Source organism: Salvelinus namaycush, chromosome 20 (assembly GCF_016432855.1).
Source record: "Salvelinus namaycush isolate Seneca chromosome 20, SaNama_1.0, whole genome shotgun sequence".
NCBI classification, from domain to species: Eukaryota; Metazoa; Chordata; class Actinopteri; order Salmoniformes; family Salmonidae; genus Salvelinus; species Salvelinus namaycush.
In genome coordinates, this window is record NC_052326.1 from 28,070,556 (window position 1) to 28,214,734 (window position 144,179).

The 144,179-nt window shown below is 43.8% G+C and overlaps 5 protein-coding genes and 1 long non-coding RNA gene across 7 annotated transcripts in view; 5 read left to right on the forward strand and 1 right to left on the reverse strand.

The window, feature by feature from the left end:
- The first annotated feature begins 7,393 nt into the window (after positions 1-7,393).
- On the forward strand, positions 7,394-19,174 carry LOC120064742 (ADP-ribosylation factor 3-like). The gene is made up of 5 exons (XM_039015357.1): positions 7,394-7,437; positions 15,342-15,451; positions 15,611-15,644; positions 18,662-18,731; positions 19,013-19,174. The coding sequence occupies exons 1-5, from the start codon at positions 7,394-7,396 to the stop codon at positions 19,172-19,174; spliced, it is 420 nt and encodes a 139-aa protein (XP_038871285.1).
- Positions 19,175-27,024: 7,850 nt separating this feature from the next.
- On the forward strand, positions 27,025-70,492 carry LOC120065194 (receptor tyrosine-protein kinase erbB-3-like). The gene is made up of 28 exons (XM_039015983.1): positions 27,025-27,513; positions 35,088-35,242; positions 41,366-41,552; positions 41,978-42,103; positions 42,975-43,037; positions 43,177-43,295; positions 43,438-43,579; positions 43,803-43,916; positions 44,109-44,226; positions 50,517-50,590; positions 50,746-50,836; positions 53,210-53,427; positions 53,558-53,690; positions 53,812-53,905; positions 54,200-54,354; positions 54,506-54,559; positions 54,703-54,844; positions 54,996-55,115; positions 55,285-55,383; positions 56,122-56,307; positions 58,102-58,251; positions 58,529-58,604; positions 58,744-58,890; positions 66,324-66,421; positions 66,657-66,824; positions 67,020-67,079; positions 68,821-69,097; positions 69,381-70,492. The coding sequence occupies exons 1-28, from the start codon at positions 27,435-27,437 to the stop codon at positions 70,268-70,270; spliced, it is 4,335 nt and encodes a 1,444-aa protein (XP_038871911.1). The 5' UTR covers positions 27,025-27,434; the 3' UTR covers positions 70,271-70,492.
- A 1,730-nt stretch (positions 70,493-72,222) lies between these two features.
- On the forward strand, positions 72,223-79,990 carry LOC120065195 (proliferation-associated protein 2G4-like). Of its 2 annotated transcripts, none has more exons than XM_039015985.1 (12): positions 72,223-72,404; positions 74,806-74,934; positions 75,352-75,457; positions 76,530-76,599; positions 76,687-76,843; positions 77,010-77,088; positions 77,485-77,563; positions 77,700-77,833; positions 78,015-78,109; positions 78,198-78,325; positions 78,558-78,611; positions 78,694-79,990. In XM_039015985.1, exons 1-12 carry the CDS (start codon positions 72,320-72,322, stop codon positions 78,757-78,759), a joined length of 1,182 nt encoding a protein of 393 aa, XP_038871913.1. In that variant the 5' UTR covers positions 72,223-72,319; the 3' UTR covers positions 78,760-79,990. The 2 variants fall into 2 exon arrangements, with proteins under 2 accessions (XP_038871913.1, XP_038871914.1); XM_039015986.1 differs by lacking the exon at positions 72,223-72,404 and adding an exon at positions 72,686-72,796.
- Positions 79,991-81,039: 1,049 nt separating this feature from the next.
- On the forward strand, positions 81,040-82,567 carry LOC120064551. Its single transcript, XR_005478616.1, has 4 exons — positions 81,040-81,104; positions 81,207-81,233; positions 81,892-81,914; positions 82,233-82,567. It is a non-coding gene; the product is annotated as an uncharacterized LOC120064551 (long non-coding RNA).
- Positions 82,568-105,756: 23,189 nt separating this feature from the next.
- Positions 105,757-106,925, reverse strand: LOC120064552 (vasopressin V2 receptor-like). The gene is made up of 2 exons (XM_039015144.1): positions 106,100-106,925; positions 105,757-105,944 (listed from the first exon to the last, which is right to left on the reverse strand). Exons 1-2 carry the CDS (start codon positions 106,923-106,925, stop codon positions 105,757-105,759), a joined length of 1,014 nt encoding a protein of 337 aa, XP_038871072.1.
- A 35,430-nt stretch (positions 106,926-142,355) lies between these two features.
- The window catches only part of LOC120064553 (coiled-coil domain-containing protein 174-like), a 3,780-nt gene continuing 1,956 nt past the window's right edge, over positions 142,356-144,179 (forward strand). The window contains exons 1-7 of the mRNA XM_039015145.1: positions 142,356-142,474; positions 142,833-142,934; positions 143,052-143,152; positions 143,285-143,343; positions 143,482-143,629; positions 143,766-143,861; positions 144,008-144,144. Coding sequence (XP_038871073.1) covers positions 142,433-142,474; positions 142,833-142,934; positions 143,052-143,152; positions 143,285-143,343; positions 143,482-143,629; positions 143,766-143,861; positions 144,008-144,144 — 685 coding nt within the window. The 5' untranslated portion in view covers positions 142,356-142,432. The remainder of the gene's footprint in view (positions 142,475-142,832; positions 142,935-143,051; positions 143,153-143,284; positions 143,344-143,481; positions 143,630-143,765; positions 143,862-144,007; positions 144,145-144,179) is intronic.

Genomic DNA, 144,179 nt, shown 5'->3' on the forward strand with positions numbered 1-144,179 from the left:
AATCTAGCACCTCCATTTAGTGTGATATGTTACATTACATTGACCAACCAATGTTGTAGCGGTCGTACAATATCATATGAATTGCAAGACGTATAGTATCCTACGTCTTGATCATTTAGTATGACATATTTTGTTTGATTACTTTAGTATGATATGCTACGTTCGACTGCTTTAGTATGATATAATACGTTTGACTGCTTTAGCATGATACGCTACGTTAGGTTAGGCATTAAGGTTAGGGCTAGGAGTTAGATTAAATGGTTAGCTACCATGTTAAGTAGTTGCAATGTAGTTAAAAAGTAGTAAGTAATTGCAACGTTGCTAATTAGCTAAAATGCTATAGTTGTCTGTGATGAGATTCGAACACGCAACCTTTGGGATGCTATATTTTCGCATTATACATCCAACCACGCTTCTTTTGTTTTTGCCTCAATTAATCTAATGTCAGACCAAACATAACATATCATACTAATTTCAGTGTCCTGGATTTACATAGACCAATGTAATGTAACCTAACATAAAGTAACAATTCATACTAAATGGAGTGGCACAGATTTTAAGAAAATATAAGCAGCCCTCCATAGGAATGAATGGAATTCTACAGTATTTAAATGAAATGTTTCAAGTACAAAAGTACATATATTAAAGCATTTTTGTTGTTGTATTGGGGATAGTAATGTTAGAAATGTCATAAAAATTATAGATTAAGAATTTTATTTTTATTTTTTGTTTATCTCACAATATAATTTTAAAATATTCATTAAGGTGTCTGTAATATAACACGTGGCAAAAACGAATGTAGACACTAATAAATGCATTTCTATAGCTTCCAAAATATTTTTTACAAGATGGAGGCACGTTGGTTTCAACACAGCACCCCAATATTAGTCATCTAGTGTATTTATGAATCATTTGCTAAAATGCAGCTCTTTAAAAGAGAAGGGTGCAATTGCAGCGTTCCTGCATTTGGGCATTGGCAGGAACCCCACTATATATAATTCTATTGGTCCATTTTTAAAATAGGACTCCCGTACACAGTCTGGAGGCGGGGGCGCTCCAGTACAGTAGGTGGCGGTAATTTTTTTAATTTTTTTATTTCACCTTTATTTAACCAGGTAGGCTAGTTGAGAACAAGTTCTCATTTGCAACTGCGACCTGGCCAAGATAAAGCATAGCATTGTGAACAGACAACAACAGAGTTACACATGGAGTAAACAATAAACAAGTCAATAACATGGTAGAAAAAAAGAGAATCTATATACAATGTGTGCAAAAGGCATGAGGAGGTAGGCAATAAATCGAATAATTACAATTTAGCAGATTAACACTGGAGTGATAAATCACCAGATGATCATGTGCAAGTAGAGATACTGGTGTGCAAAAGAGCAGAAAAGTAAATAAATAAAAGCAGTATGGGGGGTGAGGTAGGTAAATTGGGTGGGCTATATACCGATGGACTATGTACAGCTGCAGCGATCGGTTAGCTGCTCGGATAGCAGATGTTTAAAGTTGTTGAGGGAGATAAAAGTCTCCAACTTCAGAGATTTTTGCAATTCGTTCCAGTCGCAGGCAGCAGAGAACTGGAAGGAAAGGCGTCCAAATGAGGTTTTGGCTTTAGGGATGATCAGTGAGATACACCTGCTGGAGCGTGTGCTACGGTTGGGTGTTGTTATCGGGACCAGTGAGCTGAGATAAGGCGGCACTTTACCTAGCATAGCCTTGTAGATGACCTGGAGCCAGTGGGTCTGACGACGAACATGTAGCGAGGGCCAGCCGACTAGGGCATACAGGTCGCAGTGGTGGGTCGTATAAGGTGCTTTAGTAACAAAACGGATGGCACTGTGATAAACTGCATCCAGTTTGCTGAGTAGAGTATTGGAAGCTATTTTGTAGATGACATCGCCGAAGTCGAGGATCGGTAGGATAGTCAGTTTTACTAGGGTAAGTTTGGCGGCGTGAGTGAAGGAGGCTTTGTTGCGAAATAGAAAGCCGACTCTAGATTTGATTTTGGATTGGAGATGTTGCAGTCTAGCCAGACACCTAGGTACTTATAGATGTCCACATATTCTAGGTCGGAACCGTCCAGGGTGGTGATGCTAGTCGGGCGTGCGGGTGCAGGCAGCGAATGGTTGAAAAGCATGCATTTGGTTTTACTAGCGTTTAAGAGCAGTTGGAGGCCACGGAAGGAGTGTTGTATGGCATTGAAGCTCGTTTGGAGGTTAGATAGCACAGTGTCCAAGGAAGGGCCAGAAGTATACAGAATGGTGTCGTCTGCGTAGAGGTGGATCAGGGAATCGCCCGCAGCAAGAGCAACATCATTGATATATACAGAGAAAAGAGTCGGCCCGAGAATTGAACCCTGTGGTACCCCCATAGAGACTGCCAGAGGACCGGACAACATGCCCTCCGATTTGACACACTGAACTCTGTCTGCAAAGTAGTTGGTGAACCAGACAAGGCAGTCATTATAAAAACCGAGGCTACTGAGTCTGCCGATAAGAATATGTTGATTGACAGAGTCGAAAGCCTTGGCCAGGTCGATGAAGACGGCTGCACAGTAATGTCTTTTATCGATGGCGGTTATGATATCGTTTAGTACCTTGAGCGTGGCTGAGGTGCACCCGTGACCGGCTCGGAAACCGGATTGCACAGCGGAGAAGGTACGGTGGGATTCGAGATGGTCAGTGATCTGTTTGTTGACTTGGCTTTCGAAGACCTTAGATAGGCAGGGCAGGATGGATATAGGTCTGTAACAGTTTGGGTCCAGGGTGTCTCCCCCTTTGAAGAGGGGGATGACCGCGGCAGCTTTCCAATCCTTGGGGATCTCAGATGATACGAAGGAGAGGTTGAACAGGCTGGTAATAGGGGGTGCGACAATGGCGGCGGACAGTTTCAGAAATAGGGGGTCCAGATTGTCAAGCCCAGCTGATTTGTATGGGTCCAGGTTTTCCAGCTCTTTCAGAGCATCTGCTATCTGGATATGGGTAAAGGAGAAGCTGGGGAGGCTTGGGCGAGTAGCAGCGGGGGGGGGGGGGGGGGGGGGGGGGGGGGGGGGGGGGGGGGCTGTTGGCCAAGGTTGGAGTCGCCAGGAGGAAGGCATGGCCAGCCATTGAGAAATGCTTGTTGAAGTTTTCGATTATCACGGATTTATCGGTGGTGACCGTGTTACCTAGCCTCAGTGCAGTGGGCAGCTGGGAGGAGGTGCTCTTGTTCTCCATGGACTTTACAGTATCCCAGAACTTTTTGGAGTTAGAGCTACAGGATGCAAATTTCTGCTTGAAAAAGCTGGCCTTTGCTTTCCTGACTGACTGCGTGTATTGGTTCCTGACTTCCCTGAACAGTTGCATATCGCGGGGGCTCTTCGATGCTATTGCAGTTCGCCACAGGATGTTTTTGTGCTGGTCGAGGGCAGTCAGGTCTGGAGTGAACCAAGGGCTATATCTGTTCTTAGTTCTGCATTTTTTGAACGGAGCATGCTTGTCTAATATGGTGAGGAAGTAACTTTTAAAGAATGACCAGGCATCCTCAACTGACGGGATGAGGTCAATATCCTTCCAGGGTACCCGGGCCAGGTCGATTAGAAAGGCCTGCTCGCAGAAGTGTTTTAGGGAGCGTTTGACAGTGATGAGGGGTGGTCGTTTGACCGCGGACCCGTAGCGGATACAGGCAATGAGGCAGTGATCGCTGAGATCTTGATTGAAGACAGCAGAGGTGTATTTGGAGGGCAAGTTGGTCAGGATAATGTCTATTAGGGTGCCCATGTTTATGGATTTAGGGTTGTACCTGGTGGGTTCCTTGATGATTTGTGTGAGATTGAGGGCATCAAGCTTAGATTGTAGGACTGCCGGGGTGTTAAGCATATCCCAGTTTAGGTCACCTAACAGAACAAACTCTGAAGCTAGATGGGGAGCGATCAATTCACAGATGGTGTCCAGGGCACAGCTGGGAGCTGAGGGGGGTCGGTAGCAGGCGGCAACAGTGAGAGACTTATTTCTGGAGAGATTAATTTTTAAAATTAGAAGTTCGAACTGTTTGGGCATAGACCTGGAAAGTATGACAGAACTTTGCAGGCTATCTCTGCAGTAGATTGCAACTCCTCCCCCTTTGGCAGTTCTATCTTGACGGAAAGTGTTATAGTTGGGTATGGAAATCTCAGAATTTTTGGTGGCCTTCCTAAGCCAGGATTCAGACACGGCAAGGACATCAGGGTTGGCAGAGTGTGCTAAAGCGGTGAGTAAGACAAACTTAGGGAGGAGGCTTCTGATGTTGACATGCATGAGGCCAAGGCTTTTTCGATCACAGAAGTCAACAAATGAGGGTGCCTGGGGACATGCAGGGCCTGGGTTTACCTCCACATCACCCGAGGAACAGAGGAGTAGTAGGATGAGGGTGCGGCTAAAGGCTATCAAAACTGGTCGCCTAGAGCGTTGGGGACAAGGAATAAAAGGAGCAGATTTATGGGCGTGGTAGAATAGATTCTGGGCATAATGTGCAGACAGGGGTATGGTGGGGCACGGGTACAGCGGAGGCAAGCCCAGGCACTGGGTGATGATAAGAGAGGTTGTATCTCTGGACATGCTGGTCTCAATGGGTGAGGTCACCGCATGTGTGGGAGGTGGGACAAAGGAGGTATCAGAGGTACGGAGAGTGGAACTACAGGGTCCATTGCAAACCAAAACAATGATAACTAGCCTGAACAACAGTATACAAGGCATATTGATATTTGAGAGAGACATACAGTAAGGCATAAAGTGATTGCAGGTCTTGATTGGGAGAGCTAGCTAAAACAACAGGTGAGATAACAGCAGCTAGTCAGCTAACACAGCAACAGCAGGTAAAAATGGCGACGACTAGGCAGAGAGGGTCGGATTAACTACACACAGATCCTGAGTTAAAACACAGAGCCGACAGATAAAACAAAAATAAACAGAATGGAGTACCGTGAATTAATGGACAGTCCGGCAGGCATCAGCTATGTAGCCAAGTGATCATAGTGTCCAGGGGGCAGCCGTAGATGGAGCAGGGAAGCCACCACTAAGCTAGCACGCGGCGTTTAAAGTTAGTAGCCCGGGGGGTGGTCTGCTCAGACGGAGGCCGGTTGAGGGCACAGCGGATGGGGTATTCGTCTGCAGACCAGACGTGGTCGTGTCGACAGAGAATCCAAGCCGGATGGCGATGGCGAAAGAGAGGTTGTGATTGTAGAATTGTGTTTGCTAACTGGTGCTAGCTTCGTGGCAGTGGCGCTAGCTGCGCTAGCTGCAAGCTAGCTGTGAGGATCAGAAGTAGTGGCTCAGGGATTACGGCAGGAATCCGGCGTTGTTGTCGAGAGACAGTCCGATGCTGGTAAATTGGTGAGTAATATCCAGGCTAATAACAGGGCTGGTGTCTGTGCAGAAGGTAAAAGCTGCTAGCAGCGGCTAAAAATGGCTAAATTAGCTTGTAGCTGATTAGCTGGTTAGCTACTGGGGGTTCTTGAATGTGTTCCAAAGTTAGAAAATAATAGCGATTCCGTATCACATTGGGTGAGGTAGGTTACCGGAAGGTATAATCGAATTAAAAATCGAAAAGAGATAGAAAAAAAATGTTAAAATATATACAAGAAATACGAAAAATACAAACGTACACGAGAGGACTAAACAAACACGTCTACACTGCTACGCCATCTTGGAATAGTAATGCACCATAAAGTTGGATGGAAACCACCAATAAACCCCACAGAAGAAAGGACAGAGGCGAGTCCAGTGTTGCCAACTTAGCGATTGTCACTATATTTAGCGAGTATTCATACCCCTCTAGCAATATATATATTTTTTTAATCGACTAGCGACAAATCTAGCGACTTTTTCTGGTGTTATTGGAGACTTTTGGAGACTCTGACGTGAAAGCACATAACGTTCTTATTCTTCTCAACGAGCAGCGGGTGCTGCCGTGGGCCCAACCCCCGTCACAAAGCACTCACAGCCGGGCCCAGTCCTCGCGCAGCAGTCCCTCCCAGCTGCAGTCAGAGCAGGAGATGTTCACCCCTCCGCATCCAGACTGCAAATTAATCGCAATCAGCCGCCGCTGGCTGATCCCGCCCTGGCTTACATTCAGGGCGGGATGTAAATGTAAAATGTTCTTTGTCTAAAATAAATCACTGCACAAAAATAAATCACTGCATTTGACTCACACAGCCTCAGTCACTTACTCACCTTGTCCACTGTGTGTGTGCCTCTCTGTGACATAAGCTAAACATCTAGCTGGCTAGTGTTGATGAATAACTACCAGAGAGAGAGACCAAATCAAGACGCTGGACAGAGTGGAATCAAGTATAGCAAAAGGCAGTTTATTAAAGTCAAAGATATCTTGTCCGGCAGTTTAGCGTGCACGGACCTAATCATATGGCTCTTAAGGAGTCAGCTGAAAAAGGGTAGCCTAAACAGAGATTACAGCAGATTTTATACATGGAACAATGTAGGTAGAGTCTCTTCGTGTTGGTCTTCTGACTGGTCCTGAAGAGTTGGAGGCGGGTCTGCTCTGGCCATAGCAGTAGCCCCATTGGTGCACAGCAGAGTCCTCTGCTCTTGGCACCCGACCAGTAGAGAGGGGAGTGAGGTGTGTGTGTTCATGCGATGATGAAATGTTTGTGTCTCCAGGAGTCATGAGATAAGGGGAACTGTAACTGGCCGTTACTGTCTGGGGCTAGGGGGTTTCCTGATTAGAGGGATGTGAGCAATTACTTAAGTCAGGCGGATTAGTTTGGCGCTCTATAACTGTTTTGTGCGGTTAGCATCCTTGTGACAATGGGGAACCTTGTTCTGTGCAACAGCAGTCTTGTGTTTTAGTCATGGGGTGTGTTGTGCAAGCTTTTAATCCTATGGTCACAAGCAGGCTGTAAAGCAGCCGGAGGGCCCTAGGCCACGTATATGAATATATGTATATATGACACTAGCTCATCATGTCTCAGTCTAAACTGTACACTCAAAAATACAGAAAGGAGTGGGAATCAAACCCTGAATTCAAAGGCTGGTTGAAGCCATTTATTGGAGATGATACACAGGCATACTGCCTGTATTTATTGTAAGGCTGATTTCTACGCCAAACTTAGTGATGTAAAAAAAACACATGACAACTCAAAAACATACTCAAAAAGCAAAGCCTTATAACAGTTCCACCCAAAACAAGCTGCCATTGATGGTTAAGAAAATGGACTCTGCAAAAAAGGCTGAGGCCACCATGGCATTAGCTTTCGTTGAACACTGTTCCATGCTGGCATGTGATCACATTGGAGAAGCATGTAGAGCTGCTTTCTCAGACTCCACTGCTGCTACCCACTTCAAAATGCACAGGACAAAGTGCACAGAAATTATTAATGGTGTTCTAGCACCATACTTTCTGAAAAAGTTGGTCGCAGATGTGGGTGACCAGCGTTTCAGCCTCCACGATGAGTCTACGGATGTAAGTGTTTCTAAGTACCTGGGGGTTGTGATAAGGTACTTTAGTGACACCAAGCAGACAATGCTGAATCCACTGGCAAATGTTGATGTACTCAAAGGGCCAATAAGAAGCATTGCAGTACATGTCAGTTTTCAATGTGGAGGAAACTCTAAAGCACAATAAGAGCCCTGGAGAAATAGAAAAGTAGCCAACCTCCTTGGCTACTCCCCTGCAGAGATAGACAAGATTGTCCAGCAATGGCATGCCATCCATCTTAGTAAATGGAATGAGACAAAAAACACTGGGCTTCTGGAGTGAGATTGGGAAGTTCAGGAATGCAGCTGATATCAACCCGTTTCAAGAACTTGCCATGGCTGCTGTGTCTGTGTTGTCCTTGCCACACTCGAATGCTGAAGTCGAGAGAGTATTCAGCCAGATGAGTGTGGTAAAAAGCAAACTTAGAAATTGGATGTCCTTGCAGACCCTTAACTCCATCCTGTACATTTGATATGGACTGAAGCTGTCTGGTGAGGCTTGCTATGAGCACCAGCTGCCTGATGTTTTGCAGCTTTTTAGCACATCAGCTGCTTACTCATTTAAGTCAACTCCCTCAGTTGCTGAACCTGCCGTAGAGAGCCTTGACCAAAATGACAATGACCAACTCTCTGTGAGCCAGCACAGCCTGTGTGTGTGGAGGGGGGCTGGGGATTTTTTTTTTACCTGAATTAGGGCCAGACTAGTTACCATAATTTTCTCACATTGCCATTGACAGTTTTTTCTATTTGCTCTTTTTGGTCCATTTAAATTGTTAATGTAGATTGTATACAAAAAAAATGTAAAAAATGTTATGGTTAAAAATGTTCATGTTTTACTGTTGTAGGCTCCTAAGTGGACCATAAAACCAAACCAAATTAAGAAAACTAAACAAAAAAATGTAATATACAATAAAAAACTAAGTAACTCCGCCAGAGTGTCTCTTTTGGGTCACTTTTGCCGGTCCCAAGCCCGGATAAAGTAGGAGGGTTGGAATTGTGACCATAAAAAAACAAGTATCGACAGAAGAAAGTTCATTTTTTTGTCTTAAACATATTTAGGGTGTTTTTTACTCACTTTTTGTCTCTCCCACAACGCTATTCCTCTCCTACAGCGTCCATCACAATTACATGCATATGGCCAATTAGGCGATGACGTCATTTAGCGACTTTTAGGACCGCCAATAGCTACTTTCCTTACTGAGGAGTTGGCAACACTGCAAGGAGCTGTTAGGGTTAGTTATAAATATATTTGGTGGTAGCAAGCTGGCTAAGGTTGGGCTAAGATACAGGTAGACAGTGTTCTTCGCTCCCACCTGTCTGGGCACTGCTTTCCCGCAATTCTGTTAACGACAGCAAGGGCATGTGTTAGCGAAGGACACTGGGTGCTGGCTAGCCACACACTGGATGAATCATTTCTACGAAATTACGTTGAACCAACGTGGAATAGATGTTGCATTTGACGTCTGTGCCAAACCACCAATGTACGGTCTTCTTGTGTAAATATTTTCTGTCTGGATTTTAATGATTTTTTTTGAATAGACAGACGTTTTGGGCTCTAAAATGTGTTTATTATGATCAAGTTCGATCCCCACTGTGAATGATTTAAAAGTTTGCTACAAATCGAGACATGAATTAAATAAATAGTGACTACTACGTTTGTAGTCATCACATGATCACGTGTTGACACAGACCAATCACCGACAGGCAGGCTACGAGAAGGCTCGCGACCTCAAGCACGCTCTTTAAACGTGCACCCTACGGGGTGTGGTGTGGCTCATAGGTTGACTCTCTCAAGTAGAATGAAAACGACTACATCGACCATGATCCTTTGCTAGTTACAGCCACTTTCACCATGATCCTTAGCGTTTCTTTGGTTCCATTCTGCAATATGGCGCGGTTCAAATTCAAATACTTCCGGCTTCATGCGCCATCTGTTTTTTAAAATTCCATAGGAATACGTGGATAACATCAACGTTATCACTTTCTACTGGTTTTAATGACTATGGTCTGTGCCCAGTGGGTAGGCTGCTAGGACTCGTACACAGCAGGCTGAAGGCGCGATAAGTAGCTAGCTAGCTAGGACACCGGTAGACAATGTCCTTCACCCCACTGGCGGGCACTGCTTTCCCGCAGGTATGTGAACAACTCGGAGGGCAGGCGTTAGCGAAGGTCACCGTGTGCTAGCCAACTTGGAGGATTCCGGTACACTGCAGGTGGGAGGAAGGGGCGAAACCCGTATCAGGGGAAATCCAGAATATCAAAAATGTCGAGGGGAGGCGTTCATACAGAGTCTTCCTACCTGGGTCTTGGATCCTCACCAATTTTGATCTGGGGGACAAGTACAAAAATAAATGTGTCAATTGAAAGGAAAGTAAGGCTGCTTGATAGCCGTGGGGTGTAGAGGTGCTGAAGATGCTGCAGCACCCCCTGGAAATAATAAGAAAACATGTTATCACTAAACAAATACACTGCTCAAAAAAATAAAGGGAACACTAAAATAACACATCCTAGATCTGAATGAATGAAATATTCTTATTAAATACTTTTTTCTTTACATAGTTGAATGTGCTGACAACAAAATCACACAAAAATTATCAATGGAAATCAAATTTATCAACCCATGGAGGTCTGGATTTGGAGTCACAATCAAAATTAAAGTGGAAAACCACACTACAGGCTGATCCAACTTTGATGTAATGTCCTTAAAACAAGTCAAAATGAGGCTCAGTAGTGTGTGTGGCCTCCACGTGCCTGTATGACCTCCCTACAACGCCTGGGCATGCTCCTGATGAGGTGGCGGATGGTCTCCTGAGGGATCTCCTCCCAGACCTGGACTAAAGCATCCGCCAACTCCTGGACAGTCTGTGGTGCAACGTGGCGTTGGTGGATGGAGCGAGACATGATGTCCCAGATGTGCTCAATTGGATTCAGGTCTGGGGAACGGGCGGGCCAGTCCATAGCATCAATGCCTTCCTCTTGCAGGAACTGCTGACACACTCCAGCCACATGAGGTCTAGCATTGTCTTGCATTAGGAGGAACCCAGGGCCAACCGCACCAGCATATGGTCTCACAAGGGGTCTGAGGATCTCATCTCGGGACCTAACGGCAGTCAGGCTACCTCTAGCGAGCACATGGAGGGCTGTGCGGCCTCCCAAAGAAATGCCACCCCACACCATGACTGACCCACCGCCAAACCGGTCATGCTGGAGGATGTTGCAGGCAGCAGAACGTTCTCCACGGCGTCTCCAGACTGTCACGTCTGTCACGTGCTCAGTGTGAACCTGCTTTCATCTGTGAAGAGCACAGGGCACCAGTGGCGAATTTGCCAATCTTGGTGTTCTCTGGCAAATGCCAAACGTCCTGCACGGTGTTGGGCTGTAAGCACAACCCCCACCTGTGGACGTCGGGCCCTCATACCACCCTCATGGAGTCTGTTTCTGACCGTTTGAGCAGACACATGCACATTTGTGGCCTGCTGGAGGTCATTTTGCAGGGCTCTGGCAGTGCTCCTCCTTGCACAAAGGCGGAGGTAGCGGCCCTCCTACGGCCTCCGCCACGTCTCCTGATGTACTGGCCTGTCTCCTGGTAGCGCCTCCATGCTCTGGACACTACGCTGACAGACACAGCAAACCTTCTTGCCACAGCTCGCATTGATGTGCCATCCTGGATGAGCTGCACTACCTGAGCCACTTGTGTGGGTTGTAGACTCCGTCTCATGCTACCACTAGAGTGAAAGCACCGCCAGCATTCAAAAGTGACCAAAACATCAGCCAGGAAGCATAGGAACTGAGAAGTGGTCTGTGGTCACCACCTGCAGAACCACTCCTTTATTGGGGGTGTCTTGCTAATTGCCTATAATTTCCACCTGTTGTCTATTCCATTTGCACAACAGCATGTGAAATGTATTGTCAATCAGTGTTGCTTCCTAAGTGGACAGTTTGATTTCACAGAAGTGTGATTGACTTGGAGTTACATTGTGTTGTTTAAGTGTTGCCTTTATTTTTTGAGCAGTGTATATTATTACCGATATAGACATCTGTAGTGCGGACAAAACATTTTTTCCCAGCATCTCCACTTTGACAAAAAAGGTAGTTGTATAATTGAGAACAGTATCTTGCAGAATTCAATAGTTGGGGCAGCAGGTAGCTTAGTGGTTAGAGTGTTGGGCCGATAACCGAAAGGTTGCTGTATTGAATACCCGAGCTGACAAGGTAAACATCTGTCGTTCTTCCCCTGAACAAGGCAGTTAACCCTTGTTTCCTGGTAGGCTGTCATTGTAAATAAGAATTTGTTCTTAACTGACTTGCCTAGTTAAATAAAGGTAAAAAATAATATATTTGTTTCTTTGATTGTCATTTTAATGGAATCCAGAAAGAACACAACCCTGTCCTCAAACATTTATATTTAAAGGTGCAAAGTCAAAAACAAGACATAAACATCCACATCAAATAATATGTTTCTCTTGAACAAATAGCATGAAAAACAACCATTTTGTGCAGTATTAATTAACCATCCTTACTAACCATTTAATGTAAATTTACCAGTAACTGCAGACTTAACATCACCATGAAGAAAAACGGTGCACAATACATTAATTGAGTACATTGAGACATCAGGTGTTTTGTGATGTGATGATGTGTCTCAGTTGGCCGTGCTTGAATGCTAGGGTTGTGGGTTTGATGCCCACGGGACCAGTACGAAAAAGTATGAAAATGTATGCACTCACTACTGTAAACTGCTCTGGATGAGAGCAGCTACTAAAATGGAAAAGGAATGAATAGACAATTTCAGTTTTCACATATAAATAAGTTGCATTTGCAAAGTATTTCAAGAAACTGGAAAACATATATCAAGCAAGTATTTTTATATTCCACAAGTGTTATCAGATTAGCTTTATTGTACAGATAATTATCAGACTTAAGTTACAAATGCTGCTAAACACTCAAATACATTGTTTACATTTTTCACAAAAGACCAATATACACTTCCTGCCGCTATGTGTGTGCCTATGTCTGATGTACAATTCATCACGCCTAAATAATTTGTTTTGCATTATCAGTTTGTATGCTTCAATAAGGATTTGATATATTTTGCCATTACCAGCACACCTATAAGGCATGATATGCCCATGCTTAAAGCTTTACAACCTAGTGTTTAGGGGATTGACTATTGCGAATTTCTCCCATTATACTACCATTGCTGTTTTGCCCACTGGCAAATATGGTCGGATCTTTTTCCGACTGTATTGGTTATTCTTGAATGCAGCGTGTGTCAAAGTTGGAGGTAAGTGAAGATGCGAGCACGTAATACTACCAAAATACCGACAAATATCAAACCGACAAATATCAAACAACGGCATAGTGAGACATAATTCTATTTGTGTATGTATATTCATTTGTTTCATAGATGTACTGGCTTGTAGCTGGCTCTAACACCACATGCATTTATGTACAATTGAATGGGGGTGTATTGCCATGACGATGGCATGATGCTCTCGCTGTCTGCTTGCTTCTCGTGATGAAACATACACTCCACCTTTGGGAAATCATTTTCATACTTTGACACATTCATTTGAAAACTAAAAGCGAGGTGGGCTTATTGGTCAGCATTTCTCATCTCTTGAAAAGTAGGCTAACATGCTCGTTGCTATTTTTGCTAACAGCCAAGAAGCCACCTAGGTGTAAATGGTGTCCATCCTGAATAGGCTTGGCTATAGGCTTTATCACTCGTAGACTTGAATCATATAGGCAAAATCAGGAGGATGGATAACGTTGCTATATGAAGATAGACTACTAGGCTAATGGTGTGAAAAAGTACCCAAATGTCATACTCGAGTAAAATTAAAGAGACTAATAGAAAATGACTCAAGTAAAAGTGAAAGTCACCCAGTACAATACTACTTGAGTAAACGTCTAAAAGTATTTGGTTTTAAATATGCTTAATTAAGTATCAAAAGTAAATGTCATTGATAAAATATACTTAAGTATCAAAATTCCATATTAAGCAAACCAGATGGCAAGTTTTTCTTGTTTTTTATTTATTTACGGATAGCCAGGGGCACACTCCAACACTCAGACAGTTTACAATCAAAGCATTTGTGTTTAGTGAATCCGCCAGATCAGAGGCACCAGGGACAGGGCCATAGAGATCCTATTCTAATTCCACATTTTATGGACAAGACATGCGACATGACAGGGCAATGACAGCCAATGCTCACTTCTCCCTCTGGATAAAAAAAATGAAATACACAGCAATTATAATATAAATTCACCAATTATGCTATTCATGATGACATCAGATGTAGGGAGGGTATTAATCTAAAGACAAAGACAGTCCAAAATAAACATGCGCCTTAAGGAAAGTTGCTGGGTCATACCACGAATAAGTGCCTTTTTGCGTCCCTTTGATATTTTAAGGTGAAATTGTTTACAAATATTACATTTGAGAAGCCTGGTATATTAGATGAAGTTGTCTTTTACATAGAACACATGGACAATTCAATAAATTTGATTTTATATTAATAAAGACTTGCTAAAGTGCCAAAATTCAGCATCCTCTGACTTTTAGGAAGATTTTAACCCACTCAATCACAATATGTATCTATGTTTTCACTATCATTGTTAAGGCCTATTTATTTTGTTGATTTGACAAAGTCATTTCTGAAGATGTATTTATTTCATGTGATTAGTGATTCATTTTAAGGTAAAAAAAAAACAAAAAAAATTAAAGGTCAAACCTGTTAACGCAAAATTAACTCTTGTTTTATTCCTTCTATTCCTTTTAAATCATTCTTTCAAAAAGAAACATTGAACATCTAATAGTCAAATTATAATGTTAAAGCAGGTGAGCTGGTTCTACTCCTTTGGCAGTTTTGTGATGAAAAACTGAGCGTGTAGAGTGCATAACACGTCAACTGTTACCCATAGATGTGAAGCTTCCATTCAATTGCCTCTCCCTGTGGCACACACCAAGCTTCCTTCCCCCTGTCACAGGGGGATTTATGGATGATTAAAGATGAAATAGTCAACCCTTTTGTTACCTTATTTGGCACTTACTATGGTCCTTTTTTATTTAACTTTTTTTATTAAGTTGAATATATGATCTTTATGACAGAATGTAAAAATTAGGTGAAATAAATAAAAAGAGAGCGAGACTGTCTCTAGCTGTCTGTCTCTGTGTCTTTGTGATATAAAGCCAATTAAAGATCTTCAATGACTTGAAAAGTGGGAGTGTGTGTGTTTGTGATTTCAAATCTGCCTGGTTGGGAAATGTGTTTTGGATTCTGATGTACTGTGTTTGATTCTGCTTTATCTTTGTCTCTATTGATCCATCAAAAAAGTGTAGTTTACTTTATCTTTCCTCCTCTGCATACACAGTACATCAACCTGATCTACATTGGTTACCCTGGTGAAAAGTTTAACATTTAATAAATGTATTTGCTTCTCTCAGCCCTCCCTCCTGAACGCCAGTCAGCCATTCGCTGGGAGCTGCCATCAAATCCTAACCCAATCCAAGAGCACTCTCAGAACCATGGGAGGAGAGGAAAGCCAAGCTGTCGCCATCATGAGGAATATTTTTGGGAATCTGCTAAAGAGTCTTATAGGGAATATTGCTATGTACTCAGACACACAGTACAGACACACAAACTCTCACACACTCCGCCTTTCTCTTGCACACAGAGGCATACATGCTAGTGGTGGATAAGAGGACACCTACATGTATTTCAATGAACGGTTTACACTGAAGTCCAAGTTCCCCACTTACTGTACCTCATCTCTGAATCGGGTGCTCTGTCAGGTGTATGGAGTATGGAATGGCCCATACTGTGCTGAATGTTAGTTTACAATAAGGCTGTAGTGTTACTACTGTAGTGTGCTCCTCGACATAAGGTTTAATGTGGAGACAGTGGATTACAAGAACATCCACTTCATCGTATGGGACGTGGACGGCCAGGACAAGATCCGCCCACTCTGGAGACGCTACTTCCAGAACACACAGGGTGAGCTACATTCAAACATCCATTCACTGAAATATTATGATGAGCCTTAGGTTCAACTTTGGCAATGACATTCCCCCTATGAACCTAACACTATGTGAACACCCTTCATCTCTCTCTCTTTCTCTTGCTTTGTCTTTCTCGCTCTCAATCCTCTCTCAGGTCTGATCTTGGTGGTGGATAGTAATGACAGGGAGTGAGTCAATCAATCAATCAAATTTATTTATAAAACCTTATTTATAAAACCTTCTTACATCAGCTGATGTCACAAAGTGCTGTACCGAAACCCAGCCTAAAACCCTAAACAGCAAGCAATGCAGGTGTAGAAGCACGGTGGCTAGCAAAAACTCCCTAGAAAGGCCAGAACCTAGGAAGAAACCTATGGAACCAGGCTATGAGGGGTGGCCAGTCCTCTTCTGGCTGTGCCAGGTGGAGATTATAACAGAACATGGCCAAGATGTTTAAATGTTCATAGATGACCAGCAGGGTCAAATAATAATAATCACAGTGGTTGTCGAGGGTGCAACAGGTCAGCACCTCAGGAGTAAATGTCAGTTGGTATTTCATAGCCGATCATGCAGAGTATCTCTACCGCTCCTGCTGTCTCTAGAGAGTTTAAAACAGCAGGTCTGGGACAGGTAGCACGTCCGGTGAACAGGTCAGAGTTCCATAGCCGCAGGCAGAATAGTTGAAAATGGAGCAGCAGCACGGCCAGGTGGACTGGGGACAGCGAGGAGTCATCAGGCCAGGTAGTCCTGAGGCATGGTCCTAGGGCTCAGGTCCTCCGAGAGAGAGAAAGAAAGAGAGAATTAGAGAGAGTATACTTAAATTCACACAGGACACTGGGTAAGACAGGAGAAATACTCAAGATATAACAGACTGACCCTAGCCCCCTGACACATAAACTACTGCAGCATAAATACTGGAGGCTGAGACAGGACGGTCGGGAGACACGAGGACAGAAGCAGAGCCTTGGTCTGACGCCATTAAAAGGTAATTTACCACCTTCACAAGTGCAGTCTCAGTGCTATGATGGGGTCTAAAACTCGACTGAAGAGTTTCGTATACATTGTTTGTCTTCAGGAACGCAGTGAGTTGCTGCGCAACAGCTTTTTCAAATTTTTTTTTAGATGAATGGGAGATTCGATATTGGACAATAGTTTTTTATATTTTCTGGGTCAAGGTTTGGCTTTTTCAAGAGAGGCTTTATTACTGCCACTTTTAGTGAGTTTGGTACACATCCAGTGGATAGAGAGACGTTTATTGTGTTCAACATAGGAGGGCCAAGCATAGGAAGCAGCTCTTTCAGTAGTTTAGTTGAAATAGGGTCCAGTATGCAGCTTGAAGGTTTAGAGGCCTTGATTATTTTCATCAATGTGTCAAGAGATATAGTACTAAAAAACTTGAGTGTCTCCCTTGATCCTAGGTCCTGGCAGAGTTGTGCAGTCTCAGGATAACTGAGCTTTGGAGGAATACGCAGATTTAAAGAGGAATCCGTAATTTGCTTTCTAATGATTATGATCTTTTCCTCAAAGAAGTTCACTGCTGAAGTGAAAGCCATCCTCTCTTGGGGAATGCTGCTTTTTAGTTAGCTTTGCGACAGTATCAAAAATGTATTTGGGATTGTTCTTATTTTCCTCAATTAAGTTGGAAAAATAGGATGATCGAGCAGCAGTGAGGGCTCTTTGATACTGCACGGTACTAGTCTTTCCAAGCTAGTCGGAAGATTTCCCGTTTGGTGTAGCGCCGTTTCCGTTTCAATTTTCTGGAAGCTTGCTTCAGAGCTCGGGTATTTTCTGTATACCAGGGAGCTAGTTTCTTATGACAAATGTTTTTTTGTTTTTAGGGGTGCAACTGCATCTAGGGTATTGCGCAAGGTTAAATTGAGTTCCTCAGTTAGGTGGTTAACTGATTTTTGAACTCTGACCTCCTTGGGTAGGTGGAGGGAGTCTGGAAGGGCATCTAGGAATCTTTGTGTTGTCCGAGAATTTATAGCACAACTTTTGATGATACTTGGTTGGGGTCTGAGCAGATTATTTGTTGCGATTGCAAACGTAATAGAATGATGGTCCGATAGTCCAGGATTATGAGGAAAAACATTAAGATCCACAATATTTATTCCACGGGACAAAACTAGGTCCAGAGTATGACTGTGGCAGTGAGTAGGTCCGGAGACATGTTGGACAAAAACCAACTGAGTCGATGATGGCTCCGAAAGCCTTTTGGAGTGGGTCTGTGGACTTTTCCATATGAATATTAAAGTCACCAAAAATTAGAATATTATCTGCTATGACTACAAGGTCCGATAGGAATTCAGGGAACTCCGTGAAGAACACTGTATATGGCCCAGGAGGCCTGTAAACAGTAGCTATAAAAAGTGATTGAGTAGGCTGCATAGATTTCATGGCTAGAAGCTCAAAAGACGAAAATTTCATTTTTTTTTGTTGTAAATTGAAATTTGCTATCGTAAATGTTAGCAACACCTCCGCCTTTGCGGGATGCGCAGGGGATATGGTCACTAATGTAACCAGGAGGTGAGGCCTCATTTAACACAGTAAATTCATCAGGCTCAAGCCATGTTTCAGTCAGGCCAATTACATCAAGATTATGATCAGTGATTAGTTAATTGACTATAACTGCCTTGGAAGTGAGGGATCTAACATTAAGTAGCCCTATTTTGAGATGTGAGGTATCACAATCTGTTTCAATAATGGCAGGAATGGAGGAGGTCTTTATTCCAGTGAGATTGCTAAGGCAAACACCGCCATGTTTAGTTTTGCCCAACCTAGGTCGAGGTACAGACACGGTCTCAATTGGGATAGCTGAGCTGACTACACTGACTGTGCTAGTGGTAGACTCCACTAAGATGGCAGGCTGGCTAACAGCCTGCTGCCTGGCCTGCATCCTATCTCATTGTGGAGCTAGGGGAGTTAGAGCCCTGTCTATGTTCGTAGATAAGATGAGAGCATCTCTCCAGCTAGGATGGAGTCCGTCACTCCTCAACAGGCCAGGCTTGGTCCTGTTTGTGGGTGAGTCCCAGAAAGGGGGCCAACTATCTACAAATTCTATCTTTTGTGAGGGGCAGAAAACAGCTTTCAACCAGCGATTGAGTTGTGAGACTGCTGTAGAGCTCATCACTCCCCCTAACTGGGAGGGGGCCAGAGACAATTACTCGATGCCGGCACATCTTTCTAGCTGATTTACACACTGAAGCGTGAATGAGGCGAGGGAGGAGCTGGTGAGGATGCTGGCAGAGTACGAGCTGAGGGACGCCGTGCCGCAAGTACCCCCCTTTGCCCATCCAAACTGTTTTACATTAAACCTAAGCTGCTGACTAACTTCTAACCTTAAGCTTTTAGCTAAATTACTATCTCCTTTACCCTAATCTTGGCACCCAGAACCGAATCAGCTACTCAATTTTGGAAAATTTTAATGAAAGATTACCTTAATCCAAACTAGAAACTTGAACTCAACCCATCAATCACCCCCTAGTCCCCATAACTGTCATGACTGTGGGGTCAACATGTCTGCTTTTGCTAACATTTTACCTTTGACCCCTGACAGAACCTTCCCAATGCCATGAACGCGGCTGAGATCACAGACAAGCTGGGCCTGCACTCCCTGCGCCACAGTAACAGGTACATCCAGGCCACATGCACCACCAGTGGGGACAGCCTCTACAAGGGACTGAACTGGCTGGCCAACCAACTGAAGAACAAGAAGTGAGAAGCGGGAGAGGTACTAGGTGAACCAGGCAGGTAGTGCTGAGCAATTAACCGAAATGTCAGTTGTTGTTTTTTTTTAACAACTAATTGACCAACCTTGGTTCAATTATTTGAATTCCATTTCATTCAGGTTTTTCCTGTGAGCTCAATGCGCATACTGCGCTGCAGTTTCTCTGGAGATAAATCAGATCTAGCCCGAACTGTGCAATATAGTAGGGAGTTGTATTTTCCAACAGGCCAATGTTCTACATAGTTTAGCGCAGAAAAAGGGATAATTAACTACAAAGACCATAATCCATTGCAGGCCTATGTGTTTCTGTTATGCCTGCTATGTAAGAGACAGAAGAATGCGCAGTTGCTTCGTGAGGTATCTCTACCTGAAAATACATGACCTAAGTGATTGATAGTTGGTATTCAGCAGTCATAAAGTATGCCTTATTTACTTTGAAGAACTACTAAAATAGTGATTTTGTCAGACAGCTTTAAGCAGCAGCTCTATAGAGATGAGATGATGACTTGGGATGAAATAATAAAGTCATCAAATAAAACAAATGTAATAACAACTGAAATATTTTATTAACGTGAAGTAATGTGAATAAATGATGGTTAATAAGTAATAAGCAGTAATGGGCAGTCACTAGCATCATGGGACTTGTATTAATTGTTTTATTCTTTGTTGTTACAGCATTCAACCCACATAATGCATAGTGCATTTCATGAAAAAAATATTTGTGATTCTTTTTTCATAATCGAACCGAAACAGAACTGACCTCAAAAAGCACTAATCTCTCAGCACTACAGGCAGGACAACACCACTGGGACTGGGGGTGGGTGGTATGATAGTGGGTGTGGGGACTGGGGAGCTTGTCAGGTTTTGAGGGGGGGAGGGGATTTTTGGTTTGGCTTGGTTGCTTTTTTGTTAAGGTTAGGCCATTGTTTATTTTTTTTCAATATGCTGTGAAAGCAACAAGGAAGTGACTGCCCCCTCGGCCTTGTAGTTTTTTAACTTTTGTAGTTTTTTTTAATGGTATCCAATGTGTAAATGGTAGCAATGGTCTTCAAGCGCGGAAACGATAAGGAAGCAATGCGGAAGTGGCCGTCACTTTCACAGGGTATTGAGTGGTTGGTGGTTTGTTGGATGATGAGGATTTGAGTGATTACTGACTCTCTTATTGTCATGCCCTGATTTGTTGTTTTCTGCCAGTTCATCTTGTTCGTCAAGTCAACCAGCGTTGTTGTTCTCAGCTCCTGCTTTTCCCAGTCTCTCTTTTTCTCGCCCTCCTGGTTTTGACCCTTGCCTGTCCTGAATCTGAGCCTGCTTGCCTGACCACTCTGCCTGACCATGAGCCTGCCTGCCGTCCTGTACCTTTTCCCCACCACTCTGGATTATTGACCCCAGCCTGCCTTGACCTGTCGTTTGCTTGTCCCTGTTGCCGTAATAAACATTGCTACTTCAACACAGTCTGCTTTTGGGTCTTACCTGAAATGTCATACTTATGCCATATGCTCACTACTCATAGGCTACATGCATACAAACAAACACGAATGTACACAACCAAACACACATGTCTGCTGTTCCTGTGTCTAGCTCCTGACAATGGGTGAGATGAATATTAGTATAGATACAGTATTGAAACAAAATTTGACTTAAACATGCATTCCTTAAATGGGTTTTTGAATGTTTCTGTGTCGCTTTGACTTTCCATCTGTCAGTTCTTTTTGATCCAGTTGAAGTGGTTTGTCTTTCTCTTCATGTCCTCTCCTCTCTCCCTTCCTATGGAGTAACAGAGGATTTTCTCCACTTAAACAGGGTTTTATTCACTTCACTCATACCTTGTATCGATTGTTATAAGCTTTTTGTTCCTTTCTTTTTCTTTTGTGAGCAACAGTGTTGCACTTTGTGTGGCTGTGAGTGTGTGTGTGTGTAAGTATGTATCTTTGAGAGTGTATATGTGTTGTATGAGAATGTGTGTGTGTGCTGGCATGTGTTTGATTTGCGGTGTATGTGGATTTATGCAACAAATATAACAAAACTTCTCTAATCATGACATCACATGCCAATACTTGGTTGTAATTGGCTGTCTGAAACTTCTTGTCACTTCCTCATTGGCTCACACACTCTATTCTGTTCCCTTAAGTAGTAACCTGTGTTGTGCTGTATTTGTTTGACACATAGTGATAGATTTCCATGGGCTCCTAGTAACCAGAACCAGAAGATAATGCCTTCTTTCCTGCCTTCGCTCCCTTGTAATAGGAGAAATCAGTCTGAGATAGGTCTTGTAGTTGCATGCCCTCCCATGTTTCCACTGTGATCAGGTGAATATACAGTTCCTTATGGGCATGTGGACTTTATGATTGGTCTCCTCTAACCTGCCTAATGGTGCTAGCACTGCATGGCCTAACTGCACTGATTTCGGTGTAATAGATGGTCACAATAGATAGCTGGATGCTTATATTGCCAAAAGTTAAAATGCAGCTTCTCTCACACTCAAGAGTGTGTTCCATAACTGGATAAAGAGATGCATCACGGCTGAGTCTCTTTTAGCCAAGTGGTAAGATGTGTGATGTCCTGCAGTTTGACTCAGACACTTATACACGAAGATGTGCACACCTCTCCTCACTAACACAAGCTGCTACTGCCTGCCCTAGTTAGGAGTCACAAACTGCATCATATTGCTCGTACTTGAGTTCCTTTTGTCTGTGTTGAGTTGGATCAGAGGAAGACATAAGGGTCCAAGTTGATAGGTGACTGAATATGAATATGATGTTTGTTGATGTATGTATTCATGACTGTATCAATGTATTTGACATGCTCATTTAATATATTTAATTATTTGCACAGTTTGTTACTTACAAATAAGCAGGGTGAAACCATTTATCTTTGTATTTTTCAGGAGTTGTATTCTATTTGACCTGTCAGATACAGTATGTTGTTAACACCTAAAGCAAATGACAGTATAAATGGAATGCACTGAGAATATTCATCGCATTACTAGAACAATACCTGACCTCAAACCTCCCTCTGATTTTATTCTGTCAAGACTCATCAACACATCAAACAGTCTGATTTAGTTGCTTGTCCAGATGTAAGCCATTCTACCACCACTGATACCAGCAGAACTCAGAGGTTACTGTCTTTTTGGTGAGTGTTGTAATATGTAACACTATTATATCATAGACAAACCAAACAGTCCAGTATTCACATACATACAGCATCTATGTTACTTGTTTGTGTTGAATAATTTGAGTTTTGTTGCCTTATATACACTGCTCAAAAAAATAAAGGGAACACTAAAATAACACATCCTAGATCTGAATGAATGAAATATTCTTATTAAATACTTTTTTCTTTACATAGTTGAATGTGCTGACAACAAAATCACACAAAAATGATCAATGGAAATCAAATGTATCAACCCATGGAGGTCTGGATTTGGAGTCACACTCAAAATTAAAGTGGAAAACCACACTACAGGCTGATCCAACTTTGATGTAATGTCCTTAAAACAAGTCAAAATGAGGCTCAGTAGTGTGTGTGGCCTCCACGTGCCTGAATGACCTCCCTACAACGCCTGGGCATGCTCCTGATGAGGTGGCGGATGGTCTCCTGAGGCATCTCCTCCCAGATCTGGACTAAAGCATCCGCCAACTCCTGGACAGTCTGTGGTGCAACGTGGCATTGGTGGATGGAGTGAGACATGATGTCCCAGATGTGCTCAATTGGATTCAGGTCTGGGGAACGGGCGGGCCAGTCCATAGCATCAATGCCTTCCTCTTGCAGGAACTGCTGACACACTCCAGCCACATGAGGTCTAGCATTGTCTTGCATTAGGAGGAACCCAGGGCCAACCGCACCAGCATATGGTCTCACAAGGGGTCTGAGGATCTCATCTCGGTACCTAATGGCAGTCAGGCTACCTCTGGCGAGCACATGGAGGGCTGTGCGGCCCCCCAAAGAAATGCCACCCCACACCATGACTGACCCACCGCCAAACCGGTCATGCTGGAGGATGTTGCAGGCAGCAGAAGGTTCTCCATGGCGTCTCCAGACTCTTTCACGTCTGTCACGTGCTCAGTGTGAACCTGCTTTCATCTGTGAAGAGCACAGGGCCCCAGTGGTGAATTTGCCAATCTTGGTGTTCTCTGGCAAATGCCAAACGTCCTGCACGGTGTTGGGCTGTAAGCACAACCCCCACCTGTGGACGTTGGGCCCTCATTACCACCCTCATGGAGTCTGTTTCTGACCGTTTGAGCAGACACATGCACATTTGTGGCCTGCTGGAGGTCATTTTGCAGGGCTCTGGCAGTGCTCCTCCTGCTCAAAGGCGGAGGTAGCGGTCCTGCTGCTGGGTTGTTGCCCTCCTACGGCCTCCTCCACGTCTCCTGATGTACTGGCCTGTCTCCTGGTAGTGCCTCCATGCTCTGGACACTACGCTGACAGACACAGCAAACCTTCTTGCCACCGCTCGCATTGATGTGCCATCCTGGATGAGCTGCACTACCTGAGCCACTTGTGTGGGTTGTAGACTCCGTCTCATGCTACCACTAGAGTGAAAGCACCGCCAGCATTCAAAAGTGACCAAAACATCAGCCAGGAAGCATAGGAACTGAGAAGTGGTCTGTGGTCACCACCTGCAGAACCACTCCTTTATTGGGGGTGTCTTGCTAATTGCCTATAATTTCCACCTGTTGTCTATTCCATTTGCACAACAGCATGTGAAATTTATTGTCAATCAGTGTTGCTTCCTAAGTGGACAGTTTGATTTCACAGAAGTGTGATTGACTTGGAGTTGCATTGTGTTGTTTAAGTGTTCCCTTTATTGTTTTGAGCAGTGTATAACCAATCTACAGTTTTTATATACCTTCTATGAAATGTTTTTGCTCCAAAATGCAAAATTGGTCAACAAGGGGTTTCTGTCCTCTGTCTTCCTTTGGGTTCCTGTGTTTGAGGAGTGTGCTTGGTTCATTTTTAGTAGTTGGTTTTTGGTGTTTGGGGTACAAAAATGTGATGTTGTCTGTGAACATAAATTAACATAAATTATGATAATCAATGGGAAATTGATGAATTACCTAGTGACTTATTGATGAATTATCAAGTATCTGGGGTGTCATGGACACCCTACCTTGTAAAGCTGTAAAGTGATGTAATAAAACAAAGAAAAATAAACCCATTTTCTCTATGACCTGTCTCATAGGCTCTGTGTGAACGTTACTGACATGTATCTGACAGATGTGGTGTCAGATGAAACTAAAGTAGATGACATACAATCAACAATCAGAGTATTATTGGCTATAGCCCTCTATCTGCACTAGATCCCAACTCCGGTTCTCCAGTACCCCCAACAGTTCACATTGTTATGGTAGCCCTGGACAAGCACAACCGATTCAACTAATCATCAGGCCCTCAATGAGTTGAATCAGGTATGTTCGTCCGGGGCAAAAATGTGTGCTGTTGGGGGTACTCAAGGACCAGAGTTGGGATCCACTGGTATAGAGTGCTCCATCACATCTCGCCTAGAGCCAGGACATAATCACATTAAGCAATTTCTGTAATAAACCTGTGCATCTTTTCATGTTGGCCAGATGAGGTCAGTCTTCACCAGCACACCTCACACTGGCAAACGCATTTCAAAAATGTTATTGCCATATGCCTATGAAATGTTTCATTGCCTGGCCTAACACGAAGGCAACTTTAGTCTAGCTGAATGAAGATATTGTAAAACAACCCCTACATGCTTGTGTTTAACTGTCTATCTTTGTTTATTGTATTTGACTCCATACCTCACTGTTAACCAAGATTAAACAAGAGGTCCTTTTTCGAAATTATAAGATCTTTGAGAAGATCTTCCTGGTAGAACCTCTGGCTATAGTGAGATATTTGCTATTCGTTTTTTAACATTGCATAACAGCAGTAGGTTTATGGCAATGGCACAAATAAGAAATTTTTGGGGTGTTTTGGAGGGGGGGGGGGTTCTACTAAGCTAACATATGGAATTGTTTCAAGATGATCATACCATGGATCATTTAAATATATGATTTGGAATTTTAGGAACCTTTTACGTATCAAAAAAATATATTAAAAAAAAGATTTGATAAAATATTGAATAAAATATTATAGCCCATAGAAACGCATTGATTAACACATTCATAAATGGCAAAAAAACGTTTTTAAACAATCATAAGGGATAAGGTTTTTAAGTGTGTCCTATTATCTAGGAGATATAAGAAAGCTCAGGAATTTTTTAACCCCTTATTTTTGTTGGCACAAAACTACCTCCGTACTTCTATTCATTTGTATGGGTAATGTTCAGTTAACTCCTGAGACACTTGTGGGGGGTAGTAGAGCAAAATGGAGAACACCATCATGTTCGTGAGTCTCTTCTTTCCATAGAGTGGTCATTAGTTTGTAGCCCAAAATGTTGGGACACTACAGACGTTTTTGTGAGAAGACCAATTTCTGGGATGTCTCCTGGTCTGACAAACAGCTGTACCTCTGCCACTTTCCAGGGCAGATGCATAAGGGTGACATTGGCGGATGTGAGACGACCAATTTCTCTAGCTTAAACTAATGGATTTTGATAGGGATTTTTTTTATTATGTTCATTAGATTGACTCATGGGTGCGTCAATACACTCTTAAAGATTTAAATTAGTGCCTGTCTGTTCAATCACTGACAAACACACTCACACAGACTGGAGTTACAGGCAGAGCCAGTTTCAAGAGAGCAGTTGTTAAGCTGGCTCATCCACTCAGGCAGACATGCCTGTCTCTCTCCCTCTGTGTGTGTATGTGTTTTTATTTGTGTGTGTGTGTGTGTGTGTGTGTGTGTGTGTGTGTGTGTGTGTGTGTGTGTGTGTGTGTGTGTGTGTGTGTGTGTGTGTGTGTGTGTGAACTAGTCATTGTTCAATCGATAACCATCATGATGACATATAGACAGTATATTCATATGCAGGTCCTCTACTAGGATAATCATCAGTTCATCACTGTCTGTCACAGAATACCAAAATTTAAATAGTTGAATTAATTTGATGTACTGAGAAAAACAGTGTTTCAGTGACGCACACGAGAGAATGCAAGAATGTTTGACCCTCTGTGTACGGGCTTGTAGGGGTTGAGAAGTAAATTTGACCCGTGGACAATGCTGTCATTCTGATAGCGCTGGTCCAGCCCCCTTCAAAGAAAGAGTGACCAGTCCACGCTACCTAGGTACAATTCCGCCATTCATGGAGAACAGCGGGTTTTGTTAGCAATGTAACTCTCAACAAGCAGACATTTAGCAATGGTGGACTTACATTAGCCCTGCGATAAGCCAGGAATACCAAACGATGTTGAGTCAATTGTGTGTAGTGTTGTTAATCATAATTAATTGGTAGGGCTACAAGAATGTCTACAATTTATTTTTTCAAATACTTTATGTATATAATTATGGAAGGATATCCAAAAGACATTACAGAAATCAGAAAGATGATACGAAAATGATTTGTATTTTTCATATTGACATGACCAATACGACTAATATAGGCGAATAAAAAAAGCATGATGAATAGGAAGCTTTATTTACTCACAAAGATGGTTCAATAATGATTAATTCGGGACACTTCGATACAAAGTGATTTTCGTAGCAGGTTAGGAGAGCAATTTCCCAACCTTAACCCCAGTCTCCTAACCTGTTATGTTAATTACCCTTGCCTGCTGCGTAAATTCTCCCAACCTGCTACGAAACAGTCACTTCAGTGTAGAAGTGGGGTGAAGAGTGTTTCCTTTAAACAATTAGTATTACGTTGTAGACTTTACGCAGACAGTTGTGGAGTAGCCGACAGACAGCGCATTTGTCTCTGGTTGGTTCAACGACAGTCTCTTGTCCAATCAGTGACTACGGATGATTTTACACATCAGAGAGGTTGAAGGATTGTAAACTCTGTGCCAAACCGATATACACTCGCCCTATCTTAGCCTATATTTTTGTCAATAGGCCAACGAGTAGGCTTTTTACGTTTAGTTTTTCTGTAAATTAAAGGAATGTTTTAATCAATTCGAATCTGCTGAGTAGCCCTCTGCTGCAAAGAATGGCGACTCTTCAATCCGAATCTATTTACTTTGCCTGTTCTCTTTGAGATACAGTACATAGCAGGGGATACATGTTTACATGTACATGATTTATTTGACTAACAATTCATGAGCAGGAGGAAACCGTCGAGGGTAGTCGATATTGTACATCTCTCCCAGCTCGTAATGTTTGATAAATTGTGTCAACTGTCGGAATGAGGGGACTCCAGAAGGTGCTCGCGCTGTGCGTCGCGCTACCATGGCTCCAGCTCACCTGCGCTCAAACTCAAGAAGGTAAGTTTCGTGCCTCTATTGGGCTCGCCGTCAAATTGATTAGACTTTCTCTCAAGTCATTCCCTCTTCCCCCGACAGTGCCCAAATTTCTGTTTGAAAAACCTATTATGAAAATGAGGAGTCATTTGGGAATTGGCCCAAAGTGTCTCATTCTGTGTGATACCTCATTTACGCCCCAAGAAAGTTGCCTATTATTTTGTCAATAATCCCAATGTGGTTTGTGTTTTTTTAGGAGGGACCAATCCCACAGAGTTGTGTACATAAAATAGTCAATATGGCATCACTTGTCCTCACCTAAATCGGTGCTGTGAATCTGACCGTAGAGACAAAACCAGTTTCATATGTGCTGAACCTGTTTGCTGTGCGTTAGTCGACTTAGCCGACTTTCGAAACAGTGTGCTTGTATGTGTTTGTGTCAATTGTGTCTGTGTTATCGCTTGCATGCAAGTTGTTAAGGAAAAGCAGCTCCTCCCTATAAATGTCTAAGAAAACAATGTTTACTTTCTGTTCTTCTGTGTCTTTCTCACTTTGCACCTCAAAAGTGTTCCTGGAAAATTCACCTGGTATTCATAGTGGGTCAGGTGTGAGTGTGTATAGCCTCCATGTCAGAGTGAGGTGTTGTGATTCGAATCACAAACAACCACGAACACTGGCTGAACTTTGCCTCTGTACTTATGTCATCCGGCTGTATGTAAATAAGGTGGTGTATTGCAGGAGGAAAACAATGTAAACAACAGGTCAGGGCGCAGGTGATCCCCATCAGGTGACAGTCAGTGGAGGATAATAGGCTGAAGTAAATAGACTCATACTGTACATGTCACACAACAGTACAAATAGATTTAATGTCGATTTTGATCAGCATCAAATCAATACTTTATTTCTTCTGCATAGCACACTATCCTTATTTCAATGTATTCTCTAGAGATCTATAACTCCTCATCAATATCTGGTAAACAGTTCATTCATTGCTGGTAAATGTTGCATGGATCCATTTTTTTTTACATGTTCAATTTTTTTTATTACACAATGGACCAGAGTTGAATCTGCATGTTAGAATACTCACACTTTATTTACTGATGGACAGCTGGTCCTATATATAACAGGTTGGGTCCAGTTAAATTGAATTAAATATAATTCAATTGATGGACTGGTTGATTAATTGTCCTATATGTGACCATGAGCACTGGTCAGGTAGTGCTTTGTTGTCTTAGCCATCGGGGATGTGGCACAGAGCTCAAGATTACAAGGCCCTGTGTGCCATAAACTCATATCAGGGTTCAGAGATAACGATAACTGCCATGTCATAAAAATATACCTATCACAACACTTTCTCAGGCATCTCTGAAGCTTGGATTTTCCTCAATCTCTTCAAGCTTGTTTTCTATCACCTGGAACTGTGTATGTATGTGTGTGTGTGTGTCTGTGTGCACGTATGTTTGTCGTGTGTGTGTGTGTGTCTGTGTGTGTGTGTGCGTGTGTGTGTGTGTGTGTTGAGGGTTGACATTCCTGGCATGACTATTCTAATGATCAGATGTTTGTGACTAGCATATTTATCTGAATCATTTAATTCTTGTTACGTGACACAAATGTATTTTCAATGATTGATAATTTAGTGATTTCTGGTAAAGACCTTAATTGAATTATGATGCACACTCTTGTAGAATGTGCATTATTTTTGGTTACTAAAAAACAACCAATTTACCTGTTCCGGTTTTATATTGCAGATATTGGTGTCAGGTCTGTGAAATAGAGAGGTAGGAAAGCTGGGTTATTTCCTGTGATGGGGGAAAAACCGACACAGTTATATATCAGGATATTATTTTTGACGATATATCGCAATATTATTATTATTATTATTATTATTATTTAAATGGTTCCAATATGTATTTATAGCTTTGATTTAATTTCCTTCTTTGTAATTGCACAATAACTGCCCACACAAAACAATTTGTGCCTTACAAGTAATCCTCTCAGTGTTTACTGCTTCACTAGTGGGACACCTGTTCTTATTTACGGATACGTCACAAAAAAATGTTGTCGCACCAGTTAGTGAGGCATGTACTCTAGCATGTTATTGTGTAACCCCTGAACTTTTCAATGTGAACCTCTCAGTCAACACTAGTGTTCCCTTCGCAACACAGGTAGTTGTACCCCTTACAGTGAAATATTTACCATTTTCATCTATCACAAATAATACCCTGTGGGAAGAGAACAATAGTACTGTTTTTTTTCATCACAATTTTCACCAGTATGTGGTACATTTCAACAACTCTTAGTACAAAACTCAAAACAGATCATCAAAAAGGCAGTTCTTTCAAAACTATAAGTACAACACACAAAATCCTACACACACTTTTTCACCAAACTTAATCAGTGTTTCATCTAGAAATACATGTTTCACATTGCAATACATGTTCATATTAAGTCATTGTCTTTTACAATGCAATGCTCATATTACTTTTGAGAACTACATAATTAAAATATATGTCTGTAAAGTACAAGCTTCTCACTGTAATCAGTGCCTGGAATCTGGTTCAAGTTATTAATCTACCTACCAGGGTGTTTACAAATACTACAGAAACAAGATCATCCACATGTATATATCACCTTTTTGCTAATACTGTAGGACTTTGTTCTAAAGCTGTATCCATACCCATTGGATACAGTGATCACAATACAGTGGCTATATCCAGGAAAGACAAAGTTCCGAAAGCTGGGCCTAAAATAGTGTATTAGAGATTATACAAAAGATTTTCCTGTGACTCTTATGTGGGTGATGTTAAAAATATTTGTTGGTCTGCTGTGATTAATAAGGAGCATCCAGACGCTGCACTTGATGAATTTATAAAATGTATTTTTCCAATTATTATTAAACATGCACCTGTTAATAAAGAAACGGACTGTTAGAACTGTTAAGGCTCCATGGATTGATGAGGAATTTAAAAGCTGTATGGTTGAAAGAGATGGGGCAAAAGTAGTGGCTAATAAGTCTGGCTGTACATCTGACTGGCTGAATTACTGCAAACTGAGAAATGATGTGACTAAACTCAACAAAAATTATAATAAACTGTATTATGAAGCCAAGATCAATGATATAAAGAATGATGGAACCATTTGATGTTGCCAATTATTTTAATGATTACTTCATTGGCAAAGTGGGCAAACTTAGGCAGGAAATGCCAGCAACGAAAAGTGAGCCATCATACTCATGTATTAAAAAACAAATAATAAAAAAAAGCGTTGGAATTTTGTAAAGTTAGTGTGGTTAGTGTGGGATAACAAAATTATTGTTATCGATCAATAATGACAAACCTCCTGGCATTGACAACTTAGATGGAAAGCTACTGAAAATGGTAACTGACTCTATAGCCACTCCTTTCTGTCATATTTTTTTATCTGAGCCTAGAGGAAAGTGTTTGTCCTCAGGCCTGGAGGGAAGACCAATTCATTCCGCTACCCAAGAGTGGTAAAGCAGCATTTACTGGTTCTAACTGCAGACCTATCAGCTTGCTGCCAGCTCTTAGCAAACTGTTGGAAAAAATTGTGTTTGACCAAATACAATGCTATTTCTCTGTTAACAAATTAACAACAGACTTTCAGAATGCTTATAGAGAAGGGCACTCAACATGTACTGCACTGACACAAATGTCTGATGATTGGTTGAAAGAAATTGATAATAATAAGATTGTGGGAGCTGTCCTGTTTGATTTCAGTGCAGCCTTTGACATTATTGACCATAACCTGTTGTTGAGAAAACGTATATGTTATGGCTTTTCAACATCTGCCATATCGTGGGTTCAGAGCTATCTATCTAATAGAACAGAGGATTTTCTTTAATGGAAGCTTCTCTAATGTCAAAAATGTAAAGTGTGGTGTACCGCAGGGCAGCTCTCTAGGCCCTCTACTCTTTTCTATTTTTACCAATGATCTGCCACTGGCAGTAAACAAAGCATGTGTGTCTATGTATGCTGATGATTCAACCATATACGCATCAGCAACCACAGCTGATGAAGTCACTGAAACCCTTAACAAAAGGTTGCAGTCTGTTTTGGAAGGGGTGGCCATTAGTAAACTGGTCCTGAACGTCTCTAAAACTAAGAGCATTGTATTTGGTACAAATTATAGAACTTTGGGAATAACTCAGCTGAATCTGGTAATGAATGGTGTGGCTGTTGAACAAGTTGAGAATACTAAATTACTTGGTTTTACCGTAGATTGTACCAGTACAGGAAAAAGTACAAAAATGTATCCACTCACTACTGTAAGTCTTTCTGGAGAAGAGCGTCTGCTAATGACTAAAATGTAATTGTGAACTGTCATGGTTAAAACATAGATTCAATATTTGTAAAAAATAGGGAGAGGTCTGTCTGTAATAAAGAGATGTTATGCTTTTATGACACCACACTCCAAAAAGCAAGTCCTGCAGGCTCTAGTTTTGTTTTATCTTGATTATTGTCCAGCCGTGTGGTCGAGTGCTGCAAGGAAAGACCTCGTTAAGCTGCAGCTGCCCCAGAACAGAGCGGCATGTCTTGCTCTTCATTGTAATCAGAGGGCTAATATAAATACTATGCATGCCAGTCTCTCTTGGCTAAGAGTTGAGGAGAGACTGACTGCATCACTTCTTCTTTTTATAAGAAATATTAATGTGTTGAAAATTCCAAATTGTTTGCATAGTCAACTTACACACAGCTCTGACACACACATTTACCCCACCAGACGTGCCACCAGAGGTCTTTTCTCAGTCCGCGAATCCAGAACAAATTTGAGAAAGCGTACAGTTTTTATTGAGCTATTATTGTATGGAACTCCCTACCATCTCTTATAGCTCAATTGAACAGCAAACCTGGTTTCAAAAAACAGATAAGCAAAACCTCACGGCACAACGCCTCTCCCCTATTTGACCTAGATAGCCTACATATCAATACATACACATAAACTATGTGTGCCATTTGTACATTTTTTGGTCACGTACAAAGATTAGCAGATGTTACAGCAGGTGCAGTGAAATGCTTGTTTTTCCAGCTCCTACAGTGCTGTAATACAATATCAATACAATACTCATTATATTTCATAGTAAACTTATATTTTGGATCAATGGTTGTGTGGTGAAAGATGTTTACAAACAAAATAAATGCACAATGAAAGGTTTTTAATTTAAGACTGGCTGCGTTACAAGTGTCACCAGTTTGGAGTTTGTACTGAGTTTTTAAAATTCAGCATATACTTGTGAAAATAGTACCAAAGTAATAAAAAACATACATCTCAGTGAGGCATGTGTGTGTGTGAATAGACCTCTAAGGTATGCGGTAATCTCTTGGTGTCCCGAGCCAAGTTTCTGTTTACCTCATCCACCGTTTACATCACTTTATAAAACGTGTTTATCTCCTCCTCCCTCTTTTCTTTCTTTTCTTCCCTTTTCTTTCCACTCCACTTTTTGAGTGTTGAAACATTGGAAACATGAATGAAAATTACAACTAAACCTAATCCAGGACTGAGTAATGTTTCTAGAGTGTTAGGCTACTGGCTATGGCAGTAATGTTTTCAAATGTGTTAGGTTACTGTGTGTGAGTTTTCTGTGAACTCTTCCACCCCTCTCCATCTCTCTCTGTCTGCCATCTGTAAATACTGAAAGTATCTCAATACCAGGGGAACCCACCTACTCAGCCCATTCAGATTCTTCACTTCTCCAGCAACCATATTTGAACATGCATGTTGCTCTGCCTGTCTGTGTATTTGTTTGTGTGTGTTAATGTCAATTACTGTGATGGAACATTTTGTATGTGTGTTCTTTTTCATCTGATGACCTGGTATACATGGATTCTTCATTTCTTTGTGTTCAATTATTGTGCTTGCATACACATTAGTGTTTATGTGGTGATTGTATACTTTTGTGATTGTGTGTGCCTGGGTGTACATGTGCAGGTGCACAGGACTATTTCTCAACAGGCAATTGAACTGGTTGAGTGTCAACAGCTTTAAGCCATCTACTGATAGCAGTGACCCAGCTCAGGCTTCTCCCAGCGCTTAACCTAGGTGGGGTAGTGATAACATGGTTCTCAATGGGAAATGTACACATAAGAACATAATTACAATCTAATGGGTTCCAATGACCAAATGTGTATACATTGCACAAAGTCCATGGTCCAATTTGAGCTGAACAGAACTCCTACAGTACACTGTGCTTGACTGTAACTTGTACACCTTGGATCTAGTTGGTGATTCATTATATAAGAATTTCTGATCCTTGTTTTTTACATGTTTATTACTCTCATGGAACCTCACAATGCGGGTTGCACATGTATGCAAATGCTGGGCTATAGCAAAAATGTGCAACCCTGTGGGTGTCCAGGACCAGGATAGAAGAGCACTGGTCTAATGTAGCACGCTGCTAAGTTAGTGTTCAGGAATGTCCCTTGACCCTCAAGGTAGAGTCAGTGTGCACTGTCTGGCTCTGTGTGTGTTCACATTCCTCCAGACTAGAGTCAGCACCTGTGACCCCCCCCCCCCCCCCCACCCTCTCTCTTTCACGAACATCCATTCACAGGGAAATATTGTGATGAGCCTTAAGAAACTATAATTTCACTCTGGACCTAACACTATTTGAACCCCCGTCCTTCGTCTTTCTCTCTCTCTCTCTCTCTCTCTCTTGCTCTCTCTCCTTCACAAACACAATAAAATGTCTACTACCTCTGCTTTATGATGTCTGGGCCTGCTCATTGGACTGTTATCACACACTATGCTACTCTCTCCAGAATCACCTGCTAGCTTTTACTGATTGTTATTTCCTGTGTGAAGCGAATTAACTAGTACATGTTAACACGCTCCTTCCTAGCTCATATCTGTGTGACTCCTCACAGTCTCCAGATTTAATGCTGAACATTTATTTCAGATAATTGTGAGAGCACAGGAACACAGCACATAGACAACATGTAAAAAGAGCAAATTAACTTGACAACATGGTCTATTTACAGTACCTCATGTTAGTTAAAGTTCAATGTCCCATCAAACCCAACACAGTATATCTTGTTCTTAGAGACATATCTATCTGTGAATCTGTGAATAAATATATATATTGATATATATGGAAAAAAAATTAATGGAACAGCAACAGCAACTACAATTAAAAAACACATGTTATTATCCGGAGTTAGCCTCTCTTTTCCTTCCTCTCTCCCTCTTTCACTTTTTCGCTCTCTCTCTTTGGACATCTGGCTAAGATTTGATTAGCAAAACAGTCTCAGTTCCAATGACATTGAAAGGGAAAAGGACTGGACTCCTACAGTCCACAATTAACAAGGCCTTGTAGGTCTGCCCCAGAGACAGTCAGTCACTGTATTATATGTAGCACTAGTCTAATGGGAATGAGAAGGGAGCGTGAACAAGTTATTTATTATTCCTAGCACTAACATGTATTAGTCATAGTCAGAGTTTGAATGTAAGTTGTGACCTGATGTGTTACATCAAAACTACACAAAATGTGTCAGTACAACAACAACAACAACAACAACATAGGCTAGAGTTAAAAATGTAAATCCTTAAAACTGAAGAACTGTTTTTACCCATCTTTCCCCCAGTGATATGCTCCGGCACCCAAAATGCACTAAGCGTGACAGGAAGTTCACAGACGCAGTACACGCTAATGAAGGAGATGTACAGTGGCTGTGAGATCGTCATGGGTAACCTGGAGATCACCATGATGGAACACTGGAGGGACTTCACCTTTCTTCAGGTGAGGGGATGAACAGGTGGATAAATGGCAACAGGTGTGAGTGTGTGTGTGTGTGTGTGTGTGTGTGTGTCTTGCATCAGGAGTATGTATCATCTACTCCAGTCAATAGAAGTCTATATATATAGTGCCAACACTAAACACACAATCAGACATGTCAGGCCACACTTCCCTCTGGGGCACAGAGAACAACACAGAGATTTTATCATTGTGTGTCTCTTGTGGATGATGTCACTGTCTCCTGTACACAATGAGTCCTCTTACATTCCCCTGTGAAACCTTTATCACTGTGGCGCGGCCATGGTAACTTAACACAAAGCCATGAAAACCAGTTAGTTATCCGTAAACAGAGCCATATACTGTATATGCCTCTGCCCGTAACTAGTTTAACTGTCATGGCACAGGTGTAGGATCTTAATTTGAGCCAGTTTGGTACAGCAGGAAAATTATCCTGCAGCAACAGGAAATGTGAAGTATTATGTGGATTATAATTAATGGACATTTTTTTTTGTAGGAGTTGATACATTCAAAAGCCTTTTTAAACCTCAAATACACTACAAGTTTTACATGTCCTGCATTTCAGGAAAGTTCTCCTGCAACAGGGTGATCAAATTAAGATCCCACATCTGTACAGTAGTTAGCTAATGTTACGGCTGTCATGGTAACAATTGATGAGTGAGAGAATAAGAGGGCTGTTGTGATGTTATAGTCAAAGTTGTTGAATTTTAGAATTAAGATGTCAGGCTACCATACAGTACATGATCCGCTACATCAGGTATTCCCAAACTGGGGCAGATGCCGTCGGAGATACACCAAATAAAAATGTGATTCACGTTTAAAAAAAAATATATATAATTCTTCACATTTTCAAACAGTACATTTATATTTTCCAACGGGGCTATACATTTGAGTGAGGTTTTTTTCTCGCCTGAATAGCCTCGTTTCACTACCAAAAATAAAATTAAACCATCTAGTGTTCAGCGAAATAACAACACAATGTCAAATACAGGTAGCCTAGTCAAATAATTAACATCCAATCACATTAACCATTACTCTCTCGCGGGAAACCTTCACTCTTGCGCAGACATTTAGAAACGAAACATGACAATTTCAAAAATAAGCCACATGAGTTTTCTGAGCAAGAATAAAGACTTTCGAGTACATTTACATTTACATTTAAGTCATTTAGCAGACGCTCTTATCCAGAGCGACTTACAAGTTGGTGCATTCACCTTATGATATCCAGTGGAACAACCACTTTACAATAGTGCATCTAACTCTTTTAAGGGGGGGGGGGGGTTAGAAGGATTACTTTATCCTATCCTAGGTATTCCTTAAAGAGGTGGTGTTTCAGGTGTTTCCGGAAGGTGGTGATTGACTCCGCTGACCTGGCGTCGTGGGGGAGTTTGTTCCACCATTGGGGTGCCAGAGCAGCGAACAGTTTTGACTGGGCTGAGGGGGAACTGTACTTCCTCAGAGGTAGGGAGGCGAGCAGGCCAGAGGTGGATGAACGCAGTGCCCTTGTTTGGGTGTAGGGCCTGATCAGAGCCTGAAGGTACGGAGGTGCCGTTCCCCTCACAGCTCCGTAGGCAAGCACCATGGTCTTGTAGCGGATGCGAGCTTCAACTGGAAGCCAGTGGAGAGAGCGGAGGAGCGGGGTGACGTGAGAGAACTTGGGAAGGTTGAACACCAGACGGGCTGCGGCGTTCTGGATGAGTTGTAGGGGTTTAATGGCACAGGCAGGGAGCCCAGCCAACAGCGAGTTGCAGTAGTCCAGACGGGAGATGACAAGTGCCTGGATTAGGACCTGCGCCGCTTCCTGTGTGAGGCAGGGTCGTACTCTGCGAATGTTTTAGAGCATGAACCTACAGGAACGGGTCACCGCCTTGATGTTAGTTGAGAACGACAGCGTGTTGTCCAGGATCACGCCAAGGTTCTTAGCACTCTGGGAGGAGGACACAATGGAGTTGTCAACCGTGATGGCGAGATCATGGAACGGGCAGTCCTTCCCCGGGAGGAAGAGCAGCTCCGTCTTGCCGAGGTTCAGCTTGAGGTGGTGATCCGTCATCCACACTGATATGTCTGCCAGACATGCAGAGATGCGATTCGCCACCTGGTTATCAGAAGGGGGAAAGGAGAAGATTAATTGTGTGTCGTCTGCATAGCAATGATAGGAGAGACCATGTGAGGATATGACAGAGCCAAGTGACTTGGTGTATAGCGAGAATAGGAGAGGGCCTAGAACAGAGCCCTGGGGGACACCAGTGGTGAGAGCACGTGGTGCGGAGACAGATTCTCGCCACGCCACCTGGTAGGAGCGACCTGTCAGGTAGGACGCAATCCAAGCGTGGGCCGCGCCGGAGATGCCCAACTCGGAGAGGGTGGAGAGGAGGATCTGATGGTTCACTGTATCAAAGGCAGCCAATAGGTCTAGAAGGATGAGAGCAGAGGAGAGAGAGTTAGGTTTAGCAGTGCGGAGCGCCTCCGTGACACAGAGAAGAGCAGTCTCAGTTGAATGACTAGTCTTGAAACCTGACTGATTTGGATCAAGAAGGTCATTCTGAGAGAGATAGCAGGAGAGCTGGCCAAGGACGGCACGTTCAAGAGTTTTGGAGAGAAAAGAAAGAAGGGATACTGGTCTGTAGTTGTTGACATCGGAGGGATCGAGTGTAGGTTTTTTCAGCAGGGGTGCAACTCTCGCTCTCTTGAAGGCGGAAGGGACGTAGCCAGCGGTCAAGGATGAGTTGATGAGCGAGGTGAGGTAAGGGAGAAGGTCTCCGGAAATGGCCTGGAGAAGAGAGGAGGGGATAGGGTCAAGCGGGCAGGTTGTTGGGCGGCCGGCCGTCACAAGACGCGAGATTTCATCTGGAGAGAGAGGGGAGAAAGAGGTCAAAGCACAGGGTAGGGCAGTGTGAGCAGAACCAGCGGTGTCGTTTGACTTAGCAAACGAGGATCGGATGTCGTCGACCTTCTTTTCAAAATGGTTGACGAAGTCATCCGCAGAGAGGGAGGAGGAGGGGGGAGGGGGAGGAGGATTCAGGAGGGAGGAGAAGGTGGCAAAGAGCTTCCTAGGGTTAGAGGCAGATGCTTGGAATTTAGAGTGGTAGAAAGTGGCTTTAGCAGCAGAGACAGAAGAGGAGAATGTAGAGAGGAGGGAGTGAAAGGATGCCAGGTCCGCAGGGAGGCGAGTTTTCCTCCATTTCCGCTCGGCTGCCCGGAGCCCTGTTAAGACATGTATAAAAGCAACAGATACCATTAATAAGAAGGGGCTAGAACCATCTTATATGGTGAGCTACCGAGTGGCTAGGACAGGCAAGCCCCATACTATTGTGGAGGACTTAATTTTTCTTATTGCCGCAGATATGGCTGGGACAATGCTGGGGGAAAGGCCAAAAAACTATACAGACAATGCCTTCATCAAACAACACTGTTTCACAACGCATCAGTGACATGGCAGGAGATGTTTTGAAACAATTACTGCTTCGCATACAAGCCAGTGAATTATATGCGTTACAGCTGAATGATTCAATAGACGTGGCGGTCCTGGCACAGCTCCTGGTATATGTCCGTTACGTTTATGGGGGGTCGATTTAAGAAATTATACCTTGATGAAGACAGCTTGTCTGTCGAAACGTTGGGTATTTGATAAGATAATTATGTTCTCAAGGTACATAACCCAATTTAATTATATTACTCAGTCTGCAAACCAGAATTTGTAAGATCCTGGTCGAATGAAACAGACGGAGGCCCAGCTAAAATAGTCAAAAAGGTTTATTCACGGGAACGTTCTAAAGTCAAGAATACAAAACAATTCATTTTATACTGACTTCTCACGCACACACATTCACACAACAATACGCACGCACATTCACACAAATATAAGCACACACATTCACACAAACATACGCAAACACATTCACACAAACATACGCACACAATGTCCTGCTACGCACACACATTCACACTAACAGAAGGTATCCTACGCACATACCGTCTCACTACCCAGCCGACAGAGATTAGGGAGACCTTGTCCTTGAGACGTACTCCCCGTTCTCTCCCAAATCTCTAGTCAGGTCGGCACCGAGCTCAGACAGTCTGTGTTTAAAATACCATAAAGACATATTGTTTTACCCTAACTACACATTTATTGATTATGATTTTATACATTCTAATCAATTCCATACAATTATATGTTTCAGGGCGGAATATTCTAATCATTCAATTAACAGATAAATCCCATTAACATTATTAGGTTATTAAATAATTGCATCTGAGCTCCTAGAGTGTGCGGCTCTTCTTTAATTTTTAAGTGTTCTACTCCGCTAGCCAGCACCTCGCCTAAATAGGTGTGTGTTTCTTTCGCCTCTGGGTCAATTAAGGAAGACATCTTCTTCTGCAAACCACTGGAAACCAGGACAACATGAGAGGATATTTTTAAAGTACTGGACAGCTTTGTGACATCAAATGGACTTTGGTGGTCAAGATGTGTTGGTATCTATACTGATGGTGCAAAAGCCATGACAGGGAGACATAGTGGAGTGGTAACTCGCGTGCAAGCAGTTGCTCCCGGCGCCACTTGGGTACACTGCAGCATCCACCGAGAGGCTCTTGCTGCCAAAGGAATGCCTGACAGCTTGAACGATGTTTTGGACACTACAGTGAAAATGGTTAACTTTGTTAAAGTAAGGCCCCTGAACTCTCTCAGCCATGTAACGCTTTTACAAATTACAGAAGTGCGTGGTTATCAAGTGGCAAAGTATTGACACGTTTTTTTTATCGAGAGATGAGCTAAAACTTTTCTTACTGACCATAATTTTCACTTGTCTACCGCTTGCATGATGAGAGTTTCTCACATGACTGGCCTATCTGAGTGATGTTTTTTCTCGCCTGAATGATCTGAATCTAGGATTACAGGGACTCTCAATTTAATTCAATGTGCGGGACAAAATTGAGGCTTTGATTAAGAAGTTGGAGCTCTTTTCTGTCTGCATTAACAAGGACAACACACAGGTCTTTCCATCATTGTATGATTTTTTGTGTGCAAATGAACTCAAGCTTACGGACAATGTCAAATGTGATATAGCGAAGCACCTGAGTGAGCTGGGTGCACAATTACGCAGGTACTTTCCCGAAACGGACGACACAAACAACTGGATTCGTTATCCCTTTCATGCCCTGCCTCCAGTCCACTTACCGATATCTGAACATGAGAGCCTCATCGAAATTGCAACAAGCACTTCTGTGAATTTTTTTATTTAATCTGAAGTCACTGCTAGATTTATGGATAGGGCTGCGCTCAGAGTTTCTTGCCTTGGCAAATTGCGCTCTTAAGACACTGATGCCCTTTGCAACCAAGTACCTATGTGAGAATGGATTCTCGGGCCTTCACTAGCATGAAAACTAAATACAGGCACAGACTGTGTGTGGAAATTGATTTAAGACTGAGACTCTCTCCAATACAACCCAACATTGCAGAGTTATGTGCATCCTTTCTAGCACCCCCTTCTCATTAACCTGTGGTGAGTTATTCACAATTTTTGATGAACAAATAAGGTTTTATATGTAAGATATGGCTAAATAAAGAGCAAAATTATTGATTATTATTATAATATTATTTGTGCCCTGGTCCTATAAGAGCTCTTTGTCACTTCCTACGAGCCGGGTTGTGACAAAAACTCACACACATTCTTATTTTTTATAAATGTATCGTATAGTGTGTGTGTGGCAGGATTACAATGATGGCAAAAAACAACATTTGAGAGTGCGCTGACCCTGGTGCTAGAGGGGGTACGCAGCTGGAGGTTGAATGTTTGAAGGGGTACGGGACTATAAAAAGTTTGGGAACCACTGCGCTACATAAATGTTCTTTACTCCACATACTAGAGGGATACTTGCATGCAGGCTTTTTTTCCCAGCCCAGTTCTAACACACCTGATTGAGCAAATCAAGGTCTTGATGTGTAGTTGATTCAATTGAATCAGGTGACAAATGCCTGCTCACACTGCAGCTCTCCAAGATCAACAATGAGGAACATATCCGTATCCTGTTTCCGTCTACAGTAACACCTTTTTCTTTCCTCTTTCTCTTTTCCTCTTTCCTTCTTCCCTGACCTCTCCTCCCCCATAGTCTATTAGAGAAGTGACGGGCTACATCCTCATAGCCATTAACCAGTTCAGCCGGCTGCCGCTGGACCAGCTCCGTGTCATAAGAGGCACCACTCTGTACGAGGATCGCTTTGCTCTGGCTGTCCTCGTCAACTACCAAAAGGACGGCCAACACGGACTGAAGGAGCTGGGCCTCACACACCTCACAGGTACACACACACACCTCACAGGTACATACACACACCTCACAGGTACACACACACACACACACACAAATGTATTGTGATGAAGATAAGTCTTTAAGTGATACACATCATCATCATGAACAGCAACATGGTTATCATGGTCCACATGCCAACTACCATATGAACTTCAGTAGCAGGATTGGGGTCAATTCCAGTCAATCCAGGAAGTACAATGAAATTCAAATTTCTATTCCCAACTGTAGCATGAGAGATGATAGGAGGCACTGTGGAGAGAGAAATACAAATTTGTGCCCGTTTTGATTTGGTTACTCACCAACGTGTTCTGGCCTGTTAAACTAATTGTGCGTCTTCCTTTCTGTGTGTGTGTGTGTGTGTGTGTGTGTGTGTGTGTGTGTGTGTGTGTGTGTGTGTGTGTGTGTGTTCCACAGAGATACTGGAGGGAGGGGTGCAGATCATTCAGAATAAGTTCCTGAGCTACACCCCTCAGGTGAACTGGCTGGACATAGTGAAGGATGGAGACTCTGAAGTCATCATCAACGAGAACGGGCCTGAACGTGAGTATAGCAGGAGGTAGATGGTAGTACTCACAGAAATGATATGTATTCAGATTAGTGCTAGGACTGCTACCATATACACTACCGTTCAAAAGTTTGGGGTCACTTAGAAATGTCCTTGTTTTTGAAAGAAAAGCACATTTTTTGTCCATTAAAATAATTTAAAATTGATCAGAAATACAGTGTAGACATTGTTAATGTTGTAAATGACTATTGTAGCTGGAAATGGCAGATTTTTTTATGGAATATCTACATAGGCGTACAGAGGGCCATTATCAGCAACCATCACTCCTGTGTTCCAATGGCACGTTGTGTTAGCTAATCCAAGTTTATCATTTTAAAAGGCTAATTGATCGTTAGAAAACCCTTTTGCAATTATGTTAGCACAGTTGAAAACTGTTGTTCTGATTAAAGAAGCAATAAAACTGTCTGTCTTTAGACTAGTTGAGTATCTGTAGCATCAGCATTTGTGGGTTCGATTACAGACTCAAAATGGCCAGAAACAATTAACTTTCTTCTGAAACTCGTCAGTCTATTCTTGTTCTGAGAAATGAAGGCTATTCCATGCGAGAAATTGCCAAGAAACTGAAGATCTGGTACAACGCTGTGTACTACTCCCTTCACAGAACAGCGCAAACTGACTCTAACCAGAACAGAAAGAGGAGTGGGAGACCCCGGTGCACAACTGAGCAAGAGGACATGTACATTAGAGTGTCTAGTCCTCAACTGGCAGCTTCATTAAATAGTACCCGTAAAACACCAGTCTCAATGTCAACAGTGAAGAGGCGACTCCGGGATGCTGGCCTTCTTCTTCTATGTTTTTGTGTAATGTAGCTTCTACATTTTCTAACATTTCTGACATGTTTTTCAGAGCCATGTGATGAGGCATGCGGCGGTCTATGTTGGGGGCCCAGGAATGACACCTGCCAGAACTGTGAGTCACTTTTGACCCCTGGCTCTCATTTTCTGACAACACTAGATAGCTTCGCTCTGATGTAATGTCCTACAATCCAGCTCAGTCTGTTTGCTTGGCTCAAAGTACTCTCTATCTCTCTCTCTGCCCCCCCCCCCAGTGACGAAGACAGTGTGTGCCCCTCAGTGTAATGGCCGCTGCTTTGGGAGGAGTCCTAGTGAGTGCTGTCATATGGAGTGTGCAGGAGGTTGCACCGGACCCCTGGACACCGACTGCTTTGTGAGTTGGCTATACACACAAACACACCGCAAAGAAGTCTTAAAAGTAGTTCTGATAGTCATTGCATAGAAATGAATGGGTTAAAACTATACTACTAAGAAATGCATACAGTATCATTTAACTGTGTATTTTCTCTATCGAGGCCTGCCGTAACTTCAACAACTCAGGCTCCTGTGTGCCCCAGTGTCCCCAGACCCTCATCTACAACAAGCACACCTTCAAACTGGAGCCCAACCCCAGCGCCAAGTACCAGTACAGTTCCATCTGTGTGGCCCAGTGCCCCAGTGAGTCCACACACAGCATGCTCTACCTACTTCCACTCACCAGTCAACTCCTGGCCATAACCATGACCATCATGTCTCACTCATTGTCCTCATTCAATCTATCAATTTTCTAGCATGGTCCAATCTTCCTGTGGATTTCCCTGTGGATTTTAATGAATTGGTTTTCTCCCTTTACCTGTCCCTCTGCCCCACTCTTTCTCTCTCACATTACATTCCTCCTCAGCTAATTTTGTGGTGGACGGGAGCTCGTGTGTGAGCAGCTGCCCTTCTTATAAGACGGAGATGGAGAAGAAAGGAGTGAAGAGGTGTGAGCCCTGTGGAGGCCTCTGTCCCAAAGGTACCCGGCTGTCCAGTGCCCACACATACACCCTTCAACTATCATTGCTTTATAGAGTCTTCTACTCCAGCAACCTGCCCTTATCACTCATGTTGTGAAACTTTGGCTTTATTCATTATTTTCTCTCTTTTCTTCTTTTCTCTTCTCCTTTCTTCTCTTCTCCTTTCTCCTCTCCTCTCCTCAAATCTCTAGCTTGTCAAGGAACAGGCACAGCCTCCAGACAGACAGTGGACTCTCAAAACATTGACAGTTTCATCAACTGCACCAAGATCCAGGGTAGCCTTCACTTCCTGGTCACCGGGATTAAAGGGTGAGTGACAGCAGCAATATTCTATCAAAATGGCATGGCCTGGGGTAGTCTAGCTGCCTCTGGAGCACATGTATGATGTATTGCTACCAGCTTAGGTTCCAATCTGGCCCAATGCTTTTACAGCACTCTCCTACCTTTCAGCTCTAGCTCTTTCTATACAATAAACATACAAAATACTTAACTTTTTACTGGTACTGTATATATTTAAGTACCAGTAAATCTACTCATTCAAGGGTTTTTATTTATTTTTACTATTGTCTACATTGTAGAATAGTAGTGAAGACGTCAAAACTATGAAATAACACACATGGAATCATGTAGTAACCAAAAAAGGGTTAAACAAATCAAAATCTATTTTATATTTGAGAGTCTTCTAAGTAACCACCCTTTGCCTCAATGACAGTTTTGCACACTCTTGGCATTCTCTCAACCAACTTCATGAGGTAGTCACCTGGAATGCATTTCAATTAACCTCTTGGAAATAGGGGGCGCCCTTTTCACTTTTGGATAAAATGGTGCCCAAATTAAACGGCCTCGTACTCTGTCCTAGATCATATGATATGCATATTATTATTACTATTGGATAGAAAACACTCTGAAGTTTCTAAAACTGTTTGAATTATATCTGTGAGTAAAACAGAACTCATTTGGCAGGCAAACTTCCAAACAGGAAGTGAAAATTCTGAAATGGGTCTCTGTGAAAGGCATCGCCTATTCAATTGCCTTGTATTTATGGATCTGTATGCACTTCATACGCCTTCCACTAGATGTCAACAGGCAGTAGAATGTTGAATGGGGTGTCTAGCTTGATGTGAGACCGAATGAGAGCTTTTGGAGTGACAGGTCCGCCCTATTGGCAGTATTTAGCTGCGCACCAGGGAACACCACATTGTTTTCTGCAATGCGTTAGGTATATACGACGAAATGCTCCGTCTTGGACGTTATTGGATAGTAATGAGAAAAACATCATAAAGATGGATTTTCAACTGAGTTTGACCAGTTTATTCGACGTTTATTGTGACTTTTGGAATTTTTCGTTCCATGCGCCAAGAGTTGATGGACATGTGCGCTCCACAATGCTAGCCAAAGTTGCTAATTTGACAGCAGAAATGTACATTCTAAAACAAAACAACGATTTATTGTGGAATTAAGACTCCTTGCACTACATTCTGATGGAAGATCATCAAAGGTAAGAGAATATTTATGATGTTATTTCGTATTTTTGTGGAATATGTTGGCTCCAACATGGCGGAGAATGGCTGGGCGCTGTCTCAGAATATTGCATGCTGTACTTTGTACTAAAGTTATTTTTTTAAATCTAACACAGCGGTTGCATTAAGAACCAGTGTATCTTTCATTTGCTTTACAACATGTATTTTTTAGCAAAGTTTATGATGAGTTTTTTGGTTAGATTACGTGACTGTCCAAAATTTCTCCGGACAATTTGGTGCATTTTGGCGCCGTATTCACAATGTAAAACCACGATTTGTAGCTATAAATATGCACATTTTTGAACAAAACATAAATGTATTGTATAACATGATGTTATAAGACTGTCATCTGATGAAGTTGTTCAAAGGTTAGTGATTAATTTTATCTCTATTTGTGGGTTTTGTGAAAGCTATGTTAGCGGTGGAAAAATGGCGTTGTGTGTTTGGCTATTGTGGTGAGCTGACATAAATATATATTGTGTTTTCGCTGTAAAACACTTAAAAAAATCGGAAATATTGGCTGGATTCACAAGATGTTTATCTTTCATTTGCTGTACAACATGTATTTTTCATAAATGTTTTATGATGAGTATGATGAGCCACACTGAGGGAGTCCTGCCAAAGCTGGAGTAACCTCCGGGTAGCTTCTCCCCCGGACACCGGCACCTCAAACTTTTGTCACCTCCGACCACGAATACCTCCAGACTGAGGCAGATGGCGGATTGTTACTCCCACACCACCGTGGCCCAGGCGAGTGCCCTCCCGGACACCAGCGAAATGATGTACACTATCCTCGAGCGGTCCAAGGGGAACGAAGAAGGCTGCAGCTCGAAAACGAGGGAGCACTGGCACAGAAAGGCCCAGCAGGTTCTGGAATCTCCATCGTAGGGCTCCGGGGGAGGTAAGTGGGGTTCCTGGGAAACCGGGGTGACGGCGCTGCTACCAGCCGGGTTACTTAAGGCCTGGGAGGTTACCGTTGTGGTAGGCTGCCTAGTAGGAATTGCTCCCGCAATGCGTCCAAAGCTAGGTCGTGACATTCGGCCACGGCCTGGAACCCTTCCATCAGACCGCGAAGCAACTCCTTGTGCCTACCAATGGTGGCTCCTTGGGAGGAGATGGCATTGCGGAGCTGGTCCAAGTCTGCTGGGTCAGTCATGGCCAGTTCGTACTATAACGTTTCAGGTAAGACCCAAATGCAGACTGTGTTGAAGTAACAATGTTTATTACAGCAACAGGGGACAAGGCAGGCAGGGTTCGATAATCCAGAGTGGTGGGGCAAAGGTACAGAATGGCAGGGTCAGGAAGAGGTTGGTAATCCAGAGTATGGGCAAAGGTACAGGACGGCAAGCAGGGTCAGGGGCAGGCAGAATAGTCAAGCAGGGGGACAGGCAAGGGTCAAAACCAGGAGGGCGAGAAAAAGAGAGACTTCGGAAAAGCAGGAGCTGAGAAAAACGCTGGTTGACTTGACAAACAAGACGAACTGGCAACAGACAAACAGAGAACACAGGTATAAATGCACAGAGGGTAATGGGGAAGATGGGCGACACCTGGAGGGGGTTGGAGACAATCACAAGGGCAGATGAAACAGATCAGGGCGTGACATATACAGCTCATTGAGTGCGGTTTTAGTGCCAGCATCAGTCTGTGGTGGTATGTAGACAGCTACAAAAAATACAGATGAAAACTCTCTAGGTAGATGGTGTGGTCTACAGCTTATCATGAGATACTCTACCTCAGGCGAGCAAAACCTCTAGACTTCCTTAGATATCGTGCACCAGCTGTTGTTTACAAATATGCATAGGTCCCCACCCCGTGTCTTACCAGAGGCTGCTGTGTTATCCTGCCGATAGTGTATAACCTGTTATTAATGTCGTCGTTCAGCCACGACTCGGTGAAACGTAAAGATATTACAGTTTTTAATGTCCCGTTGGTAGGATATACGTGCTTTCAGTTCATCCCAATGATTTTCCAGTGATTGAACGTTGGCTAGCAGTATGGATGGCAAAGGCAGATTAGCCTGATCCTCACAAGGAACCCCGATCTCTTTCCGCGAAATCTCAGTTTCTTTCTCCAGCGAATGACGGGGATGAGGGCGTTTGGAGTATATCCTTCCCGTCCGACTCATTAAAGAAAAATTCTTCGTCCAATTCGAGGTGAGTAATCGCTGTTCTGATATCCAGAAACAATTTTTGGTCATAAGAGAAGGTAAGGTGGCAGCAACATTATGTACAAAATAATTTACAAACAACACGGGGGAAAAAATTATTGCACGGTTGGTTAACCTGTCTAGGATAGGGGTTCCGCTAGCGGAACTCCTCCCACATTCCACTGAAAAGGCAGAGCGGGAAATTCAAAAAAATTTTTTTTTTAATATTTAACTTTCACACATTAACAAGTCCAATACAGCATTTGAAAGATAAACATCTTGTGAATCCAGAAAACATGTCCGATTTTTTAAATGTATTACAGCAAAAACACCACGTATATTTATGTTAGCTCACCACCAAATACAAAAGACAGACATTTTTCACAGCACCGGTAGCATGCAGGTAGCATGCACAAAGCCAACCTAACTAACCTAGAAACAACCTAACTAACCTAGAAACAACTCCCTCAGATGACAGTCCTATAACATGTTACACAATAAATCTATGTTTTGTTCAAAAAATGTGCATATTTGAGCTATAAATCAGTTTTACATTACTGCTACCATCATAGCTACCATCATAGCTACAGTCAGAAATAGCACGGGAGCAGCCAGAGTAAATAGACACCAACGTCAACTACCTAATTACACATCATAAAACATTTCAGAAAAATATATGGTGGATAGCAAATGAAAGACAAAGATCTTGTGAATATAGCTAATATTTCCGATTTTCTAAGTGTTTTACAGCGAAAACACAATATATCGTTATATTAGCTTACTACATTAGCTAGCACACAGCAGCATTGATTCTAGTCGAACGGTAGCATAGCACAGTTCGACAGATATATGAAAAAGCATCCCAAATTGGGTCCTTATCTTTGTTGATCTTCCATCAGAATGTTCTCCAAGGGGTCCTTTGTTCAGAAACGTCTTTATTTCGATCCAGAACGAACGATTTCCCTCTTGAATTAGCAAGCACACTGGCAGTGCGACGCTAACCTCTCCATCTTGACAAAATTCTTGCGTCGCATCACGTCTAAAGTCCAGAATAAATTTCAATAATATAATTAAACTATATTGAAAAAACATACTTTAGGATGATTCTGTGACATGTATCGAATAAAATCGAAGCCAGAGATCATATTCATCAATAAGGACGGTTTTCCAGGAGGCAATACCAGGTCCAAATTCGCGCCTCCCAACAAAAAATAAATGGCGGTCCTCTCAATCAAAGAGGTTGTATTCATTCCCTGAACGAGATAATCACCTCATTTCTGCTCTCACTTCCGCATGACACCCAGGGGAAGGCGTATGGCGTGTTTCTACAGTCATAAGTGACATGCCCTTTTATAGACAAGCTTTTGAAGAGAGACCTCGATTTTGAAAATCTCACTTCCGGATAGGAAATGGGCTGTAAAAAGATTTCTGTTTCACTTAGAGAAATAATTAGAACTGTTTTAGAAACTAGAGAGTGTTTTCTATCCAATATTAATAATAATATGCATATTGTACGAGCAAGAATTGAGTAGGAGGCCGTTTTAAATTTTGAACGATTTTCCCCAAAAGTGTAAACTCCACCCCTAATCCTTAAGAGGTTTTAAGAGCCAATAAAACGGCAGCCATCCCCTCCGGCGCAATCAGTGGCGTTGTGACAAGGTAGGGGTGGTATACAGAAGATAGCCCTATTTGGTAAAAGACCAAGTCCATGTTATGGCAAGAACAACTCAAATAAGCAAAGAAAATTTAAATTACTTTAAGACATGAAGGTCAGTCAATCCAGAAAATGTCAAGAACTTAAAGTTTCTTTAAGTGCAGTTGCAAAAACCATCAAGCGCTATGATGAAACTGGCTCTCATGAGAACCCCCACAGGAAAGGAATACCCAGAGTTACCTATGCTGCAGAGGATAAGTTCATTAGAGTTACCAGCCTCAGAAATTGCAGCCCAAATAAATGCTTCACTGAGTTCAAGTAACAGACACATCTCAACATCAACTGTTCAGAGGAGACTGCGTGAATCAGGCCTTCATGGTCAAATTGTTGCAAATAAACCAGTACTAAAAGACACCAATAAGAAGAAGAGACTTGCTTGGTCAAAGAAACACGCGCAATGGACATTAGGTGGGTGAAAATCTGAGAGACTGAGTTCAAATTTTAGGTTTTTGGTTCCAACCGCCGGGTCTTTGTGAGATGCAGAGTAGCTGAATGGATGATATCCGCATGTGTGGTTCTCACCGTGAAGCATGTATGACGATGTGTGATGCTGTGTAGGTGCTTTGCTGGTGACACTGTCAGTGATTTATTTAGAATTCAAGGCACACTTAACCAGCATGGCTACCACAGCATTCTGCAGCGATATGCCATCCCATCTGGTTTGCACTTAGTGGGACTATCATTTGTATTTCAACAGGACAATGACCCAACACACCTCCAGGCTGTGTAAGGGCTATTTGACCAAGAAGGAGAGTGATGGAGTGCTGCATCAGATGACCTGGCCTCCACAATCACCCGACCTCAACCCAATTGAGATGGTTTGGGATGAGTTGGACCGCAGAGTGAAGGAAAAGCAGCCAACAAGTGCTCAGCATATGTGGGAACTCCTTCAAGAGAGAATGGTTGAGAGAATGCCAAGAGTGTGCAAAGTTGTCATTAAGGCAAAGGGTGGCTACTTTGAAAAATCTCAAATATTAAATATATTTTCATTTGTTTAACACTTTTTTGGTTACTACATGATTCCATATGTGTTATTTCATAGTTTTGATTCTACAATGTAGAAAATAGTAAAAATAAAGAAAAACCTTCGAATGAGTAGGTGTGTCCAAACTTTTGACTGGTACTGTATACATATTCAAAATGGCACAGTAATGTCAACTTGATGTGTTCACTTTTCAATGGACCTCACTAGTTCTGTTGGATGATCTTCTATACACAGTGATCCCTACAACAACATCACAGCTTTGGACCCAGAGAAACTGAAGATCTTCAGAACTGTGAGAGAGATCACAGGTGTGTGTGTGTGTGCTTGTGTGTATATGTGTGTGTGTGTGTGTGTGTGTTGAAGTTTCAAATGCATGTGCCTGTTAAGTGGCAGCAGTGGCAGTGAAATGATGTATTCGTGTTTGGAAGGTGTTCTGTGTTTTAACACCTTCTGCTGTTGCCAGACGTTCTGAGTATCCAGTCGTGGCCTGAAAATCTGACTGACCTGTCGGTGTTCTCCAACTTGGCAACCATACAAGGAAGAACCCTCTACAGGTGACCATCTATCTCTGTCTTTCTCACTCTCTGACATTAGACTTGTGTCTTTGTCTCTCTGCACTTAAGAAATATCTCTTTCACTTTCTACAGTATGTGTCCACTGAACCCATTTCCATCTCCATCTGTTCTTAACTGCATTGTAGACATGTATGCATAGACTGACCTGTTGTGTCTTGTGTGTCTTGTCACCACTTTATCTCTCATCTCCTTTCACCCCATTTCTCATCCCCTGCTCTGCTCCCCTTTCTCTCGGTCTCTTCTCGCTCTCTCTATTCCTCTCTCTCTCTCTCTCTCGTTTGTTCCATCAGCGGCGGGCACTCTAGAAAGTCCAGTAGTGTGTGTGACAGTTGTTTTACTAATCTATCTGACTACTAATCTTCCTGATACTGTGTGAACTGATAAAACAACGTCATACTCAGACAATGCTAAACAAAACAAAAATCCTCTGAATTGGTTACGAGTTGTCTTGAACTGTATGAGAAGTGTCTCAGCTGGTGGTGGGTGGGGGATTTTCGTGTACGTTGAGGTATAATCCTCATGATTGTATTTTGAACTTGATCATACCTTATGACCACCAGTGGAGGTCAGTGCCATTTAAAATGAGGGAGGACGATTTTCCTTTCATGAGTATGGCCTTATTTCTATTACAGCATATTGGATGACTCTCATTCATATTCCATTCACCCTGTTCAATGTAACAGCAATAGGTTTAGGCTACTACATGATCATCTAATTTTCCATATACCCATCATGAGGTTGCTACAACCAAGCCTATGAATGAAAGTTCACAAGGTCCAGAGACAAATTTGAGGTGACAGACAGTGACATTCAATACCGCCTTGCACACTCTTGCCTGCATCTAGCTGATATAGGCTGTGATCATTAGTCCAACAATTCCAAACAAGAGTTTCTATTGGACAAATTCAGGTGTATTTATCTCCGTTTTGTTCCGTTTGCTTACGTTTAGGAAACGTTTTCAACAGAATCGACAGAATGATTACACCCCTGATCACGCGTAACAGAGTTCACTCTCATAACAGCCACATTGTATTCCTGCTCTTCCCTTCGCTTGTGGACTTCAATGCACAACAAATCAGCTGTATGCGACCAGGCGAAAAAACCTTTCCAAGCCAAACCTCTACAAACAGCCTACATCGTTGTCACCATAAGCTAGAGTAACGTCATAGTCAGCATAGCTAAAATAACTAACGTGTTAGTAAACCCGCTAAAATCATACAGTAAAGTTAGTGTACAGTCAGTAAGCAGTTACACCGGCAGGCCCTGGTGGCAATAAATTAGTAATACCAAAAGCTTAACTTGACTTGGAAGAGTTCCAGTGTTATGTTAGAAAGTCATAGCCAGCTAGCTAACATAGCATCCCTCTGTTTGAGCAGGGTGTTTCAGTAGGCTAAACTAGCTAGCTGCATTTGCTAGCTAAGTAAGTGAAACTGAAAGTGAAGAAAAATGACTATCGCTATTTCTCTCTTGCTTCTCCTTCATTTTGGAAGAAAGTAATTTGTTCAAAACTGTTCAACTATTGTCTTTCTGTCTCTACTCACCACATTTTATACACTGCAGTGCTAGCTAGCTGTAGTTTATGCTTTTAGTACTAGATTCATTCTCTGATCCTTTGATTGGATGGACAACAGGGTCAGTTCATGCTACAGTTCATGCTACAAGAGCTCTGATAGGTTTGAGGACGTCCTTCCCGGAAGTTGTCCTAATTACTGTGTAAGTCTATGGAAGGGGGAGAGAACCATGAGCCTTCTAGGTTTTGTATTGAAGTCAATGTACCCAGAGGAGGACGGAAGCTAGCTGTCCTCCGGCAACACCATGGTGCTACCCTACAGAGTGCTGTTGAGGCTACTGTTGGCCTTCTTTTCAAAATAGTGTGTTTTAATCAGTTATTTGGTGACATGTCATTGTATTTACTATAGTTTTATCTTAATAACTTTTTTAATGTTTTACATTGTAAATGTTTATGAAATTCACTGAGGAGGATGGTCCTCCCCTTCCTCCCGTGAGCAGGCTCCACTGATGACCACATTGGGTATTAGGAGTCTCTACCACAATAGCATATGAATTCTCTACATAATAACAACACACACATTTTCTGTCTACATGTAGACAATTAATTCATGTTTGGGAGCAGCAATGCCTTATGCGGGATTCATTTACGTCTCTGTCCTGACTTGATTGATGTTCCCAGCACCAATATACATTTGTACATATTTTTTTCTGAAATATCCTCCATTCCCTCTACCTTAATGGTTCTCTCTCTCTTGGCTCTCTCTCTTCCTGTCATCACCCTATCCCTCTACCTTGCTCCTCTTCCTCCTCCTGCGTTCTTCCCTCGTCCCTCTTCTTAAGGGGCTACGCCCTGCTGGTGATGCGTATCCCGTCACTGACCTACCTCGGGCTGCGCTCACTGCAGAGCATCAATGACGGCGGTGTCTACATCACAGGAAACAGGAAGCTATGCTACCACCACACCGTCAACTGGACACACCTCTTCAGTAGTAGCTCCCGCCCACAGCGCCACCAGAAGAACATCGACGTCAAGGACAACCGACCCCAGAGCCAATGTGGTGAGACGGGGGATAGAGGAGAGAGATTGGGTGACATCTTCAAAATCATTAAGTAAATTTTTTTGCGGGTACACTAGTGAATTACTAATCGTTTTTTGCATATTTTTTGTTTGTGTGTGTGTGTGTGTAGTTGCGGAGGGGCACATGTGTGACCCTCTGTGTTCGTCGGAGGGGTGTTGGGGTCCTGGGCCGGACCAGTGTCTATCCTGTAAGAACTACAGCCGGGGGCGAACCTGTGTCAATCAGTGCAGATTTCTCACCGGGTCAGTACTCATTCAAAACAATGCATCTTTATTATAATGTAGATTTGTCAGTATGTCTCAATGTGTGTACGTGACTATGTGTTTAACCTATTTTTCAATCTCAATCTCTGCTTTTCTCCAGGAAGGGGCGTGAGTTTACAAGTCCGAAGGGCGAGTGTATGCCCTGTCACTCGGAGTGTGAGGTCCAGGAGGGACAGCCCACCTGCATAGGACTGGTATGCTCACCTCTAACATCTGCCCACAGACCTCTCTCAAAGCATCTGAAAAAGACAGTTCTATGAGCTCAGAGTGATCAGTTGAAAAGTGTCTCTCAAAGTTCTCAGGACTATCCGAAATGTAGTGCTTCACTGCCACCTTGTGGATAATATTTTGGACCACAATTACATGGATATTGTCAACTGTCTCCATCTCTCTATCCCTCTATCCCTCTCTCCCCCTCTCTCTCTCCGCGCGCTTGCTCGCTCTCTTTCCTTCTTTCTCCCTCTCACTCTCTCACTTTCTCTCTGCAGGGAGCTAATGAGTGTGTGGTGTGTGCCAGTCTGAGGGACGGTCCTCACTGTGTGTCCTCATGCCCTGAAGGAGTGATGGGGGAGAAGGGTCTCATCTTTAAATACCCCAACCAGCAGAGACGCTGTGAGCCCTGCCACCTCAACTGCACCCAGGGGTGAGAGATGAGTTAGAGAATGAGGGAGTGTGTGTGTGTGTGTGTGTGTGTGTGTGTGTGTGTGTGTGTGTGTGTGTGTGTGTGTGTGTGTGTGTGTGTGTGTGTGTGTGTGTGTGTGTGTGTTAAATATCTCTCTGCTCTGTGTTTTCAGTTGCTCAGGCCCAGGAATTGGGAACTGTTTGGACTCCACCAGATTAACTGATGGGTGAGTGTAGTTTCTATATTTTTTTCTACCTGTCACTGACAACCTGATTTCTCCTCACTGTAAGTTTTGTTTAGTCTAGAACGTAGCATTATTCATTATTGTATATCAGGTGCTGATTGGCTGATACATCTGTCTCTTTCCAGCCAATCCATTACAGGAATTGTTTTGGGAGTTTTGGCAGCAGTTATAGTGGGCTTCTCCATCTTTGTGATGAGTGTTCTGTACCGCCGAGGTCTTGCCATCCGGCGCAAGAGAGCCATGAGGCGATACCTGGAGAGTGGAGAGGTGAGGTGGGAGGGGATGGTGTGTGTGTGTGTCTGTGAGAGAGAGTAAGAGAGCCAGAGCGAGAGAGAGAGAATTAGGATCTCTTAATAAGAGTATGTGTAGTCTATTGTCTTGATATGTGTCAATATTAATTGTGTGCATGTGTCTGTAGAGTTTTGAGCCTTTGGACCCTGGTGAGAAAGTGGTCAAAGTTCATGCCAGGATCCTGAAGGTCACTGAACTCCGTAAGATCAAGCTACTGGGCACCGGTGTGTTTGGCTCCGTCCACAAGGTGTTTACATCATCAACCGTCGCCCTCTTAAAGCCCCTATTATCATCATCACCCTGCACCTCTCTGATTTTCCCGTAGGCCTTACATGTATTGTGCTACTTACCTTACTTGTCTTCGTTTCATTGTGAGGTAACCCCTCTCCCCCTCTCCTTTCCTCCATATTTCTCAGGGCATTTGGATTCCTGAGGGAGACTCAGTGAAGATCCCTGTGGCCATAAAGACTATTCATGATCGAATGGGGCAAAATACCTTCCATGAGATCACAGAGGTAAGAAAACACTCTCACATGCCCACTCTCAAGAACCCCTGCCCCTTAAAGCATACTGACCTGATACCCACTTATCTTGACTCTTGCTACACCCCACCGACAAACATCAATGTTGCAGTTGTTAATATGTATGTTATTACCCCCCCACAGTCTATCCTCTGCCTCCACCCCAATGGACATTTATTTATTCATCACAGCTACAGTTGTTATGATGTACAGTACCAGTCAAAAGTTTGGACACACCTACTCATTCCACAAATTAACTTTTAACAAGGCACACCTGTTAATTGAAATGCATTCCAGGTGACTACTTCATGAAGCTGGTTGAGAGAATTCCAAGAGTATGCAAAGCTGTCATCAAGTCAAAGGGTGGCTACTTTGAAGAATATAAAATATATTTAGATTTTTTAACACATTTTTGGTTACTACATGATTCCATGTGTTATTTCCTAGTTTTGATGTCTTCACTATTATTCTACAATTTATAAAATAATAAAAATAAAGAAAAACCCTTGAATGAGTAGGTGTGTCCAAACTTTTGACTTGTACTGTATATAGGGCTATTTATATTGATATTGTTGTTTTTTATTACCATTTCATTATTTTATTTCACTTAGTTCTGCATGTTGGAGCTCGAGGCCTAGGATTTTCACTTTACGCTGCAATCACACCTGCAACCCTGTACATGTAACTATTAAACACTGAATCTCTGAGATTTTTTTCTGATAACCCCTGCAGCACATGATGGTGATGGGTAGCTTGGACCACCAGTACATCGTCAGGCTCTTAGGTGTCTGTCCAGGTGCTAGTCTCCAGCTGGTTACCCAGCTAAGCAATCAGGGGTCCTTACTGGAGCACATCAGGCACCACAGGGACAGCCTGGACCCACAGAGGCTGCTCAACTGGTGTGTGCAGATTGCCAAGGTGAGATACCATGTGTGTGTGTGGTTGGTTGGTTGGTTGGGTGAGCGGGTGAGTGATTATGTACATTGCCATCAGAAAGTATTCACACCACTTTACTTTTTCCATATTTTGTTGTGTTACAGCCTAAATTTTTTTACAAATTAATTAATAGTGAAAATCTGATATGTCTTGGGTAAATAAGTATTCAACCTCTTTGTTATGGCAAGCATAAAAACGTACAGGAGTAAAAATTTGCTTAAAAAGTCACATAAGTTGCATGGACTCACACTGTGTCCAATAATAGTGGTTAACATGATTTTTTTTAATGACTACCCCATCTCTGTACGCCACACATACAATTATCTCTAAGTTCCCTCAGTCAAAGTACATTTCAACCACAGATTCAACCACAAAGAACAGGGAGGTTTTCCAATGCTTCGCAAAGAAGGGCAACAATCTTTTAAAATTAATTACGCTTTAGATGGTGTATCAATACACCCAGTCACTACAAAAATTCAGGCGTCCTTCATAACTCAGTTGCCGGAGAGGAAGGAAAAATGGCTCTGGGATTTCACTATGAGGCCAATGGTGATTTTAAAACAGTTAAATGGCTGTGATAATTGTTTTACTTTTTTTAAATTTAACCTTTATTTAGCTAGGCAAGTCAGTTAAGAACAAATTCTTATTTACAATGACAGCCTATACTGGCCAAACCCGGACGACGCTGGGCCAATTGTGCGCCGCCCTTTGGGACTCCCAATCACGCCAGTAACTAAGGAAGGATCAATAACATTGTAGTTACTCCACAATACTAACCTAAATGGCAGAGTGAAAAGAAGGAAGCTTGTATAAAATAAAAAATATTCCAAAACATGCATCCTGTTTGCAATAAGGTAATAAAGTAATACTGCAAAAAATGTGGCAAAGAAATGAACTTTTTGTCCTGAATACAAAGCGTTATGTTTCGAGAAAATCCAACACATAATCACTGAGTACCACTCTTCATATTTTCAAGCATGGTGGTGGCTGCATCATGTTTTGAGTATTTTTCAGAGGAATAATGTATGTTAGTATTACGTGATTGCTGTATTTATTTTTTTGATAAACTAGGGACTAGGACTAGGGAGGACTAAGGAGTTATTTAGGATAAAATGAAACAGAATAGAGCTAAGCACAGGCAAAATACTAGAGTAAATCCTGGTTCAGTCTGCTATACACCAGACATTGGGTGACAAATTCACATTTCAGCAGGACAATAACCTGAAACACAAGGTCAAATATATACTGGAGTTGCTTACCAAGACAACATTGAATGTTCCTGAGTGGCCTAGTTACCGTTACTTAAATCGGATTGAAAACCAATGGCAAGACTTGAAAATGTCTGTCTAGCAATGATCAACTACCAACTTGACAGAGCTTGAAGAATGTATTTATTGCAAATATTGTACAATCCAGGTATTGAAAGCTCTTGATCTTATCCAGAAACACTCACAGCTGTAACCGCTGCCATAGGTAATTCTAATCATTGAATTTTTCTTCCACTTTGACATTACAGCGGATTGATTGTGTGTCGATTGTTGTCAAAAGAAAGGACAATTAAATACATTTTAATCCCACTTTGTAACTTAACAACATTTGTAAAATGTCAAGTGTGTGAATACTTTCTGAAGGCACTGTATATGACAGAAGTGTATGTGATAAAGGTGTGTGTGTGTGTGTGTGTGTGTGTGTGTGTGTGTGTGTGTGTGTGTGTGTGTGTGTGTGTGTGTGTGTGATTGTGTATGTGACCGAGGTGTGTGTGCTCTCCCCTGTCAGGGTATGTACTATCTGGAGGAACACATGATGGTCCACAGAAACCTGGCAGCCCGTAACGTGCTCCTGAAGAGTGACTACATGGTCCAGATCTCTGACTACGGCATCACAGACCTGCTCTACCCCGATGACAAAAAGTACTTCTACAATGAGGTGAAAGTGTGTTGAATTCCTCGTTAGGTCACATGGAAAAACTAGACATGGATAATGTCTCAGCCTATTATTTATCTTTTGCTCAAAATTGGCTAGAAGCATCTGCTGTCATTTGTCTTAAGTGAGATGTTGACTAGCTAAATGCCCTGTTTCTATACGTGTTTTGTATTGCTGCCATGAACACTAACTAATATATGTTTTTTTCCAATGGCCACAGGCTTTGAACTCGATGTAATTCATGGTGACATAGTTCCCTGTCTTGTCTCTCTCACCACAGACGGCCATTAAATGGATGGCTCTGGAGAGCATCTTGTTCCGCAGATACACACATCAAAGTGATGTCTGGAGCTATGGTGAGTCACTGTGTGTTTGTGTGTGGGTTTCATGTGCTTTTATAGACTTTTATATCAATGGTAAGTAAGTTCAAAGTACTTGTGTGTATGTTGAGTTACCATAATTTTACAGTGTCTATTATATTTCTCCGTCTTGCAGGAGTGACAGTGTGGGAGATGATGTCATACGGGGCGGAGCCCTACTCGGCGATGCGTCCACAAGAAGTGCCAGACCTTCTGGAGAAGGGCGAGCGTCTTTCCCAGCCACCCATCTGCACCATAGATGTCTACATGGTCATGGTCAAGTGTGAGTGACCACCCTCTCTCCTTCACCCTCAATACCAATATACCTTGTTATCCCTCTACCCACTCTGCCGAAGAAACAGTGGTAACTCCCGGGTGCTGTTATCTACTGTGAGCAAGCTCCTCCAACCTGTGAAAAAAAATTCTACCTCAGCCTCCCCAGAAAGGTGCAATCAATACCTGTGCTTCTTCCAAAGCAAAATTTAAAACATGAATAACACCATCCTGCCCTCTCCAGCCCCAGTAGTTGAGCTACTGAGTCCTACCCTCCCTGAGTCAAGGTTCTCCACCTTCACCACAGTCACTGCAGCTGATGTAGTCAAGCTGGTTAGGACAATGAAGCCCACCACTTGCTCACTTGACCCTATCACCACCTCCCTTGTGACGACCTGCTTACTTGCTCTGGAGCCTTTCTTCACAGAAATGATCAACAAGTTTATTACCACTGGATGTTTTCCTCAGCTCAAACTGGCCGCAGTCACACCAGTACTTAAAAAGCTTGGATCTGACCCTGACAACCTACAGAACTACAGGCCTATTTCCAACCTGCCCTTCCTGAGTAAGCTGTTTCTGGCCCACTCCAAAACCATCTGGCCACTTACAACCTACTTGAGCCCTTCCAGTTGGGTTTCAGAGCTAGACACAGCACTGAGACTGCCATGGTAATGGTCACTAATGACCTTCTTATGAATGCTGACTCTGGGGCTGCCAGCATCCTCATACTGCTGGACCTCGGTGCAGCACTCAACACGGTCAGCCACACCATCCTGCTAAACTGCATGGAGAAGCCCCTTGGCCTGTCAGACACTGTCCTGAACTTGTTCAGGTCCTATCTCACTGATCGCTACAAGTTTGTAGCCATTGGTCCTAGTAGGTCACACACAGTTGTAGTCCGACAGGGGGTGCCTCAAGTGCTAGTGCTGGTTATGTTTATTTAATTTTTACGTATTTTTGGGGGGGGGAGTTGAGGTGAGAAGGACGATTATTTAAGATACTGTTTAAAGAGGTAGGGTTTCAGATATTTTTGGAAGATGGGCAGGGACTCTGTTGTCCTAGCTTCAGGGGGAAGCTGGTTCCACCATTGGGGTACCAGGACAGAGAGGAGCTTGGAGCCGGAGCTTCCCAAGAGACCTGAGGTGGCAGAATGGAGTGCTCAGGTTGGGGTGTAGGGTTTGAGCATAGCCTGAAGGTAGGAAGCGGCAGTTCCTCTTGCTATTCCGTAGGTAAGTACCATGGTCTTGTAGTGGATGCGAGCTTCAACTGCAAGCCAGTGGAGTGTGTGTAGGAGTGGGGTGATATGAGAGAACTTGGGAAGGTTGAAAACCAGGCAGGCTGCAGCGTTCTGCAGGGGTTTGATGGCACAAGCGGGGAGCCCAGACAACAGTGAGTTTCAGTAGTCTAGACAGGAGAGGACAAGTGCCTGGATTAGGACCTGAGGCGCTTCCTGTGTGAGGTAGGGTCGTACTCTATGGATGTTGTAGAGCATGAACCTGCAGGAGCAGGTCAATGCTTGGCTGTTTGCAGAGAATGACAGGGGGTTGTCCAGGGTCACGCCAAGGTTCTTTGCACTGTGATGGCGACACTGTGGAGTTGTCAACCTTGATGGAGAGGTCTTTGAGCGGGGAGATCTTCCTCGGGAGGAAGAGCAGTTCCGTCTTGTTGAGATTGAGCCTGTGTGGGCCGACATCCAAGTTGAGATATCTGCCAGGCACGCAGAGATGCGTGTCGCCACCTGGGTGTCAGAAGGGGGGAAGGAGAAAATTAGTTGAGTATCATCCTCATAACAATGATAGGAGACACCATGTGAGGATATGACGGAGCCGAGTGACTTGGTGTATAGAGAGAAGAGGAGAGGGCCTAGAACCGAGCCCTGGGGGACACCTTTAGTGAGACTACGTGGTGCAGACACAGATCCTCTCCACGTCACCTTGTAGGGTAGTTCTGTGTGAGTGAGATCAGTGGACTCAATAGGCTGAGTGAATGATTAGTTGATGTCGTCAACCTTTTTCTCAAAGTGGTTGACAAAGTCGTCCGCAGAGAGAGAGGGGGGAGGGGAAGGGGGTAGTGGATTAAGCAGGAAGAAGAAGGTGGAAAAGAGGGTTAGAGGCAGAATCTTGAAATGTAGAGTGGCTTTAGCAGCAAATACAGAGGAAGAGAAGGTAGAGAGGAGGGAGTGAAAGGATTAGTTTAGTTTCCTCCATTTTCGCTCAGCTGCCCGCAGCCCTGTCCTGTAAGCTCGCAATGAGTCACTCAGCCACGGAACAGGAGGTGAAGGCAGAGCCAGCCGGGAGGAAAGGGGACAGCGCGAGTCATAGGATGCGGAAAGGGAGGAGAGTAGGGATGAAGAGGCAGAATCAGGAGACAGGAGGGAGAAGGATTTAGCAGAATGGAGAGATTATAGGATAGAAGAGGAGAGAGTAGTTGAAAAGAGAGAGAGAGAGCGAAGATTGCGACGGCGCATGACCATCTGGGTAGGGGCTGTGGTTAGGGTTGGAGGAAAGAGAGACGAAAACAGAGTTGGAAAGAAATTAATTGAAGGCAGACGTTGGGAGGTTGAAGTCGCCAAGTACGAAGAGCGGCGAGCCATCGTCAGGAAATGAGCTTATCAAGGTGTCAAGCTCATTGAGGAACTTTCCAAAGGCACCTGGTGGGCAATGGATTACAATAATGTTAAGCTTGAGTGGACAAGTAACAGTGACATTATGGAATTCAAATGAGGAGATGGAAAATCTCCACTTAGGAGAAATGAGTAGACCTGTGACACCACCGTGATGACCAGATGCTCTCGGACTATGAGAGAAAACATAGTCAGATGATGAAAGAGCAGCTGGAGTAGCAGTGTTCTCTGGGGTGATCCATGTCTCCGCCAGTGCCAAAAAGTCAAAGGACTGAAGGGCAGCATAGGCTGAGATTAACTCGGTCTTCATGACCGCAGATTGGCAGTTCGAAACACTGCCAGAGACCTGGAATTCCACATGGGTTGTGCACGCAGGGTACACTAAATTAGAAAGTTTTTTTTATTAATATATTTTTTAAATTCAGCACCCCTACTTCCAATTCCCACTGCACTCCTGGTCAGCTGCCTGCAGGACATCAGGGCATGGATGCAGTTGAGCTTCCTGCAGTTAAACTGCAAAAAGACAGAGGTCGTCCTGATTGGCACTCGCACTATCATCAACAACATCAGCAGCTACAGCCTCAATATTGATGGTGTCAAGGTCCTCCCCTCCAGTCAGGTTGACTACCTGGGTGTGATATTTGACAGTCAGCTCTCGTTTGATGCCCACATCAAGAGTATGACCAAAGTTTTTAATATGTCCATTTACGGAACATTGCCAGGTGTCACGGCCGTCGTAAGAAGTAGACCAAAGCGCAACGTGGTGAGCGTACATATTCCTTTTATTTAGAAATGACGCCGACAAAAACAATAAACAATCCAAAACAACCGTGAAGTTAACTTCCCTCAAAGAAAGGAGGGAAAAGGGCTACCTAAGTATGGTTCCCAATCAGAGACAACGATAGACAGCTGTCCCTGATTGAGAACCATACCCGGCCAAAATATAGAAAAACAAAATCATAGAAAACAAAAACATAGAATCCCAGCCCAAATCACACCCTGACCAAACCAAATAGAAACATAAAAAGGCTCTCTAAGGTCAGGGCGTGACAGTACCCCCCCCCCCCCCCAAAGGTGCGGACTCCGGCCGCAAAACCTGAACCTATAGGGGAGGGTCTGGGTGGGCATCTATCCGCGGTGGCGGCTCAGGTGCGGTACGCAGACCCCGCTCCACCACTGGCTCACTCTCTGGTGCTGGGACCCTCGTTGCGGGCCCCGGACTGGACACCCTCGTTGCGGACCCCGGGACTGGGCACCCTCGTTGCGGGCCCCGGACTGGGCACCCTTTTTGCGGGCTCCGGACAGGGCACCCTCGTTGCGGGCCCCGGACTGGAGACCGTCGCTGGAGGCTCCGGACTGGAGGCCGACGCTGGAGGCTCCGGACTGGAGGCCGTCGTGGGAGGCTCCGGACTGGGGACCCTCGTTGCGGGCCCCGGACTGGGGACCATCGCTTGGGGCTCCGGACTGGAGACCGTCTCTGGAGGCTCCGGACTGGAGAACGTTGCTGGAGGCTCCGGACTGGGGACCGTTGCTGGAGGCTTCGTGCCATGGATCATCACTGGAGGCTTCTTGCCATGGATCATCACTGGAGGCTTCTTGCCATGGATCATCACTGGAGGCTTCGTGCCATGGATCATCACTGGAGGCTTCTTGCCATGGATCATCACTGGAGGCTTCTTGCCATGGATCATCACTGGAGGCTTCATGCCATGGATCATCACTGGAGGCTTCGTGCCATTTATCATCACTGGAATCTTCGTGCCATGGATCATCACTGGAAGCTTCTTGCCATGGATCATCACTGGAGGCTTCGTGCCATGGATCATCACTGGAGGCTTCGTGCCATGGATCATCACTGGAGGCTTCGTGCCATGGATCATCACTGGAGGCTTCATGCCATGGATCATCACTGGAGGCTTCTTGCCATGGATCATCACTGGAAGCTTCTTGCCATGGATCATCACTGGAGGCTTTTTGCCACGGATCATCACTGGAGGCTTTTTGCCACGGATCATCACTGGAAGCTTCTTGCCATGGATCATCACTGGAGGCTTCGTGCCATGGATCATCACTGGAGGCTTCATGCCATGGATCATCACTGGAGGCTTCGTGCCATGGATCATCACTGGAGTGTGGAGACGTATGGGCAGTCTGGTACGTGGAGCTGCCACAGGGCTCACCAGGCTGGGGAGACATACAGGAGGCCTGGTTCTGACAGCAGGCACAGGACTCACCAGGCTGGGGAGACATACTGGAGGCCTGGTTCTTGGCAGAGGCACCGGATACACTGGGCCATGGAGGCGCACTGGAGGTCTCGAGCGTAGAGCCTGCACAACCCGTCCTGGCTGGATGCTCACCCTAGCCCGGCAGATGCGGGGAGCTGGGATGTAGCACACCGGGCTGTAAACGCGCACTGGAGACACCGTGCGCTCCACCGCATAACACGGTGCCTGACCAGTACGCTGCTCGCCACAGTAAGCACGAGGATTTGGCTCAGGTCTCCAACCTGACTCAGCCAATCTCCTTGTGTGCCCCCCCCCCCATTTTTTGGGGGGGGGGCTGCCTCTCGGGCTTCCTTGCTAGCCGTGTTCCCTCGTAACGCTGGGCCCCTTTACTCGCTGCCTCCGCCTTCCTCAATGCTTCCACCTGCTCCCACGGCAGGCTATCCTTTCCGGCCAGGATCTCCTCCCATGTCCAGGATCCTTTGCCGTCCAGGATGTCCTCCCATGTCCAGTCTTCCTGAAAACGCTGCTCCCCCTTACCGCGCTGCTTGGTCCTTTGGTGGTGGTGAAGTTCTGTCACGGCCGTAGTAAGAAGTAGACCAAAGCGCAGCGTAGTGAGCGTACATATTCCTTTTATTTAGAAATGACGCCGACAAAAACAATAAACAATCCAAAACAACCGTGAAGTTAACTTCCCACAAAGAAAGGAGGGAAAGGGCTACCTAAGTATGGTTCCCAATCAGAGACAACGATAGACAGCTGTCCCTGATTTGAGAACCGTACCCAGCCAAAACATAGAAAACTAAATCATAGAAAACAAAAACATAGAATGCCCACCCCAAATCACACCCTGACCAAACCAAATAGAGACATAAAAAGGCTCTCTAAGGTCAGGGCGTGAGACCAGGTTAAAACTTATTTGTGATAGGGAGCAGCATTTTCACTTTTGGATGAATTGCGTGCCCATAGTGAACTGCCTCCTACTCTGTCCCAGATGCAAATATATGCATATTATTATTACTATTGGATATAAAACACTCTGAAGTTTCTAAAACTGTTTGAATGATGTCTGTGAGTATAACAGAACTCATATGGCAGGCAAAAACCTGAGAAATATTCCAAACAGGAAGTGAGAATTCTGAGGCTGGTCGATGTTCAACTCATCGCCTTTTCAATTCCCTGTAAGATATGGATCTGTTTGCACTTCCTACGCCTTCCACTAGATGTCAACAGTCTGTAGAACGTGGAATGAAGCCTCTGCTGTGATGTTGAGCCGGATGGGAGGTGTTTCAGTCAGTGGTCTGACAGAATGCCAGTTCCTGGTCACGCGCGTTCCAAACGATATCGTCTTGCTTTCCATAACTTCTAGAGACACAAAGGAATTCTCCGGTTGGAACGTTATTGGATAGTTATGATAACAACATCCTGAAGATTTATTTTCTACTTAGTTTGACCAGTTTATTCAACCTGTTATATAACTTTTTGAAGTTTTTGTCCGAGTTCGCCTGCATCTGCGCGAGCGTTTGGACATGTGCACTAAACATGCTAGCAAAAGTAGCTACTTAGACATAAGTAATGGACATTATCGAATAAAACAACGATTTATTGTGGAACTAGGATTCCTGGGAGTGCATTCTGATGAAGATTATCAAAGGTAAGGGAATATTTATTATGTAATTTCGTATTTCTGTTGACTCCAACATGGCGGAGAAATGTTGTTATTTTTGAGCGCCGTCTCAGATTATTGCCTGGTGTGCTTTTTACGTAAAGTTTTTTTGAAATCTGACACAGCGGTTGCATTAAGAACAAGTGTATCTTTAATTCTATGTAAAATATGTGTCTTTCATCTAAGTTTATGATGAGTATTTCTGTTATTTGACGTGGCTCTCTGCAATTTCTCCGGATATTTTGGAGGCATTTCTGAACATGGCGCCAATGTAAACTGAGATTTGTGGATATAAGTATGTACATTATCGAACAAAACATAAATGTATTGTGTAACATGATGTCCTATGAGTGTCATCTGATGAAGATCATCAAAGGTTAGTGATTAATTTTATCTCTATTTCTGCTTTTTGTGACTACTGCTTTTTGCTGTGGCTATGTACTGAGCTAACATAATTGTTTGGTGTGCTTTCCCCGTAAATCCTGGATTCACAACATGTGTAGCTTTAATTTGGTGTCTTTCATGTGTGATTTCATGAAAGATTGATTTTTATAGTAATATATTTAAATTTGGCGCGCTACATTTTTTCTGGCTTTTGGCCAAGTGGGATGCTACCATCCCACATATCCCAGAGAAGTTTTAAGACCTATGCGATCACAACCTGCAGCTGAGCGACTCCTACACGCCTTCATTTCATCCCGTCTGGACTATTCTAACACCCTTTTTGTTGGCGCATCTGCCAGGTGCCTAAACAGGCTACAATATGTCCAGAACTGTGCTGCACATGTCCTCACCCACGTGTCCTTAGAGTACACTGGATGTATTACATTGAAATAATTAGTTTTGATCTGAAAGTATAGTTGATAAAGAATGCACAAACAACTGGCACTTTATTTTCAATGGGACTCACGTGGCGTTATTATAATTTACAGGCTGGATGATTGACGAGAATGTCCGTCCCACCTTCAAGGAACTGGCCAATGAGTTTACCAGAATGGCCAGGGACCCACCGAGGTACCTTGTGATCAAGGTAAGACAGAATGCCATCTTTGGAAGAAATCAGTTATCAGTAGCCCTACAAATCTAAATGCTAAGAATGTGCTTTTCCACTCCCAAATGCCAGTCATTACAGTCCAAAGACTGTGCTGTTTACTTAAGTCACACTCTTGTTCATCCAAACCAAATGTCAGCTCATGAGGATAATAATGATGTTGTTCGAAAATTTTAAGATTATGATTATGATGACTGAAGTTGCATTCCACCAGGGGGAATGCAGCCCATCAGACTCTCCCTCAGATGTATCTCACCAACGAAGCACAAAGCTGGATGACATGGAGGCGGGGCAGGAAGACCAGGATGAGGACACCACGCCCCCTCTCTACCGGTCACAGGCCAGGAGTCTCTCGAGACTTTCAGGAATGGACAGTCACAGGGTGAGGGCTCATATGAGGCATCTCTCCATATTCATACACTACACAAGGAGCCACGAGTTTTTCCGGACGATGTGACCTATCTAGGAAAACCCCTGGCCCGTATCTATGTAACATGGGCAGATCGAACCACCTTTTGGTTACCCTGTTTTCCTCTAATCCCCATCCTGTCCTGTCCCATTTCTGTATTCCCCTCAGGGTGTTCACAGCAGTCAGACTGGATACCTGCCTATGACCCCAGGACTGGATAACCCTCAGGTCAGTCACTGGAGATGAACCATGACCATTTTGCATACAAAGATACACTACCATTCAAAAGTTTGGGGTCACTTAGAAATGTCCTTGTTTTTGGAAAGAAAAGCACATTTTTTGTCCATTTAAAATAACATCAAATTGATCAGAAATACAGTGTAGACATTGTTAATGTTGTAAATGACTATTGTAGCTGGAAACGGCAGATTTTTTCATGGAATATCTACATAGGCGTACAGAGGCCCATTATCAGCAACCATCACTCCTGTGTTCCAATGGCATGTTGTGTTAGCTAATCCAAGTTTATCATTTTAAAAGGCTAATTGTTCATTAGAAAACCGTTTGCAATTATGTTAGCACAACTGAAAACTGTTTTTCTGATTAAAGAAGCAATAAAACTGTCTGTCTTTAGACTAGTTGAGTATCTGGAGCATTATCATTTGTGGGTTCGATTACAGGCTCAAAATGGCCAGAAACAAAGACCTTTCTTCTGAAACTCGTCAGTCTATTCTTGTTCTGAGAAATGAAGGCTATTCCATGTGAGAAATTGCCAAGAAACTGAAGATCTCGTACAACGCTGTGTACTACTCCCTTCACAGAACAGCGCAAACGGACTCTAACCAGAACAGAAAGAGGAGTGGGAGGCCCCGGTGCACAACTGAGCAAGAGGACAAGTACATTAGAGTGTCTAGTTTGAGAAACAGACACCTCACAAGTCCTCAACTGACAGCTTCATTAAATAGTACCCGCAAAACACCAGTCTCAATGTCAACAGTGAAGAGGCGACTCCGGGATGCTGGCCTTCTAGGCAGAGTTCCTCTGTCCAGTGTCTGTGCTCTTTTGCCCATCTTAATCTTTTTTTTTTATTGGCCAGTCTGAGACATGGCTTTTTCTTTGCAACTCTGCCTAGAAGGCCAGCATCCCGGAGTCGCCTCTTCACTGTTGACATTGAGACTGGTGTTTTGCGGGTACTATTTAATGAAGCTGTCAGTTGAGGACTTGTGAGGCGTCTGTTTCTCAAACTAGACACTCTAATGTACTTGTCCTCTTGCTCAGTTGTGCACCGGGGCCTCCCACTCCTCTTTCTGTTCTGGTTAGAGCCAGTTGCGCTGTTCTGTGAAGGGAGTAGTACACAGCGTTGTACGAGATCTTCAGTTTCTTGGCAATTGCTCGCATGGATAGCCTTCATTTCTCAGAACAAAAATAGACTGACGAGTTTCAGAAGAAAGGTCTTTGTTTCTGGCCATTTTGAGCCTGTAATCGAACCCACAAATGATAATGCTCCAGATACTCAACTAGTCTAAAGACGGACAGTTTTATTGCTTCTTTAATCAGAACAACAGTTTTCAGCTGTGCTAACATAATTGCAAAAGGGTTTCTAATGATCAATTAGCCTTTTAAAATGATAAACTTGGATTAGCTAACACAACGTGCCATTGGAACACAGGAGTGATGGTTGCTGATAATAGGCCTCTGTACGCCTATGTAGATATTCCATAACAAATCTGCCGTTTCCAGCTACAATAGTCATTTACAACATTAACAATGTCTACACTGTATTTCTGATCAATTTGATGTTATTTTAATGGACAATTTTTAAAATTCTTTCCAAAAACAAGAACATTTCTAATTGACTCCAAACTTTTGAACAGTAGTGTACATGAAAACGTGAACATGCTAACACATCTTCCACCCTATATCAATCCTATAGGATTGATCACTCATATTGCATTATACCCCTGTATAGATGGTGTGGCCGTCAGCGTCCCGCTCTCGCCTCAATTCCGCCCGCACCATGTCAGAGAGTTCTGAAGGGCGGGGCACTGTGGTAGAGCTGGAGATGAGCGAATACTTTTTATTGGCTGGCAGCATGCGGAGAAAGCGGCATCGGGAGGACAGTGCCTACATGTCCCAGAGGGACAGCATGTCAGGGGGGCCATCTGAGACCCCCTCCCCTGACACAGAGGGGGATAAGGACCAGAGTGGATACATGCTCCCCGGACTGGGTGACAGCCCAGAGAGAGGTGATATACCAGAGATAGATGACGGAAACCAACATACCACACAATATGCATAGAAACATCTATCTTTGAGTTTCTGTCTGTTGAACATATTGCATTTATGAATGTTCATTAAACCATATAAAAAGTGTATATGGTTTTGCATGACGTGTTTGGGGATGGTTGCATGGTATTGTTATAACTCTGAGTATATGAATGTCAGTATTAATTGCAAGAGTACTCAGATCATTTCAGATCTCTGGATCACCTTACTCACTCCTTTTTCTCTTGTCACTCTTCTCCACAGAGACCCTACTGTTTAGCTCCCAGGTCACCCTGCCTCGCGGGAAGACGTCCAAGGTCTCCTCATACCCATCAGGACCCTTGGAGGACCATGACAGTGCCTGTGAGGAATATGAGTACATGAACAAACAGGCGTCCATTATGTATCTCTCCCCCAGGCAGCAACCTGTACATTCCAAAGATGGCCCACAGCGGCTGAAGATGAACAAGAGGCAATGCTCTTCTGTGCCGGACACAGAGTACTCAAAGTGCATGGGGCACAGGACATCAGCTGGGGAGAACAGGGGAGGCCAAACCAAGAATGAAGAACACCAGGACTATGAATTCCCTGCTCTCAACTCTGATTCAGACAACACAGAGCAACGGGGCTCTGTTGATATGGAATACAAGTACATGGATATTCTAAGTGTTGGACCAGAGGCCAGTGAAAGACCAGACGATCCCCCAACACGAGATGTCCCGCATCCTGGAGCTACGCCTAAACAGTGGATGAGAGGTGAGAGAGAGATGGAGGAAGAGGAGGACGACGAATACGTAGTAGAATACGTAGAAGAGGACGACTATCAATACACTAACAGGCAGCCCAAGCTGCGGCAGGCTCTGCGAGGCAGGGAGGGTCTGAGGATGCAAGGAGGAGGAGAGGGAGAGGTGGATGAGTACGAGGACATGGATTCCCTGGCCGCCCCTGGAGCTGGGGACCCAGTGGAGTACGAGAATGTGCAGAGAGAAGGTGAAGGTGCAGTGGGAGGCATGGGGGGTCAGCACACAGGGATGGGGGCATTTGTAAAAGTGCGTGCAGGGGTAGGGGAGCCTAGTGGCGGAGATTGCTCCTTTGACAATCCAGACTACTGGCAGAGCAGGTTGTTCCTGAAGCTTAACGCTGTGAACACATAGGGAAGTGGACCTCCCTCACTGGCGCTGAAGAGGATAGACGCCTCTGTAGCTCTTCCATGCCAATTGAAATCAATGAAGGACCAGGGGAGGGGAAAAAGCCATCCAATATTAAAAATATGTGTGGCATGTTTATAACTATATTTTATTTTATGTTTTTTTAACCACGTTTTCTCCCCAATTTCGTGGTATCCAATTGGTAGTTACAGTCTTGTCTCATCGCTGCAACTCCTGTACGGACTCGGGAGAGGCGAAGGTCGAGAGCTGTGCGTCCACCGAAACACAACCCAACCAAGCCACACTGCTTCTTGACACAATGCCCACTTAACCCGGAAGCCAGCCGCACCAATGTGTCGGAGGAAACACTGTGCACCTAGCGACCGTGTCAACATGCACTGCACCTGGCCCGCCACAGGAGTTGCTAGTGCGCGATGGGACAAGGACATCCCTGCCGACCATACCCTCCCCTAACCCAGGCGACGCTGGGCCTATTGTGTGCCGCCTCATGGGTCTCCCGGTAAAGGCCAGCTGCGACAGAGTCTGGACTCGAACCCAGAATCTCTATGTTTGTATCTTTAATGTGTCTGTTACAGGTTTACATTGATCATGTTTTTATCCATAATAACATAAGCTTTGGGATGTTTTCTTTCTGTATTACAAGTGGAAGGCACTGTGAGTGAGGGAGGCACTAAATGAAATGGCCAGATTACAAGCTTTGTATTTGTGTTTACTTATAAGAAGAAAAAAAATATTTGTACAATGTCTTTTTTCACTTGTATTTTCATGTTTTGAATATGTTAATGTTACCTTTTAGTGATATTTTTTTAGCTTTTTAAAAATAATAAAAATCTTTGAAGAATGTACATAATTGTTTTTTATCAGGGGGACATAATTCTCATTCAGTTTGTTGATACTAGATCTTTAATTCATTTATATTGTGCTGGTCTTGCTGTTTCTTCTGACAGTCCCATTTATTGGGGTAAGTGAGAAATAAATGGGCAGGTTCCATGTCATCTTTATTGCAGTTGGTTTGAGCAGATTACTAGAGCTCAACACCAGAAACAACATCCATGCTTAAAAGCGCAGCATGCACTCTGGTACTGAAATCCATGCCTCAGGCTGACTGTTTCCTCACCTGGGCAGTGTGCGTGCACCTACTGTAATTTTGTCCTAGCTCTCCAGTCCAGTGCTTCTTCATTCATTTATCTTTTCAGAAACCAAATCAGTTTTTACCATATTCGAATATCGAATAAATCAGAATGTTTTCAAATGTTTAGCCTACTTGTAAGACACACATAAATGTCCCTCTCCCCTTAGGGCATCAAAATAAATGGCACAGTGCTGAAATTCCCATTTCCATGATAAACACAAACTTAACTCAAAGCAGATGATCATGTGGTATTTGTATTTTATCACATTATAAAGTAACAACTTGTCTTGACAAAGGCAGTAAGGCCCCCTGTTGGGATGGGGTTTCTCTCCGTATATCGTGCTCAGTGAGTCTGAGTGATCAGTGTTGTCTGGATTGATGATAACCACCTAATAATTTTCCGTCTATCTAAAGGACTTTTCTCCAGAACATAGACTGCTCCGGTCACCGGAGAATATGATGATTAGGATGATGATGTGTCACCCACATTTTGCACAATATTTACTACTTGAGTCAGTAGTGATTTTAACCTTTCTTGGCATGTTATACTCGCAGCAAAGGTGGTGCTCCGTCACAGTGCCAATACAAAAAAAGACGACCTGGAACGCAACCCATGTTGTGGATGTAGATGAATGTGTAAAATGTAGTTTATTATGTGGTGCTACGTGTATAGGTATAGTAACTTGAAGGGGATTAAAAACTACAATCTAAACCACGAAGCTTCACTTCTCATTTTGGCGGCATGGTTGTTGGGACGTTTTTTGTTCTTACGTAGGAAGAAGGTGGGAGTATAATCTGGGATGAGGGGGCTGGGCTTTAGCAGCGGAGTGGAGTTTTGGATGTGTGTAGGTCTTGGAGCTTGACATATCGGGAAAAGTGCTGTAAAGAGAGCCGTTGTCAAGATGTCTGACAACGAAGAACAAGAACAGACCATCGCGGAGGACTTGGTTGTCACCAAGTACAAAATGGGAGGTGACATCGCCAACCGTAAGTGTCCGATCGGAATGACTTGAAATGAGGTGACCTACTCTGCATGCCATTCGTTTCGTACACACAGCCCGTAGTGACAGTGTAGTCACCATAACAGGTAGACGCAGACCAATGGCCTTGTTCGAGAGCGTCAAAACAGGGAATGTGTCATGGGTGAATTGTGACTGACTGACTGATCTACAAATAATAATGAGTCGTTATTTATGATGCAAGGTGATGTTGGAGATCAGCCATTTGGCAGTCGCATGTACTGTCGAACAAGCCCAATCAATGACTAAGAAGGCACAGTCCAACAGCCATGTGCTTTGACATGCTAGTCGCAGTTTTAGAAACGTGTGGAATGGAAATGGGGCCCAGTCCTAGTTGTCTAGTAACTTGGTGCTAGCAAGGTGACTTCACGTGAACGTTATTTTGTGAACAATGTTAACGCGGTTATTTTGTCAATAACGTAGGCTAACTGTTAAATCATCTACAGTCACATCAGACATCTAGCTGTCGAGTTTAGCGAGCAAGCTAGCTAACCAACCACCTTATTTGTTAGTTATCTAGATGTAGCTAGTTTGCTAGCTACTCTAAGTCATAGCTAGCTAGCTAATTCACAGTTTGGGGATAACTGCATTTATGTTTCCATGTCAACCACACAATTTGTAGCTATATGGTGTTGCCTGACTAACAGATTAATTGGAACAACAGAGTTTGATAGTTAGCCAGCTGTGTGGGTAGGTAGCTATTTAACTTTAGCAACTTGTTCCAAGTGAAGTGAAATTTAGGTCTAACGGATATACTGTTAGCTACAGTGCCTTCAGAAAGTATTCACACCCGTTGACTTTTTCCACATTTTGGTGTTCCAGCCTGCATTTTTAAAATGATTCAATTGACATGTGCCACTGATCTACACACAATACCCCACAATGTCAGTGGAATTGTGTTTTTAGAGACTTTAGAGAAAAAATGTAAACAAATGTTTTGAGTCAATAATTATTCTACCCCTTTGTTATGGTAAGCCTAAATATTGAATATTTCAGGAGTAAATATTTGCTTAACAAGTCATATGTTGCATGGACTCACTCTGTTCAAGAAAAATTTATGATCACCCCATCTCTACCCCACACATACAATTACATGTAAGGACCCTCATTCGAGTAGTGAATTTCAAGCACACATTCAACCACAAAAAACAGGGAGGTTTTCCAATGCCTCGCAAAGAAGGGCACTTATTGGTAGATGGGTAAAAAATAAAAATAGCCGACACTGCATTGAGCATGGTGAAGTTATTAATTACGCTTTGGATGGTGTATCAATACACCCAGTCACTGTAAAGATACAGGGAGTCCTTCCTAACTCCATTGCCGGAGAGGAAGGAAACCGCTCAGGGATTTCACCATGAGGCCATTGATGATTTTTAAAACCGTTACAGAGTTAAATGGCTGTGATAGGAGAAAACAACTGAGGATGGATAAACAACATTGTAGTTACTCCACAATACTAACCTATGACGGTGTAGGCCATCATTGTAAATAAGAATTTGTTCTTAACTGACTTGCCTAGTTAAAGGTTACATATTTTTAAAAATGTATTAATAGGTGCTGTATGTGTGAAGTACAGAGATGAGGTAGTCATTCAAAAAGCACACTTCACACAGTGAGTGTGCACCTTATGTGACTTGTTAAACACGTTTTTTTCTTCTGAACTTATTTAGGCTTGCCATAACAAAGGGGTTGAGTAAACATTGATTGAAGACATTTTAGCTTTTCATTTTTAATTAATTTGTACAAATTTCTAAAAACATAATTCCACTTTGACTTTATGGGGTATTTATGGGGTATCTGAACTTATTTAGGCTTGCCATAACAAAGGGGTTGAGTAAACATTGATTGAAGACATTTTAGCTTTTCATTTTTAATTAATTTGTACAAATTTCTAAAAACATAATTCCACTTTGACTTTATGGGGTATTGTGTGTAGGCTAGTGACACACAATCTCAATTTTTTATATATTTTTTAAATTCAGGCTCTAACACAACAAAATGTGGAAAAAGTCAAGGGGTAAGAATACTTTCTGAATGTTTGGCACTGGATGTTTGGCTGGTTTCCAGCTATGGACTTCAGAGACTGGCCTCAGTCCCTAGGTTATGACTCATAACCCGACATTGAAACTAGTTAAATGGCTGCTGATTCATCATGACATAATACAACCATAATGGGTAGTCTTATTCATAGAGAACGCATATGGTGTGATTGAATGTAATAATGATTATTCATAGAGAACGCATATGGTGTGATTGAATGTAATAATGACATCTTTGGTCTCACTTCTACACTCTAATCTTTTTGACCTCATCTGTCTGATACCGCTCCACCTCCTAGTCCCCTGACCGCCCTCTCTTCTGTTATCCAGAGGCCCTGCGTGTGGTGATTGAGGCGGCCAAGTCAGGGGTGTCTGTCGTCAACCTGTGTGAGAAGGGAGATGCCCACATCATGGTCGAGACTGGCAAGGTCTTCAGGAAGGAGAAAGACTTAAAGAAAGGTGAGGGGCTGGGATAGAGGGGAGATAAGGATGGGTGAGAAGTGCAAGAGGAATGGTGCTATTTACTGCACTGATAAGACTGTTGCCCTGTCTCCCATAGCTGTTTATGTAGGGCAGGTGGTTCAAAGCAGTGGTTTTTCTCGTGAGTGGGTCAGTGTGTTGTCATACTGTTTCCAAATTAGAAACATCGCCTGATCAGTTCAGCCTGTGGCAGAAGTCTGCATGTGTCCATGCCACACATTCACAATGGGCCTGAATGTGGGATGGGTCATCGAATATGCCAGTGAGATGACAGAACTATGAAGAGTAATATGGGGCAAGAATAGTGATGTAATTTGACATCAGTCAGGTCTCTCTCACAAACACTACAGATTATTTTCAATTAAAGATTTGGTGGTTCTCTCTTCCCTTTTCCAGGCATTGCCTTCCCTACCAGCGTCTCAGTCAATAACTGTGTTTGCCACTTCTCTCCCCTGAAGAGTGACCCTGACTACACACTTAAAGATGGGGACCTGGTCAAAATGTAGGAACCTCCATCTGCAGTAACGTGGCCCCCATCACTCTGTGTGTCTCCAGTACCCCTCTCGTCTGTCATCTTGTGTGCTGTGTTCTCATGCATCTGATGCTTGGCTGTTGGCTTGTATTTTCTGTTCGGTCTCGTCTCTCTGTATGTCTATGTGTGCCTTATGTCTATCTGTCATGTGGCAAACTCTAAGTAATGATTGGATTACATGTCTTGTTCATCTGGCATTGGTGTTCAATTGTCACTTTGGCCATTGCATAGTTGAACAAGCCTCTTCATTTTAGTTGTTGAATTGCCCACTTTTGTCTTCATCTCTCTGACCCTACCTTTCCTGTTTTGTGTCAATATATAAGAATGTCACTGTTTGGAATATTGTGAGTGTAATGTGTTTAAGACTCAACTAATGGTTAAATGCCAGCTTATGCTGTGGTACTGTATGGCTGTGCCATTCTTAGAATCTGAAAAGTAATCTTTTTCATTACTATAACAAAATCCTGGGTGTGTCGTTCCACCATGAATGAAATTGCTAGTGTTGCTGTCTTTGAGATACATTGAGCCCGCTGCAGTATTGTTGTAGGTGAACATGAACAAACCAGTAACAAAACTTACCCTCAGCATATCCTCACTCACCGTAATATAATCACACACATTCGATTCTTTCGTATTTGTCTGACCTTGTATTTTTTGTTGACGTCTTTCCCATATGATGCTTGGGAACACAACATTGAAATAATAATCTCATCTAGTCCTTTTACACAATTACATACAGTGCCTTCAAAATGTATTCATACTCCTTGACTTATTCCACAGTTTGTGTTACAGCCTGAATTCAAAATTGATTAAATATATTTTTTTCTCGCCTATTTACACAGAATAGCCCATAATGACAACATGTTTTTAGAAATGTTTCCAAATTTATTGAAAATGAAATACAGAAATATCTCATTTACATAAGTATTCACACCCCTGGCAGAAAGAATTCTGAATGTCTGATGCACTTCTATTTTCCTCATGACTTATCACATTTTCATCTCCTTTTTCCTTTCCATCTCTGCCCCCTTTATTTCTGCAGTGATCTTGGAGTCCATGTTGACGGCTTCATCTCTAATGTAGCTCATAGTTTTGTTGTGGGAGCTACTAAGGTATGTACCTTGTATGACCTTATGACTTGGTTTTTGATCCCTCATCGCAACAGGCTTAAAGTTCCCACCTCTGCCCTGTGTATGTAGGAGGCTCCAGTGACAGGGAAGAAAGCTGATGTGATCAATGCAGCTCACATGTGTGCGGAGGCAGCCCTACGCCTTGTCAAGCCTGGCAACCAGAACTCAAAGGTGACGGAGGCATGGAACAAGATTGCTCAGTCATTCAAATGCACGGCCATTGAGGGTGAGTGCCTTCACTAGTTAATTTGACTCTGGTTCATGGGTCTAAGATAGTGAATCAACAGTTTTATCTGACCTTTAACGTATGAAGTTTACTGTTGTGTGACAACAGTCAAATGTAGGGAGAAAAATGTTGCAATGTTTTTTTTGTTGGTACCTTTCTGTTTAAGGTATGTTATCTCATCAGCTGAAGCAGCACATCATCGATGGAGAGAAAACCATCATTCAGAACCCCACAGACCAGCAAAGGTACATTAATATCCGAGCACTTGAACACTTTTATTTTATTTTACCTTTATTTAACTAGGCAAGTCAGTTAAGAACAAATTCTTATTTTCAATGACGGCCTAGGGAACAGTGGGTTAACTGCTTTGTTCAGGGGCAGAACGACAGATTTTTACTTTGTCAGCTCGGGGATTCGATCTTGCAACCTTTCGATTACTTGTTACTAGTTCTACACTCTAACCACTAGGCTACCTGCCGCCCAGTCACACTTTGTAATAATTCCTGCCGCCCCAGAGAATAGTGCTTTGACAAAGTGCAATACCACAAAGACAGACAGGAGGACACTTAGACTGAATGATAACTGAAAGCTTTGAGTTGTGTGAGTTGCTCTGATTGGCTACTGTTGATGCCCGTCTGCAGGAAGGACCATGAGAAGGCGGAGTTTGAGGTGCACGAGGTCTACGCTGTGGATGTCCTGATCAGCACTGGTGAAGGGAAGGTAAGGGAGAGGGAGATGTTTATTTTTTTTGTTCACTGCCCCAATGAACTGTCCTAAGAAGCCCCTAATTCTTTTCCTTTACATTTCTTACCTGGCTAAATGTGACTGTCCAATGTTTCTATGCTCCTATACCCAGGCCAGGGATGGAGGCCAGAGGACCACAATTTACAAGAGGGACCCCAGTAAGCAGTACGGGCTGAAGATGAAGACCTCCCGCATGTTCTTCAGTGAGGTGGAGCGACGCTTCGACGCCATGCCCTTCACTCTCAGGTAGGATACCAAATGGAAGCACATTAGAAGTGTCAGAGAGATGTTATAACCAACCCCATATCAAGACCATACTCTTATTTAAAAAGAAATCATCAACCATCTCTGATGCTGAGTCAGGTGCTTTGAATGTCTGTTGGAAACCTCCTCAGCTAACGGGTCTGTCCTGTTGCTCTCCTCTCAGGGCGTTTGAGGATGAGGCTAAAGCCCGCCTGGGCGTGGTCGAGTGTGCCAAACACGAGCTGCTTCAGCCTTTCAGTGTGCTCAACGAGAAGGAGGGTAAGTCTCTGCATCTGTCTTTTCCTATCCTCTGTGCTCTTTCCTTCTGTTTCGAGTTACCTGTCTCATCTCTCACTTTGTCTCTCAGGAGAGTTTGTGGCCCAGTTTAAGTTCACAGTGCTGCTGATGGCCAACGGCCCCCATAGAATCACCAGCGGACCCTTTGAGCCAGAGCTCTACAACTCAGAGCACGAAGTGCAGGACGCAGAGCTGAGGGTAAGTAAGGCTCCCAGCCCAGAGCCCCAGGCAACCTGAAAGGCTCTTCACTGCTCATATTACATTAATAACTATTCATGAACAGGGATTTGCACCTCAGAGCCTAAACTAGATAACTGTGAGATGGCATCTGAGGTTTTGACCGGTATATTTCCACACTTGCCAGCTCTGTTGTGGCTTCCATTGAAGAAATCTCATGATTAACAACAAACAATCCCTCTCTCTCCCCCAGACTCTACTGCAGAGCTCAGCTAGTCGCAAAACACAGAAGAAGAAGAAAAAGAAGGTATTTGATAAGAAAAACAAATTGCGTTGATACACTCTTCGCTCTCTCCATTCTTATTGGTGCCCTCCTTCCTCTCTCCTAGGCCTCCAAGACTGTGGAAACTGCTACTGGACAGCCAACTGAGGAGAGCAAAAAGGTGGCAGAGTAGATGGCTACCTGTCTTCTAACACCCTGACACATGCATACACACACACTCACACCCCTCCCAAAGAATGGAAACTTAAAAAGTGAATCTAAATCTTCCCCAACTGTTAGCTCTTTTTGACCCTCATGCCATTTTCTAGCATATGGCCCATTTGAATAAATCTGATAGATCTCAAATCTGTTGAAAATACAATTTTGTGTCCCACATCATTCAGTTGATTCTGAATAAGAGTCACATCTGTGTAACACTTTGTTGTAAACAACATATTTGCCATTGATACTTAACTGGAATATGAGATTGGGGAAACACATTTTTGGAATATGATGGATAAATAACCTTTTGTAGCAGTGTTTTTACACCTTATCGTTAGGTGATGTAGCTACCTGACTTCAGGATGGTTGCCATCTATAGGTGAAGTTTTATAAACTTTCTAAATTAAAAAAAAAAGTAAATCAAGTTTTAATTTAATTTAAACTGGATTATATTTGTTGTAAAATAATGTTGGGTTGCCAGTCACACTTTGTAATAATTCCAAACCCTGATAAGCCGACTTGGTACTTTCATTGTACATGAAGGAGACTGAGTTAGCCCCTCAAATCTTTTGGCCTAGAATCCTATTTGGTTAAAGTGTTAGTTATTCAAACATGACAGAATTGAACGGTTAGAGAACAGAATTCTCGCACCAACACCTGAATAGTTTATGGGAACGAACCCTGCTACATTTACTGCCAGCCCCTTATTTCCTGGTAGGGGATTTTTTTAGGAAATAGTGTGCTGTTTTTCAGTCAAACAATTTTAGAAATATGTTTTTATTTTCAACGATACCTAATTTTTATCAACCATCTACTAACATATGAAACTTTTTAGTGGAGCTTTTAAACAGTGTCTTCATTCAGAACTGCATGAAATCATATTTAATGCAAACCCATTATTCTGCTATAATTATTCCCATTATTCTGCCAGATATATAATTATCTGGCAAAGCTACATTGACAACAGTTGTAGTAGAATGATTTTAGTGACAGGTAATTAGTTAGCTTACTTTTCTGTGGTAACTTTGCACACATTTTTGATGTAATTGCATACACGTGTTTTTTTAAGCCCGCCATCAGAATAATCTCCCCATGTAGCCTAATTTGGTCAGCTCAGACATGCACATCAACATACAGATCCCCTGTGTTTTTGTTTTATTTTCAGAAAATGAAGAAAACATTCAATAAACTTTATGATACCAGTGCCTTGTTTTTATTTTAAAAAATGTAGTTTCCACTATTCTTCAATTGATGCTTTTGCTCTATGAAACAAAATGGAACACCATTCTACCATCAGAGCACAACTCATGGACTGTATAGGGCACAGATGAAAATCCTATATTATCTACGGGTCCCTGGACCTTCAGTTTCACTATGATCAGAGTTTTTCTGATTATATATCTGTAAGGAGGACCGCAGATGTTTAGTGTGGTGAAAAATAACTTGCTCAGAGTTTTTAAACTTGTGTTTGATTTGCTTGATGAGATTCTAAAGGAAAATTACATGGATGGAAAGTTTCACATTTTTAAAGTTGTGCACAAGTACAGTAAAATGTATTTTTTTGCTTGCCTTTTCCCAACAATGCCGTAATCAATATCAGTATTACTATGAAAAATACATTAAGTCAAGTAGAAAAAAAACATGATAAATAGAAATAAGTACACAAAGTAAGTAAGATATAGGTCAGTGACAATACCATGTTTACAATAGAGCCCCACAGTGGAGGTGTGACAATACCCATAAAATCTAACGTCAAATGGAAATTGTTCCAATCGTTTTTCCACTGTAAAATTTTCTCAGGGGATTTTAGAAACACTTAAAATAAGGGCTGTTTCATGTAGGCTTACCCTGGCATGATGTTTTGATAGCCATGTAAATCTTTTGGACAAGGTGACTTTTATCAATATTAAAAAAAAAAAATCAATATATTTGTCTCTATTTACATAAAGTAAAGTGTACATAAAGTAAAGTGTGCATACAGTCAGTGCAAAACTACAAAATAAAATAGAAGGGTCAATGCAAATAGTCTGTGTGGCCATTTTGTTAGTCTTATGGCTTAAGTCTGCTCCATCTTTCTATTACAAACTGAATCCATAGTCTTACACGGTTGTAGACAAACTAAACATACCTGAGCACAGGTGCGTAATTGCAACATAAAATATTCGTTTATGTTCAACCCTTTCTGCCTACATCTCCCAGTGAGCACTGAGCTGAGCAAGGGGCAATTTAATATGACGTTAGTTTTGCGTTGGCACTATAAAGCCCCTCCCCTTTCTTCGTCACATCCTCTTTCAAGTTGGTGTCCTCGCTTTAGTGGTAAGTCTAATAGTACGCTATCCCGAAACGAATCCAAACTAATCTGGAATAAATTGTTTGTATCCATTGCATCTAACAACTTTATTATATTTTTTATTGCAGACACATCTCCACAAGATGAGAGCAAAGGTAAATTGACGAATATCAACTTATTGGCGGGTTTTTGTTTGGCTCATTGTCACTACTCGTCAGTGGCTAGCTAACGCTAGACGAACCTTTTTCTAGCTTCCTTTATTTTAGAACTTAACTGGTGTACTAGTAGGATAGTCTTTGTCGCAGCGTTAGCCTCGTCCATGGCTCATATATATATATCGTTACTGAACAAAAATGTTAACGCAACAATTTCAACACATTTTGCGGAGTTCACTCAATATTAAGTAGGCCCAAATCTATGGCATTCACATGACTGGACAGGGGCACTTGCCCGCCCACATGTTTGATAATGTTTAGGCTTGATATGCCACAGCTGTCAAGTGGATTATTTTGGCGAAGGAGAAATGCTAATCACGAATGTCAACAAAATGAGAGAAATTAGCTTTGAGCTTTCTTGGCTCATTTCAGCTCATGAAACGTGGGGACAAACATTACATGTTGCGTTTATTTTTGTTCTGTGTAGTTAAACAAGAACGGCCCAGTGGCACATGAAAAATACTAGCAATGTTGCTTTTGATGTCTTTTTGTAGACTGCAGTAATGCAACATGTTAGTGATTTCTAGTGCCATGTTTAACTTAACTGCATGTTTTGAATGTGGATTTTCACTTGACAAGTTTGTTTTTTGTATTACAGTGGAGGAAGAAGCGTATGCGCAGGTAAGAATCATTCATTGCCTTAATTCATATGTTGGATATGAATGGTACAAGTTGTCATTAGCCAAACATGGTGCTCCCTTCTGTGTACAGAGCAATTGATACACTGCAAGATTGGCTGGACTTGAGTTTGACTATGAGAATCATGCTTAGCACAATTTCAGGCTCATTGAGTTCAATTCTGGGTGTACACTTTTTGTCATTTAGTACCGGTGGAGACTTAATCAGTGCAAAGTAACTAGGGACTTTAACAATCTCAACTGATATGGCTGAGTAGTTTGGCATGTAGTGCTGTTCACTCATTGAAACTCTCTTCTGTAGGCTGAAGCGTAAAAGGCGAAAGATGAGGCAGAGGTCGAAGTAGACTGGCCCATCCATTCCCTACAGCTGATCTCCAAGCCCCCTCTGGTGACTGAAGTCTGCAGTCCATGATGTGCCAAGAGCTGAACGTGGTAGTCTGAAGCAAACGTTGCAATGGCGTAAAGGACAGATCCCGGCTACCCAGTGTTCTACTCTGCAAATGGCTGCTGGCTGACAACTACTGGAGAATGGCAAGGAAGACCTGAATTGAATCTTCAGTTTAAGTCTGGCCTTATACCATCTGCCCAGCTGATTTGTTGTAAAGACCATAATAAATCTTTGGTTTACTAAATACATTTCTCCCTGTTAATTTATTTGTCATGTCTTTCAAGCCACATGCACCACATGTTAGCCCTACAGTAAAATCCTTATGTTATGAGAACGAGGCAACTCTTGAAATCCTGTTGCAGCACACTTAGGTTCAAACTATCTACAGCTGTAGAGTATGAATGCCCTTGGGTATTGATATGGTTTGAGGTTCAGGTTGAGTTTACTTAAAGGTAGATTTTGGGGGGGAGGGGTCAAACGTCATTTAGTAATACTACGATAAATACAATGGCTTAGGGTTTAGATCAAAAGTAACCGAATGTCGGTTTTGGAGTTCTTATCTAGTGGACTTCGTTGCCAAACTAATGGGAACATGTCTACCACTAAACAAATTCCAAGCCCCAAAATGCATAATTCTGAGAAGATTAACTCCGTCCACTTGGGCCCGACAGTCGTTTTGGATGCTTACCCTGCTATAGAAAACCACAGGATATGGCCGATGTCCAGGGTGGCGGCGACATGGGCAATCAGCTACGACTCTAACACCTTGCCCAAACCGGCTGCGCTATCGTGCATAAATGTATTTTGACCCCCCCCCCCCACACACACAACGCGATCACGACACGCAGGTTAAAATATCAAAAACTCTGAACCAATTACATTAATTTGGGGACAGGTCGAAAAGCATTAAACATGTATGGTAATTTAGCTAGTTAGCTTGCACTTGCTAACGTTAATTTGTCCTATTTAGCTAGCTTGCTGTTGCGTGCTAATTTGTCCTGGGATATAAACATTGAGTTTTTTTACCTGAAATGCACAAGGATCTCTACTCCGACAATTAATCCACACAAAACGGCCAACCGAATCGTTTCTAGTCATCTCTCCTCCCAGGCTTTTTAATCGTTTAAATTATATGGTGATCGCATCTAAACTTTCATTGTATACCACGACTATCCACGTGGGTATAACCAATGAGATGGCACGTGGGTACCTGCTTCTATAAACCAATGAGGAGATGGGAGAGGCAGGACTTGCAGCGCGATCTGCGTCAGAAATAGGAACGACATCTATTTTAGCCCTTGGTGTCGCAGACGCTCGTTGGCGGCGCAAGCAGTGTGGGTGCAATAATTGAATAACATGGATTTCTAAATTTATTTTGTGACGCTCGCACACTCGACGTGTCCGGTCTGGTCAGCATGTTACCCGGTACAAAGGTATTTTATTTGCATTGGTAGACTAGTGTACAGAAGCATACGTTGGTTAATGTAATAGGACCTTAAACGCATCTGTTTTGTATTCAAAGAAACGAGGCCATACTTGTGACAGCATAATTAACGAATTCAATCACTGTCGCAGTGAAGCTAATTTATCTTCACGGATTGATTGTTTAATTAAAATATGAGATCTTGCTAGTTACATAACTGAGTAAAATGTCTCGTTAGCTAGCTACCATGCATGCTAATGTCATTTAATTCCCAGCTGCTAGTCATGTCAGTCTACTAGTAATAGCTTGCCAAACAGGTTTTCTGGTCTGTGATTATCTTCCAAATGCATCTTCATGTCCAACAGGTTATTGTCAATGCAATGACTCATGAAATTGTTTTGCAATGGGGCAATTAAAAGTGAAAGTTGTGGCGAAATCCTGCACTTAAGTGCGCTGCCACTTTAAGAGCGCATGAGCAGTAGGAAGGAGGAGATAAAAGAGCTCGTTAAGCTCTATTGGGGAGAGCTCTTGTTGGCGCGACAGTTTGGTTTGTGTGTGCTATGCTGCAGAGTTTTTTTTTGTTTGTCTTCACCGTATGTGGTTGTACAGTTTTTTGGATCAATCCTCGGTGTGATCGCTCGACGACGTGGTTGTTCTCATTTGGGACCGCGATGGTTATGGATCAAATGGATTAGTAGCAACATTTGTTGCGACGCGTTCAACTACAACCCAACATACCATCGGACAGTCAGACCGGATACCTGCACCCTCAAGACCACAGCTAAGCCCTCTCTTGTTCTCTTTCTCTCTTTCTCTTCACGCTAGGTTCCAGTGCTTTACACTGCAACCGACTCTATTTCCTAAGTACATTGAAGTTTCATTGGAGCTGGACTAGTGTGTATATGAACACCACACATTCATACCCTCTGCACTCCTTCCCAGGAAGAAAATACAAACTATTGCAAATCCTCTGTGTGATGACTGGGTTCATTCATTATTGTATGAAGTTGCTGTTTATTTGCTCTGCCATTATTGTTATGAGGTATGTTTGGTGGGGTTACCAAGAATTGTGGAAGGACTGATGTGATGTGGGATCTATAGGGTGTGTATTCTTTTTTTCTCTCCGCTGGCTATCTGGTCAACAGGCTACACTCTAGGCAGTCTCTTCTGTTGATGTGTGTGGGTCTGGTAGTGGTACTCTCGCGGTTCTACTATTTTCCTTTCGGCAGGGTTAATACCTGCCTGGCGCCCGAACAAAATCTTCTTTACCTTTCTCTAATTAATACCGCTACAGAAGTGGCGCCCGAACAGGGACTTGAAGAGAAACACCCATGACACCATCCACACAAGGTTGAATCATGTCTTTTGTTGGAACCCCATACTGTGTCAATGTGGACACACCTAATGGTAATCGTGTTCAAGATTCTTTCATTGTGGAAGGATTCGATGAACTAATGGAGTTGGATAGCACTGACCCTAATCCCCAGGTTTCTGGCTCGTCTATAACCTCTCCACCATTACCCTCACCTCAACCTCTTCCTGTTACCCTGCCCAGAGAGACTGGGAGAGGTGTCTCTGTGATCACTGGACGACTGGAACATCAATGGACACACACCAATCATAGTTTGACAATGCAGGAGAATGCCATTCGCAAACTCAGTGAATGTGTGGAGGCTCATCAGACAGATGTGCAGCTGAGGTTGGATTACCTTCCCTGTCAAATGGAGGAAAACCAACAACAAATTGTTCAGAGACAAAAATATTTACACGATTCTCTGAAACAGGATATTCAGGGACAACTGCACCAGTTCAAAACACAAATGGAATCTAACCATCAGCAAGTCCTAATCTATCTTGAGGAGGAACAAAAACAGAGAGCAGAGCAGTCAGCCTCTGTTGTGAAGGGAGTGTGTTCTTATCTGAAGGAAGTTATGGAGGACATGAAGAACTCTCTCACAGGGGAACTACGATTGTTGATTGAACAAACTCAAAAGGACACCGTTAATGAGATGGAAAAAGCACAGAAGGCCACAGACCTTCAAATGGAAGAGCTGCACCAGGAGGAAATGAAAGGCTTTTCCCTTCTGGACAAATCTTCTGTACCTCCCTTAGGTTTTACCTCTGCCACTGGCTTGGTCAGTACCGGAATAGGAACAGGTAGCACTACAAAACCCCCTATGAAGATACTGTTAAACAGAACTCCCGCTGAAACTGTCATGCCTCCTCTAGAGCGCTCCCTCCCTATCAAACTACTTTTCCCCACGTTTGGCAGCCCAGAAGATGATGTTGATCCACTGTTTTTCTTATCTAAGTGTAATGATTTTCTTTCAATCCGGCCCCTTACTGACTGGGAGGTTCTTGCCACCCTCCGCAGTGTTCTCCATGGTACAGCAAGAGACTGGTGGGAGATAGCCCGTGAACATGTGTCAACCTGAGAGGAGTTTCAAAAAATATTCCTCTCAGCCTTCCTCTCAGAGGACTATGGGGATGAACTGGCGGAACGTGTTCGTAACAGAGTCCAGGGTGAAGCAGAGCCAATACGGGACTTTGCCTTCTCCTATCGAGTTCTATGTAAGAGATGGAAGGCTGACATTACTGAGCAGGAGATGGTCAAACTCATTCTCAAGAACATGATTCCCCGCCTTGCTAGTCAACTTCGAGAACGTGTGCAGAATGTGGATGATCTGGTGCGTCTGGGAACTCAGTTTGAGAAGGACTGGAAGCACCACCTTCAAACTAAAAACCCTGTTCCCTCATCCCAGTATACCCATAGCTCTCTGGGGGCTAAACCATCTCAGATATTTGTACCCAAGAGCCAAGACAAAAGTCCAGTGATGTGTTGGAGGTGTAAAGTCCAACATCCTCCAGGTTCTTGCCCGCTCTATGTCCAGCGTCAGGATTCCGGAAAAGGTCAGAAAGGACAGAAGACCGACAGTCTAGACAGACGTGGTGGCTTGCAATCCATTGGGTGAGCCTTAATGCCCATGAAGCCTTTAGACATCACAACTAGCGGTCTTATTCCTATTCCGCAACAACTATTGGTGCCTCTGACTGTTAGGAACTGGAGAGGGAAGGCCATAATTGACACAGGAGCAACTTACACCCTGATGCAAGATGCCCTGTGGCAGAATATGGCATTACCTCATGAGGAGCTACAAACATGGGAGGAGGGACCATTGTACTTGGCCAATGGAGAACCTACCACCCCTTTGGGCTGGATTAGTATAATAATACAACTGCATGATGAGACTATTAAACTTCCTCTGGCTATTCTTGCAGATTCAAGCCTTGCATTTGCTGTAGTCCTTGGTCTAGACTTCCTGTTCTTCAGTGGACTGACCATCTCGATGTCCGAACCCTCCTATCGGCTGCACTCTGACTATTCCCAGCCTCATCCATTTCAACCTGGTAATGCACTGATTTCAGGCTGGAGCCTGCTACATTATGCAGAGTCCGGACAAGGTCAAGTCAGAGACCGAGAAAATATAAAAAGACAAAAACATGTTCCACCAGTGAAGTCGGAGAACCCAACTGTCACCCTGATTACCGCCGTACCCCCCCTTCTATCCGAGAGCAAAAGCAAACCTGATGCTGATTTCTACATCAAACAAGCAGTGGAACAGGCATGTCTGTCGGATGATGAAAGGTGGAAGCTCTCCCAGATGTTGGAGATGAACAGTGAGGTCTGTACTCTTACACTCGGCCGTACAACAATCTTCAAACACAAAATCTATACCCGGCACGATGTCCCTATTAAGCAGCGTCCCTACAGGTTGTCCCCCGCCAAACTGGCAATCCTCAATGAACTGCTCAAAAGCATGTTGGAGAATGGAATTGTGGAACCGTCTTTTTCCGGATGGGCTTCTCCGGTTGTCCTGATTCCTAAGAAAGCTGGTGGATATCGATTCTGTGTGGACTACAGGAAGCCGAATGCCATAACAGAAAGCGATGCCTACCCTCTACCAAACATAAATGACATATTGGAATCTCTGGCAGGAGCATCTATCTTTCATCTGGATCTGAACAGTGGCTATTGGCAGGTGGCAATGGATCCCGCTAGTCAGGACAAGACTGCCTTTGTAACCCCTGCTGGTTTGTACTCCTTCAAAGTCATGCCTTTTGGTTTGAAGAATGCTCCAGCAACCTTCCAAAGGTTGATGGAGACTGTCCTGGGAGATCTGAGGGGTAGAAATTGTCTTGTGTATCTGGATGACATCATAATCTACTCTTCCTCTGTCGCGGATCATCTGAAAGACATACAGTCCGTCTTCGACAGACTAAAGGCTGCAGGTTTGACCTTGAACTTGAAGAAGTGTCGTTTCTGTTTGCTAGAACTCAAGTTCCTTGGTCATGTGGTTAATGCTGAAGGTATCCATGCAGATCCAGCCAAAGTTGCAGCCGTGCAGGAATTCCCAATTCCCACATCCCTCAAGGCTGTTCAGCGTTTTTTGGGTATGGCTGGATGGTACCACAGGTTTGTGCCTGACTTTTCAAAGGTCGCCGAACCCCTCAACCACCTTAAGAAGAAGGGTGTGAAATTCCAATGGACCTCTGCATGCCAAAGTGCATTTGAAGCACTCAAAAACAGTCTCATTACTCCTCCAGTGCTGGGACATCCTAACTTGAATGCTCATTTCATTGTGTACACGGATGCAAGTCAAACAGGACTTGGAGCCGTCTTGGCTCAACAAACAGGACTTGGAACAGAAGAAGTTCTTGCCTATGCAAGTCGCACCCTTAATTCAGCCGAGAGGAATTATTCAACGACTGAAAGGGAGTGCCTCGCTGTGGTCTGGGCTTTGGAGAAATGGAGCTACTACTTGGAGGCGAAGATCTTCACCGTTGTCACAGACCATGCTGCTCTGCAGTGGGTTCTGGCATCAGGCAAGACCAACAGCCGTCTTATTCGCTGGTCTATCCGACTGCAGAAGTTTGACTTCATCATTGAGTATCGAAAAGGAAAACTGAACGTTGTACCAGATGCCCTTTCTCGGATTACAGAGACTGCCAATGTTTGTCCTCCCTTGTGCAGCACTTACACTACCGCTAAGTGTCTGGATGATTCCTTTCCTCTGGATGATGAGTGTATGGAGGGCACAGCAGAAGGATGCTGCCATCATGGCGATCCACAAGAGTCTGTCTGAAGAAGACTCAAAGAGTCGTTTCAATGATAAGTATAGCATAATTCAGGATAAAGTGTATCGAAAAACTCCAAGGGGAGAGGGAATACACAGCTCCCATTATCGCGTCTTCATTCCCTCTACATTGAGTGACCAGATAATCCAAGCTTATCATGCTAACCCCATGAGTGGCCATCTTGGAGTTTTTAAGACGTATCGAAGACTACAAGAGGTGGTTTACTGGCCAGGCATGTGGGTTGATACTCGGAAGTTTGTACAGCAGTGTGAAGTCTGCCAGAAATACAAACCAGACATTGGCAGACCTGCTGGAAAAATGCAGCAGACCGTGGTAAACCATCCAAATGAAATGTTGGGAATTGACCTCATGGGACCTTTTCCTCCCAGCCGGGGAACCCGGAATGAATTTTTATTGGTGGTAGTGGACTACTACACACACTGGGTGGAGTTGTTTCCACTCCGCAAAGCCACTGCATCAGCCATTGCTCTAATTCTGCGACGGGAGGTCTTTACCAGATTCGGAATTCCAGACCAAATCCTCTCTGACCGAGGTCCGCAGTTCATATCAGGAATATACAAAGAGCTTTGTACCTACTGGGGTGTAATTGCCAAGCTGACCACAGCCTACCATCCTCAGACCAACCTGACCGAGAGGGTAAACCGTACCCTGAAGGGGATGATTGCTTCATTCGTGGGGGATCAGCACACAAGGTGGGATCAGCATCTTCCTGAATTTCGCTTTGCACTGAACTCTGCCGTGCAGGAGACTTCTGGGGTCACTCCCGCTGAACTCCACCTGGGAAGACCACTAAAAGTTCTAATGTTTCACCTGACTGCCCAGCGTTTGATGCCGTACAACACCACCACACCTTGCTAGCCAGAGTGGAGGCCAGCAAAACCAAAGCCAAACAACGACAGCTGAGAAACTATGATAAACATAGACGAGACGTGTGTTTCCCACCCCAGTCTCGTGTCTGGGTACGTTCCCATCATCTGTCGAAGGCATCTAAGAAGTTCACTGCCAAGCTAGCTTCGAGATGGAAAGGCCCATACCGTGTAGTGCAGCAGTTGGGACCAGTGAACTACTTGGTCTGTTTGGAGGACACTGGGGAAGATGTCAGGACGGTGCATGTTGTTGACCTAAAGCCTTGCTACCCTACGGCAGAAGAGCTGGATCGCAGGCAAAAGCAACACCTGCAGGAACTTTTCGTGGAGGACTCTGATGATGAGGACTTCCCTGGTTTTGGATAGCAGGAACATTAACTTGTCAAAGCCTGCATCCTCTCTGTTTCTACAGGCTTTGTTTTTTCATGGGGGGAGGAGTGTGGCGAAATCCTGCACTTAAGTGCGCTGCCACTTTAAGAGCGCATGAGCAGTAGGAAGGAGGAGATAAAAGAGCTCGTTAAGCTCTATTGGGGAGAGCTCTTGTTGGCGCGACAGTTTGGTTTGTGTGTGCTATGCTGCAGAGGTTTTTTTTGTTTGTCTTCACCGTATGTGGTTGTACAGTTTTTTGGATCAATCCTCGGTGTGATCGCTCGACGACGTGGTTGTTCTCATTTGGGACCGCGATGGTTATGGATCAAATGGATTAGTAGCAACATTTGTTGCGAAGCGTTCAACTACAACCCAACATACCATCGGACAGTCAGACCGGATACCTGCACCCTCAAGACCACAGCTAAGCCCTCTCTTGTTCTCTTTCTCTCTTTCTCTTCACGCTAGGTTCCAGTGCTTTACACTGCAACCGACTCTATTTCCTAAGTACATTGAAGTTTCGTTGGAGCTGGACTAGTGTGTATATGAACACCACACATTCATACCCTCTGCACTCCTTCCCAGGAAGAAAATACAAACTATTGCAAATCCTCTGTGTGATGACTGGGTTCATTCATTATTGTATGAAGTTGCTGTTTATTTGCTCTGCCATTATTGTTATGAGGTATGTTTGGTGGGGTTACCAAGAATTGTGGAAGGACTGATGTGATGTGGGATCTATAGGGTGTGTATTCTTTTTTTCTCTCCGCTGGCTATCTGGTCAACAGGCTACACTCTAGGCAGTCTCTTCTGTTGATGTGTGTGGGTCTGGTAGTGGTACTCTCGCGGTTCTACTATTTTCCTTTCGGCAGGGTTAATACCTGCCTGGCGGCCGAACAAAATCTTCTTTATCTTTCTCTAATTAATACCGCTACAAAGTACATATTTGCTTATGGCCACTTTGACTATTATTCTTACAGAAAATGAAGAGGATGAGATGGAGACTGAGGACCGGGACAGTGAGGATGCAGAAAAACCAAGCATTGACCCAAGTCTTCCAACTTCACATGCTGTGGGCTTCATATTTACATCTACAAACTATTGTTGTACAGCTGTATCATTGAGTATACAGTTCTTGGTTTTCTACACTGCACTAATGCTTCGGCCCCCCTCCTCCCACTACCTGGGTTCAGACATGGAGGAGTTCCATGGGCGTATGGTGCACAATGACGACAGCTGCCAGACCATCCCAGTGCTTCCATTCACAGCCGTCATGCTTATCCCTGGACAGACCCTGAAGCTGCAGCTCTTCAGACCGCAGGAGGTCAGCATGATGCGCAACATCATCCAGAGAGACCGCACCTTTGCTGTGCTCGTACACATGTATGGAGGGAGAGGAGGAGGAGAGAGTGGGAAGAATGGGCATGGGCTCTGTTTAGGGTTATCACATGTCTCAGATCATTCAGAACGCACACTGGACACTCTGGCTGGAGAGTAGGGTTGATCAGAGCGCAGTCAAGCACCCACGCTAACTGGCTAACGTTGGCTAGCTTGCTAGCTACTTCCAGACACAAATGAGAGAACACCTCACTCTGATCATATTACTCGCCCTAGCAGAGCTGGTTAGGCTGTTTTCATGTTATCCAGAGTGTTGGTGACGGTCACTTTGCTGCTGGCAACAATTTAATTATGTTTTTATGCAGACGTTTACTGACACTGGTCATATTCAACTGGTGTTGCGTGTTTGTAAAATCATCAGTTTTTCTGCGCTCTGGCACACTCAGACGAGAGTGCTCTAAAATCGGAGTATATAGCCAGAGTGAATTTACGAACACCCCCTAAATGTGTTTTTCAATTAAGCAACACATTACAAAAATGAAGATGCTCTCTTAATGTTCAGAATGTTCCTACCTCCTTTCCAAATGCTATTTGTCTTATTTGTTTGTTCATTTGAATGCTTGTTTTCCTATCAAGGGCTGAACTATCCTCCATAAATCCCTCAGAAATCCATCCTCTTTCTCCCTCTGTTGGTTTTGTATTTGTTAATCTGTCCTAATTCTTCTTGTTTTCCTTGTTGGTTTATAGTCCCCCAATCCCATTCCTCCCTTATGTTGCCTGATGATTCAGCTGATGCGCCTTGCAAAAACCAAGTCGATCAATCTCTCAATAGCCAAACTATTTTCACAAAATAAAAATATCTTCCAATTCCTATAGATGTGCAGAACACAGTAATTTGATAAAATAACTAAACTGTTCACATATAATAAAATAATTTCACAAAAAATTGCAATTTAAGGAGAGGAGCTCTTATTTTAGTACTCATCACTTCATTCTCTACCAGAAAGTTGGTTGGTCTTCTTTGATGTCACATATGTTGATACATTGATATGTTTTCATTTATAAAGCCCTTTTACAAAAAGTCCCACTGTACCTAATATCTTTACTAAACTTTAAACATACGAGTTAACACACCCAGTCTCAGGGATGGCTAACTCCGGAAATTACTTTGGTCACTAATGAGTTAGGTAAATCAGCTTTTAGTTTTGTTACAATCTTCAAAATGTTCTTAAATGTGATGTTCTGGTGCCTCTAGGACAATTCAGAAAGCTGATTGAGGACCTTATTATTGATTCATCTGTTTGTTTTTTATGACCGTGTTTTTCTTTCTGCTTGCATTTTGTATTTATATTGATGTGTATTTTCTGTAATTTCTGTAATTCATGGCTCATCTGTAAAAGAGACCTTGGTCTCAGTATGACTCCCTGATAAAATACATGTAAAAAAAAATCTAAAATCAAGGTGAAGTTGTGACCTATTGCAAACTAAACTTTACAAGCTCTCAGACTCTTAATATAATAAATACATAATAATAATACAGTCATGTGAAAAGTAAGTACACCCACTTGAGTGTTTTAAAAAATATTTTATTTTTTACATATTTGGACACATGGATATTTGATTCACTGATAAAGGTAACCACATTTAACAAATCACATTTTTTTACTTTGAAAATGTTATTCAATTAAAATAAACAAAAATGCATTTTCCTTATGTGGAAAAAGTTAGTACACCCCTACCTTTACCATCACATAAAATTGCTACAATTAGAATCAGGTGCACCAAAACAGGTGCAAATGATTAGAAAATCATTAGAGAAAAACTTAGGAGGGTCCAGCCTTCCATAAAGATTAGAAACTGGTTTGGTCTTAACTATATGGGTGTGTGGTAACACATCATGCCAATATCAAAAGACCTACCCTAGGCCCTCAGAAGAAATATTATTGATGCTCATGAGTCTGGGAGGGGTTACAAATCAATTTCCAAGCAATTTGAAGTACATCATTATACTGTCCGACGGCTCATCTACAAATGGAGAAAATTCCAGACCGCTGGCAATCTATCTAGGACAAGTCATCCCACCAAATTCAGCCCAAGAACTGACTGAAAGATGCTCATAGAAGTCTCTAAGAACCCCAGGGTAACATCAAGGGATCTACTGGCCTCTCTTGCCACAATCAATGTCAAAGTGCATGAGTCAGCTGTCAGAAAGAGACCGCACAAACTTGGCCTACATGGGAGTTCAGGAAGGAAAAAAGAATATCAAGTCACGACTGACATTTGCCAGACAACACCTGGGTGAAGACCAAAACTACTGGAACAATGTGCTCTGGACAGATGAGTCAAAGGTGGAGTTGTTTGGCCGCAATGCCAGATGCCATGTTTGGCAAAAACTAAACCATGCCTTTGAACAGAAGAACCTCCTACCAACCGTAAAGCATGGAGGCGATGGCATTATGGTTTGGGGCTGCTTTGCTGCCTCAGGGCCTGGCCAACTTGCAAAAATTGAGTCAACCATGAAATCTATATTGTACCAGATAATTCTTGAGGAGAATATGAGGCCATCTGTCAAAAAGCTGAAGCTTAACCGAACATGAATCTTGCAACAAGACAATGATCCAAAACACAAAATCAAAGCTACAACAGAATGTCTAAAAAATAAGAAATAGAGGGTTATGGAATGGCCGAGTCAAAGCCCAGATCTCAATCCTGTTGAAATGCTGTGGGGGCACTTGAAGCGGGCCGTGCATGCAAGAAAGCCCTCGAACATGACACAGTTGAAGCAGTACTGTAAAGAAGAGGGGGGGAAATTCCTCCCAGTCGATGTAAGAGACTGACAGACAGTTACAAGAAACGGCTACATTAAGTTACTTCATCTAAAGGGGGCAACACCAGCTATTGAAGCTAGAGATGTACTTATTTTTTCCGCACTATGTAATTGCATTTCCGTTGATTGTTGATGAAAAAATGATTGCAACGTATAATCTTTCAGCGTCATTTGTTAAATTATATTACCTTTATCTGTCAATAGTGTTGAAGTGAAGATTACATATCCATCTGTCCAAATATGTACAAAAAAAGGCTACTTTCCAGTGGGTGTACTTACTTTTTCACGACTCTACATGCCATTTAGCAGACACTTTTATCCAAAGCAACTTAGTCATGCGTGTGTACATTTTTATGTGTGAGTGGTCCCAGGAATCAAACCCACTATCCTGCTGATGCAAATGCCATGCTCTACCAACAGAGCTAAAGAGGACTTTTTGACTGGTGATTACTTATGCAGACTCAGCACTCAGTGTGTTCCACTCAGTTAAATCCAAATCCATGTACCCTGAGGAACACAGTGACTGGGTGGCTTTTATATACTTGGTGGAAAAGCATAAGTGCAAAAAATGGTGTGTGAGTGAGAGAGTAACAGGGAGGGATGAATCTGAGAGGGACAACAAACAAACTATGATGAGTCACCCAATCTCTGATACACTCCACTTCCATGACATGTGCGCTCAGAGACCACACGTGCCCATAGAGTAAGATTATCAAAGTGAGTGATGAATTGAAGAAAATGGCAGCAGTTTTGAACCTTACTGTAATAGATTTTTATTAAAATGAGCAAAAATATATTTTTTTCAAAACTTTCTCGAGCAACAATTTTGCTAGGACTGTCTGGGAGTAGTCTGAGTGGGGAGGGGAAAACTAGCTGTTATTGGCAGAGGTTTGGAACTCTCTTTGTTTTTGCTCTATTAACCAATTTAATACATGGTGATATCACCATGTAAAGCCAAAAACTCGGTTCTGATTCTCCAAAGGGAAATGAGACTGATTTCTCTAAATGTACCAAAATCCTGTTCCCAGCATGTGTTAATCCAATAAGAGCGCTGGGAATGAGACGACTGTGGATCCGCGGTGTTGTGTTTGATCAAGAATTTAGTATGATGAGCTCCCTATGAGTCTTCATGCCCATCTGTCTCAGCCTCCATCCCGTTGTGTCCATTGGACCGTTGTCCCAGACACAGATTAAGCCTAGTCTTGGACTAAAAAACTATTTCAATGGGAATTCTCCATTGAGCATGTTTTTTGTCCAGGACTAGGCTTAATCTGTGTTTGAAAACTGGCTCATTAAGTGGTTACAATAGCCCACTGTTGATCCACAGCTGGCCACTTTCTTAGAAACAAATGGGAAGCATCAAGCAAGTTTTATGACATTATGGGCCATTGCGTTGGCTTTATCACTCGTTTTTGGTTATATCGCTCAGCATATGTTTTGTTATGATGAGACATTGGGAGTTACAACTGAATCAAGTTGTGCAGCACCACACCTCAAACTCCTTCAAAACAACCCAAGAGAAAAGATGGATGGCCTCTCTCTTGTTGTCTTGTTGTTTCCTCTTTGCCTACACTCAAGCAGTGTGGGTGTGTGGTAATCAATTATCTTTGTTTTCTCTCAATAGTTCCGGCATCTCTCTCCATCTTGCTGTCCTCGCTCAGCTATTTGTCCTCATTAGTTAGCCAGTGTGTAGGAGAGCAGGTAGGCACAGAGCTAGCTACACTGTATGTTATAATAGCTCATAATGACTGTGTTGTGGAGTCTCACAATGGGTCTAAGTCACAGGTCTAATTCATCCACCTACTCTTTGCCCTGTGACGTCAACTAAGTCAGCCACTCCAGCTGGAGCTAACCACTCTGTCAGGAGTAACAGAGCACTCCAGGGCTCTCGTCTCTCACCTGGTGGCTTTGTTGACTGCCTGAATGGTGCTCTTTATTGGAGCTAGTCATGATTTGGTTGGAGTGGGCGCTACAGTACATGATCAATACACGTGTATCCTGCTCATAAGGAAGAGTCATCACTCACATCATCAGAGCTGAGACCATAGGCCCTTGTTGACTGGAAAGTTTCAGTCACTCTCCCCGTGTAGCTCAGTTGGTAGAGCATGGTGCCTGCATTGCCAGGATAGTGGATTTGATTCTCGTGACCACCTATATGTAAAATGTATGCACGCATGACAAGTCCCTTTGGGTAAAAGTGTCTACTAAATGGCATATGGTATTATAAAATCTTGTACTTCTCTTTCACAAACTCTGAGGAAGTGGTGACTTGTCCTCTTCCTTCAATCACGGCACTTCTCTGCACCATCAAACAGGCAAAGCGTCAATACAGGGCTAAGATTGAATCATACTACACCGGCTTCGACGCTCGTCTTATGTGGCAGGGCTTGCAAACTATTACAGACTACAAAGGGAAGCACAGCCGCGAGCTGCCAAGTGACACGAGCCTACCAGACGAGCTAAATCACTTCTATGCTCGCTTTGAGGCAAGCAACACTGAGGCATGCATGAGAGCCTCAGCTGTTCCGGACGACTGTGATCACGCTCTCCGTAGCCGACACATACACAAGGGTGCGGGGCTAGACGGATTACCAGGACGAGTGCTCCGGGCACGTGCTGACCAACTGGCAGGTGTCTTCACTGACATTTTCAACATGACCCTGATTGAGTCTGTAATACCAACATGTTTCAAGCAGGCCACCATAGTACCTGTGCCCAAGAACACAAAGGCAACCTGCCTAGCACTCACGACCGTAGCAATGAAGTGCTTTGAAAGGTTGGTAATGGCTCACATCAACAGCCTTATCCCAGAAACCCTAGACCCACTCCAATTTGCATACCGCCCAAACAGATCCACAGATGATGCAATCTCTATTGCACACTGCCCTTTCCCACCTGGACAAAAGGAACACTTATGTGAGAATGCTATTCATTGACTACAGCTCAGCGTTCAACACCATAGTACCCTCAAAGCTCATCACTAAGCTAAGGATCCTGGAACTAAACACCTCCCTCTGCAACTGGATCCTGGACTTCCTGACGGGCCGCCCCCAGGTGGTAAGGGTAGGTAGCAACACATCTGCCATGCTGATCCTCAGCACTGGAGCCCCCAGGGGTGCGTGCTCAGTCCCCACCTGTACTCCATGTTCACCCACGACTGCATGGCCAGGCACGACTCCAACACCATAATTAAGTTTGCGGACGACACAACAGTGATCACCGACAATGACGAGACATCCTATATGGAGGAGGTCAGAGACCTGGCCGGGTGGTGCCAGAATAACAACCTATCCCTCAACATAAACAAGACTAAGGAGATTATTGTGGACTACAGGAAAAGGAGGACCGAGCACGCCCCCATTCTCATCGACGGGGCTGTAGTGGAGCAGGTTGAGAGCTTTAAGTTCCTTGGTGTCCACATCAACAACAAACTAGAATGGTCCAAACACACCAAGACAGTCGTGAAGAGGGCACGACAAATCCTATTCCCCCTCAGGAAACTAAAAAGATTTGGCATGGGTCCTGAGATCCTCAAGGTTCTACAGCTGCAACATCGAGAGCATCCTGACTGGTTGCATCACTGCCTGGTATGGCAATTGCTCGGCCTCTGACCGCAAGGCACTACAGAGGGTAGTGCGTATGGCCCAGTACATCACTGGGGCTAAACTGCCTGTCATCCAGGACCTCTACACCAGGCAGTGTCAGAGGAAGGCCCTAAAAATTGTCAAAGACCCCATCCACCCCAGTCATAGACTGTTCTCTCTACTACCGCATGGCAAGCGGTACCGGAGTGCCAAGTCTAGGACAAAAAGGCTTCTCAACAGTTTTTACCCCCAAGCCATAAGACTCCTGAACAGGTAATCAAATGGCTACCCGGACTATTTGCATTGTGTGCCCCCCCCCCCACCCAACCCCTCTTTTACGCTGTTGCTACTCTGTATATCATATACATTCATGTACATACTACCCCAATTGGGCCGACTAACCAGTGCTCCCGCACATTGGCTAACCGGGCTATCTGCATTGTGTCCCACCACCCGCCAACCCCTCTTTTACGCTACTGCTACTCTCTGTTCATCATATATGCATAGTCACTTTAACCATATCTACATGTACATACTACCTCAATCAGCCTGACTAACCGATGTCTATATGTAGCCTCGCTACTTTTATAGCCTCGCTACTGTATATAGCCTCGCTACTGTATATAGTCTGTCTTTTTACTGTTGTTTTATTTCTTTACTTAACTATTTTTCACCTAATACCTTTTTTGCACTATTGGTTAGTAAGTAAGCATTTTACTGTCGTATTCGGCGCATGTGACAAACTTTGATTTGATCATCTGAAGCACAATTGCAGTTTCAGTCAAGAGTCACATTTCTCCACTCAGAGAGAAGTGCACACACCCCTACTCTCAATCTATTATTATTTTTTCGAGATTTCACTGCTTATAAGAGTGTCTGGGTAAGAGGATGTACACCCTCCGACTTCAGTTCACCAGAGAGCTCTTTTGATGAGATAACAATAAGTGTCAGTTATGGAATAACTGTAAAACCCTTACGTGTAGCTCAACTTTGATAGAGCAAAATACACATGAAGATTGGTGTGCAAACATTTCACGATGAAGTCTATACCAGTTGTATTCGTCGCATGTGAGAAATAAAATTTGCTTTGATTGGAGTTGGCAAGAAAATTGTGAGGCCTATACAAGCTTATGTGGAATATGTGAAGCGGTTCTGGTCCCTTGCCTGGATAATCATCCATACCCAGTACCACTGCACTGAAAAATGCATGCCCACAGATCCCAGACTATTTATATACTTCAGAGGTAGTTACAGTTCATGATAAGATTCTGTCCAATCACAGGAGCCCTCTAAGTCAAGGCACGGTGGTTGCCATAGTGATCCAGACAAAAGCCACCTGTCCGTTGTTTCTATAGTGATATTGGCCTGCCGATGCCAATAATGCCAGAGTATCAGAGATAGAGTTTGTCACACCATTATCTGTTTCACCTGTTATCTGTTTATCCACCCCCCTCCAGGTGTTGCCCATTTTCCCCATTATCCCCTGTGCATTTATACCTGTTTTCTGTTTGTCTGTTGCCAGTTTGTCTTGTCTCGTCAAACCTACCAGCATATCTTGAAATGTCTGCATCTGTGTCTTATCCTGAGGTCTGATAGAGTTAATGAGACTGTCTCTAATGTGGCAGAGATGTTTTGTGTCCACAGCGTTCTGTCATTGTCAGCTACTGGTAACTGCCAAAATAAAGGAAACACTTGAGTAAATAAGGTATACAAAGTATATTGAAAGCAGGTCCTTCCACACAGGTGTGGTTCCTGAGTTAATTAAGAAATTAAAACATCCCATCATGCTTAGGGTCATGTTTATAAAGTGTCCTTGTTATTTGGAATCCTTGGGAAGTCCCTACCCCATTGAAGCTTACATTTGAAATGGTTATTGTAAGGGTTAAGGTTAGGTACAGTTTATGGTTAGGGTAGGGGTTAAGGTTAGGGTAGGGGATAAGGTTAGGGTTTAGGGTAGGGATGTCCCAAGGATCCCGCACTGCATAAACCTGTTAAGATAATTATGTTCTCAATGTTCATAAACTGAACTTCAATTAAACTACTCGGTCTGTTACCAAGAATTTGTAAGGTTCTTGTTGAAATGAAACAGACAGAGGCCAGTCTACAATAGTCAGAATGTTTATTTACGAGAGCTCTGCCCATCCTTACATGTACATTGGTTTATATATCTCTCATTTTGTCATAACTGTCCCTCCTCCTCTAAGACAATGACAATATAGTTCACAAGTCTTCTCCTTCTCATACATTGCCTGCCACCTGTTATACAATCTACTACAAGTCCAAGGTTTCTCCCCTCCCTGGGTGGGGAGACTTCCTTCCCTGTTATCAGTTCCACAGTGGTCACAAGTTGTCTGCCACAGTTCCTTGCCTGCTAACAGTCCCTCTTTCTTATGGACAAACATTATTTATCATTATACAGAGACAGGGTAGAATTCTGTTAGTTATAGTTCTACGTTAAATGTATACATAATTTAGTCATTATTCATAAAATTCATAACAAAACCGTATACAAATGCCCAGTTGTCCATTATTTTGGCTACCATGGCTAGAAGAAATCTCAGTGACTTTGAAAGAGGGGTCTCAAAAGAGCATCGGGGTTTAAAGGGTGCGTGTGTTGGTTCATCTAAAGTCCCCACAAGGATAGTAAAACAAGGAAAATTCTTCCTCGTGGGGACACGTCATGAGGACAAAGGCTATTTTAATTTAGGGGTTAGGGTTAAGGTAAGGGGTGAGTGGTTAGGTTTAGAAGTTAGGTTTTGGGTTAGGGTTATGGTTATGGTAGCGGTTAGGGTTAGGGGTTAGGGAAAATAGGATTTTGAATGGAAATACATTTTAGGTCCCCAAGACGGTAGAACAAAATGTTTGTGTGTGTCTCAGTCACCAGATCTCAACCTAATTGAACACTTATGGAAGATTATGGAGCGGCGCCTGAGACAGAGTTTTCCACCACCGTCAATAAAACACCCAATTATGTAATTTCTCATAGAAGAATAGTGTCGCATCCCTCCAATAGAGTTCCAGACACTTGTAGAATCTATGCCAAGGTGCATTTAAACTGTTCTGGCTGCTCGTGGTGGCCCAACACCCTATTAAGACACTTTGTGTTGGTGTTTCCTTTGTTTTGGCAGTTACCTGTAGGTCTGTCATGATAACTGCCTGTCCCCCTTCCCCTGCCCCCCTGGTAGCCTATAGGCTGGCTGGGTACAAAGCAAAGCCAAGTAATTTGTTTTGGAACATAGTGTTGGTACCATTACGAGTTCAGGGCAGTAGAGTGGCTTGAGGTGCGTTTGGTTTAAATATATATATGGAGATTATACAGATTGATTCTCCCTAGTCTAGTGATCATCCCTCACACACACATTGCTGGAGGATACATGAATTATCCATTTCTCGTTTTCTTCCCTTTCACCCTTTTCTCATTTTAGAAACCAGCCTTTGACGAAGGGGAAAAATACGAGATTTAAAATGGTGCTTCAGGAGTTACATCAGGCCTCTTACGTTTACCTTTTATAACCTGCTTGACTGTTATGCCTGGGATTAACAGTAATTGTATCATGTTTCAAAAGGTGTGTGTGTTTATGCCTGTTTGTATGCTTAAATTCACATAAATGAGCCTTCGAGTGTTTCAATTCCGCAGAACTTCGAGGAACAATGCATCTTTGGCACTAAAGCCATGATTATAGAACGTAGCCTGATGTTGTATTTGTGTCAAAGTGACAGCTTAATATCACAGGGACAAGGGGGACCTATGGAACATTAAACTGTGTTTGTAATTATCACACCAACAAACTCAGTCTGTATTTGTGCAAGTTTCAATATTTCTTAGCCTAGATTTCCTAGATGATTAAATCATGAAATCTTGAATGTTGGCACATTTAAAGCCGGCGTACACAGGATTCCAGTTCAACCCCAGTGAAAGAGCCTCTGTGTATAAGCCTATAAATTCTGTGTCTAATTGTGAAGGCAGAATATTGAGTCCCTGGCTGGCCTAAGGCACAGACAGCATTTCTAGGGCAGAACCCCAGATTGTTTTCAGTTAACAACAACATTAACCTGTGTCTAAGGACAGCGTCAAAGAACTTGAACATCCCCTGAGTCTGTTCTTAGTCTGAGGTATAGAACTGTTAGATATGTGTGTGTGTTTGTGTCTCTCTGTGTCCATATCAGTGTGTATCTGAAGTACAGAACTATTCGATGTGTGTGTTTTTGTTTATGTGTCTTTCTTGCGTTTGTGTATGAAGTATGCTTCAAAGTAGTACATGATACAACTGAGTCGTAATGTTGCTTAGATCAGACTGAAATGAGACTGACACACACACACAAACACGCACACACAGTGGCGGTCTTACTATTAGGCAACTTAGGCAATTGCCTGGGACTTCACATCATCCGGGGCCTCATGAAATTGGCATTCATTTTGTTTAATAATACATAATTTGAGTTGTCGTGCCTTCCACCCCCGCTTGTGGCACTCCTACGCTTGTGAGTAGGGTACTAGGGGGTAACTAGACCCCCCTAAGAACAATGTCTAATTGCTGACACAACAGCAACGTGTATGTGGATGAAGGTCATGTTTTGGCAAATAAAACTATGAAGGGAAATAAATGGCTACAGTTGACATTTTTTTATTTTTTATTGCATTTTTTTCAAGTACCGGGGTCACCCCGGTAGAAGATTATGGCATAGGGTTTCACACAAGTGTGTTAAAATCCATTTATCTGTTTTATTTAGAAATTCTTTAGTAACTAGACTTAGCTTTTAAGTATTACTTATCTTATTTTAATAAAATATGGTGGGAGGGAATGGTGTTGCACATGTCAACATTAATATCCGCACTGTGAGGAGATTTGATGTAAAGTCCCTCTTTTTAACTCACCTGAACATTCATTTCCTTTGTTCTTTGTTGTTCCTTTTCCATGCAATACATTATGTACAAATGTACTAAATATTATTTTATTAATGCAAGATTTTGAATCGCAGCAGTCTTTAAAATTACATTCAGGAGCAAAAGGTTTTCGATAGTTGTTTTTAATTCATTAAAAAAATATTAATTGGAATATAATAAAACTAATAACATTAAATAACACTGGAATATAACATTTTGTAACAACTTAACTCAGTGTAACATTGATGTGGCTCTTATGCTCTGCTATTGCACAATTCTAATTTGAACATAGGTCACAAATAAAGCTGTCCCCTGTAAAATTGGAGCCAACCTCCTGCACTGCTCACACTTAATCCAGTCCCCACCTGTGACTGAAAACAGGGGGAGAGATGCGAATTGAAAAGCTCTCTCTTAAAAACGTAGCTAGCTATCTAGTTATATGACATAAAATGCTGTGTAAAATAGCTTAAAGGCTATTAAGTAACATTAACTGTAAATCTATCAGTCACTAGTGGAAACATTTACAACTGCAATTAAGTTACGTTATCTTTTGAATGTATTTTACCTCAGACAACCTGGTAATAAGGTTGCTAGCTAGCACTCCTAGCAGTTTATGCTAACTAGCTAGTTGGCTAGAATAAATTAACTCTGTCAGAGTGACCATCGAGTTCTTGGTCAAATAAAATAAAATGTTATTTGTCACATACACATGGTTAGCAAATGTTAATGCGAGTGTAGAGAAATGCTTGTGCTTCTAGTTCCGACCATGCAGTAATATCTAACAAGTAATCTAACAATTTCACAACAACTACCTTATACACACAAGTGTAAAGGAATGAATACGAATATGTACATAAAAATATATGGAGGAGCGATTGCCGAACGGCATAGGCAAGATTCAGTAGATGGTATAGAGTACAGTATATACATATGAGATGAGTAATGTAGGGTATGTAAACATTATATTAAGTGGCATTGTTTAAAGTGGCTAGTGATACATTTATTACATCCAATTTTTTATTATTAAAGTGGCTAGATATTTGAGTCAGTATGTTGGCAGCAGCAGACACTCAATGTTAGTGATGGCTGTTTAACAGTCTGATGGCCTTGAGATAGAAGCTGTTTTTCAGTCTCTCGGTCCCAGCTTTGATGCACCTGTACTGACCTTGCCTTCTGGATGATAGCGGGGTGAACAGGCAGTGGCTCGGGTGGTTGTTGTCCTTGATCTTTTTGGCCTTCCTGTGACATCGGGTGGTGTAGGTGTCCTGGAGGGCAGGTAGTTTGCCCCCCGGTAATGCTTTGTGCAGACCTCACTACCCTCTGGAGAGCCTTACGGTTAGTGTTCAGAGCAGTTGCCGTACCAGACGGTGATACAGCCCGACAGGATGCTCTCGATTGTGCATCTGTAGAAGTTTGTGAGTGTTTTTGGTGACAAGCCGAATTTCTTCAGCCTCCAGAGGTTGAAGAGGCGCTGCTGCGCCTTCTTCACCACGCTGTCTGTGTGGGTGGACCATTTCAGTTTGTCCGTGATGTGTACGCTGAGGAACTTAAAACGTTCCACCTTCTCCACTACTGTCCCGTCGATGTGGATAGGGGGGTGCTCCCTCTGCTGTTTCCTGAAGTCCACGATCATCTCCTTTGTTTTGTTGACATTGAGTGTGAGGTTATTTTCCTGACACCACAGGGGGCCCTCACCACCTCCCTGTAGGCCGTCTCGTCGTTGTTGGTAATCAAGCCTACCACTGTAGTGTCGTCTGCAAACTTGATGACGTGCCAATACCAGAGTGGGCACACTTGCTAAATAAAGTACTTTTTTTGTGAGTAAACCAACTGTAGAGTTGAAAATGTGATGGAATCCCATTTAACTTGTATTTTTTTATTCGGTACATGGCAATTTATCGGTACAAGGTCTTTTTTATCGTGCAACAAAACAAAAGCATATTGTTTTTATGCAAATTTTTTCTTCTTTAATATTCATTCGCATGAAAAACTGTTGGATGAAAACCTAGCTATTGACCCAAAAAAATGTGGTAGTTTATTTTATAATCTCTTGCATTACAAAATCATTGGTGTCTTTCTCAGTTTACAACATAGAAGATAAACATTACAGAAGACTTTCATAAATCGTTTTTTATATGTACAAAGTTAAGGTTTACCAAAAGTCTGTCTGATCTCTCTAAAGTTGGCTTGTCGGCCTGTCTTGTTAAACTACATCAAACTTGGACTGTCTCTGTGAAAACACAGCTTCTATTTTGTAAATTATTATTTCACCATGTCTCTGCCTGGCCTGACTTGCCTAGTTAAATAAAGGTTAAATAAATCAAATAAAAAATTATAATAGCACTAAACAGCTTCTCCACTGTTTATGATGAAAGTTTGATCGTTTACAATATATTTATTAAATATAACAATAATAACAGGCAGTAAATGCATTCTATATGCCTGCTAGACAATATTTTGTCAAACAGTTTGCAGGTGTTAACATGGATTTTGTTAGATTAGATTTGGAAAATTATTCACAAAAGGTACCAAACGAATCTATTTTCTGGACTCCACCGACATGTTGACCACACCTTGTCACAATGTCTCTCATTCCTATGTTGTCTGACAGAGGTTTTACAACCGTGATTTAGCTCCCTGTGACGCCCAGCACCAGCCTACAGCACCAACCGGCTGCCTATATCCATTAGCGGTGGTTTACCCCCCAGGATTTGGCGCGTATTTCCGCAAATACCCTACGGTGCGCTCACAATTATCCTACCCATTTCTGGCTCCATTATAGTGAGTGCTTTAATGTCCCCGCAAGATCACTTGATACATCTTGACCATGATATCGAGGGAGTAAATGGCATTGAAATAGCCCGTCATTAGAGCTGCCCTTGACTCGCCGTTGGTTACCTGATTGACTGTGCGTGCCTCTAGTCACTTGCTTCCCCACACACCGTGGGGATTTGAAAACCGTGCGCTCTATTTGGAATCGGAAATGCTTTAGAAGCTCACGTAGAGCGAGCTGACCACCGCGGCCTCGTCATTAATGGAGTCTTTCACTTCGGACGGACTCCGGCACAGCACCGTTTCCAGCTTCTTGGGCAGCTGGCCGCTGAAGAGCAGGTAGATGCAGGGGTTTGTGCAGCTGTTCAGACTCGCCAACAGCATCAGAATGGTGAACGTTGTCGCTGCAATGACAATAACACAAGATGAAATTACGCACAGGTAGACTAGCTTACCCAAAATCAGAGGGCGTGTAAACAATAAAGCAGTAGGCTACATCAACAGTCATATTGTTGACTTTATTATTTAGTTATAATAAGATTGATATCCGTGTTCTTACTTTCCGTCGGCGCGTCCATGTCCCAAACAGACCAAAACTGGACCATGAAGAACGGAGTCCAGCAGATGATGTAGACGAACACAATAACCACCGTCATCTTCACGGTCTTGATTCGTGCTTTGGACACCCCGGCCACGCTGCTGGTTCTGGAGGGCAGTGGAAAGGCCACCCCGCTTCCCCCCTCCTGATGCGTCTTTAGATAAAGGTTGACCTGGATGGCTCGACATATTTGCACCTGGCACACCACCACGGTCAAAATGGGTAAGACAAAGATGACCAGCGTGGTCCAAGTGATGTAGGTCTTCAGGCCCCAGGGCTGGATGAAGTCCGCCCAGCAGTCGAACACCCCGGGCGCCACCTGGACCCTCGAGAAGATGAAAATCTGAGGCAGGCCGCCCACGAGGGAGATCGTCCAGGCGACGCACACTGGGATGTTCCAGCGCGCGTGCCTCCTCTGAAACTTGACCATGGGGTTGCATATAGCCTGGTAGCGGTCAATGGTCATCACCACAATCATGTAGGTGGACGCAAACATGCCCACTACCTGCAGATACTTCACCAAGCGGCACACCAGGTCTGGTCCAATGAACCTGTCCGTAATTTCCCACATGAGCTGCGGGCAAACCTGGAAAAACGCAACCACCAGGTCTGCTATGCACAGATGGAACACGAAGACACGCATCCTGGAGACCTGTTTGCGCCGCTTCCACAGAACCAGTAATAGCCCGGTGTTCAGGATAGAGGCGCTTACGAAGATAACACTGAGCAGCGCGATCTCTACTTTGGCAAGTTTCTCATCCCGGGGCGTGTCTTCAACCTCCATCATCATACTGAAGTTACCGAGACTGCTGTTTTAACGGGTGCATGGTTTACTGATGGAGAGCGAAGAGGAGGCCAGCAACTTTACGCACGAGTGGTCTTCTGCAGAGAAACAAATACAAAGATTCATACACTGACTAAATGAGAAACGTTGATATGCTATTATACTATTGTTATGATTTACCTACCATATCTGATCTTAACTTCTCAAATAACAATAAAAAGCAAGTCTGAGTGAGTAAGTTAAGTTGCGTTTATGCTAATTAAACTTCGAAATTACAATGAATAAATGCTTATCAAATACTAACATCATCACATCTATGTCAAAACAAAATGGCCTAAATGTCCAAATAGCTCAATGATTTCAATCCAATAATTTTTAAAAAATAGGACCATAGGCTAAAGAAACGTAGGCCTATAACTTAAACAAAGACAACTTACTGATTATTCGTTTGATTGAATTGCGCAGGATAAGTCTACTGATGAGGTGTTGCAGTGGTTTCTCTGGGTTTTATATTATTCGCATGGGAGAGGGTGGGGTGGAGTTTCAGCACCACAGTCCGGGCGTGCAGCGGCTGCCGCTTTTCATGACTAGAGAGACCTTTCCACTCTAGCGAGAAGTCTCAAATATGATCACTTGTATAATTTTTTCAAATGTAAATATTGTTTTATTTTTTAGCATAACGCGTTCGTTTTTTATTTACAGTTCGGTCAGCTAAAATCGAATTAAATCTAAGTCAAACCTATTTGTCACATAGCTACAGTTTACAGCAGGTATAAAAGGTGCAGCGAAATGATTATGTGCTATAGCTCCCTCAACAATGCAGTAGGCCTACATTAATAAATAATAAACAATAACAACGAAAATAGTTTAAAAAATAGAAGTAGTAGAAGTAATAGAAGAGGTAGTATGCATAGTAATAATGGACTGTATTTACACTATTTACAAATATAAAGTGGGTAGTGGAATCATTAATAGAACAGCATAGTTGACTGTGTGTGTGTGTGTGTGTGTGTGTGTGTGTGTGTGTGTGTGTGTGTAAAGGATGGATGTGTCATTAGAATTCAAATAATTTCTAGTGTGTCAGGCTGCTACAGTAGGTTGTCTGTACTGTATTAGGCTAACAGATGTTTACATTGGACTGCACTAGGTATAGGCCTACTTGTTATATACAGTAAGCACCCAGTCTTTGGAAGTTGTCTCAGCCTGGAATTCAGTTTCCCTTTCCATAAAGAGCTCCATGCTTCTACATAATAATTCAGGTCTTTAGCCTATGTATAAGCTTCCTGGGAGAATGAGAACATCCCAACTTACACAGATCTGAGTGTTCCTGCAACCCAAACTCCAAAATTAAATGTTCCTCAAATAAGTAGGTTTCAGTAATACAAATTTACACTTTCAAAAAACAAAACTTGATACAATTATTATAATTCATAAGCCAAAGTCGGTGGCATTGCTTAAAAATGAATGCTATTATATTTCTTTGAGTGCACAATTGGATATCACCAGACACGTAACGATCAAGACGTCGGTTTCTCCCATGGGAGACCACAGTTCAGACCCCGCCTGTGACAAATGCTTTGTATTTACATTGATATAATGAGTTGTCATAATTGCACAAACACAAAATGGATCAATACTGACAATAAATGCACTCATCTAATGACAATCTACCCAAATACCCTATGACCTATAGTCTCATCCTCCCTATATTGGCCTATCCAGACAGACACAAACAATCAGTCCCATCACAGGGCATGGAGATGTGCCAATGTAGCAGAACACCATTAGTGTTCCTAACAACCCCCAGATGTCCTGAAACAGTCAGTGTTGATTCCAGACAGACAGTTGACTTCAGCTGGTTAAATATGTTTTCTGTGGAGCAATTACTCTGACACTGTTGCCCTTTGGGTCCCTCCTTCTGGAGGTGACTATCACAACTATATCACACGCTAGTGTTCATGTGGAACAAATGAAAAATCAGGATAATTATATCACTAATTACTCTCACATGCCCATTGTAAATATGTTGTGATGATAGGTTCCTTATGATCTGTGAATCTGACTGATATTATAAGATTTGGTGATCAGCTCAGCCTCTGTGCCCAGCTTGTCCTCCCCTCCCTCTGACTCGCTGCTCAGAATCCTTGGGAGTTACAGGTGCTCCTCTGGTCTTGTAAGACATACATCATTGGGTTTACCCACTAAAGGGGAGGCAAGGGCAAGTTCAATTCGACACAGCCTCTCCTCTCCTGGGACACAGCTCACACATGCTTTTGGATATCCAGACTGTGTGTCTTCCATGGGGAGAGATGTGGAGAAGGTGAGATCAGAGGACCCATATTGTCAACAGAGTGAGTGACCTCAATACTGGGAGTCTAACCCCAATTGGAGATAAACACTCAATACTTTCTTAGAATGCTAACACATCTCTGTGTTTTGTGCATTGTGTAAAAATCATTCAAAAGGACTGATCAGAGAGACATACCTTTGAAGTCAGTCTATTCGGTTGACTATACACGAGAGAGAGAGAGAGAGAGAGAGAGACCCACATCTTTTGAATATTTTGAGGTTTTGGTGAGTGGGGGCAGCTGAATAGTGTAATAAGCCTATGTATACAGTTAGTATAGGGAATACAATAAAATACTTATTTCTTATTTCTCATGTTTTCTTTATATACTGAACAACAATATAAACGCAATATGCAACAATTTCAAAGATTTTACTGAGTTACAGTTCATATAAGGAAATCAGTCAATTGAAATAAATACATTAGGCCCTAATCTATGGATTTCACATAACTGGGAATACAGATATGCATCTGTTGATCACAGGTACTGTACCTTAAAAAAAGTAGAGGTGTGGATCATAAAACCAGTCTTTTGGATGTGGTGTTAACCCCGGTGTCCTGGCTAAATTCCCAATCTTTTTTATTTATTTTTTATTTTACCTTTATTTAACTAGGCAAGTCAGTTAAGAACAAATTCTTATATTCAATGACGGCCTAGGGAACAGTGGGTTAACTGCCTTGTTCAGGGGCAGAACGACAGATTTTGACTTTGTCAGCTCCGTATCATGCTGAAACATGAGGTTATGGCAGCGGATGAATGGCAAGACAATGGGCCTCAGGATCTCGTCACGGTATCTCTGTGCATTCAAATTGCATCGATAAAATGCAATTGTATTCATTGTCAGTAGCTTATGCCTGCCCATACCATAACCCCACCGCCACCACGGGGCACTCTGTTCACAACATTGACATCAACCACCCACACGACGCCATACACGTGGTCTACGATTGTGAGGCCGGTTGGACGTATTGCCAAATTCTCTACAATGATGTTGGAGGCGGCTTATGGTACAGAAATTAACATTAAATTCTCTGGCAACAGCTCTGGTGGACATTCTTGCAGTCAGCATGCCAATTGCACGCTCCCTCAACTTGAGACGTCTGTGGCATTGTGTTGTGTGACAAAACTGCACAATTTAGTGGCCTTTTATTGTCCTAATTTGATATTGATTACTGCACTGTTGGGTAAAGCATGCAAGTTAAACTGACTGTTGTGCATAGGACAATAAAACATGACCCCCTTTGGATACAATTTTGGGAATTTAGTTTGAGGTCTCAAGCTACTGTTGCAAGTTAGAATAGTAGAATACACAAGGTCAAGTTCAGATTTTTGGTGGCCCCCTCCCTCATCAAAATTGCCCATCCCTGGTGTAGAGTATATGACTGGGTGTATGTCTGTATGCCTGATAAGAAAAGGTGTAGACTACCTAGGTAACTCAAAAGCATGTTAATATACAGTGCTTTTTGTGGTGCAAAAGAACACCAGGCACTGCAACGTGCTGCCGGAAGAGGTATGGTTTGATGTCGTGCTTGTAATGACAGACAAATGTCAAACCATGTTCACTACAAAAATAGGAACAAAATCGCAACAATAATATCAGAGCAATGCCAACAAGCTCCCTTCACTTCTAAAGAGGGTAATTGTACTACCACCATTTTATTAACCTCGTCCCCAGCCTCTATTGCTACAGCATAGAGACAGCTGAGAGCCGGCCGGGTTGGCGAGATAACCATTTTATTTGCATCCATCTGCACTGTCTTTTCTGTGATTAAACATAAATAGACTAATACCTTTTTGCCACCATTTCAAACATTCCACTCTAGGGTAAAAATAAAATGCTGCACATTTAGAAAACAACTTTACAAGAATCACACTTTTGCATTACAATTTTACTTGAAACAGAAACTGTTTAAACATTTTTAAGGCCAGGCACCACAGGTTGAAATACATTTTTTGCATCTACCTTTACATTTTTGGATTTGTTGGTATTTTGGTCCACTACTGTTAGTATTTTCAAAAAGTACAGAATTTTAAGCAGGTTGACGTTTATTATCACAAATCTTGCCCTGGAGGCAGAACGGGGTGATTTCCGCTAGATAGGGCAGCTGCAAATTCAAAATGATCTATATCGTAAACATTTATGAAAACAAAAATGTGCTTGTTGGACTTAATTTAAGGTTAGGGTTAGGCATTAGGGTTATTAGTGTGGTTAAGGTTAGGGTTAGGTTTAAAATACGTTTTTATTACTTTTTGGCTGTGCCAGCTAGTGAGGCATGACCACTCTGCAGACCTGCCTCCAGGGAAAGATTTGTGACAATTAATGCTAAACTGCAATTTTTATAAATGGATGATAATTTAATTTCAAAGCTCACTACACAGAATTACACATTTAAAAGCCCATTTCATAGAGAATGTAACATTCTCAACTATATGTACTGTAGTTACTTACTTTGAAGAGATGGTGATTGGGTCTAAATTGAAATAGGTGTTTGACGTTTGATACTCAAAAGGAAGTATACTTGTCTTTAACTGCCATTTCCCGAAAGTCGAATGCCAATTAATTTTCCTCAGCTTCAGAAGCATCTACATTCACAACATTTTGTGTGGTTATCCTTAGATATATTCTCGAGACTTGCCCAGAGGGAATTGTTTATTATGTTAAACATTTTACAAATGTCACGCCCTGACCGTAGAGAGATTTTTTTGTCTCTATTTTGGTTTGGTCAGGGTGGGATTTGGGTGGGCATTCTATGTTCTTTTTTCTATGATTTGTATTTCTGTGTGTTTGGCCGGGTGTGGTTCTCAATCAGAGGCAGCTGTCTATTGTTGTCTCTGATTGAGAACCATACTTAGGTTGCCTTTTCCCACCTGTCTGTGTGGGTAGTTGTCTATGTGTTGTTGCCTGTCAGCACTCATTTTTGTATAGCTTCACGGTTCATTTGTTATTTTGTTAGTTTGTTTAGTGTTCGTTCTTTATATAAATTAGTATGTACGCATCCCACGCTGCGCCTTGGTCTCCTCTCTTTGACGGCCGTGACAGAACCACCCACCACCAAAAGACCAAGCAGCGTGGTAAGAGGGAGCTGCGTCTTTTGGAGAGTTGGACATGGGAGGAAATCCTGGACGGCAAGGGACCCTGGGCACAGACGGGAGAATATTGCCGTCCTGAAGAGGAGCTGGAAGCAGCTAAGGCGGAGCGGCGACGCTACGAGGAGTTGGCTCAAGAGGCGTGCACGAGAGGCAGCCCCAGAATTTTTTTTGGGGGGGGGGCACATGGGGATTGTGGCAGTGTCAGGTTGGAGACCTGAGCCAACTCCCCGTGCTTATCGTGGTGAGCATGTGACTGGTCAGGCCCCGTGCTATGGGGTGATGCGCACGGTGTCCCCAGTGTGCACTCATAGCCCGGTGCGCTATATTCCAGCTCCTCGCATCTGCCGGGCTAGGGTGAGCATCCAGCCAGAGAGGATTGTGCCAGCCCTGCTCTCCAGACCTCCAGTACGTCTCTACGGCCCAGGATATCCTGCGCCGGCTCTGCGCACTGTATCTCCAGTGCGTCTGCACAGCCCAGTGCGTCCTGTGCCTGCGCCCCGCACGTGCAGGGCCAAAGTCATCATCCAGCCAGGACGGGTTGTGCAGGCTCTTAGCTCGAGACCTCCAGTGTGCCTCCACGGACCAGTGTATCCGGTGCCTCGGCCAAGGACAAGGCCTCCTGCATGTCTCCCCAGCCTGGTGAGTCCTGTGCCTGTGCTAAGAACTAATCCTCCTGCATGTCTCCCCAGCCTGGTGAGTCCTGTGCCTGCTCCCAGAGCCAGGCCTCCTGTGTGTCTCTCCACTCCAGTGATGATCCATGGCAAGAAGCCTCCAGTGATGATCCATGGCACGAAGCCTCCAGTGATGATCCATGGCACGAAGCCTCCAGTGGTGATCCATGGCACGAAGCCTCCAGTGGTGATCCATGGCACGAAGCCTCCAGTGGTGATCCATGGCACGAAGCCTCCAGTGGTGATCCATGGCACGAAGCCTCCAGTGGTGATCCATGGCACGAAGCCTCCAGTGGTGATCCATGGCACGAAGCCTCCAGTGGTGATCCATGGCACGAAGCCTCCAGTGGTGATCCATGGCACGAAGCCTCCAGTGGTGATCCATGGCACGAAGCCTCCAGTGGTGATCCATGGCACGAAGCCTCCAGTGATGATCAATGGCAAGAAGCCTCCAGGGGTGAGACATGGCACGAAGCCTCCAACGGGGGTCTCCAGCCCGGAGCCCCCAGAGACGGCCTCCAGCCCGGAGCCCCCAGAGGCGGCCTCCAGCCCGGAGCCCCCAGAGGCGGCCTCCAGCCCGGAGCCCCCAGAGGCGGCCTCCAGCCCGGAGCCCCCAGAGGCGGCCTCCAGCCCGGAGCCCCCAGAGGCGGCCTCCAGCCCGGAGCCCCCAGAGGCGGCCTCCAGCCCGGAGCCCCCAGAGGCGGCCTCCAGCCCGGAGCCCCCAGAGGCGGCCTCCAGCCCGGAGCCCCCAGAGGCGGCCTCCAGCCCGGAGCCCCCAGAGGCGGCCTCCAGCCCGGAGCCCCCAGAGGCGGCCTCCAGCCCGGAGCCCCCAGAGGCGGCCTCCAGCCCGGAGCCCCCAGAGGCGGCCTCCAGCCCGGAGCCCCCAGAGGCGGCCTCCAGCCCGGAGCCCCCAGAGGCGGCCTCCAGCCCGGAGCCCCCAGAGGCGCCCTCCAGCCCGGAGCCCCCAGAGGCGCCCTTCAGCCCGGAGCCCCCAGAGGCGCCCTTCAGCCCGGAGCCCCCAGAGGCGCCCTTCAGCCCGGAGCCCCCAGAGGCGCCCTTCAGCCCGGAGCCCCCAGAGGCGGCCTCCAGCCCGGAGCCCCCAGAGGCGCCCTTCAGCCCGGAGCCCCCAGAGGCGCCCTTCAGCCCGGAGCTTCCAGAGGCGCCCTTCAGCCCGGAGCTTCCAGAGGCGCCCTTCAGCCCGGAGCTTCCAGAGGCGCCCTTCAGCCCGGAGCTTCCAGAGGCGCCCTTCAGTCCGGAGCCTCCAGAGACTTCCCAGTCCGGCCCCCACAACGAGGGTCCCCAGTCCCCAGTCCGGGGCCCGCTACGAGGGTCCCCGCTCTAGAGAAGCCACCTAAGTGGGCCAAGCCAGAGGTGGAGCGGGGTCTACGTCCCGCACCAGAGCCGCCACCGCGGTGAAATGCCCACCCAGACCCTCCCCTATAGGTTCAGGTTTTGCGGCCGGAGTCCGCACCTTTGGGGGGGGGGGTACTGTCACGCCCTGACCGTAGAGAGCTTTTTATGTCTCTATTTTGGTTTGGTCAGGGTGTGATTTGGGTGGGCATTCTATGTTCTTTTTTCTATGATTTGTATTTCTGTGTGTTTGGCCGGGTGTGGTTCTCAATCAGAGGCAGCTGTCTATCGTTGTCTCTGAGAGCCATACTTTTTGCATTTTCCCACCTGTCTGTGTGGGTAGTTGTCTATGTGTTGTTGCCTGTCAGCACTCATTTTTGTATAGCGTCACAGTTCGTTTGTTATTTTGTTAGTTTGTTAGTTAGTTTTACTGTTCGTTCTTTAAATAAATTAGTATGTACGCATCCCACGCTGCGCCTTGGTCTCCTCTCTTTGACGGCCGTGACAACAAAAATGCATTTTATGTACATGTCTTTAGTATTTGGCAGATAGAATGACAAAAAAAGTATTTAGTCACAATCTGCTCTGATTACACTCGCTCTTGGAGTGTCTTAACAAAATTATGCCGCGTTCATGTGCTAGTCGGAACTAGGAAACTCGGAAATGTGTGACTTGCTAACTGGTTGTAGTTATACACATGCCGTGTTCAACCAGTTAGCAAGTCGGAAATGTCAGAGTTTCATAGTTCTGACTAGCACTTGAACCCGGCATGAAACCAATATTTAGGCTGACTAATGCCGTGTTCACTTGCTAGTCGGAATTGGAACCTCTGAGTTAAAGGGAAAGTCAATTATTTACGTATAGCTTCCTATTGGTTGAATCTGATACTTCCCAAGTGGGAAACTCGGAATCATATTTCTATAACGAGTCAGCAAATTGGAAACTTCTTAGTTTATTATTTCTGACTAGCATGTAAACGCGGCATTAATCCAGTGTCCAGAAAATGTTATTTGCAGGACAAGCATATGCACACATTTGAGATATCACATAATTTGCATATTTTAATACAATATTTAAAAAAATGTTTAATACAAAAAAGTATTAAATTTGTATCTATATTCAACTGCCCAGTGGTGGAAAAAGTACTCAATTGTCATACACTGTGCCACTTGGGAAGCCCCTACTTAAGTACTTTACACCACTGCTCGTGCCTGGCCTTAACTGAGTTCAAATGATTTATTTCCCAATAAATAAGTAACCATTAATAACTATGTAGACATCTTCTGTATAAATATTGTGTCAAATGTACCTTACATGTAAAATACGTAATTGGTCAAGGTCCATTGACGGACAGAAAACGGGCCACTTAGTAGAGACTTCACTCACCTGCCCTTAACATAAAATAATGAGCTAAAATGGGAGGAACTGCCATGACAAGAAAGCAAAACAAACCTTCGTCGCCTGAATACAAGTCAAGTAAAATTACTTATAAATCTACTTTGTCTCTTGAGCATCCTACAAAGGGAAAGCCAGCCGCGAGCTGCTCAGTGACGCGAGCCTACCAGACAAGCTAAATGCCTTATAAGCTCGCTTCGAGGCAAGCAACACTGAAGCATGCATGAGAGCACCAGCTGTTCTAGACGACTGTGTGATAACGCTCTCGGTAGCAGATGTGAGTGAAACCTTTGAACAGGTCAACATTCACAAAGCCGTGGGGCCAGAAGGATTACCAGGACGTGTACTCAAAGCATGCGCGGACCAACTGGCAAGTGTTTTCACTGACATTTTCAACTTCTCCCTGACCGAGTCTGTAATACCTACATGTTTCAAACAGACCACCATAGTCCCTGTGCCCAAGAAAGCGAAGGTAACCTGTCTAAATTATTACCACCCCGTAGCACTCACGTCAGTAGCCATGAAGTGCTTTGAAAGGCTGGTCATGGCTACCATCAACAGCATCCTCCCGGATACCCTAGACCCACTCCAATTCGCATACCGCCTCAACAGATCCACAGATGACGCAATCTCAATTGCACTCCACACTGGCCTTTCCCACCTGGACAAAAAGAACACCTATGTGAGAATGCTGTTCATTGACTACAGCTCAGCGTTCAACATCATAGTGCCCACAAAGCTCATCACTAAGCTAAGGCCCCTGGACTAAACACCTCCCTCTGCAACTGGATCCTTGACTTCCTGACGGGCCGCCCCCAGGTGGTAAGGGTAGGCAACAACATGTCTGCTACGCGGATCCTCAACACGGGGGCCCCTCAGAGGTGTATGCTTAGTCCCCTCCTGTACTCCCTGTTCACCCATGACTGGGTGGCCAAACACGACTCCAACACCATCATTAAATTTGCGGACGACACAACAGTGGTTTGGCCTAATCACCGACAACGATGAGACAGCCTATGGGGAGGATTTCAGAGACCTGGCAGTGTGGTTCCAGGACACCAACCTCTCACTCAATGTGAGCAAGACAAAGGAGCTGATCGTGGACTACAGGAAAAGGCGGGCCGAACAGGCCCGCATTAACATCGACGGGGCTATAGTGGAGCTGGTCGAGAGTTTCAAGTTCCTTGGTGTCCACGTCACCAACGAACTATCATGGTTCAACACACCAAGACAGTTGTGAAGAGGGCACGACAACACCTTTTCCCCCTCAGGAGACTGAAAAGATTTGGCATGGGTCTCCAGATCCTCAAAAAGTTCTACAGCTGCACCATCAAGAGCGTCTTGACCAGTTGCATTACCGCCTGGTATGGTAACTGCTCGGCATCTGACCGTAAGGCGCAACAGAGGGTAGTGCATATGGCCCAGTACATCACTGGGGCCAAGCTTCCCGCCATCCAGGACCTATATACTAGGCAGTGTCAGAGGAAAGCCCAAAAAATTGTCAAAGACTCCATTTACCCTATTCATAGACTGTTTTCTCCGCTACCGCACGGCAAGGGGTACCGGAGCACCAAATCTAGGACCAAAAGGCTCCATAACAGCTTCTACCTTCAAGCCATAAGACTGCTGAACAATTAATCAAATGGCCACCGGATTATTTACATTGACACCCCCCCCCCTCCATTTGTTTTGTACACTGCTGCTACTCGTGGTTTATTGTCTATGCATAGTCACTTCACCCCTACCTACATGTACAAACTACCTCGACTCACTCACCTGTACCCCCGCACATTGACTCGGTATCGGTACCCCCTGTACTATATAGCCTCGTTATTGTGTTACTTTTTATTCTTTTTTACTTTAGTTTATTTGGTTAAGATTTTCTTAACTCTTTCTTGAACTGCACTGTTGGTTAAAACTTCTTATGGCTGGGGGCAGTATTGAGTATCTTGGATGAATAAGGTGCCCAGAGTAAACTGCCTGCTACTCATGCCCAGTTGCTAATATATGCATATTATTAGTAGATTTGGATAGAAAACACTCTGAAGTTTCTAAAACTGTTTGAATGATGTCTGTGAGTATAACAGAACTCATATGGCAGGCAAACACCTGAGAAAAAATCCAACCAGGAAGTGGGAAATCTGAGGTTTGTAGGTTTTCAACTCATTGCCTATCGAAGATACAGTGGGATATTGGTCATATTGCACTTCCTAAGGCTTCCACTAGATGTCAACAGTCTTTAGAACCTTGTTTGATGCTTCTACTGTAAAGAAGGGGGGAATGAGGGCTCTTTGAGTCATGGGTCTGGCAGAGTGCCATGAGCTGACCACACACGTTCACTGAGAGAGTTAGCTTGCGTTCCATTGCATTTCTGAAGACAAAGGAATTCTCCGGTTGGAACATTATTGAAGATTTATGTTAAAAACATCCTAAAGATTGATTCTATACTTCATTTGACATGTTTCTACAAACTGTAATATGACTTTTCGTCTGAACTTTCGCATGGACTTGCCCGCGCATCGTGAGTTTGGATTGTGAACTGAACTCGCGAACAAAAAGGAGGTATTTGGACATAAATGATGGACTTTATGGAACAAATCAAACATTTCTTGGGGAACTGGGATTCCTGGGAGTGCATTCTGATGAAGATCATCAAAGATAAGTGAATATTTATAATGCTATTCTGACATCTGTTGACTCCACAACATGGCGGATATCTTCATGGCTTGTTTGGGCTCTGAGTGCTGTACTCAGATTATAGCATGGTGTGCTTTTTCCGTAAAGTTTTTTTGGAATCTGACACAGCGGTTGCATTAAGGAGAGGTTTATCTAAAGTTCCATGTTTAATACTTGTATCTTTTATCAATGTTTATTATGAGAATTTCTGTAAATTGATGTGGCTCTCTGCAAAATCACCGGATGTTTTAGAGGCAAAACATTACTGAACATAACGCGCCAATGTAAACTGAGATTTTTGGATATAAATATGAACTTTATCTGTCACGGCCGTTTAAAGGAGTGGACCAAGGCGCAGCGTGAGAGAAATACATTCTTCTTTTTAATAACGAAGAACACTTAACACACAATAACAAAACGAACGTGACCGCTATAATACTGAGTGCAAACATGCAACATCACATAGACAATTACCCACAATAGCCTAATGCCTATGGCTGCCTTAAATATGGCTCCCAATCAGAGACAACAATAAACAGCTGTCTCTGATTGAGAACCAAACCAGGCAACCATAGACTTTCCTAAACATCTATACTGAACACAACCCCATACACTCAACAAAACCCCCTATACAATACAACCACCCAAGACGAGACAAATACACACAAACATCCCCCCTGTCACACCCTGACCTAACTAAAATAATACAGAAAACAAAGATAACTAAGGCCAGGGCGTGACATTATCGAACAAAACATGTATTGTTTTACATGAAGTACTATGAGTGTCATCTGATGAAGATCATCAAAGGTTAGTGATTCATTTTATCTCTATTTCTGCTTTTTGTGACTCCTCTCTTTGGCTGGAAAAATGGCTGTGTTTTTTTTTGTTGATATGTTGTGCTTTCGTCATAAAGCCTTTTTGAAATCGGACACTATGGTGGGATTAACAACAAGTTTATCTTTAAAATGGTGTAAAATACTTGTATGTCTGAGGAATTTTAATTATGAGATTTCTGTTGTTTTGAATTTGGCGCCCTGCACTTTCACTGGCTGTTGTCATATCGATCCTGTTAACGGGATCCCAGCCATAAGAAGTTTTAAGGGCTTGTAAGTAAGCATTTCATGGTAAGGTTTATACATGTTGTATTCGGCGCACGTGACAAATAAAGTTCTGATTTGATTTGATCCTTAGGATGTTGGATCCCATGGGTCTGCTGGCTCTCTTGAGAATCATGAGATGGAGTCAGTCGGGCAGTAATGATTCCTCTGAAATTGAGCCCCACCAGGATTAAGGCCTACCTGTGGTGGCAGGTGTGGTGGTAGAGATTTCCATTGTTTGCCCTGAGAATCCTATGAGAGATGATTTTGGACCTGTATGAGTGAGGTTGCTTTGGCCGACCCATACATTATGTTGTTTCAAGCTGGGTAAAGGACGAACTGGGAACTGTTACATTCGTCAAAGTTTTGTGAACTGGAATTGTTTGTATTAATTTGGGGACAGGTCGAAACACATGAAACATTCATGGCCATTTAGCTAGCTAGCTTGCTGTTGCTAGCTACTTTTGTCCTGGGAAATAAACATTGGGTTGTTATTTTACCTGAAATGCTCAAAGTCCTTTTTTCTGGATCTTTGTAGAATTTGGACCCATTTTGAGTCACACAAAATAGTGTGTTCTCTACTCCCACAATTAATCCACAGATAAAAGGGGAAACCTAGATAGTTTCCAGTAATCTCTCTTCCTTCTTCTTCAGTCTTCTTCTCATGGAGCCTGGTGTCTTCATGAGTAGCTTGAGGACCTTCCCAGCGTGCTGAACGACCTGAGCCACATCACCCAGTGTGTGGAACAGTGCCTCCTAGAGGACAGGCAGCAACCCAAGGAGGCATAAGGACAGGGGCCAAATTAATCAAGTGTCTCAGAGTAGGAGTGCTGATCTAGGATCAGGTCCCGCCGTCCTTTTAATCTTATTCATTATGATCTCAAAGGCAAAACTACATGAATGCTGTATCCTTCACTATCTATTCTTTACTATCTATTGCATCTTAGCTGCTCTGTTACTGCTCATCCATATATTTTATACTTATATATTCTTATCCCATTCCTTTATTAGATTGTGTGTATTAGATTTTGTTGTGGAATTTGTTAGATATTACGTTTTGTTGTGGAATTGTTAGATATTACCTGTTAGATACTGCTGCACTGTCGGATCTAGAAGCATAAGCATTTTGTTACACTCGCAATAACATCTGCTAATTGTGTGTATGTGACCAATAAAATTTGATTCAATTTTGATTTGATTTGATCCTCGATCAGCACTCCTACTCTGAGACACTTCATGAATATGGCATGGATAGTAATATAATTATTCAGCTCAGAGTCATATATATATATATACTAGATATCTTTATATGGCTTTGATTCAGCTGTATTTGATGAATTCTGAATCTATACAAATAATGAGATAACAGCATGTAAAATGGTATGACTGGACACAGGTAGGTCAGGGTGAATTCAGTGCTGTAGCAACTAGTGAGGTCTTCTCCATTTATTTAGCAATTGCTTAATATGGACTTTGTAGCCTACATGTCTGTGCATTCATTGAGTCAATAATGTGTTAATAATAATACCAATTCAGTGGCCTGACTTTAGAGCAGGTTTTGCTCATCAGCTTGTTAGTCACATTTACTGGGTTTGGAAGAGATTAAAGATGAAGTTGGGGATTTAAAGCACAACAAATTCTTAACATATGTATTATTGTGAGACTACCAATGTTGCATAAGATGAAAAGTTCCTCAAGCATAAGTGATTATATGCTTTGGTTATACTAACGACAGAGTTTAATTCTATTAAGGAAAGAGACCAATGTCATTTTTATATTCAGTTCTATGGCTGTTCCATTCATGTGTTAGGTACTGTACTATTCTATAGTGTCTATAGGTGTGTGTGTGCATTCTTTGCAACTTCACCTCTGAAGATATGAATGTGTGCTACATGTCAGTGGCTGAAATTATTTCCCCCAGCACCCGTCATGCCAGAGGAGGGAGATTGTTGGTGAGCTGTTGCTAGGTTACGAAGAAACACAATCTGTCCCTGTCTTTGTAGTTGTTGCAGAAACATGCAGGCCGGGGAGAAGAGGAAGAAAACCTGGGACCCCAGTCCCTTCAGACAACAGCAGTGAGTCCAATCATCTTTCATCTTTCTTTCACTATGGAACCATTTAACTCTTATCCCTATTCCACAGCTCATTTGCCTGACATACAGTACATGTACCAAATGTGTATAAATTGACCTACCACAGGGTTATGCAGAGTAGACACAGCTAGATTATTTAGTTTCATATGTTAGGCAAGGCTGTATTGGTTATACTTGAATACTGATTCACATACCAAAATAGTATGCAGTAGGCTGTAATGTGTTTGCATGCAAGCAATTTTATGTAGGAAGGCACTTTATCTCATATGGGTGAAAATGTGGAGATATTTTATGCCACCATATTTTTTGAATGCGTGAACACAATGACACACACAGCATCACAGATACAGATTGAGTGCTCTCTTTGTGGTGGATATTTATCTGCCTCTTATCTTGATTCTGGCAGACATTTGCAGATTACAACATGTTCCTCTGCCAAAGACGTCAATCAGATATAGAATAGAAGATAAACGGATTCCTGCCAGCTTTCAGTCATGTGAATTTATCCCAATAGTAAAGATTAGACTGTTAACACACTGATGCAGTTCTGGTTTACTTCAACAGCATGACATTTTGGCCCCAGGGTCACCCTGTGGTGTTTCCACACATCCACACAGACCACTGGACCAAAATGAAGACTGCGGTATGGACGTCACCAGTACTTTATATGTAGCCTAATTGATGTGCTCAAAGCAGTAATACTGGTTATGCATAGGGCCAGGTGTTTTTACTGGTAAGGTCTTGTGGTCAGGAAAATCCCCTGGCCCTACATGAATAATTGAGTAAAACTATCATATACTGTAGCTACACCCTTGAACTTTTTCACATTTTGTTACGTTACAAATTGGGATTAAAATAGATTTAATTGTTATTTCTGGTCATTGATCTACACAAAATACTCTATAATGTCAAAGTGAAAAGAAAATTATACACAGTTTTTACTAATTAATAAAAAGTTACTAACTTAATATAGTCGTTGCATATGTATTCACCCCCTTTATTTAGGCAAGAGTAAATTAGTTCAGAAGTAAAATTTGGCTTAACAAATCTCATAATAAATGATATGGACTAATAGGGGTTGCCATAATTATTTAATGACTACCCCTTCCTCTGTCGCCCATACATTCAACATCTGTAAGGTCCCTCACTCAAGTATTGAATTTCAAACATAGATTCAACTACAAAGACCAGGGAACTTTTCAAAAGACTCATAAATGGTCAAGATAATAATTATGCTGTGGATGATGTATTAAACCACCCAGATACATCAAAGATGCAGTCGTCCTTCTGAACTGAGTTGCAGGAAGGAAACTGCTTAGGGATGTCACATTGCGGCCATTGGTGATTTTAAAACAGCTACAGAGTTCAATGGTTTGATGGGAGAAAACTGAGGATGACAAGACCTTGACAGAATTTTGAATAGAATAAAGGGCAAATATTCCACAATACAGGTGTGGAAAGCTCTTATTAGACTTACCCAAGAAGATTCACAGCTCTAATCTCTTCCAAAGGTGTTTCGAACATGTGTTGACTCAGGGGAGTGAACACTTATCTAATAAGGTATACAGTGCCGTCGGGAGTAATTCTTGCCCCTTGACCTTTTCCACATTACATTACAGCCTTATTCTAAAATGGATTCAATTAATTGTTTTCCTCATCAATCTACACACAATATTCCATAATGACAAAGCGAAAACAGGTTTTTAGAAATGTTTGCAAATTTATAACATATAAAAAACAGAAATACCAAATTTACACAAGTAGTCAGACACTTTGCTATGAGACTCAAAATTGAGCTCAGGTGCATCCTGTTTCCATTGATCATCCTTGAGATGTTTCTACAACTTGATTGGAGTCCACCTGTGATAAATTGAATTAATTGGACATGATTTGGAAAGGCACATACCTGTCTATATAAGGTCCCACAGTTGACAGTACATGTCAGAGCAAAAGCCAAGCCATGAGGTCGAAGGAATTGTCCATAGAGCTCCGAGACAGTTTTGTGTCGAGGCACAGATTTGGGGAATGCTACCAAAAAATGTCTACAGCATTGAAGGTCCCCAAGAACACAGTGGCCTCCATCATTCTTAAAAGGAAGGAGATTAGAACCATCAAGACTCTTCCTAGAGCTGGCCTCCGAGCCAAACTGAGCAATCAGGAGAGAAGGGCCTTTGTCAGGGAGGTGACAAAGAACCCGATGGTCACTCTGACAGAACTCCAGAGTTCCTCTTTGGAAATGGGAGAACCATCCAGAAGGACAACCATCTCTGCAGCACTCCACCAAACAGGCCTTTATGGTTGAGTAGCTAGACGGAAGCCACTCCTCAGTAAAAGGCACATGACAGCCCACTTGGAGTTTGCCAAAAGGCACCTAAAGACTCTCAGACCATGAGAAACAAGATTCTCTGGTCTGATGAAACCAAGATTGAACTCTTTGGCCTGAGTGCCAAGAGTCACATCTGGAGAAAATCTTGCACCATCCTTACGGTGAAGCATGGTGGTGACAGCATCATGCTGTGGGGATGTTTTTCAGTGGCAGGGATTGGGAGACTAGTCAGGATCGAGGGAAAGATGAACAGAGCAAAGTACAGAGAGATCCTTGATGAAAACCTGCTCCAAAGTACTCAGGACCTCAGACGGGCAAAGGTTCACCTTCTAACAGGACAACGACCCTAAGCACACAGCCAATACAACGCAGGAGTGGCTTCGGGACAAGTCTCTGAATGTTCTTGAGTGGCACAGCCAGAGCCTGGACTTAAACCTGATCGAACATCTTTGGAGAGACCTAAAAATAGCTGTGCAGCAACGCTCCCAATCCAACCTGACAGAGCTTGAGAGGATCTTCAGAGAAGAATGGAATAAACTCCCCAAATACAGTTGTGCCAAGCTTGTAGCATCATACTCATGAAGACTGTAATAACTGCCAAAAGTGCTTCAACAAAGTACTGAATAAAGGGTGGGCACAGACATTATACCCAAACATCATGGAACTTCCCCTTGCACAGAGTTAATAATTGGACTCATGACAAAATGTATATTAGACCAGAAAGCATGGAGCTGTTGCTACATGTTGAAATGGTTGGCAATTTAAATAGAGTCAAGAGAACGCAGGGACGAGGTCCCAACGTTGGAATGGCTTCCACTCTATAGACCAAGCAGACTAAGGCTAAATCTCTACCATAGGACAAGACCAGAGAACGTGGAGATCATCCCCACGCTGAAATGGTTAAGAAATCTACAAACTAAAGACCAATTATTCAGTCTGCAGCTGTTTAAATACTTTAGTCTGGTAAATGCATCGGATCTAAGAACAATGGTACTCTGAAAGATCTATTCTCAAGAACAATTCTGAATGGTACTCTGACGTATCCATTATAACAAGCTACAATTACAAAAGACTTTGATCTGTCAACAGACTATCCAGCAGACGGACCGGCGATTGCAGAGAAGGACAACAAAGGCATACACTCGTAAATATGTAAATTGCATTTTCTTTTTGAATGAGCGGTTGTTCATGTTCAAAGTATTCGCATTTCCATGAGTGTAGTTATCGACTGTATGGACGTGGGTCCACTCTGAGTTTCCCGCTCTTGAGCTGCCCCCCCCCCCCCCCTTTGTCTACCAAACTGTCGTATCGGCTTAGCCCACTAGGGACTTTTCAGTGTATCATGTCATTTACCAATGCATAACTATTGTGTGTTTTTTAATGTAATTCTGAGATTGATTAGTTAATTAGTAAATAAATAATTAAGCCAATTTGTATATCGCTGATTCATGATTTATGATGCTAGGGTTCGTGCAAGGGTTTGCGACATTCAGGAATGAGACTGATGAGGTAATACATTAATAGAAGATTTAATTCGGGAAATAGAGACTCTTTAAAAAAATTCTTGTGGTGCCCCGACTTCCTAGTTAATAAAAATGTACATGATTAGTTTAATCATGTAAGGAATAATTACACATAGACCATTTATTTGATAATATAACAGTCTTCACATTTAATCATAGTCACGTTACGACAGGCTATAAACGTAACAACATTTGGAAAAAGTCAAGGGATCTGAATATTTTCAGAATGCACCGTATTAGTGCTTTTTTTTTTATTTATTACAAATATTAGAATTTTTCTTCCACTTTGACATTTGAGTATTTTGTTGAAATCGTTGACAAAAAAATTACTATTAAGTCCAATTTAATCCCACTTTGTAAGACAATAAAATGTGAAGAAATCTAAGGGGGGGTGTATACTTTCTATATCCTTTAGAATGATTTGTAAATCACATTTGGGTTCTATTCACCCAGGTACCCACGTATCTGGTCTCAATGCCAGCTGCCATGGTGAAGGAAAAAGGTAGTGTAATATTACGCCTGAGCATGAGCAAACTAAATATACATATGATAAGGTTTCTCATAACTGATCATGCAACCAATCATCAGACATAATGAAAATGTGAAATAACATTCAATAAACAAGACTTTCTTCTAAATTAAGTTAAGTAATGCTGATGGAATTGATTGAAGTCCAAGTCTACTATTCCTCCACTCCTGATAGTGTACCTCTCATTAACACAACCAGTCCATATTGAATTAGATTTTAATTACATTAGCATCCTACTCTATTCACACACAAGCACTGGAGTCATTGTCCAGTCTCCAAAAAGTAATAGATGGGATTTTGAAGAGGACATTTTACACTGACTGTGATTATTTTTCGCCTTTCTCCTACTTTGCAGTTTGATGACATAACCCGAGAGTCCAGAGAACAGGTTTTGTGAATAGTTCTGTAAAGTTCAACATATTTTGTCTTGACCTCAAAGCCTTCTCACTAGGAGCATGGCAGTGGCTCTTTTCAAACTCACTGTGTACTGACTGTCTCTGTGCTGACAGCTGTTGATGTGCTTGCTGTATTTATCTCTTCTGCAGCTTGTAGGTTGGTGTATCTAGTCATTTGTTGACTGGTATTTCTTACAGTAGGTCTTCTTGCTAGGCCGGGTATGAGGGTCCAGTGTGTTGGTAGCTTGGTAGGTTGAAATAAGGCTCTACTGTGCTGGGGTGAGTTCCCCAAAAAACATAAAGATCATCTTTTGCATGAAGAACATTGTTGGTCCCTGCCCTTGTTCCTAGATCCTCAAGTGTATGGCATGGGTCCAGCTGGTTTGCACAACCATCTATTTCCTCCCCTGACTCAAATGTCTGAGGCTTCACCTAATGATCCTAACACTTCTAAGGCACAAGGTAAATCCTCTTCAGGGTTCCTATTGTTATTAATGATCTGTTCGACATAAATAATGACGGAGATAATGACTTGATCTAACTGAGCTCGGACTGGAATTTTTCTGGGCAAATTTGCTCATGTCATGCTGTTTTGTTTGCCTCTAGGCATGCCCCATAGTACTCTGGGGGGTAACACCTCTCTCCAAAACCTGCCCCAGTACAGGAACGAGTACAACGACCGTGCCAGGAGGGGTTTCCGCTACTGGCCCATCGAGAAGAAGGCCCCTAAATGTGAGTGTCTTATAAACAGGCATTTGTCTTCTCCCCTCTTATGTCTCCCTGGTTACACAGGTTTACATAACATTCACATACACATGTGAGAGAGGGGAATGAGATCTCTCCTTAAGTCTCTTTAATTTAAGTTACCGCTGTGCAAGGTCCCTGGCCTTCTCAACCTTTACACTTTCATCTCTGTCATATTTATAAAGCTGCCACCAGGATCTGCAGAGACAAACCCTATTAACTCCATCTCTCCCTCCGCTACACAGAGTTGACACCCATCCCTCTCCCTGCTACACAGAGTTGACACCCATCCCCCCCCTGCTACACAGAGTTGACACCCATCCTTCCCCCTGCTACACAGAGTTGACACCCATCCTTCCCCCTGCTACACAGAGTTGACACCCATCCCTCCTCCTGCTACACAGAGTTGACACCCATCCCTCCTCCTGCTACACAGTTGACACCCATCCCTCCTCCTGCTACACAGTTGACACCCATCCCTCTCCCTGCTACACAGAGTTGACACCCATCCCTCTCCCTGCTACACAGAGTTGACACCCATCCCTCCGTCTGATCCAGAGTTGACACCCATCCCTCCGTCTGATCCAGAGTTGACACCCATCCCTCCGTCTGATCCAGAGTTGACACCCATCCCTCCGTCTGATCCAGAGTTGACACCCATCCCTCCGTCTGATCCAGAGTTGACAACCATCCCTCTCCCTGCTACACAGAGTTGACACCCATCCTTCCCCCTGCTACACAGAGTTGACACCCATCCTTCCCCCTGCTACACAGAGTTGACACCCATCCTTCCCCCTGCTACACAGAGTTGACACCCATCCTTCCCCCTGCTACACAGAGTTGACACCCATCCTTCCCCCTGCTACACAGAGTTGACACCCATCCCTCCGTCTGATCCAGAGTTGACACCCATCCCTCCGTCTGATCCAGAGTTGACACCCATCCCTCCCCCTGCTCCACAGAGTTGACACCCATCCCTCCCCCTGCTCCACAGAGTTGACACCCATCCCTCCCCCTGCTCCACAGAGTTGACACCCATCCCTCGCCCTGCTCCACAGAGTTGACACCCATCCCTCGCCCTGCTCCACAGAGTTGACACCCATCCCTCGCCCTGCTCCACAGAGTTGACACCCATCCCTCGCCCTGCTCCACAGAGTTGACACCCATCCCTCGCCCTGCTCCACAGAGTTGACACCCATCCCTCGCCCTGCTCCACAGAGTTGACACCCATCCCTCGCCCTGCTCCACAGAGTTGACACCCATCCCTCGCCCTGCTCCACAGAGTTGACACCCATCCCTCGCCCTGCTCCACAGAGTTGACACCCATCCCTCGCCCTGCTCCACAGAGTTGACACCCATCCCTCGCCCTGCTACACAGAGTTGACACCCATCCCTCTCCCTGCTACACAGAGTTGACACCCATCCCTCTCCCTGCTACACAGAGTTGACACCCATCCCTCTCCCTGCTACACAGAGTTGACACCCATCCCTCTCCCTGCTACACAGAGTTGACACCCATCCCTCTCCCTGCTACACAGAGTTGACACCCATCCCTCTCCCTGCTACACAGAGTTGACACCCATCCCTCTCCCTGCTACACAGAGTTGACACCCATCCCTCTCCCTGCTACACAGAGTTGACACCCATCCCTCTCCCTGCTACACAGAGTTGACACCCATCCCTCTCCCTGCTACACAGAGTTGACACCCATCCCTCTCCCTGCTCCACAGAGTTGACACCCATCCCTCTCCCTGCTCCACAGAGTTGACACCCATCCCTCTCCCTGCTCCACAGAGTTGACACCCATCCCTCTTCCTGCTCCACAGAGTTGACACCCATCCCTCTTCCTGCTCCACAGAGTTGACACCCATCCCTCTTCCTGCTCCACAGAGTTGACACCCATCCCTCTTCCTGCTCCACAGAGTTGACACCCATCCCTCTTCCTGCTCCACAGAGTTGACACCCATCCCTCTTCCTGCTCCACAGAGTTGACACCCATCCCTCTTCCTGCTCCACAGAGTTGACACCCATCCCTCTTCCTGCTCCACAGAGTTGACACCCATCCCTCTTCCTGCTCCACAGAGTTGACACCCATCCCTCTTCCTGCTCCACAGAGTTGACACCCATCCCCCCCCTGCTACACAGAGTTGACACCCACCCCCCCCCTGCTACACAGAGTTGACACCCATCCCCCCCCTGCTACACAGAGTTGACACCCATCCTTCCCCCTGCTACACAGAGTTGACACCCATCCTTCCCCCTGCTACACAGAGTTGACACCCATCCCTCTCCCTGCTACACAGAGTTGACACCCATCCTTCCCCCTGCTACACAGAGTTGACACCCATCCCTCCTCCTGCTACACAGAGTTGACACCCATCCCTCCTCCTGCTACACAGAGTTGACACCCATCCCTCCTCCTGCTACACAGAGTTGACACCCATCCCTCCTCCTGCTACACAGAGTTGACACCCATCCCTCCGTCTGATCCAGAGTTGACACCCATCCCTCCGTCTGATCCAGAGTTGACACCCATCCCTCCGTCTGATCCAGAGTTAACACCCATCCCTCCGTCTGATCCAGAGTTGACAACCATCCCTCTCCCTGCTACACAGAGTTGACACCCATCCTTCCCCCTGCTACACAGAGTTGACACCCATCCTTCCCCCTGCTACACAGAGTTGACACCCATCCTTCCCCCTGCTACACAGAGTTGACACCCATCCTTCCCCCTGCTACACAGAGTTGACACCCATCCTTCCCCCTGCTACACAGAGTTGACACCCATCCTTCCCCCTGCTACACAGAGTTGACACCCATCCTTCCCCCTGCTACACAGAGTTGACACCCATCCTTCCCCCTGCTACACAGAGTTGACACCCATCCTTCCCCCTGCTACACAGAGTTGACACCCATCCTTCCCCCTGCTACACAGAGTTGACACCCATCCTTCCCCCTGCTACACAGAGTTGACACCCATCCTTCCCCCTGCTACACAGAGTTGACACCCATCCCTCCGTCTGATCCAGAGTTGACACCCATCCCTCCGTCTGATCCAGAGTTGACACCCATCCCTCCGTCTGATCCAGAGTTGACACCCATCCCTCCCCCTGCTCCACAGAGTTGACACCCATCCCTCCCCCTGCTCCACAGAGTTGACACCCATCCCTCCCCCTGCTCCACAGAGTTGACACCCATCCCTCCCCCTGCTCCACAGAGTTGACACCCATCCCTCCCCCTGCTCCACAGAGTTGACACCCATCCCTCTCCCTGCTACACAGAGTTGACACCCATCCCTCCGTCTGATCCAGAGTTGACACCCATCCCTCCGTCTGATCCAGAGTTGACACCCATCCCTCCGTCTGATCCAGAGTTGACACCCATCCCTCCGTCTGATCCAGAGTTGACACCCATCCCTCCGTCTGATCCAGAGTTGACACCCATCCCTCCGTCTGATCCAGAGTTGACACCCATCCCTCCGTCTGATCCAGAGTTGACACCCATCCCTCCGTCTGATCCAGAGTTGACACCCATCCCTCCGTCTGATCCAGAGTTGACACCCATCCCTCCGTCTGATCCAGAGTTGACACCCATCCCTCCGTCTGATCCAGAGTTGACACCCATCCCTCCGTCTGATCCAGAGTTGACACCCATCCCTCCCCCTGCTCCACAGAGTTGACACCCATCCCTCTCCCTGCTACACAGAGTTGACACCCATCCCTCTCCCTGCTACACAGAGTTGACACCCATCCCTCTCCCTGCTACACAGAGTTGACACCCATCCCTCTTCCTGCTCCACAGAGTTGACACCCATCCCTCTTCCTGCTCCACAGAGTTGACACCCATCCCTCTTCCTGCTCCACAGAGTTGACACCCATCCCTCTTCCTGCTCCACAGAGTTGACACCCATCCCTCTTCCTGCTCCACAGAGTTGACACCCATCCCTCTTCCTGCTCCACAGAGTTGACACCCATCCCTCTTCCTGCTCCACAGAGTTGACACCCATCCCTCTTCCTGCTCCACAGAGTTGACACCCATCCCTCTTCCTGCTCCACAGAGTTGACACCCATCCCTCTTCCTGCTCCACAGAGTTGACACCCATCCCTCTTCCTGCTCCACAGAGTTGACACCCATCCCTCTTCCTGCTCCACAGAGTTGACACCCATCCCTCTTCCTGCTCCACAGAGTTGACACCCATCCCTCTTCCTGCTCCACAGAGTTGACACCCATCCCTCTTCCTGCTCCACAGAGTTGACACCCATCCCTCTTCCTGCTCCACAGAGTTGACACCCATCCCTCTTCCTGCTCCACAGAGTTGACACCCATCCCTCTTCCTGCTCCACAGAGTTGACACCCATCCCTCTTCCTGCTCCACAGAGTTGACACCCATCCCTCTTCCTGCTCCACAGAGTTGACACCCATCCCTCTTCCTGCTCCACAGAGTTGACACCCATCCCTCTTCCTGCTCCACAGAGTTGACACCCATCCCTCTTCCTGCTCCACAGAGTTGACACCCATCCCTCTTCCTGCTCCACAGAGTTGACACCCATCCCTCTTCCTGCTCCACAGAGTTGACACCCATCCCTCTTCCTGCTCCACAGAGTTGACACCCATCCCTCTTCCTGCTCCACAGAGTTGACACCCATCCCTCCCCCTGCTCCACAGAGTTGACACCCATCCCTCCCCCTGCTCCACAGAGTTGACACCCATCCCTCCCCCTGCTCCACAGAGTTGACACCCATCCCTCCCCCTGCTCCACAGAGTTGACACCCATCCCTCCCCCTGCTCCACAGAGTTGACACCCATCCCTCCCCCTGCTCCACAGAGTTGACACCCATCCCTCCCCCTGCTCCACAGAGTTGACACCCATCCCTCCCCCTGCTCCACAGAGTTGACACCCATCCCTCCCCCTGCTCCACAGAGTTGACACCCATCCCTCCCCCTGCTCCACAGAGTTGACACCCATCCCTCCCCCTGCTCCACAGAGTTGACACCCATCCCTCCCCCTGCTCCACAGAGTTGACACCCATCCCTCCCCCTGCTCCACAGAGTTGACACCCATCCCTCCTCCTGCTCCACAGAGTTGACACCCATCCCTCCTCCTGCTCCACAGAGTTGACACCCATCCCTCCTCCTGCTCCACAGAGTTGACACCCATCCCTCCTCCTGCTCCACAGAGTTGACACCCATCCCTCCTCCTGCTCCACAGAGTTGACACCCATCCCTCCTCCTGCTCCACAGAGTTGACACCCATCCATCCTGCTCCACAGAGTTATCTAAATGTTTCTGACTCTTATCTAAATGTTTCTGACTCTTATCTAAATGTTTCTGACTCTTATCTAAATGTTTCTGACTCGTGTAGGTTAGTAAATGAATTCTCACATATGCCAGGGTTTAACACTACAGGAAATACAGTATTACTGCCTATACCAAGTCAAAGTTTATTGGTTGTGTACACAGATTTGCAGATGTTATCGCAATCCAAAAAATGTAAAGAAAGAAATTAAGAAATATCAGAATGAGCAATGTCAGAGTCCGGAATATACATTTAAATATCAGCTAACATACAGTTTGGATGGAACTATGTCTTCTCTGACTTAACTACTTTGCATGGGATTTCATCATCAGTACAATGCTTTGTGAAGTAGTGAATATTGGTGTCTCCATAAAAGGGTTTCAGACTGAGGCCCAAAGCGATGCCTATAACAGCATGCCTGTGAGTTATGATAGAATGGATTGTCTCTTAGGAGATGATGTTGACTAGCACCCAGGCAGGTGACTGATGATGATGTAATACCTCTGCTCTAGGTCATGGACAAAGCTTTGGAGCCTACAAGACCTTACTGGGATTACCAAGAGTCTGAAGGAGGAGAAGCTTTAGCTATTTTCAATGTTTGAAGTTTGATGAAACATTCTTATCTTTCATGGATTCTAGTGTAGTAGGATGTCCCATGGGGGTATCCGTACCTATGTATGACATGCGCGGACTGGGCTAGTAAACAGGCTGAAGCTAGAACTTCGTTGTTGTGCCTCCTTATTTTAGATAATACATGGTGTCAGAAGTGGTTTTAATAATCCCATAAATGTGAAGGACGTACCAAGTAAATCATACATTCAGGCCGACAGGCTGTTTCAAAGCAGGGAGGGCACAGTGTTGGAGATAAACAGCGCAGATCATTATTGTGCCAGCTAACTAGCAAGGACTAAGTTACTGCTAAGCAACATGTTGCAAGAGGAGGAAACTGGCGGGATTTCAGGGTTTGCGATTCCAAGTTCAACAGGCTCTCGCGCAAACAAGGACAGGCCAGTGGCTAGTGCTGACGAATTTCGCATTAGTCCCCTGGAGAATTTTGATTGTATGGACATTCAAAACTGGCCGAAATGTATCAGGCGCTTTGAAATGTACAGAGTAGCATCCGGCTTAAACGTGAAAAATGAGGCATTTCAAGTTAATACACTGATCTACTCTATGGGTGATGAAGCAGAGGATATATTAAATGCTTCACTGTTGACTGAGGAAGAGAAACTTAGAGGAAGAGACACAACATTCCATTTGAGAGAGCTAGGTTTAATGTGCGCAAACAGGAGCAGGGTAAAACCACCAACAGTTTTAGCACAGCTGTTCACAAGCTAGCAGAACATTGTCAGTTTGGCGCGCTCAGGGAAGAGCTGATCCGAGATCGGATTGCAATGGGAATAAGAAATATATCACTTTCTAAAAAGTTACAGTTGGATTCCCAGCTTACCTTGTCCAAAGCTGTAAACCAGGTTAGGCAGAGTGAGACAGTAAAAAGACAGCAGACGATGCTGCTCGGCAGCAGCTCCTTGCAAAGCGAAGAGTGAGGAAATAAATGCGTTTTCATACCGAGCTAAAAAAAATGGAGGGGAACACAGAACAGAGACAGAAGTGGAGAAAACAATCACAGCCAGCAGGAGTAGCTACTTAAAGTGTTTGTCGCAAATGTGGGAAATCCCCTTTCCACAGCTAGAAAGATTGCCCGGCAAAGGATGCGGAATGCAGGAAATGTCACAGGAGAGGACACTTTCAGCTGTTTGTCGATTAAAGCAAATGCATAAGGTCTCAGAGGAGTTAAAGCAGGACAGCATCTTTCTGGGAGAAGTAAGGGGAAACAATGCTGGCTGGCACTCAGACATTAAACTCAATGGGGAGGTTGTGTCATTTAAACTAGACACAGGGGCAGCAGTGACAGCAATCCCAACTAGGCTTTATAGCTATAGTAGAGATGGCCCTTTGCTCTCCATAAACAAAAAATTGTACGGGCCCAGTAATAATTACCAGTGGTAGGGCACTTGGTGATTAAACTGGAGAGTAAAGACAAAAGTGCCATCCAGCCTGTCTTCGTCATTGACTCTCTGGCCAGACCGTTGCTGGGGCTGCCAGTAATTGAAGCGTTGCAACTCATTGAGAGAGTGAGCTAACTGGAGGACCCAGGTGAAGTTTTCAAAAGGAAATTCCCCAAAGTGTTTTCTGGCCTAGGAAGAATAGAAGGTGACTACAAAATCCGCCTGAAAGATGATGCTGCCCCCTATGCCCTTACCACCCTCCGCCGTGTGCCTATCCCTTTATTGGCCAGAGTAAAGGAAGAGTTGGGGAGGATGGAAGAAATTGGGGTGGTGTCTAAAATAGAGAGTCCCACTGACTGGTGTGCAGGGATGGTGGTTGTCCCAAAAGCCAATGGGGACATAAGGATCTGTGTGGACATGACTCACTTGAATGAGGCACTCTGCAGAGAGAGACACATCTTACCATCAGTGGAGCAGTCAATGGCTCACAAGTCTTCACAAAGCTGGAAACCCGCTCAGGTTTCTGGCAGATACCTCTGTCATCGGAGAGTAGGGCGCTCACAACGTTTATAACACCGTTTGGCCGTTACTGTTTTAATGTTTTGCCATTTGGAATCGCTTCCGGTCCTGAGCATTTCCAAAGACGCATGTTCCAGCTGTTGGATGGGCTGAGTGGCGTCATAGTCCACGTGGACGACGTGCTTGGGTGTGGATGGGACAGAGCAGAACATGATGTAAGGCTCACAGCAGTTCTGACAAGACTCCAAGAGACTGGCCTGACACAATGAAAAATGCACTTTTGCACAGTCAGAGGTATTGTTCTTGGGACACAAAATCGGTGCAGCTGGAATAGAGCCGGACCCGGAGAAGATCAGCGCCATCACAGATATGCCCATCCTCCAGAATGTGGCTGAAGTCAGGACCTTCTTAGGCATGGCCACATATGTAGGTAAGTTCCTCTCACAGTTTTCAGATACAACCAAACCCCTGAGAGACTTACTAGCCAAAAAGAATGACTGGTCATGGGGTCACGTGCAACAGGTGGCGTTTGACAAAATCAAAGGAGACCTAGCCTCACAGAGAGTGCTGACCCAGTACCGTCCCCACGCTAAGACAAAGGTATCAGCAGATGCATAATCCTTTGGGCTAGGGGCGGTCCTCACACAGATGCAGAACAACATGGTGTGGCGTGCAATAGCATACATTTCCCGAAGCTTATCTGACACGGAACAAAGGTTGAGAAGGTTATTGGCCTGCAGTTTACAGCAGAGACTAAAAATGGATCTAATCCCAGCAGCTGACTGAAAACAATGGCGACGCAGAAGGGGCAGACGGAGCGGTCTTCTGGTCAGGCTTTATAAACGGGCACATTGTTCACCACTCCCGAGTATACTACTCGCCAATGTCCAGTCTCTTGACAACAAGATAGACAAAATTCAAGCAAGGGTTGCCTTCCAGAGAGACATCAGAGACTGTAACATTCTCTGTTTCACAGAAACATGGCTCTCTCGGGATATATTGTCGGAATCGGTCCAGCCACCGGGCCTCTTCTTCTCTGGGAAGAGGAAGGGCAGGGGTGTATGCTTTATGATTAACAACTCATGGTGTGATCATAACAACACACAGGAACTCAAGTCCTTTTGCTCACCCGACCTAGAATTCCTTACAATCAAATACCGGCCATTCTATCTACCAAGAGAATTCTCGTCAGTTACAGTATAGTCACAGCTGTGTACATCCCCCCTCAAGCGAACACCAAGACGGCCCTCAAGGAACTTCACTCGACTCTATGTAAACTGGAAACTTTATACCCGGAGGCTGCATTTATTGTAGCTGGGGATTTTAACAAAGCAAATTTGAGATCAATGTTACCTAAATGTTATCAGCATATCGATTGCATGACACGAAGGGCTAATACTCTCGACCACTGCTACTCCAACTTCCACGATGCATACAAAGCCCTCCCCCGCCCTCCCTTTGGCAAATCCGACCATGACGCCATTTTGCTAGTCCCGATTTATAGGCAGAAACTCAAACAGGATGTACCAGTGATGAGAACCATTCAACGCTGGTCTGACCAATCGGAAGCCACGCTCCAAGATTGTTTTGATTATGCGGACTGGAATATGTTCCAGTTTATTGTTTCCCCAGAAATCCTATTCTGAAACTCTCACTAGTCACTATACATGTTGCCAGGATTGTAAACTTCCAAGTACCATTTGTTCAGGCTTTATTTCCATCTATCATAACTGTTATGAGAAAATGTAATTATGTACATCCTCACTAGCTAGGTTTCCATCCAATTGGCAACACATCTTCATGCAAATATTCTAAAATCCACATAAAGAAAATATGTGCATTTTCCTACCAGTGGTATGTTCGAATCCCCGAGCTGATAAGGTAAAAATCTGTCGTTCTGTCCCTGAACAAGGCAATTAAACCCACTGTTCCTAGGCATTCAAGCTTTGATTATTTTATATCAGCTGTGTAAATTACATAGACTTAATCATTAGATTGTTCTCTACAATATTATATCCTTAATATACACTGCTCAAAAAAATAAAGGGAACACTTAAACAACACAATGTAACTCCAAGTCAATCACACTTCTGTGAAATCAAACTGTCCACTTAGGAAGCAACACTGATTGACAATAAATTTCACATGCTGTTGTGCAAATGGAATAGACAAAAGGTGGAAATTATAGGCAATTAGCAAGACACCCCCAATAAAGGAGTGGTTCTGCAGGTGGTGACCACAGACCACTTCTCAGTTCCTATGCTTCCTGGCTGATGTTTTGGTCACTTTTGAATGCTGGCGGTGCTTTCACTCTAGTGGTAGCATGAGACGGAGTCTACAACCCACACAAGTGGCTCAGGTAGTGCAGCTCATCCAGGATGGCACATCAATGCGAGCTGTGGCAAGAAGGTTTGCTGTGTCTGTCAGCGTAGTGTCCAGAGCATGGAGGCGCTACCAGGAGACAGGCCAGTACATCAGGAGACGTGGAGGAGGCCGTAGGAGGGCAACAACCCAGCAGCAGGACCGCTACCTCCGCCTTTGTGCAAGGAGGAGCACTGCCAGAGCCCTGCAAAATGACCTCCAGCAGGCCACAAATGTGCATGTGTCTGCTCAAACGGTCAGAAACAGACTCCATGAGGGTGGTATGAGGGCCCGACGTCCACAGGTGGGGGTTGTGCTTACAGCCCAACACCGTGCAGGACGTTTGGCATTTGCCAGAGAACACCAAGATTGGCAAATTCGCCACTGGCGCCCTGTGCTCTTCACAGATGAAAGCAGGTTCACACGCACATGTGACAGACGTGACAGAGTCTGGAGACACCGTGGAGAACGTTCTGCTGCCTGCAACATCCTCCAGCATGACCGGTTTGGCGGTGGGTCAGTCATGGTGTGGGGTGGCATTTCTTTGTGGGGCCGCACAGCCCTCCATGTGCTCGCCAGAGGTAGCCTGACTGTCATTAGGTACCGAGATGAGATCCTCAGACCCCTTGTGAGACCATATGCTGGTGCGGTTGGCCCTGGGTTCCTCCTAATGCAAGGCAATGCTAGACCTCATGTGGCTGGAGTGTGTCAGCAGTTCCTGCAAGAGGAAGGCATTGATGCTATGGACTGGCCCACCCGTTCCCCAGACCTGAATCCAATTGAGCACATCTGGGACATCATGTCTCGCTCCATCCACCAACGCCACGTTGCACCACAGACTGTCCAGGAGTTGGCGGATGCTTTAGTCCAGGTCTGGGAGGAGATCCCTCAGGAGACCATCCGCCACCTCATCAGGAGCATGCCCAGGCGTTGTAGGGAGGTCATACAGGCACGTGGAGGCCACACACACTACTGAGCCTCATTTTGACTTGTTCTAAGGACATTACATCAAAGTTGGATCAGCCTGTAGTGTGGTTTTCCACTTTAATTTTGAGTGTGACTCCAAATCCAGACCTCCATGGGTTGATCAATTTGATTTCCATTGATAATTTTTCTGTGATTTTGTTGTCAGTGTAACAGTATAACGTCCCCTCGCCCCGACCCGGGCGCGAACCAGGGACCCTCTGCACACATCAACAACGGTCGCCCACGAAGCATCGTTACCCATCGCTCCACAAAGGCCGCGGCCCTTGCAGAGCAAGGGGCAACACTACTTCTAGGTTTCAGAGCAAGTGACGTAACTGATTGAAACGCTATTAGCGCGTACCCGCTAACTAGCTAGCCATTTCACATCCTTTACACTCACCCCCCTTTCAACCTTCTCCTTTTCCGCAGCAACCAGTGATCTGGGTCAACAGCATCAATGTAACAGTATAACTTTAAACCGTCCCCTCGCCCCGACACGGGCGCGAACCAGGTACCCTCTGCACACATCAACAACGGTCGCCCACGAAGCATCGTTACCCATCGCTCCACAAAGGCCGCGGCCCTTGCAGAGCAAGGGGCAACACTACTTCTAGGTTTCAGAGCAAGTGACGTAACTGATTGAAACGCTATTAGCGCGTACCTGCTAACTAGCTAGCCATTTCACATCCGTTACATCAGCACATTCAACTATGTAAAGAAAAAAGTATTTAATAAGAATATTTCATTCATTCAGATCTAGGATGTGTTATTTTAGTGTTCCCTTTATTGCCGCGCTTATAAACCCAGGGTCGTTACAATATCTTCATCATTTTCACATCCAGATCCTTGGCTTTCATTGCCTATAACTGCGATCAATCTACGTTGAGAGGAGCCGTTTTTATGGCGTTTTAAAGTGAAAGACTCAGAAATACGCAATGAAAACAGGAACAGGTTGTCTTCCCGGAGAGTAGATATTGAAATTCAGTCTGTTAGCTTCGTGAATAAATATATATTGAGTCCCTATTTAGTTTTGTATTCAGCGAATTTCATTTAGAAAAAGCCTATGTTTTCACTCACAAACCTGCAGCCACTAGTTAGCTTTTCAGTTGACTTTCGAAGTTAGCGCCGTTCTGCCGCAGAGCAGCGCCACAGAGTTATTTCGAGCAGTGACCACTTTTTGATCATGCATGTGATGACGTTCCATTCACTCTAAACATGCTAAATTCTCAGAGTAAGTCGTCGGTAACTTTGAACCATATATGGTAGAGACATGGGGTTTGGCCTACTGACATAATTTTCTATTGAATTGACATATTTGTATAAAACTTGAATTAATTAATACTTTTTGGGTGAACACCCTATATTATCGCATGACTCCAAATTCAGGCTACTTCGATATGATGGTTATTATATCAATATATGCGCTTGGCGTTTCCACCGCCATTTCGCACATAATTCATTTTGACAGATTAAGATCCCACCATGTCTAACAAACAAATTATCTGTCGGTATTTATACAATATTGTACCGAAACTTCCTGTTTCTAGGCCTGATGGAAACAGCTAATTTGTCGGTAAACTTTCCAAATGTCTGCAAAACATATTACAGTTAGACAGGGTGAGATCATTTCGTGTCGGTAAAATTAATAATGCGAAAATGGCAGTGGAAACGCATTTATCCGCAAAAATTAATATAGCCTAATAACCATCATATCGATTGGAGTCACGCAATTGACATGTTGTATGGTCCACCCACTACTATGAGGCGTTATACGTGTCTATACCTCGATTGTAACATGTAATATTAAACTAACAACTAATAAAGCAATGCCGCAATAGAGTGATTATTGGAAGAATCTAACTGCTCCCCATCGAGAACCGGAAGTGCCGACTGCTAGGGGAAACCTCGGGAAAGCAGGCTACAGTTTAAATAAATGAAGATGAACTTCACAGGGTGGTGAAAGTGCAAGGTGATGAGCTTGATGCTCCTTTTCAATAAATATCGTGTCTTATTCTGGTGACATAATGATCGATGCTTGGCTGCCTTTTGACAAAATGAAATAATTTAGCTATTTTGTCCATAATAATCTCATCATGTAGACTTAACCCGCACTGTATCGCTTTTGTCGGCGCACATGCCAATACCAGAATGGGCACATTCGCTATATGACACATTTTTTGTGACAGTAGAGTTGAAAATGAGATGAAACCCCATTTAGCTTGTATTTTTTTATTTGGTACACGGTGGCCTACAAGTAGTGGCCTACAAGTATATTAACTCCTACACTAGACTGTTAAAACCATGCCTCATTAGTGCAATAATGATTAATTCATTTATTTCTCCATATAGTAACAACACTGTCATCAAATGGAGTCTTGCAAAATGGCAGGAATATAGAGCTTCCAGATGAACTCGCAAATTGATAGATTTAGTATCAGTTTACCCTATCCAAATACATTAGGGGACGACTCAAACTGACCTAAGATCAGTATGTAGGGTCAGTCATACTATTCCACATTGTGCTCTTGAATTTTGTGTTCCTTGAGGAATATTTGCTTGAACTTTTTCTAACTACCAAAAGATCCAAACCAGGGACTTAATCGGCAATGTCTTTTTAACATCAAATCAGTCACGTGGATTCCCCGTTCAGCGCGCACGTGGCAGATCCACAGATGCTGCAATCTCTATTGCACTCCACACTGCCCTTTCCCACCTGGACAAAAGTAGCACCTATGTGAGAATGCTATTCATTGACTACAGCTCAGCGTTCATCACCATAGTGCCCTCAAAGCTCATCAATAAGCTAAGGACCCTGGGACTAAACACCTCCCTCTGCAACTGGATCCTGGACTTCCTGACGGGCCGCCCCCAGGTGGTAACGGTAGGTAACAACACATCCGCCACGCTGATCCTCAACACGGGCCCCTCAGGGGTGCGTGCTCAGTCCCCTCCTGTACTCCCTGTTCATTCATGACTGCAAGGCCAGGCACGACTCCAACACCATCATTAAGTTTGCCGATGACACAACAGTGGTAGGCCTGATCACCGACAACAACGAGACAGCCTATATAGGGAGGAGGTCAGAGACCTGGCCGTGTGGTGCCAGGACAACAACCTCTCCCTCAACGTGATCAAGACAAAGGAGATGATTATGGATTACAGGAAAAAGAGGACCGAGCACGCCCCCATTCTCATCGACGGGGCTGCAGTGGAGCAGGTTGAGAGCTTCAAGTTCCTTTGTATCCACATCACCAGAAAATTAACATGGTCCATGCACACCAAGACAGTCGTGAAGAGGGCACGACAAAACCTACTCCCCCTCAGGAGACTGAAAAGATTTGGCATGGGTCCTATTTCCTGAGTCTGCAATATACATATTCACTGTCCTGTGTATGGAAATATGCCAAGAACACATTATCTCAACATACCATTCTTTGTCAGCTATAATGGGCAGAATGTTGTACATCATTGTAAGCATAAAAATAATATATTTTTGGTTACAAGATCACATTAGTAAATTAACTATCTCTGTCCATCTCTGATATACATGTGCCCCTCTATTACATAATCAACTGCATGTTCAAGAGCCTAAATCCATGATGTGATTAACCCAAAACAAATTAGGCAAACATTGAAAGCATCTAGTGGTTAGGATTCTGGGCTGCCACGGCCCGAACATACATTTGGGTTCCCGAGTGGCGCAGCGGGCCATGGTACTGCATCTCAGTACTAGAGGCGTTACTACAGACCATAGTTTGATTCTAGGCTGTATCACAACTGGCTGTGATTGGGAGTCCCATAGGGCAGCGCACAATTGGCCCAGCGTTGTTAGGGTTTGGCTGGGGTAGGCAGTCATTGTAAATAATATTTTTTTCTTAACTGACTTGCCTATTTAAATAAAGGTTAAATAAAAATAAAACATCTATAAAAGTAATAATACAAAAATATACACGCTAGGTTTCTTACTCCACACTAGTAGATGGCAGTCTTGAGTTTACTTAGCTAGCTACATCCCCCCGAAATGATCACGTGACCCAAACAACACGCCTTCTTAGAAGTTGTGGATTGTTATTTCACTAGCTAGCTGATTGTGAGCGAATATATCGAAATCTAACAACCATGGATAAAAAGAAAAAGCAATATGCCGTGACTGCTTCATCTGTGAGTTGTTCAGAATAATTAATATTGTCACATTGTCTCTAATGTTGCTTGTCATCAGTATGTAAACCATAGCTCGCTAGTTAGTTAACGGTAGCTAGCTAGCCTAGTCAGCACCCTAACGTAGGAAGCTAGGCTACTTTCTGCTGACATCTTAGTCAGCAGGCAAACTAACCATGTTATAGTCAAAGTAAATGTTAAAAATAAAGCATTGCCTATTGTTGTCGAGGTTCATGGGTATGCAAATGGTGACACGACTTATTGGGCTAACGTTAGTTGCTATCAGTTTAACCACTAAAATGGCGACCACACTGCTATGTTACAAATTTCAATGGAGAATACATCACACTCTCATCTGCAGTTGGTTGATCTGAAAGCTGAACTCTACAGGAAACAAGAGCAATTCAAACATGAAAAATTGGGGCAAGATGCTGGAACTAGTACCAAAGCCCCCAAAATCAAGGTATGTATTGAACATTGTACTGGACAGAGACATGTAATGAACAGGATACCACACATTTTGACCAGCATATCCTAACTTTGTCCCCATAACATCCATTGTGTTCTTTTCCCTGTGTAGAAACCTAATGTATGGAGCAAACAGAATGATGGTGTTTCAGAGCGGGCACAGAAAGATGTGGAACTGGTGGCAGAGGAAGAGAACAACCTTGACAAGGCAAAGTGAGTACAACGTGATGTACTACACACTGACAACATGTTTACTGCACCATCACTGCCTTCTATTAGGTCTTTTTTTGTAGTATAGCAAAAGTCTCATTGCTGCTTGTCTTCCATGTCTCTCTTTTCCCGCAGGCGCAAGCTAGAGGAGAAGGCTAAACTGTATGAGCAGATGACCAAAGGAGACTTTCCTGGTATAGTGTTATGTTGTTTGTGATACTGTACAAGAAATGCTGTCATATTCTGTATGTAAAGCTGACATGTGAAGGCCCTGCAAATGCCTTTTTGTCTTTCTCACATTGGAATTACTATCCTCTTTTCCAATGTGTCAGATGAGGAGACAGAGGGACTTTTTCTGGTGGATTTCACCCAGAAGATTATTGACAAGAAGAGAGAGAATCATGCCCAACGAGAGAGTGAGAGAGAGGATAGAGAGAGCTCCTCCACCATCCCACCCCCTGAGAACCCAGGCGAGGAATGGTAATGTATCTACAGCACATGAAGCCCCAAACTATTATATCTCTCATCTATAGCAGAATCTGAGTATTGGACTGTAGATGCCATTGAGTGGTCGAGGGTTAGGAGTTAAAGTAGCCGTTTACTGATTTCTACTCAGGGTGGACTATGTAGATGCTTTGGGACGATCTCGGAGATGCATGAAGAAAGACCTACCAGGGTTCAAGAAAATGGACAAAGACTTTCAGGGAAAAAGGTATCTTTTACTCTGATCAAACCTGGAAATTAATGTAAGCTTCTTTTTAGAAGAAGATGTTAGTACCAATAGTGTTGTTCTGGTTATTCATTTTTAATATTTTTTTTGTAAATGTTTTTTACGTGTTCTTGCTTTTATGTACACAGATGTGACCCGGCTGAGAAGGACCTGCTGTCAGAGGACATGCGTAGAGAGCTGCAAAGGCAGGAGTGGGAGAGGGAGGAGGAGGAGGCCATGAACAGACCTGTGGGTCCAATCCACTATGAGAACATCAGGGAGCAAGGTTAGCAAGACACCTGTTACAGAGATACATTAGTG

What these genes read in the sequence shown, in the direction of transcription:
- LOC120064552 (XM_039015144.1), bottom strand. Translation starts at nt 106,925, where the DNA reads ATGATGGAGGTTGAAGACACGCCCCGGGATGAGAAACTTGCCAAAGTA. An exon ending in CATGGACGCGCCGACGGAAA is followed by an intron (nt 105,945 to 106,099) that starts GTAAGAACACGG and finishes TTGTCATTGCAG; the next exon opens with CGACAACGTTCACCATTCTG.
- LOC120065195 (XM_039015985.1), top strand. Translation starts at nt 72,320, where the DNA reads ATGTCTGACAACGAAGAACAAGAACAGACCATCGCGGAGGACTTGGTT. An exon ending in TGTGCTCAACGAGAAGGAGG is followed by an intron (nt 78,110 to 78,197) that starts GTAAGTCTCTGC and finishes TTTGTCTCTCAG; the next exon opens with GAGAGTTTGTGGCCCAGTTT. An exon ending in AGAAGAAGAAGAAAAAGAAG is followed by an intron (nt 78,612 to 78,693) that starts GTATTTGATAAG and finishes CCTCTCTCCTAG; the next exon opens with GCCTCCAAGACTGTGGAAAC.
- LOC120064742 (XM_039015357.1), top strand. Translation starts at nt 7,394, where the DNA reads ATGTGGGTGACCAGCGTTTCAGCCTCCACGATGAGTCTACGGAT. An exon ending in TCCACGATGAGTCTACGGAT is followed by an intron (nt 7,438 to 15,341) that starts GTAAGTGTTTCT and finishes CCTCGACATAAG; the next exon opens with GTTTAATGTGGAGACAGTGG. An exon ending in TGAGGGACGCCGTGCCGCAA is followed by an intron (nt 18,732 to 19,012) that starts GTACCCCCCTTT and finishes GACCCCTGACAG; the next exon opens with AACCTTCCCAATGCCATGAA.
- LOC120065194 (XM_039015983.1), top strand. Translation starts at nt 27,435, where the DNA reads ATGAGGGGACTCCAGAAGGTGCTCGCGCTGTGCGTCGCGCTACCATGG. An exon ending in AACTGTGAGAGAGATCACAG is followed by an intron (nt 50,591 to 50,745) that starts GTGTGTGTGTGT and finishes TGCTGTTGCCAG; the next exon opens with ACGTTCTGAGTATCCAGTCG. An exon ending in CAAGGAAGAACCCTCTACAG is followed by an intron (nt 50,837 to 53,209) that starts GTGACCATCTAT and finishes CCTCTTCTTAAG; the next exon opens with GGGCTACGCCCTGCTGGTGA.